This window comes from Lemur catta, chromosome 13 (genome assembly GCF_020740605.2).
Source record: "Lemur catta isolate mLemCat1 chromosome 13, mLemCat1.pri, whole genome shotgun sequence".
NCBI classification, from domain to species: Eukaryota; Metazoa; Chordata; class Mammalia; order Primates; family Lemuridae; genus Lemur; species Lemur catta.
In genome coordinates this window covers 63,971,851-64,106,777 of record NC_059140.1, presented here as the reverse complement: position 1 = coordinate 64,106,777, position 134,927 = coordinate 63,971,851, and the positions used below count along the sequence as shown (strand labels likewise).

The 134,927-nt window shown below is 39.5% G+C and overlaps 2 protein-coding genes, 1 long non-coding RNA gene and 1 pseudogene across 7 annotated transcripts; 3 read left to right on the top strand and 1 right to left on the bottom strand.

Annotated features, from left to right (window-relative positions):
- Window positions 1-4,064: 4,064 nt before the first annotated feature.
- Window positions 4,065-4,557, top strand: LOC123649084 (annotated as a pseudogene).
- Window positions 4,558-11,049: 6,492 nt separating this feature from the next.
- On the bottom strand, window positions 11,050-24,852 carry DLEU7 (deleted in lymphocytic leukemia 7). Its single transcript, XM_045567657.1, has 2 exons — window positions 24,170-24,852; window positions 11,050-11,918 (listed from the first exon to the last, which is right to left on the bottom strand). Exons 1-2 carry the CDS (start codon window positions 24,626-24,628, stop codon window positions 11,712-11,714), a joined length of 666 nt encoding a protein of 221 aa, XP_045423613.1. The 5' UTR covers window positions 24,629-24,852; the 3' UTR covers window positions 11,050-11,711.
- Window positions 23,931-28,067, top strand: LOC123649473. The gene is made up of 3 exons (XR_006739014.1): window positions 23,931-24,013; window positions 26,375-26,488; window positions 27,787-28,067. It is a non-coding gene; the product is annotated as an uncharacterized LOC123649473 (long non-coding RNA).
- A 42,935-nt stretch (window positions 28,068-71,002) lies between these two features.
- On the top strand, window positions 71,003-125,775 carry RNASEH2B (ribonuclease H2 subunit B). 5 transcript variants are annotated; one of them, XM_045567652.1, is made up of 11 exons: window positions 71,005-71,371; window positions 86,895-86,966; window positions 88,937-89,044; window positions 90,128-90,204; window positions 92,971-93,085; window positions 101,897-101,961; window positions 103,588-103,693; window positions 106,096-106,177; window positions 107,554-107,596; window positions 111,769-111,849; window positions 114,227-114,446. In XM_045567652.1, exons 1-11 carry the CDS (start codon window positions 71,320-71,322, stop codon window positions 114,338-114,340), a joined length of 915 nt encoding a protein of 304 aa, XP_045423608.1. In that variant the 5' UTR covers window positions 71,005-71,319; the 3' UTR covers window positions 114,341-114,446. The 5 variants fall into 5 exon arrangements, with proteins under 5 accessions (XP_045423611.1, XP_045423612.1, XP_045423608.1 ...); XM_045567653.1 differs by lacking the exon at window positions 71,005-71,371 and adding an exon at window positions 77,213-77,363; XM_045567654.1 differs by lacking the exon at window positions 71,005-71,371 and adding an exon at window positions 85,498-85,522.
- Window positions 125,776-134,927: the final 9,152 nt, after the last annotated feature.

Here is a 134,927-nt window from a genome sequence, read left to right as displayed (position 1 = left end):
CAGCCCTCACATCTGCTGACTGTGGCTGGGCTCATGCCACAGAAAATCACTTGGGTGTGCACATGTGGTTAACATTTTCAAAGAGGAGTTTCAGTCTGTTCATAGAGATGTAGGGGAAAGGCAAGAGAGGCCATGACAAAATCAACAGTTTACTCAAAACTAAGCGCATGAGAAGCCGTTGTGAAGGTCCTGTTTACATGCATCCGAGGCATAGCCCAGACCCACAGCGCGGCCACGGCGGCAGAAAGGCAGAAACCTTAGTCTACAAAAACAAACGCTCCAAATCAATCACAACTGGGATTCAGGGTGTCACTTGTTGATACATGTGAATACTTCTATATAGCTTTATATGTGCAAATCCAGTTTTGTAGACAAATAGATAGATATTTAATGTCATGGAGGAAATTCTTGACATGAAAGTAGCAAAAGCTGTAGAGTGACAGGAAAAAACACACAAGTCTCAAAATTAAAACTTCTGCTTCAAGTTTGATTTGAGCTGTTGCCTATGAAAACCAAATGCTCTGAAAACGTAAAAGACCAAATAAATTCTTTTTTTTTCCCTGAGTAACACACAGATATCAGAACTCTTCGGTGGAGTGATTTGAGAACTGCATCATGTGAAATGTACACTTATATTGATGCATCTGAGTTTTACCAAAATGCTCTAAGTCTTGGGAAGAAAGATGACTAAGAGTTTAAATATCCTTCCTTGAATATAACTAAAAAAAAAAAAAACTCTGTAATTTGCTTGAAATTTTTATATCCATTATACATATACTTTAAGGTAAATGATGGAGGTCTTTGGTTTAAATATTAAAGTGATGACCATGGAATTATATGGTAAAATAAACAAGTGCTATGTTTTATGGGTGAGCAGTCTTAGGAGACAACATATCTTATTTTTCATCAGTTCTGTCCATTTTCCATAATGTATTTATTTCTTATTAATTATACCAAATTTCCCCCAGACTCGATTGAAATAGAAGTTCTAGGAGATACTTCTTTCCATAAAGGCATTATTATTTACTTTAAAATGAAGGAACAAATGTCATCTTTTGATCTTTTTTTTTCTTTCTTTCTTTCTTTTTATTTTTTATTTATTTATTTTTATTTCAGCATATTATGGGGGTACAAAAGTTCAGGTTATGTATATTGCCCATGTCCCCCCCACATCCCCCCGGAGTCAGAGCTTCAAGCGTACCCATTCCCCAGACAGTGCACATTGCACTCATTATGTAGGTATACACCCATCCCCTGCCCCCAGCCCCCACATCTGTCCGACACCCAATTGGTGTTATTCCCAAATGTGCACTTAGGTGATCTTTTGATCTTTGAAGTAAATAACCAATTTATATTAAAGATAACGAGCTTCCATATTTCCTGTCTCGGATAACAAAAAAGAAAACCCGAAAATGGCATTTTAAGCATAAGTTGGATCAAACTTCAACATGGAAATTTTTTAAATTAGCAAAGGATTACCAGTCACACCTGGGAGGAGATCAAATAAGCAATATTTTTTAGTCTAGTTTAAACTCCAGAAAAATGCATTAGAAATGGAAAAGGCTGGCTCTGCATCTATTTGAGTGAGATCATTGTCACCACTATAATATTTTAAGGGGTCTCTTGTGAAGTGAAAATGTGGGAAATCACTTAAAAGGACAGAGCCACACTTGGAAATATTAAGCACATGGTACTTGTGATATGGACTTGGGAAAGAAAAGTCCACATGTGGAAATTCATTCTATCAACCCAAGGTAAAAGAATGCTTGCTTTCACTTTAATGATTTCGAGGAAGATTTGGATGGTAGTCATTTTTGTCACCTAGAGCTTACCAACTTCACAGAATCATCCAGACAGGAACATTGCCAATAACTTTTACAAAACTTTTACAGGAAATTCACTTTGAAAAGAAGAAAGTGAAACAAAAAGAAGTTGCCTCCATAAGTCCTTATCTCTCTTTTACAATCCAATCCCATCTCAGCTCAGGAGAAGCCAGGGCCAACTTTGATGGAGTGCTGAGCAACTCAGACCAGCCATCCATCCATCCATCCATCCATCTGTCCATTCACTCATATTTTTAGAAGAACTAATACAGTTCCTGTGACTAAGTTGAGTTTGAGTTTATTCATATAAATCATGTTTATTTATTCCTATCAATGAATATTTATGAGTATGTGTATTTATTCATATAAATTATGTTGTTTCCACAACAAACTAATAATAATGAATAATAATACTTAGCATATATAAAGAAATCACAACTTTTCAAAGTCCTTTCACATCTCTTATTTCAGCTGGTCCATGCTAGGTCTCAGTGGGATCGAGACTGGAGAGATTATTATCTACTTGCACAGACAAGAAGATTAAAAAGCCAGAGGTTAAAGGACATGTCTGTAGCCACACTTAGCCCTAGAGCTGGAGCTAGAACTCAGGTTTCCTGACTCCTAATTCTGTATACTTCCTGCTCTGATTCCCTGGTTTTCTCTTTTCTTCAGGGAGACAAAAGAAGCCATACACTTCTCCCAGTCGCTCTTGGGAAGACAGGAGAAAAACCACCAATGAGCAATAATGGGAACAACAACGTGACACAGCAACAAGAGAAAACCACAAGCATTGGAGCCAGGCAGACAAAGGTTTGTGTCTTGGCATCAACACTACTTTCTATGGGAGTTTGGAAAAGTTCCTTTACCTCTCTGAGCCTCAGTTTCCTTATCCACAAAATGGGAATAATACTAATATTCTTGTGGGTTCTTAAGTGATGATTAAATGAGTGGTTTACAACATATACACAGTGCATGGTGGTACATGATGAATAACAAGTGAATAAGTGGGTGATACTTTTTCTTAATGAAGTGGAGGGTTGAGTCTGCTTCAAACTAGAAAATAAACATTGCTATATTATAAAATATTGATACAGCAGAAGTTCAGTTTGCTGACCTTTGTTGATTGTCCTATGAGACTGTCAGCCCTGTTGTCAGTCAGACCCTTTGGGTTACCTACAGGAAGGCTGAGCAATGACCACAGTCTGCCAACCCAATCGAGGGTCCACAGCATGCAGTACCCATAATGGCCCCAGAAACCCCTGTAGGACTCCCCAACACTGTCTAGACCAGAGGTTGCAAACTCTGAGGTGAGGCCCATAAATTCAATGAAAGAAGCAGGCTGGGGTTTGACCGTGGGGAAATGGAAAGTTTGTGTCTTCTCTAAATGGGGCAACAGCCACTGAACTCCAGGACACTGGGAGCCCCATTTAAGGGAGCGTGTGTGGGGATGGGAGGGGGGTGGCAGGAAAGCACAGTCATGTTTTTCACCCTGACGTGAAACTGGAAATCCAAATTATTATGCGAAATCTCCCAATGTTTAAATGTAGATGACAAAATCACCCTCTCTGGGCCCAAAAAAATACACCATGTTCCAGCTGGGTCCGCAGACCACCGCTTGGGACTCCTGCACTGGGCTGGGAAGGGAAGGATGATAGCTTTTCATTCCCTATACCTCTGTCCCTCTGCCCACCCATTATTCCACATCCCATCACGTGAATGACTTTCTCTGCAAATAGCACATCCACATCCTTGTTGTCCTGAGGTAGCAGGGTGAGGAAGTCAGTTGACCAGAAACTTGAATTATGCAAGCAAACTCCTTGTGCCATTAATGCCTGCTGCTTCTTTCTGGACGAAGTATGAGCTGGCCACTGTCTCCTTATGGACCCCTTGATGAGGAATCTTGTCTCCAGCTCCAATGGAAATGGCTGAGCTGCCCTGAGCACCTCGTTTGCCTACATCTTCATTCCGGCTCTAGGAATGGCTGCACGACTGGCCATTTTCCCCTCTTCGTAGTTGCTGCCAGGGAGCTGAAAGCCAAAGTTTCTAGCAACTCTTTATCTGTATTTTGTGTGCTCATCTTAGTACTGCCTTCCTATTAATTTTTTTGACACTTGACTGTGATATTCTCGCTTACCTATTTTTATCATGCTGCACTGTATCTACGGGGGGAAGCCCTCTCAGATCCCATTTTTGGAATGTGGCAAAAACAGACTGTAGCTCTGTTTTGTCTGGGCCACCAACATGCCATCCAGACTGAGGAAGACCCAGCAGCTTCGGGGCCACGTGAGCCATGGCCTCAGCTGCGTTGAAAGCACCAGTCAGGAGGCTGGATAATGCTGGTGGCATGCCTTGCCACAGGGTCAGCTTCAGCATGTATCGCCTAGGTCACTCTGGGAAAGTTGGTATGAGGCATTACCGCTTAAATAGGAACCAGAGCTCCTGCCCAACTATCCACCTTGATAAATTGTGGACATCGGTCAGTGAGCACACATGGGTAAATGCTGCCAAAAACAAGACTGGAACTGCTCCCATCACTGATGTGGTGCGATCCGACTGTGACAAAGTTCGGGGCAAGGGAAAGCTCCCAAAGCAGCCAGTCACTGTGAAGGCCAAATTCTTCAGCAGAAAAGCTAAGGAGAAGATTAAGGGTGTTGTGTGTTCGGGGTGGGGAGGGGAGGGTGACCTCATGGCTGCAAGCCACATGGAGAGAGGTTCATTAAATACTAACAAATGATTTTTTTTTAAAAAAATAGATTTTAAAAGTAGATGTAGAATACTGCTCAGCAACTTAAAGGAAGAAACTATTGCTACATGCAGCCTCTTGAGTGGATCTCAGGGTGTTAGGCTTAGTGAAAAAAGCCAATCTCAAAAGGTTACATACTGTGTAATTCCATTTATATAAGATTCTTGAGATGACAAAACTATGGAGATGGAGAGTAGATAGTGGTTTCCAGGGGACAATGTGTGTGGATTCAACTAGAAGAGAGCAGCACGAAGAAATTCATCAGTGATGCCCAGTTCTGTACCTTGATTGTGGTTACACAAATCTATGTGTAACATAGTTCTATGCAACATACATTGCATAGAACCACACACACACACTCTCACGCGGGTATGTGTAAAAACTGATAAAAACAGAAGAAAGTCTGCAATCCAGTTAACAATATTGTACCAATATAAGTTTCCTAGTTTTGCTACCGTACTACAGTCATATAAAATGTCAGTATTTGGGCAAGGGAGCAGTTCACCAGACACCATGTACTATATTTTATGACTTCCTATGAATCTATAATCTGTGAATAATCCATTAATATAATCTATGAATCTATAATTCCTTCAAAATAAAAGGCTAAAAAAACAGATGCATAGATAGTTATCTGGACAAATATTAGAGTGCCTGAGATATTTATTTGGCAAACTCTGTTCATCACTTGTGATACTGAATTGCTAAAGACTTCCCTCTTTTTTCCCCCAAGAACTCATTTTATTTGCAAAGAACAGCATTTAAAACATTTAGTTAAAGGATCTCTTGGAAATTATGATTATAGTAATAATTACTGGTTAGAAAGCCCATTTGGGAACATGTTAGATATGTAATCATTACTTAAAACTGCATGTCTTTCTGGAATTTCTCATTTCTGTGGATACTCCTTGTCAGTAGAAAAATCTCTGCACTCAAAGATCTTTTCAACCTATATTTCAATCTACTGAAATGGGGGAAGGAAAATGAAAGGGAACACCTGTAAATCATCTGTTTATTGATGTAGAAAATCACACACACACACACACACATACATATACACAGAGAGCCCTACTGAATTCATTGGATTTGTTGTCAATTTTTTTTTTCTTTTTGAGACAAGGTCTTGCTCTGTTGCCCAGGCTAGACTGCAGTGGCATTATCATAGCTCACTGCAACCTCAAACTCCTGGGCTCAAGCGATCCTCCTGCCTCAGGCTGCCAAGTCGCTGGGACTACAGGAGCACACCACCACCTCCAGCTAATTTTTCAATTTTTTTGTAGAGTTGTGGTCTTACTATGTTGCCCAGGCTGGTCTCAAACTCCTAGCCTCAAGCAATCTTCCCACCTTAGCCTCCCAAAGTGCTAGTATTATATAAGCCACCACGCCAGGCCTGTTGTCAACTCTTTTTCAATTATTTCTATACTGACTAGATCAACTATTGAGCAGGTTCAGTCATCAAAACACCTGGAAACAACAGACCGGCTGTATTTTACATGTAGAAAAGATGGTGGTTTGGATTAGAGTTAGGCCAAGTAAGGTAGGAATGTGTGTTTATAGATGCTCTGGGTGAATTTGAAGTAGACTGTCCCATGGGCCCACTTAGGCTGCACATGAACTTGTGAACGTTTCATGACTTAATGGTGCAACATTTCCTCCAGAAGAAACAAGACCCAGAGAACAGGAGCAAAACAGTATTCAGTGCAAGCTCACGGCAGTGCAGTAATTGCAATCCCATTAACTTTAGAGCTCCTGATCCTATTAAACAGCAAAGCTACCCACTTTTTTAAATGAAAAATTCAGAAATTCAGTATTGAGAATAGGAAATATTCTCGAGGTGGCTACAAAAAACATAGAATTTATACATAGGGTAATATAGGGATCATAGTAACCATTTAAATTTAATTAAGCAAAAGTTTGAGGGCAATTACATCAACGAGGTTTACCTCATTCTTTCCCTTTTTGTCCTTTAATTAAAATTGCTATGAGGCAAGAAAATGGATAGAAGAGCTTTATTCCTATTCCCTCTGGGTATGACCGTTCATCCGATGTGAGTGTGAACAGTATTCCTGCTACATACACATACAGTTCCATTCTGAGTTACGCAGGAAATAGGTGTCGGACAAGTATCATGTTATCTGAGACTGGAAGACAGGGAAGGGAATATATAAAAAAAAATAAGGGAAAAGAAACAGAAACCAAAGTCTGTGAACTTTATTCATGTATAAAAGAATATGTAGATACACAAAAATCCAGAATGCAATTAATAGCCTTATAAATGCCCTTGCAACAATTCTGTAGAAGATGGTTCAAGACACAGAGAGGGGTGAGATAAGATTAAAAACTGGGCCAGGTGCCGTGGCTCACACCTGTAATCCTAGCACTCTAGCAGGCTGAGGTGGGAGGATTGCTTGAGAGCAGGAGTTCAAGACCAGCCTGAGCAAAAGCAAGACCCCATCTCTACCAAAAACAGAAAAAATTAGCCAGGCGTGGTGGCATGTCCCTGTAGTCCCAGCTACTCAGGAGGCTGAGGCAGGAGTAATTGCTTGAACCCAGAAGCTTGGGGTTACAGTGAGCTGTGATAACTCCACTGCACTCTACCCAGGGTGACAGAGTGAGACCCTGTCTCAAAAAAAAAAAAAAAAAAAAAAAAAGAGAGAGAGAAAGAAAGACTGAAGACCAAGAGACAAAAGGGTATCAAAGACAATCTTGGAGGGTTTAATGAGACTGTGTATAAAACAGCTGTCACTTTGGCACTTCCCAACCATTTTAAGATGGCATGAAAAGTGCCACGTGTGAGAAGCCCTATATTTTTCATTTGAACAATTCAACAAAGCAACCAGACACATTTGATGAACTCTTTAAAGTGAGTCTGTGGATATCCCCAAGGACATTAATTTTCCAAATTATCCCACTGCTTTCTTCATGTTTTGGATTACAGCACCAGGCTCAGTGTATTTCCTCCCCTTATCCTCCCTCCCTCTGCCCCAGACACATGTGCACACACACACATACACACACACACCGAGTGTTCCATGCTTGTGCTGTCCTCTTGTATTCTTCCGGTCCATTCTGAGCCGGAGTACAGGTGCAGGGGACAGGGACCTTTGCAGAATCTCCTCTTTCCTCTTTGTAGCAATTTAATCTGACACTGTTTTCTGCAACTTTTTTCTAGGATCCCTGTGAATTTGTTTTTCTGCCAGATACCCTTAGGTTCCACAGGCATTTTGTAATGCTTTTTTAAGGAAAAAGAAAGTGAAGCCATGATTATTATCAACGTCTTCACCAAGGCAAGGGAAACAAATTAGTGGTACGTCTGTGCCAGGAAAGATTTCTGCCAACCTTGGGAGTGTCTCCTGACTTATGACTGTAAGCATGGAGCAGATATGAAATGAACTTGTCCACAAGAAATTTACAAACTATAGTTCAGCTATAATGTCATTCCTATTAAGCATAGTAGTAAACAAGTCACATCCAACAAAGGTAAAGCTCTCTGGAATACATAACGACAGCCCAGAACTTTGGTTCTGGCACGTAGCTAAGTGAAACCAAGACTGTGGTAATTTGGCAGTAGAATGGAACGCTGGATTCCCTGAGGAGGACACCCAGATGATACGGAACACTTCTTAGTTGAAGTTCTGCCGAATTAAATGTGGCTTGAATTCACAGATGCACAGGATTTATACTCCTCTCCGATAGATTTATTGCCTAAGGATCTGGCACCAGAGCATGAAGAAAAATGGGAAATGGGGCCAATTGTTGGAGGGAATTTTAAGACGCAAAGGATTCACTTCTTACAAGGACTTGATTCTAACATTCTGTCTGAAGCAAGTATCCAAATGGATTTCTACCCTCCAAAGGACTTCATTTAAATCAGGAAAACTAATCCACTTTGGGGAGAAACCGTGTCAGTTAGAACAATAGCAGAGCATTTAAATGGAGGAAAAAAGGTTGATTCTGAAGATGCAAAAGAAAATGGATCACAGCCAAAGGAACCCAAAGATAGCTGGTGAATCAGTGTAAGGCATGCAGTTGAAAGGATGTAGGATCAGGTTGATCTCTTGGAGGAGCTCCCAGAAGAGTAGAGTAGGCAGTGAGGAGAGCATCTAAGGACAAGAGAACAGTACAGGTGCCATCTTGTCATCCAAATATCCCGCTCTGCTTAGAAGGTCCCCAGCATGGCCCCTACTTTTCTCTATTTCTGGAGGGTTTCTACCACCCCGAAATCCATTGTTATGGATCATCTAAAAATAAGAGTCAAAGAGAATGGGAAGGTGAAATATTCAAAGACATTCAGTGAAGACAGTATCAAATGATTCAACTTCTTTTCAGAATTATGAAAAACATCCACAACCTGCCCTCATACAAGTGATCGAGGTACATTGCTCAAGGCACTATATGGGTGTTCTCTAGAAACATTCAGAACTCACGTACAGACAGAGGGCTGGACTTGATCATGTGTAGGCAAAGGAATAGAGTTTGACTAGGAATAGAGTTTCACAAGCAGCATTGAACCAAAGGGGAAAAGGGGAAGGGAATTGGTAGCATGTACAGCCGAGTGATTGTACAGATTGACCATAGAACATAAGCCACAGAAGTTAGACTGGGATGAGAGAGGGGTGTGAAGAGGTGGGAGAGGCAATGGAAGTTCTAGTAAGGTCACAGAACTGTAAAAACCATAGATGTTATGTAATATACAAAGATGTCTAGATAATTCCTGCCCTTAGCAAGTTGATCTCGATAGGAGATTTACCGACAGCCATGGTATTAAGATGATAAATGCGAGAGAAGTAGCACAGAATGTGTTCTATTCAAGTTAAGAAGAGGAGGATTTCACCTTTGACTAGGATGACACAGGAGGGTTCATGGAGGGGGTGGTGGGTAAACCAGGCCTTGAAGGATGCATAGGATTTTAATTAGTCTATGGGAAACGTGGCACAAAGTGAGGGAAAAGCACAAGCACAAACAGAAAAGCAAAAATGGTCAATATTTCTTGTATTAATAGTAAGAGTGAAAAAACAAGCCTTAATATTTATTGAGAGGACCATCAATTGCAAAACAGGGTAGATAGGCCATGAATAATGATGGGTCTTTAAAGAAAAATACCGGGATAATTTCCCTGGGAAAGAAAGACCTTGTCTTAGTCTGTTTGCTTGCTATAAAGGAATACCTGAGGCTGAGCAATTTATAAAGAAAAGAGGTTTATTTGGCTCACAGTTCTGCAGGCTGTACAAGAAGCATGGCGCCAGCATCTGCTTCTGGTGAGGGCTCCAGGCTGCTTCCAGCCCCGGCAGAATGTGAAGGGGAACCAGCATGGGGAGCTCCCGTGGGAGGAGGGGGCGCAAGAGGGGGCAAGAGAGAGGGAGAAGATGCCTTTTCAACAGCCAGCTCTTAAGAGAACTCTTGTGGGAACTCACAGAGCGAGAACTCACCCATTACCTAGAGGAGGGCACCAAGCCATTCATGAGGGTTCCGCCCCCACGACCCAGACACCTCCCAGGAGGCCTCACCTCCAACATTGGGGATCACATGTCAACATGAGATTTAGGGGACATACGTCTCCAAACTATAGCAGACTACAATATAAAATAAAGTCCTGCCCCCAGAATATAATGTTTCCTAGGAATGGGAAAACAAAGTGCCAAAGATTATTCCCAAGAAATAAATGCTCTTTCTTTCTGGTCCATCTCGGCCCTACACACACACACACACACACACACACACACACACACACACACACACAGGCCCTACACACACACACACACACACACACACACAGGCCCTACACACACACACACACACACACACACACACACACACAGGCCCTACACACACACACACACACACACACACGCCCTACACACACACACACACACACACACACAGGCCCTACACACACACACACACACACACACACACACACACACTATCCTCCTCTCCGCTAGAATTCAGTCTCATATACTTAATTCTCCTCTGTGGAAATGGTCAGTTTTATCCAAAGAGAAACAATATATGTACCTTTCATTCTCAAACTCTGGAAGAAAACATTTGAAACCAACTAAAATTAGAGTAGATGAGATTAAAAAGACTTTCATTACTATTAATACTTTTTAAAATAGTAGATATACTCTCACCACACAGACTCAGTTTATAATTCTTTTTGAAAACAAGCTGCACATGTACACTGTAATCATTTTTTCTAAATCTGATTCTGTTTCTATTAAAATTTTAAGGGAAAATAGCATTTCATGTTACTTTGTTTCTTAGAGAACCTCTAGAAAAATGAGGAGGAGGAGGAGGAGAAGAAAGAAGGAAGAGGGAAGAAGGAAGAAGAAGAAATCACCCTCTCTTTTTCCAACTCCAAATGGTTGGGGAAATCTGCCAGTACATCCACTCCTTCCTTTTTTTCACAAGAATTTCCTACTTCAGTCAGAACATTTAGAGACAGCAAGAAGAGCTAGATTTGTCCCATGACTTTAATAATAGTGTACTTTGTATTTACAGATCGTATATCCTTGGTACTTCATAGCTCATTGTCATTTTAAATTTACAAACCAGTATAAGAAAGGACAGGTTTAGAAGCAATTCTTTTCCTGCCCAACAGTAAGTTACTAATGCCAGAATTAGAACTCCTAACCACTGACACATGTGGCCCTACAACTAAAGATCATTCTCATAATATAAAACGAAGTGTCCCGTAAGTAACATAGCAATTATCAAATAGCCCATTATTCAAGATAATTTTAAGAACCATGGGGCTCTAATCATATAAATAGCCATTTTAAACTGTATAGGCCTACATTAATATGAATATAGATTAAGGTATCATTCAATCAAAACTAATACTATGAATTGATAAATATATACATATATAATCAAATCAATTACACAAAGTAGAATATATTTCCATCAAAAAGTCAGCAAATAAGCCAACATACTGAAAAACGTGAACTGCTTTAAAAAATTTTCATTAACATGCGATAATTCTGAAAGCTACAGATGCCACTGGTCAGACTGTTCCATGTGCCATTAAGTCTCTCCTTTTTGGAAATAAAAACATCTATTGTCTGCTGATTCAATTAGGAAGGGAAGGTATCCAGTCCTCTTAACAGCGCTAGCTGTGGTTTTAACCCCGATGTCTTTAACACTCAGATGTCTGGGAGATTCTGTAAAATCTGTCTCAAGGAATCACAGGCTACCACGTGAGCATCTGAAGGGAGATTAGCAAGCGACTGAATCAGCTTCTTGACTATTGTCTTCAAACACTGGTGGGCAGCATTCAAGTCTCTGTCAAATTGCTGTCCTTCAATCTGTAGAGCCAAATGACTGCAGATGTTTCTAAATTCAACACTATCCTGAAATGAACAGCAAACACAAACAAGACATTAGACAGATTATGGGGGACATTTGCTATGCCCTGCTTACCCGGCTTCCATCCCCTTCTCTTCTGGTGACAGCACCCCAATTTTTCCCTCTGAGAACTACCCTCCTCCATTCTCAGCCTATGTAATTGGACCAAAGCTGATCCTAACTCCAGGGGCGAGGCCAGCCACTCCTTGGCCAGGTGGACTGGTCAGGGATGGGCAGATGCCAAGGCCAATAAGCCACAGTCCCAGGTTAGCTGCTAGACAAGCTGTAAAGAGGGTCTACTGTCCTCTCTAACTGAGGCTGTTGGAAAATACCTTGCCACCATAAGGACAGAGTTCAAATAACAATGAAGACCACACAAAAGAAAGTAGAACCAAAAGATTAAAACAGACTGACTCTAATTACACTTTCTGAGCATGTGAATCTATCTGTACTTGAGCAATAAACCCCATGATTTTTCAGCTGAGTCAATAAATATCCTTTTTTACTTCAGCCAATTGGAGTTGAGTTTCTAAAAGAGCTGTGACAAATATACAAATAGCTTCTGTTTCTATTATCCCACACTCACAGTGCTCAAAACTCTGTTCAAATTCTGTTCCAGTACAGAATTTGTTACTTAATGGACATAGTCTCAAGAAATTCCCAATGCAAATTTAGAAAAAACAGTTCCCAGGTAGTTTAAAAGAATGAAGTCATTTAATAGACTTTTAATCTCCAAACATTTTACATTCTAAAATCTATTGCAAATAAATAACATATTGAAATCATTCCACATTAGTAATCATGGTGACTATATGATCTATTTTCAATATAGGGAAATGACTTTCCCCAGACTTCTGGTTCTGGCAACACAGCACACTTAGTTTCCCCAAAACCCTTTGCTACTGAATTCCTAGAATTCTAAATAAAATAGAACAAACAGTCTTTCTGAGCTTGCAAGAAAGTAAGGGAAATCTTTCAAGAGCCAGGAAAACACACACACACACACACACACACACACACACACACTCACACACACACACACATTATTTTAGCTGCCTACCAGTATCATCAAGAAAAGAAAGTCAGTCTCTCTTGAGCTGGGTTTGGGGTGGAGAGTAAAGTTGCCCCTGATACTGGGTAATGGTGGACATGTGTTACATAGTCCTTTAAGTTTGAAGTTGTCCTCTATGTCACATACACATACATGGGTGTTCTGGGAACACCCATGCTAAGAAATTAACTTACAATTTGCCAGGAACACATGGCAAAAGAAAACAGAAACCTGTTCCCGGGAAACATGTCTATATCCCACATCCCACAATAGTATTCCTATAAACCCTCTGTTGAAGGTAAACCCAACATACTAATAAATTTAAAATATAATCCATCATGATATAGCAGACGCAATGTGGGACAGGATTAAACTCCAAGAATTTCAAATGGAGACTATAAAACATGTTTAAAATGATGAAAGGTATAAAAGAAGGAATCAAAAAAAGTTTTAAGGAAAAATAGGCTCAAAAAGAACCAAATCCATGTCTAATGAAAACTGTAGTGAAAATCAAAAACTCAATGGACAACTTTTTTTAAATTTTTTGTATATTTATTGGCCATTTGTGTTTCTTCTCCTATAAATTGTCTCTTCCTGTCTTTTGTCCATACATCTGAGTTGTCTTTTCATCTACATTTTACAAGCACTCTTTATATATTTTCCCCTTAGACATTTATTTTTTGACTTTATGATATATTGTCACAGAGTAGTTTTTCATTTCTGTGCTGTCAAATTTATCACTCTTTCTTTTTCTTTTTTTTCTCCTCTTCTGTCTCCTAATCTATACCCATCTGTACAGACACAGAGGGAAAATGTTCAACAAGTGTCAACACAGGCTATCTATCTCTAGGCAGGGAAGTCGAGGTTGGCTGGTGGCTCATACCTTTGTACTTTTCTGTATGGCTTGATTTTTTTTTTTTTTTTGTAAAATAAAGAGCATGGATCATTTGACATGGATTTCCAACAAAGCGCTTATGAGAAAACATCTCCCAACAAACAAAACAAATGTCCATGTATTTCAATTCAGCAATGGCAGCAGGACCACCACTTGAGAGAGGTGCTGGGACAGAACCATAAATAGGTTGTACGCCCTGCACTCAAGGGTTCCCAAGCTACCATGCTTCTTGGGTTTTTTCGTTTGTTTGTTTTTTCTCTTTAAAGCATTCTTGCCTCCTTACCTTTGCGTGTTGCTCATTTCTGCTCAGAATGTGTCAAGGGGTTACTCGGATGATCTGTCCCATAGCTTATGGGGTAACCTGTATTGCTGAAGCATATTGCTTGGGAATGGAAAAGTAGGGGAGAAAAAAAATCACTCTGTACTATTTCCCCAAGATCCACATCAAGGGAAATTGTCCGCTTGCTTTATAGAAGTAATCCAACTCGAAGTACAAAGTGGAAGGATCAAAGGAAACATGCAAAGGGCAATTCAAAATAGAAGGAATCACTGAAACACGTGCTGACGTGTGCCTGTTAGCCAGTCTGCAAAGGCATTCATCACCCAAAGAAGAGGAAAATGCCTTTAAAAATATAGTTGTGGGCCCAAAATCTGAAGTCAATTTCACGTTTACTATAAAGAATCAAAGAAGGCACCGTTTGGGGAAATTACACATACAATAAAATTCAACTGCTGGGCTGTACTGGTCCCTGAGGCCCTGGGCAAACTTCAGATCTCTGGCGAGTTTGCAAAGTCTCTTTATTTTACTATTCTAGTACAGTATATCCTTTTTATCCTTTCTCAAATATATTAACAGTCAAAGAAAACAAATTAATAGGAATAGGCTTTCCATGGGACTCTTAAGCCAGGAGAGGGAAAAATAAAACAGGTGATTGCTTCTCTTCCTTGCTAGGAGGTCTGAAGGCCAACTCTGGATCCAGTGATCATTACCTCCGGCCAAACTTGTGCTGATTCTGCCATAGACGATGGCTGTCACAAGTCACAGCGTCAAGGCAACAGCCTATTAACTGGCTCATGGGCTTTCACCAGAAACTCACATGCTCAGTACTGGCGATGATTTCACTTAGGGTGCTTTCCACCCAATGACAGAGCAGATCCTCCCAGTGGCTTCTATCTAGCAAATCCCAGAGGCTCCCGGAAATGATGTAATATTCTACACGATGCTTTGTGCACTTCGCCAGAATTATTAGAACTATATGGCTGAGCAATGGAAAAGCAGGTTTTGGAACTTCTAAAGCCTTGTATAATTTCAGGCTCTGGATAGGACATGTATTGATTGCTACAGCAGTCTAAATTGATGGCCAGCATTTACATTTTAAAGTGAGCTGGGATATTCTCCCATGACTCAGCTGATCTACTAGGATATTGGCCTCAGCCTGTTTAACTCAGTTAATGAATTAGTTAAATTTATTTAAAATGTATATCAAGTCTCCACTACATGAACTACTAAGCTGGATAAAAAGCAGTAAGACATGGTACCTAATTTATATCATCTATCTAAATGTCCATTGAAATATGATTAGGGCTATGGTAAAAACACACAAAAAACCCCAATCCTATGAAAGAATAGACATTTATACACTCATAATTTAAGCAGAGCACAGGGTTCATACAAAGCTCGCTCTGATGTGTGAATCCTTTCTATAGCTTGCCAGATGTGTTATTGTCCAAAATTCATTTGGACACACTAGAGAAACTCATGTGCTTAGGAGGCAATCCCTTCAAGGAGATAGCTCTAGTTTTTAGAACATTTTTTTTTCTTAATTTTTAGCTTAAATCTGCCCGATGGTAGTCAGAATAATGGCCTCCCAAGACATTCACATCGTAATTTCCAGAATCGATGTGTGTGTCACCCTACATGGCAAAAGGGACTCTGCAGATGTCAGGATGCCCAGCCCTCCAGAGTTACAAAGACCCTGGGGATGCAGACAGAGCTCATTCCTTCAAGAGCACTTGACTTGCCATCAGAGCTCTGGTTCTGCTCCGTTGACAGGCCATCCTTGGACAAGCCACTTTATCTACGGAACACTCAGTTTTCTCATTTGTAAAATGGAAACAATAATAGCTACCACATGGAGAGGTTGCAAAGGTCAAATTAGCCCATGGATATGAGAGCTCTTTGTCTTTGTAAAGCACTCCTTTACATCTAAGGTTACAAATAAAGAATTCTGCTAGATGCTGGGAGGTCAGTAGGAAGGAGAGGAGGGGAGTGGAGGGAAGGGGAGAGAAGAAAAAAAAGGAAAATATCTACCCTGTAGAAACTTAGAATCTACTTGGTGAGATGTCACACAGTAAGATTTAAGTTCAGGAAGAATTCTCGAATCCATCAGTGTGCCTTTGCAGAAGTGAGTGGAGGCTTGGAAGAGGCATCAGAGAAGTGACAGGTGGGAAGGACTATATTAGATCCTACAAAATAGGTGTTGTTGGGAAAAGCAACATTTGACTCACAGGAAAAAGAGATGGCCCCTGTAATTAGAATGAATAACACAAGCCAAGGTCTAGAGTCAAGAAGAAGGTGGGACAGCAGGAAGGGGAAAACTAGCCTGAAAATAACAAGAGTTTTGTGTTACATAGCAAAATAATAGATTGTGTGGAAAGCCTTGAATGCCAGAGTAAAGTCCCTAGACACATCCAATCACGGGAGTAACATGGCAAACCGGCTGTTTAAGAACACTGGTCTGGCCTGTCAGCCTAGCACCTTCTAGGCATCGGACTGCAAGCTAGGCTCCTTCTACACTTGTCTCACTCCATGCTCACAATGATAGGTGAAAAGAAATGTGGCTTGGGGAGAGGAAATGACATACCTAAGTCACACAGCAAGTTAGTGGCAGAGCTGGAACTAACCTCTCTCCTTCAGAACACCAGTGTTCATCAAAGTCCTGCCCCAAATAGAAACTGGGCCAGGTGCAGTGATAACACAAGCCCGGTGCCCAGGAGTTACAGAGCCGTGGATGCTACCGTGGGCTGAACAAGCCGCAGAGGCACTAAACTAGCTTTGGGGATGGAACAAAATGTCTACAAATGAATCATGTCATTTCTTCCTTGGCCAACTTCATGCTATTTTTCTTAAGGTTGACTGAGTGTTACAAGTGTTACAAAGCCCAAATTGACTATGATCGAATCCAAACTGAAGACTGGCCTGCTGGCCCATCCCTCTTCCCTGCAGCATAATTGAGAGGGCTTGGCTAGTTGAAAGATATTCAAGGCATGGAACCTTCTACACCCCATGTAAAGCCAACCCCCAGCTAATCAGAGACCTCCCAGCTGGAGCTCTCCCTTTCTGGGCTCTGTTCTCTCCTACCCATTATAAGGAAGGTCAGTAAAACTTGCCACACTTGTACTTTTCTGCATTCTGCATTGTGCATTTATTAGGATTGTGCACATCTGGAATCTTTGAACAAGTGAAAATGCACCTGCAAAGTCCAAAAAGAAAAGTTAAGCCCTTTTTTTAGCTTCTTACTGAAAATAAACACTCTCATCAAAACTGAAAGTTTGAAGACAAAAAGAATCTAGCACCAGGAGTCCATTTCAAAGCTTGTTTTCTGAAACCAGCAGTACATAATAAAGTTGAAAATACAGTATAACTTCCTAGGCTCTAAAATGCAGATAACATAACATTTAAACAATTCACAGGGGTTTTTTTTCCCCTACCATGTCACCTTGGAAATTCACTTCTAGATCTATGTAAACCATAAATCAGTTCATATTCACTTAACCACTGGCTTTAAATAAGATGGCTGTTTTCCAAACGGTCACATCTTGAGCTATATCCTCTTGCACTGGTCTCTATAAGCTTGTTTCTCCTCACATTTCCCCTCCAACTCTTCCTGAAGGCCTCATGTCCTCTACAAAAAGCATGAAAGAAAGGGGGAAGGGGAAGAGAAGAAAACAAGAGAAAAGAAAGAGAGAGAGAGAAAGAAAAAGAAAGAGAAAGAAAGAAAGGAAGGAAGGAAGAAAAGAAAGAAAGAAAAAAGAAAGAGAAAGAAAGAAAGAAAGAGAAAGAAAGAAAGAAAGAAAGAAAGAGAAGAAAGAGAGGGAAGGAAGGAAGGAAGGAAGGAAGGAAGAAAAGAAAGAAAGAAAAAAGAAAGAGAAAGAAAGAAAGAAAGAAAGAAAGAAAGAAAGAAAGAAAGAAAGAAAGAAAGAAAGAAAGAAAGAAAGAGAAGAAAGAGAAGGAAGGAAGGAAGGAAGAAAAGAGACGAGAAAAGAAATGACAAGACAAGAAATTAGCTTTTCCCCAGTCTTCTGTGATGGGGCCTGACTTTAATAAACACCTGGCCAGCTGACTGATCTCCACTAAAGTCACCCACTGCTGGGACCGACAAAGGCCCCTTCCTCAGATGCATTTGGATCCCTCATACTGGGTGTGTACCTAAAATGGGAATGTTGTTTCTGCTTTAGGGGGATGTTGTGAAGAGCATACTATCATGAACTACAAATTGCCCCAACTTCACTTGGTTCATCAACATCTGGCTTTGAACTACAAATTCACAGGGCCCAGGGCAGCCTCCAGTTGCCTGAACCCAAGGTCAGTCTCAAATAGATATGTAACTGTGTATAATAAAACACCCAGTGAAGAATGCAAGTATTTGCCAGTCACCATAAAATGTCTATCGTCCACAGGAAATTAAACATTTTACTTGCGGTGTACCCAGTGTAAATGCTCACAAATAACTAAGGTTCCTTATGCATTTGCTTTGGGTACAGCACCATTTGCAGTTGAAAAGTCCAGTGAAAAGCACTTTTGTGACAGGTACAAGCACTTGATTCAAGGACATTCACAAGGCAAACCCAAAAATTGTAAAATAAAACATTGTAGCGTTTCCACCAAGATGTCAAACAAACATAAGTAGTTTGGTTTTAGGGCCTTTTCTATAATATCTTTCCCCAAATTTTCATTTCAGAAAGCTATTATGTCCTGATCTTTATATCATTTGTATTATTAGGAAATACAAAGCTATAAATAAGTTGCTTCTAGAGCAGTCACCATATCCATGGGTAGGGGGAGGGAACAACAGAAATTCTGTGACTAGTCACTGGGCCTTTTTCTAACATACAAGCACAATTTTGTCCTGTATAAAGAGCAAACTGGCAACGACTACTGATGGTATAACCATGAGCATTTATTTCTTCAACAGTAAGTTAGTAATTTTTGAAGACACTATGCTCAGATTTGCAGAAGCTGGCTTCATAACTAATGTTAATGGGGAAAAAAGCACTCATCGTCGATGTCTTCCTCGGAGCAACCCAATATTCACACTTGCAGTTTGCAATGACTGTGGAGCCAAAGCCAACAGTTTTATGACTGTTGCTCTTGCTCTGCTGAATGAGAAAACCAGCAAGGACTACCAAACGTGATGGAATAATTGGTACCACAATGAGCTAATTGAAACGGCGAGCTCACAGGCAAGTTTAATCTGCAACGGCAAGAAAGTTCTTTTGCCTCCGAAATTTGGCTTCAGCCATAGTTTCCATGAAACCTGCTTCAGAACAGAACTCTTGGAAACTATAAATGTTTTTTAATTCCCAAAGGAAGAGAGACAACATTCAATCAGATTAACTTCATGATTGGCTTGGCTAATGGTCCCTATTGTGAATTGGTCATTTTCAGAAGTTTAAAAAATCCTAGACTGGCTTCCTTTTGGTGTCCTGCACACTTCTATGCTCCCTTTAGGTGGAAATGTCTAATGCATTCTCACTAGTGCTACCGATTTGATAATGATTTCTTCAGTTCATCCAGTGTCACTATGTAAGGTGGCCATCACAGAAGGAGGTACACAGGCCACCCAATGTTTCCGTCCCTTCCAAAATTCATGTTGAAGCCCTAACCCCCAATGTGACGATATTGGAACTTAGGGTCTTTAGGGAGGTCATTTAGGTGAAATGAGGTCATAGGGTAGGGCCCTCATCCTATAGGATTGGTGTTCTTATCCGAAGAGACACCAGAGACATGCAGAGTTCTCTCTTTCTGCCCATTACCACTCACTAAGGAAAGGCCATGTGAGGACACAGTAAGAAGCTGGCTGTCTGCAAGAAAGAGAGCCCTCACTAGAAACTGAATTTGTTGCACCTTGATCTTGGACTTCCAGATTCCAGAACAGTGAGAAAATAAATGTCTGTTCTTTAAGCCACCCAGAACAGAATTGTGGTCTTTTGTTACAGCTGCTGAGCTGACTAATACATCCAATCTATGACGTGACTGTTGCAGCCCAAGCAATGTACAGTGCACAGCACGTACAACATGACCCTGTCTACCATGTATTCTCATGTATCTTATTTCAGCAGGCTGTTCCTAATAGTCCTATGAGCTAGTGCTGTGATATTGCAGAAGGAGTCAGATAAAACCCATCACTTCCTAGCTGCAGGGTCTTGAGCAAGGCCCTCAATTTCTCTGAGCCTCAGTTTCCTCCTATAATAAATGTTTATCAAGTTGGCCAACTCCATTCTCTGCACCAAATCCAACAAGACTCAGTAGTGTTAAGCCTTTTTCATCCACCACGAAGAAACTCATTTCATGGTTTTTTGTATGTGTTTGCTAATTTCTGAATGTTCAAAAGGAATAATTAAGTGTTGGTTTCTTTAATTAAAGAGTAAAATACTAGAAAAATGTCTGTTATTATTGTGGTGAGGTTTCTCTGCCTCCATGCCTGAAAATATCGCTTCCTTAGCCCTCAAGTGTTTTGCTCAGCTCCATGGTGACACTTCTAAGTCTGTCACTGGGCATGGGGCTAAAGCTGACCTCTGGATAGCAGAGGCTTCCTGGATGTCTCTTTGGGTCATTCTAACTCTGTTTTTGTCAATAGTCCCAGAAAAGTAAACAGAGAGTTCATGGATCAGATTAATATCAAGAATGGAACTCACAAAAATAATAGTCAATAAGAAATCATGAGGCATCAACCCCTTAATAGTAATAAATAATAATAATTACAATAATGATAGTAATTCAAATCAATGGAGACTAAGACTTTCAACACATTATCTCAGTAACTCTTTAGGTTAGATCCCACTATCCCCACTTTACAAGTGAAGAAACTGAGGCACAGGAAGGCTAAATATTAATAATTTGCCCAAGGCAAATTATTGGCAAGAAATAGCAGAGAAGGTTTGAAATGCTCCATGGGATTGATCACTATGCTGTGTCGTCTCTGCTGCAAAGCCCCTGATGCCTGTCATCTGGGCCGTGGGCTTTTAGTTCAGGTGAGTCTCTCACCTATCCTCTTGGGCAAGTAACACCACCAAAGAGACCTGACGTTGGGAAGGTTTCCAGATACTTCTAAGTGATACACAAGTGTGATTTCCATTAGCAGAAATCCTCCTGAAACCATTCTGTTGGATAAAACCAATCTGCATGGTCTTAATTTAAAAATATAGAAAACACCCTTCCAAACTGTTTGAATTAGCACTAGGATTAACGAAGCCAAGTCTGTATAACCAGCCCCCAGAAAGACAGAATGCCGTCTCCTCAAGTCTAAGTGCTATGTAATCAATAATCTGCAAACCAAACAGAGATATAACCTGTTCTCCAAACAGCAAACAAGCAAAATTCCAAGAGGCTGGGAAGGGGGCAAATCATGCAGAGAAACTGCTCCCTGCTTCTCTCCTTCGGAAAGCACTGGCTGTTCTCAGGGGCCCTAAAACTCATCATCCCCCTGCAAGTGCATAGCGGATGCCAGTAGCATGAAATGAGCTCTGGAGACTTCTAGAAAGTGGCAGCCACACATCCAAATGTCCACAAACTTTGCTCATGACAAGGGAGGAAAGGGAGTGGGTAAGTGAGGGAAGCTTTTAGCAGGTTTGTGGACCAAGAGGATTGGCAAAGAGAAGGGAGTAGAAAATATAAGGAGAGAGGAGGGAATTGATAGAAAAAGTTTCAGGACAAGTGAAAGACATGCTCCAGTGCTTAAGACAAAGAATTTACAAGGCGGGAGACGAGCATTTATTTGTTGGAGATAAGAATGAAGATGAGTGGAAATGTGATTTTTTTTTTTTTAATGTAGGAGGATGATATCTGTGTCAGATGGCCTCAATTTTCTCAGAAAAGGAATGAGAGGGCTCAGGTCTGGTTGAAGAAAGATTGAGGAGTGTGGAAAATGTTTAGGACCAAAAGTCAATTAGGAAGGGCTAAAAGGATTGCCAAGTAGAAACGACAGTGACACTACACTAGAAGGGCACGATTTGTAGCAGACTGGCTCCACCGCGGAGGACACGGGCTTTACTCCACTGAGTTGGGCCAGGCCCTCAGACCTGACTTGCAAACTGAATACTATCTTTCTGTGATTTCTGCAGGCTTCTACGATTTATCTAATCTACCCTTTGCTTGCAAGATAATCCAAGGTCCTCAGAGTGACACACGGGCCTTTCCCAATCTGGCGCCCACTTAAGTCTCCAGCATCATTCTTTGCCTTCTGCCATATTGAACTGACAGCAGTTCCCTGAGAGCCCCAGGCCCTTTCAATGCTTCTGGGCCTCAGATCACAGAATTCCCCTTTAACATTTTTTTCTTTCGAATGGCTGGAGAGCAACATTCATTTTTCAAAAGGCTGCCTCCTCCAAGAAGTCTTGCAGGATCACCTTAAGGCAAAACTGATCACTCAGTCTCTCCTTTTGACAACCTATCTCTATGCCCTGTATATGCTTACTAACATCACACGGCACTTCATTGTTCATCAATTCTAAGATGAATGTTTTTTTTCACATTTTAAAAATCCCTGAAGTTAGCAAGGCACGTGCCTGTAGTCCCAGCTACTCTGGAGGCTGAGAGAAGAGGGAGAGCTCAGGAGTTTGAAGCTGCAGTGTACTATGATTACACCTGAGAATAACCATTGCACTCCAACCTGGGCAACATAGTGAGACCCCGTTTCTTTAAAAAAAAAAAATCCCTGAAATTAGGATGTAACTTATAATGAATAGTGTATCATAGTTTAATTCACAGGATTTTAAAAAATGTCTTGGTGGTACCAAAAAAAAAAAAAGGTACATCTTATTAATACATTGGAGAGCATTTGGTGAAACTGAGCTTTCTTTTGTAACTTTCTAAGGTGAGTGTAGAAGTGCTTCTCCTCCTGGTCCCCCCTCCCCATTTGACAATGTCTGGAGACATTTTGGGGGGGGGGGGGTCTGTCAACTTGGGGCAGGCGGCATGCTGCTGGCACCTAGCGGGCAGAGCCTGGGGATCCGGTTCCACATCCTATAATACACAGGACACCCCCAACAGCAAAGAATTAGCCAGACCACGGTGTTGCTAGTGCAGAGCTTGAGAAATCCTGGTGCAGAGAAATAATACTTATTTGGGTGTATAATATGCATTATCATGTTTAATTTAAAATAAATCTTTTACAGTGTGTAGCGCACCTTGACATACAGCAACTCTTTCCAGACCTTGGTTTGTACAGCAGGAATGGCAACTCTTGAGAAGCGCCGTAAGCTTTTCTCATCAGCCCTCCCTAACTCCCTTCTGCTGCTAGACTCCCGAGGGGAATAAAGCAGCGCTCCTGGTCAAAATGTGAAAGCCAGAAGGTCGCAAGGAGATTTGTGACCTTAAACCAATTAGGTTAGTTAATGGCAAGGCCAGGACTGAAACCCAGACGCCCAGGACCCCACTCAGCCTGCGGGGCAGCTGCGCTGTGCTGTTCCCGGGCTAAACTGGCTGACACACTCTGGTACCTTAAGCGGAAATGCGCCCGGCGCATGTGAGCTGGGTGACTTAGCACGAGTTTAGCGTGCGTATTCACGCTTCAACGCCCGGGACCCACCCGGCTCTCACCCCACTTTATGAGAATTTAGGTTGACTCTGTAAGGCCCCTGAGCTCTAAGGGGAATTGGATTTATGCAAAAATGATTGTGATTCATGCATGTGAAGGCACTTTAAATAAACGTAGATGATTTCATCATACAAAAGGCAGAGGGGACTCTGGGGGCAGGGTTATTAATTTGGAAGGGGGTGGGGGGAGCTGTCCTCCATCCCTAGAAGCTGCACGTGTGGAAAGGGCCTTCAGCTGGCGCAGGAAGCTGATTTATGTGAGAGGGAAAGGAGTTCCAGAGCAAGGTTTTCGCGAGGCCCCTCTGCGTCTGGGTTCTGCAGTCAGGCGAGCCCCCAGGTGGGTCTGGAAGAGTCCCCAGAGCGTCACCCGGCCCCCTCCTTATCCCCTCAGAGCTGAATCACAGTGGGCAGCTGCTCTCAGGATCCTGCGGCCCCACCGATCTCATCGCGGGGGGACCCTGCGCGCCACCGGGGCTGGCGGGGGCGGACTCACCTTCAGGTGGACGGGAAAGGAGCGCTCCTGCTGGAGGGGCCCCAGCAGCGTCTGCTCCACGCTGACCAGCTCCGAGGTCGAGTCCACCACGCGCGCCAGCGCGCTGCGCATCGCCATCCGGGCCAGGGTGCAGGGCCCGCGGTCCGGGGGGAAGGGCAGCAGCTCCGCGCCCCCCTCGGCGCCCCGCACCACCTCCACCTCGGGGGAGCTGGCCCGCGCCCCGGCACCCCCGTTCCCCGCCCCCGCGCCCCCGCGCCCCTCCTCGCGCCGAGACCCAGGCCGCGCCCGCAGCGGGCCTGAGCGACGGGCTGGGACGGCCGACACGTGATCCGGGTCCCGCGGGCTCCCGGGGGTGCCGGGACCATCCCCCCAGCCCCACTCCTGCTGCAGTAGCTGCAGGGTCTGCAGAGCCACCATTTGGTGGCTGATGGAGGCCACTAAGGGCGCGGGGCTGGCCATGGCCTCCGCAGCGGCTCGGCGCGCTCCGCGTGCAGGTGGAGCGGTGCCGGAGAGGCAGGGGCCCCGGGGGTCGCCAGGGTCACATTTTTCAACCCGCGGCTCCTCGGCCTCCGAATCTCTCAGCCTGTGCGGCCGGCCCCGCCCCGGGCCTCAATCAGTGCCTTGCGCTGGCCCCTGCCCTGGCTTGGAAAGTCGGAATCGGCTTGTTCTGACCCCGGGGCTGCCTGAAGCGCTCCTCGATGTGCACTTGCAAATAAGCCAAATGCTGAGCGCTGCTTCTTCCTCCTCTCTGGGGCTTTGATGGGAAAACGTGCCGCTTTGTGCGGAGGCATCAATCAGCAGGGATTCCCCGCCCCCACCTCCTGCGAAGGATGCCTGCCAATGACCACTTAGGCCCGGGGAGGGGGGGGGTGTAAAAGACCCACCCGTAGGGCGAAAGTGCAAAGAGCCCCAGAAAAACTCACAAAAGGAAGACTGTGCCAGATTCTCCTACCACCTCCCTTGCCAACCCTAGGGAAATTTTCAGAAATTTCTTGGGGCAGCCTTCAAGGCCTTGCATCCATCCCCCAAACAAAACTAGAAGGACTTGTCTCAAAGTTCTGCTCTTCTCTGCTTTGTTCCACACCGTGTGCTCCGAGAGCCTAGTCACTGAAGTGCCATCAGCCACCAGCGAGTCGGGCGCGGCCTGGCCCTGCCCACGTGAGAAGCCTAAATGGTTTTGTGTGAAACTCTCGAAGGACTTAGGCAGCAGGGTTGAAGCTAAATCCTTTCATGAGCCGTGAACCCAGGGACAGCTGTACAAATAGTTACTGGTTTTAATTAAACCTAACATGGCTACTTTCCAAACTTAGGAAAAAAAAAAAGAACTGGGACTGGCAATATAATGCTTTGATAGATTGGGAAGCACTGGTGTGGGATTGGACTTAAGAAAAAAGCCATTTGAGGGGAATAGTATGGAGATCTGTCCTAGAGTAGCATTATTTCTGCTTTCTGCCTGCAAGGAAAGCCATTAGCTAATCCCATGGCCCAGTCAAGCAGGGGCAACGGTGCAAGCCCATGGCAGACAGGTGAGCCCCGGCAGACCTGGAGGATGGGATTTCAGCCTTCCTCTAGAAGCAAGACCCCACCCTTGGTGCTGTGGAGTAGGATCCAGACAGACCTTTGAGTGGAAAAGCCACTCCAGTGAGTCTGTTAGTACAGAAGGATGATCATGAGAGAGATGGCGAGGGATGCGGGGTCCTTTAAGGTTTCTATAACTCTGGGACAGTATGACCCCATATAATCCTCCCAGCTCTCCAGCAAAGGATCCTTCTTGTTCTCTTCTCACTGTTTTCTTCGCCTATGAAAACAAACCTGAATGCCAAGGTAAAGAAAACCTTTCTTAAACAAAAACGAGCATGTTCACACTAATTATAAGTAAGTAAAAATGCATGTCTGTGCATTGACAGAGAGGAAATTACTTTGGAGGGAAGTAAATAGTTTAATGTTGATTAGATTCTCTTGCCATGAAGTTACTTACGTTCGAAATAAAAAATAGAGAAATTTTCCTCTTGTTTTTTAATCCTCAAATGTTGAAGTGCATTAGGTTCAGCAGACACTAACCAGCAATAGCAAAAACTAACCCGTAATTTTCACAGAGCATTTCAGATCTCCAGGGCTGCTCCTCTTTCCAGATACACAGGAAATCCAGTTTCCTGGGCTAACCCTTCCACTATCAAATGGCTGACTGCAAAACTTTCTTGACAGATGGAATTCCAGCCAACGGCAGAACTGAAATCACTAGACACAGCCTGACCTGAGGCTCCACTGTTCCACAGACCACGCTGACTCAGAGCTGTGAGACCGGCTGAACTTCATGAGGTATGAGAGAAGGGGCCAGAAAACCTAGGGGCCCAAGGGATGGTATATGCTGCTGAAATAGCAGCCTACATTTTCTAGTGTCCTTAGGGAGCACTGGATCATCCAGCAACTCAATGCTTTGTCTTGGCCATGGGTCACACTGTCCTTTGCTATGATCTTGAAATGGCTTATGTTCCAAAGCCATTTTCACAGGCTATTGAGATGAGTCAATAGCGTGGCAGATCCACCTTTGGTCTAAAACACCTCCAAAGTTATGTATGCTGGGCTACCAGAACAAGTCAATTGCCTGCTCCCTAGCCACTATACTCACAATTTGGGGCCATTTGTATAATAAAAGACACATTCAAAAGGACAAACCACTAGACATCCGATGTTTTTGTGGAGACCATACTCTCATTTCTCAGCGGATAGTCCTCTTCCTCCACACTGAGTCCCTGAGATCACATGGGATGAGCCCGTCCCTCTGCAGAAGGGGACTGGATCATCTAGGCTGAGCCCATTCCCACTTCACATTCCCACAGTGAATGGTCAGGAATGGGAACATGACCCAGCTGGAGCCAGTGCGACAGTATCATTTAGGATACTTTTGTCTGAATGCACTGTAAAAAACAATGGAAGCAAAGCATACAGGCCAAAAAAAAAAAAAAAAAAAAAAAAAGCCAAGAGATGAAATAGCAAAAAAGATCAAATTCCATTTTAACAAGAAAACTCAGTATAAAGTAATTTAATCAATAAGAGTAATTAATTGTGTCATATTGCAAAAAGTCCAAAGGCAGGGTGGCTCCAGGGTTCGCTAATGCAGCAGCTCAATGGTGTCATCAAAGCCTTTGGTTCCTTCCACCTTTCTGCTATGTGGTCCCCAGTACACCAGCTTTGTCCGTGTTCTTTGAACTAGTTCTATGGCCACTAGATAGCTGCAGTAGATGCCGGCATCACGGCTAGACAACATCTGGAAGAAGAGGCCATCTCTTCCTGTGCATTCCTTCTCAAGAGCAAAGAGACATTTCCCAAGAGCTTTCATCTGATTTTCTCTCACATATTCTTGGCCAGAATTGTGTCACTTATTCTTGCCTAATCAATCACAGTCATGAGAGTCTTGGGTGAACCAAAATTCACTCCAAGCTGAGCTGGGTCTAGCCTCCCTTGAAGCGTTTGGTTGCAGGGAGGATGGAGAATACTTGATACAAATCAAGGTTTTGTTACCAAGTAACAGCAATGCCAGCAGAACATAAGGAGGCTTTTGCAGGGGCTGCTGGGTAAAGAGCATATCCAGTTTCCAGAGCTGCTCCTCTTTCCAGATATACAGGAAATCCAGTTGCATGAGGCTAACCCTTCTACCGAATGGCTGACTGCAATGACCGCTGTGCAAGTGAAGCTGAGAAGAGATAAGTTTTGGAGCTTCTGCAGCCATCATGTGAGTTTGAGGGGAGAGCCTGCCTATGAATGAGCCAACACCCATGGAGAGAAAACACTCGTGAGAGAAAAGCCAACAGGTGTACATAGAGAAAGCAGTGGCCTTACAGCACCATCTGAGCCTACCATTTAGCAGCACAAGACAGCCCCACCTCTGTGCTTTTTAGTTCTACAAGCCAATAAAGTCTCTTTCTTTTGAGTCACTTTAAGTTGGGTTGACTGCCTCTTGCAACAGAAAAAGTCAGAATTGAAGTAAACAGCATGACATATGTTACAGGAAGGACAGCATGTTAATGGAGTGACCCGGTGACCCAGTGCCCCTTAGACAAAGCACTGCTAAAAGGTGCCTCCCACCAACTACTTCCAGCAATGCTTTTGCCATTCACCTAACCCTTCTACTATTTCAACAATTGTGGGAAAATCTCTTGAGCAACTCCGGTTGTTCTGACAATTGATAGGAGCATTTAAAAATGAGCACTGGAAACACCCAGGCCCCTGTGTGATGTGGGATGGAAGAGGGAAGGGGGTAGAAAGCTCACTGAAGTGAAAAGCATTTTTCCACCTGTTGACAGACAAGGTAGAGTGTTGTTAGAGAAACAAGTATTCGGGCACTTCTTTTAATCCAAAGTTTCCTTTCCCGCGTGAGCAAAAGATGCCAGTTCCTGTGTGGAATCGTGGAGAAGCCCTGCACAGCGAGAACAGAAGGGAACTGGCAGAAGGGACAGCTATGGGAAGGCTTCCTCAAAGGACTTGGGCAAAGCCCAGATACCTTGGATCCCTGCTTATATTCTTTGGCACTTTTCTCTAAAAGGGATCCAAGAGAATTCCAGAAATGGAGATGTTAACCTTCAGCGCACCCTGGTGAAGTTCATAGGTGGGGGCAAAGTAAAATATGTCCAAAGACACCAAAGAGTTATTATTTTTGAATGAAAATTTTGACTGAGGAGAAACAGATGCTGAAGAGATATACTAAGATATGAAAACGTACTGTGAAAGGGAAAACAATGGAACTAGGGAAAGGTGTAGACCCAAGAAAGAAAGAGCAAAAAAGCTCAAATTCCCTTTTTTAAACATACAATTGTAATGTTTGAATATGCCAAGTCATAAAAATAAACGTACAGGCCGTTCTAACTTTGGCCTAAACATTTGATTTTCGGGGGGTAAAAGATGTAATACTGCCCCCAAATCTCTGAATTGCCAAAAATAATTGTTTACATAGGACAGTGTGTTTTCAGGACATCATATATGTGCTGCCTTCCCACATCCTATGAAGGTGGTGAAGCTAAGTGCAGCTTAGTGAAGCCAGTTAGTGAAGAAAAATAGGGAAGAGGGGGTAAAGGGAGGGAAAGGAGAAGTTGAAAATGTTGAATCCCACCTGCTGGTCCAGGGGTAATCTGATGTGCTTTTCTCCCTTGCAGTTTGCTCCTCAGTGCAAAATGCAATTCTTTGTGGAGATATAAATCATTTTACTTGGTTCTGTCTAATTAATCAGTTCTTTGGTTTCATCTTAATAATCAGTTTATTTTCAAGAGGAATTCCTGATACTGGCAGATAAAGAAATCAAAATTGGATTTTAAAAGAGTTGATATAGTTTTTTCTAATTGTTGTAGCTTTGGTAGATGGTTAGTTTTTAAGAGTGACAACGCAGTGGATTTTCACGCTGCCCGCACATTATCTCAACAGAACAACCTTGCTGGATTTTCCCTTCATTTCTGATTATAAAATCTAACCCCTGAAGAATATCCTTTCCCTTGGAGGGAAACATTTAAAAGCTCCTTGGTTTCTTCAACTATTTTGATTGTCTGTGTAGATATGGCTTATATAGTATTGAAATGTGAGGGGGTGAGGGAGAAAAATGGGGGTAGCGATAAAAATGGGGGAAGGCAGAAATGCAGGAAGTGTTGTAATGATTTTGCAAACGAAATTCCAGGATCCTTAACCTTAATGAAAAAAATGTGACCACCTTTATCACTTTCCATGATCACCCTGTATTTTCAAGTTCCAGTAAGTATCCTTTTAATGTGATTGAAAAAACTGCTTGACTTAGGTTGATATACTTAAATTTAAAGAAAAATCTTCCCAGTCCCTTTCCCTATATTCATCCTCCTTCCCCTACACACATTTTTTTTTCTTCTAAGGAATTTTCTACTCTTGTTCTCCAATTTCTTTTCTGTTCAATGGCTGAACAGACATTGGGGTTTTATTCACTCTTTCATTTAATCCTCTCTCTCCCTCCTGTTAATATTTTTTCCAGAGCTCCCTTTCCTATGGTAATTGTAATGAAAAATGGGCTGAGGAGGGGGTTTGGGGGTCCACATGGTTCTTCTGTTTAGCTTTTGCTACAAAATCACTGTGGGTATGTGGATGAAGGCAAAACTTCATACTGGGAGATTCAACAGAATCTCCAACTCTGAAACCCTGAGTGCCGCAAGGGAGAACTAAACCAGTTTTGAAAACTGGACTAGTGCCTTCCCACATCTCTGGGCTAGGAAAACAAGAGAAGTCAACAGATCTGCTTATTTTATTTGTTTGGTCATTTTAATCACTTTTGTTTCAAAATATTATTGAGAATGGTCAGAGGAGTTGAAATAAGGTAAGAGATGTTTTAAAAATGAAGATCCGGTAGAGCATGATGGAAGTGACTCATTTTTTTTTTTCTCAGAGAAAAAAATATAAAATATTTTAAAACATGTTTATATAAAAATATGATATTGCATATTTTAGGATAAGGAATATCTCTTTTTTAATTCTCATCATCTGTTTCTCTACTGTTCACTGTTTGTTAATTAGCAAGCGGAGTCTTAGAGATGCTGATCTGACCATAAAACACAAATGGTCTTTAAACGTAATCAGATTTCAAGCTTTTGTTCAAAAAATCATATGTAAATTTTATTTAATCTGTACTTTCCATTTGAAAATTGAAACCACATTCAACATGATCTTTAATGCGTCTGTTCAAATATCTAAGCTTTCTCAGAAGCTTAAATCACAGCCTTTGATGGATCATTCCTAGATAATGGTAGATAATTTGTTAAAGAAGCATTAAGAAATTCTTAATGTCTTGCTCATTTTAACTAAAAACAAAATCTCATAGTTTGTAGCAGAATGTTAATTTTAATGCACAATGCTGTTTAACAGTGGCTTATTTTTTAAAGAATTTTGAGTAACTATTATTCCAATGCCAGGGTAAATTATATAATATATATGATGGATTAAAAATCTACTTTGAAATCCCTTGTTTACTTAACACAGTTTATATTAATACTGTCCTTCAAACTAAAACTGTTCTTTAGCTCCCTTAAATTTCCATGCTAATGTTTTGAATTCTCAAATTGCTTCTCATAGGAGAAGCACTATAGTATAGAAGCTAACAGATTGGACTCTTATGGATGATAAAAACATCTGCCTGGAAAGTCCAAGAGAATCAACTTAAAAACAATTAGAACAAATGAGAGTTTATTTCAGATATATACAGTCAACATACAAAAATGATTAGCTTTCCTATATACCATGAAAACCAATTAGAAATGTCAGAGGGAAAATATTTCAATTAACTCATATAACAACAAACCTACAAAATAATTAGAAATAAACTAGCAAGATATTTTCAAGACTTATGATGAGAAACTATATATAAAAAAAATCACTAAAAATTACAAAAGAAGACCTAAATATATGGTGGAAACTACTCCCTTTCTGATCGAACAGTCCATCAGTTTTCTCTAAATTAATCTAGAAACTCAAAGCAATTCCAAACAAAACTCCAGTGGGGTTTTTATGAACCTAGGCAAGCTCATTCTCAAGTTCATCAGGAGAGAAAGCATCAAAAATAACTAAGAAAATTCTGAGATAAGAACAATTAGGAGAAGCTTTATTATATATCAAAATGTACTATAAACTATAGCAATTTTTAAAGTATAGTAATGGTACAAAAATAGACAAATAGATCAATAGAATAAAAAAATATATATAATTTATATCAAGTCAGTGAAGAAATAATAAATAATTAGTGATATGACAATTGGCTATCCATTTGGATAAAAATAAAGTTAGATCTGTTCTGCACTTCATGTGCATGTATAAATAACAAATGGACTAAAGACCTAAATGTCTTATATTAGAACTATAAAAGTACTGAAAGAAAATACTGTTGGAACCCAGAATAGCCAAAGCCATCCTGAGCAAAAAGAACAAAGCTGGCGGTATCATATTACCTAATTTCAAATTATACTACAAAGCTGTAGTAACCAATCAGCATGGTACTGGGATAAAATCAGACACATAGACCAATGGATTGGAACAGAGAACCCAGACATAAATCCATGCATTTACAATCAACTCATTTTCAACAAAGGCTCCAAGAACATGCACTGGGGAAAGCACAGTGTCTTCAATAATGGTCCCCAAAAAACTGGATATACATATGCAGAAGAATGAAACTACGTCCCTATTTCTTACTATATACAAAAATCAAATCAAAATGGATAAAAGACTTAAATGTAAGACCTGAAACTATGAAACTACTAGAAGGAAACTTTGGGGAAATGCCTTAGGACATTGGTCTGGGCAAAGATTTCTTGAGTAAGTCCTTAAATGCACAGGCAACCAAAGCAACAATAGCTAAAAAGCTCCTACACAGCAAAGGAAACAATCAGCAAAGTGAGAGACAACCCACAGAATGGGAGAAAATATTTTCAAACTATTCAAGTGACAAGGGATTAATAACCAGAATATACAGGGAACTCAAACAACTCAAGGGCGAAAAAAAAAAAAAATCCAATTACAAAAATGGGCAAAAGATCTGAAATGAATTTTCTCAAAAGAAAACATACAAATGATCAATAGGTATATGAAAAAATGCTTAACATCACTGATCATCAGAGAAATGCAAATCTAAACCACAATGAGTTATCTTCTCACTTCACTTAAAATGGTTTTTTTCAAAAAGACAAATAATAGATGCTGGTGAGGATCCAGATGTCATAAAGGAAAAACTGGATCAATTTTATTATGAAAATATTAAAATTTTATTTGATAAAAGACACCATTATGTCCCTGTTGCAAAGACTGCTGTTACAAAGAATAGGTACAACTAGAGCTACTAACATGGAAAAAAAGCAAGTTACAAAACAATTCACTCACCTGACAAATATTAATACTGATTGAGTATCTTGCCTGGACAGGCACTACTCTAGAGGCTGGGACACAGAAATAGATAAAACAGACCAAATTCCTCCTTCATGAAGCTTACTTTCTAATGTGAGTTTGATGACAAATCAACCAATAAATATAACTCATAATGTCCCATAATAAGTGCAGTAAAGAAAAATAAAGCATGATGTATTGTGTGTGTGTGTTTGTGTGTGTGTGTTTAGCTGCTGGAGAAAACCCAATTAGCCGAGGCTTAAATAAATAAGGATTTATTTATTGTGTGTAACAGAAACTGGTGAGGGGGGAGGGAAGCTGGGGTAGATCATCAAGGACTAAAGAAGTTCCTTCTAGCTTCCTGCTCTACCCTCCTCAGCGCATGCCTTTTGTCTTATTGGTTACAAGATGGCTGTGCCATCATGCCCAGCTAATTTTTTTTTCTATATAGTTTTAGCTGTCCAGATCATTTCTTTCTATTTTTAGTAGAGATGGGGTCTCGCTCTTGCTCAGGCTGGTCTCAAACTCCTGACCTCGAGTGATCCTCCTGCCTCGGCCTCCCAGAGTGCTAGGATTACAGGCGTGAGCCACCACGCCTGGCCCTGTTAACACTTTTTTTATCTGTGCAATAAACCCTTCATGTTTTCCTGTCATGGAAGATGCACTGTCTGTACATACACTCACTAAATTTACCAAATTCAGTCCAACTTTACTACATTTATCTTGAAAGTTGTTGAAGATATCTATTCCCTGTATTCTTTTTGCAAGAGTGCCCAAAGGAAATAACTCTTCATTCCAAAGAAAATCTTCTGTTATGACCCAAAAGAAGTATAATACCTATGCCAAGTCAGTAGTATCCAAAGCGATTGAATAAATATATATATTCCTTTTAAAGTATTGCATGAAGTTGTTCTGTTAAGTTGAAGGCTAATTCATGCTGCCGATCAGTTACGGTTCTTGAAAGAGGCAGCTGTTTGTACTTTGAAACGTTATTGGGGTCTAAGCATCATACAATTTCGACAATGCGTTCTTTCACAATTTCTACATCACTGAATGGCTTTCCTTTTTTCCAAGTATATAAGCTTCTTTGTAAGTTGTTTCAGTGGCATTATTCCCAGGTCTTATTGCTGCTTGAAAGATTGTCTTTGCCTTTGCTTTTCACCTTTTAATTTCTACAGTATAACCTTTTGTGCCTCTCCCTCTAATTTAAAATATTTGTGATCCTTGTGAGTGTTATAATGCTGATGAGCATTGAATTTCTCTAATGTTGATATTGCAATATTACAAAGCAAGCAAATCATCTTATCTTCAGCAGAAACGAGATAATATTGCAATTCCCAGTCCTCATTAAAAAATCTGTTTTCTTCCTTCAAGCCTTCTCTTGGTCTTCTTTGACATGATGGGTCGTTAAGCAGACAGAATTAAAAAATACTGCCGAGCTGTGCAACTATTCACAGATTCCACTTTAAACAGAAACACAGCGCACTGTTGTCAAAAGCTGATAACAGACTGGTGTACTCGACACCCATAAACTCTCACCAACCAGCCTCATGCCATAGAGGTGCCATTCAGGCGGGGGAAGTTAGAACTAAATCATGAGAGCAGCAGCCATCAATTTAGTCCTTGTAATTTACTAATGTTCTAATTGTGCTGGTCAATCTAGGAGGATTATTTAATTGAAGCTTATTTTATTCTTTGGTATTTTAAATACATTCATTTTTAAAACTAAAATAAAAATATAAGAGATGAACAAAAACGTATAAATAAAAATAAAGGACTTGTTCTGTAAAATTCGGATTCAGTCAAAAAGGCCTCACTTAAGGACCTAGAAGGCCACATGTTCTCCACCCCTGACAAATGACTAATCGTGGACCTCTATGTTGTTTAGGCATTTTACAAAAAAAACATGTCCCTGAATTTCCTGTGTAATTTATAAAAACCATTTTTACAAAACACAAACAAAGTCTGGGGTCAGACAGATGTGGATTCAGTCCCACACCTATGACTAGCTGTGTAAATTGAGCAATTTTCTTAAACTCTCTGATATTCAAGTTCCTCATCTGTAAACCAGGGATAATATTAATATTGTATGAATTAAATTTTTAAAAAAGCACTTAGTGTACAAAGCCGTCACTGAATTCCTTTTTAAGTTTTTTCTCCTCATAAGTTTCCAACTGCACTCTTTATACTGGCTTCTTTTCATCAAATATGCTTGTTATTTTTCACAGCTTAAAAATTCCATTTTCCCTCAATCCAGCTTCCTTCCTTCCATGCTCCACTGAGAAGCACACTTCTGGAAAGACCTGCCTATTCTGCCTGTGTTTACCTCCTGTGTTTACTTCCGATTCCATTGTCCCCCCTGGGCGGCCCGCCCTCCAGCTATCCTCCACTCCAGCATGGGGCCCTTCCCAAGATCCAGCCAACCTCCTTGTTGTAAATTCAGTGGCCACTTGTCAGTCTCCTAACCATCCCATTCTTGAAAAGCTCTTTTCTCCTGGCTTCTGCCACCTGTGTCTATGGTTTCTCTCTTAGTTCTCTGGCTGGTCCTTCCTCGTGGGATCTCTTGTGTTTGGCCCAGTTTTCCTCTGGCTTCTGGTGTAACGTTAAGCACACTGCATTTAGAATATTTCCGTGGTGTTTTACAAAAATTGCTAATAAGAACATCATCTACTATGTACCTCAACAGCCATTATACAGAGGTTCACCCACTGCAAATTTCAGTTGGCACTTAGAGCGTTGAAATGTTTGCCTTTCCCAATGCACTACCATGAAGTCATGTCACACACATCATGTTCCCTCTCTGCTTTAGCCGTCAGAAACCCAGAATAATGTTTTCTGCTCAAATCAGAGGCTTTTCTCTTGCTAGGATTTCTGGGATAATCATTTCCCCAATCTCTCCATCCCTTTACATTCTTAATATATATTTCCTTTGTTTTCAATCTTGTTGTAATATCTTTCTGAGTCAAAGACCTGCATATTCTGTTATTAGCATCCTTGAAAACATGTTGGAAGTAGAGGGAGTAAATATGTTCCACTTTAAGACTGCAGTGGTGGGTTTTTTCACCCTATATAATAAATAAATTTGCAAATAGGTTTTGATAAATATGCAAAAATCTATTGAAGAGATTTAAGAGATATAATATCCAAATGTTATATATAGCATCAAATAGACAAATGGGAATAAATCAAACTTAAAAATTCTTGTGCATCAAAGGAAGCAATCAACAGAGTGAAAAGGCAACCTACAGAATAAGAGAAAATATTTGCAAACTGTATAGCTGATAAAGAGTTAATATACAGAATATACTAAAAAAAATCCTACAAAATCAAATGAACCAATTAAAAAGTAGGCAAATAACTTCAGTAGATGTCTCTCCAAAGATGGTATACAAATAGTCAGCAAGCATATGAGAGGATGCTCAATATTATTATGCTAACCAGAGAAATGAAAATCAAAGCTACAAAGAGATATTACCTCACACTCATTAGGATGGTTACTATCAAAAGAATAATAAACAGAAATCATCAAGCTTTGGTGAGGAGGTGGAGAAATCGGAACCCTTGTGTACTGTGGGTGGGATTGTAAAATGGCGCAGCTGCTATGAAAAACAATGTGGAGGGGAGGTTCCTCAAAAAATTAAAAATAGAATTACCATGTGGACCGGCAATCCCACTTCTGGGTATATACACAAAGGATTTGAAATCAGTATGTTGAAGATATATTTGCACACCCATATTCATAGCAGCAGGATTCTCTAAAGTCAGGAGGTGGAAGCAATAGAAGTGTACATTAAGGAATGCATGGATAAACAATATGTGGTCTATCCATACAATGAATATTTTTCAGCCTTAAAAAGGAGGGAAATCTAGTCACATACTACAATATGGATCAACCTTGAGGACATTATGCTAAGTGAAATAAGCCAGTAACAAAAAGACCATTATTGTATGAGTCCACTTACATGAGGTATCTAAAGTAGTCAAATTCTTAGAGACAGAAAGTAGAAGGGTTGTTATCAGGGGCTGAGGGCAGGGGAAAAGGGTGAATTGTTTAATGGGCATAGAGTTTTAGTTTTGCAAGATGGAAAACTTCTGGAAATCAGTTTCCCAACAATGTGAATATACTTAAAACCACGGAACCATACACTTAAAAATGATTAAGATGGTAAATTTGATGTTATATGTTTTCTTCACAATAAAAAAAAGTAGAATAGGGAGAAGCAATTTTTTGAATCAAATTATGTATCATGGATGACATTCAAAAGAAGATAAATTGAATACAAATAAACTTTATTTGGTGTATGAAAACTCCTGTTGCAGAATTAACTTTGACACAATTCCTTTGTGAGAAAGTTTGTGATTGGAATCATTTTGAAGCAGTAGGTGACGATTTACAAATATTGTAGGAGCACCTACTATGCACTTCTGGTGCTGACGAAAACAACAGCTGTGGGGCCTTTTAACATGCCCAGTAACTCTGAAAGCACCGCGGGGGTATGCCACACATTTCAACCTTGGGGCTGTTGATATTGCAGGTTGGATCCGTAAGGATATGAGGTGCTTTTAGTTACAAAATCTTAGTTCCAGCTTAAAATTTTGGTAGGTCTTTGTGGTTTAGAAGATGTGGTATGGTTAAGTATTTTGCTTAAGATAGAATGTTGGGCATTATATAGCTTAAAGAGGTACCAGTCAGATGAGAGTGATAGATGTGGCTAAGGAAAGACATAGGTGTATGTGGCAAAGAGCAGGGTAGAAGAGAGAAAATTCACTGTCCTCTAAGCCACCCTCACCTTTGGGGTGTAATAAGGAAAATGGCAAATATGCACAGAGACTTACTGTGAACCATCTCCCCCAGCCCTCACTGCAGCCCTAGGAAATAGAAGGGCAAGAGGAACCAGGGACAGGCAATTGCTTTTGGTACAAAGGAGCCTGTCCTTTGGATAGCAAGGCTATTTTGCATATACAAACACAGGCATAGGTGCATGTTGCAGGTAATTGTGTCAGTATATTATGTAAATGCAAAATTATTAATTTATTGAAGGTCATTTGGTAATTTGTCTTGTAAAGCTTATTTTCTTTAGCCTTAGCTACATAATTAGGAGTGTGAACAAATAAATTATAGTGTATCATGCTAAGAAATACACCAAAACCATTAAAAAGAATGATATACATACAGCAGGCCCTCAAATAATGTCGTTTCATTCAAAGTCATTTTGTTATGATGTTGATGAAAAAAAAAAATCAGTTGCCACCTGGACCACTGTCTGCATCAAGTCTGCACCAGAGGAGGTTCCAGCCACCTGAGACCCTGAATGGGGTAAATAAAGATCTGACTTGCTTTTATTAATCTTTCTTAAATGTATGTATGTACAGCTCACATTTATTTCAGTGTTTAATATCAGAAGGGTTTTGGTCTTTATTTAGAAGTTTAGTGATGTTTTTGTGACCAGAAATATTTCATAGGAACTTAATTCTTGTTGATATAAATTCGCCCATCATGAAATTAGTTTCCTTAAACCATTTTGCTCAACGATGCAATTTCCAAGGAGCCATTAAGGACGTTAAGTGAGGACTTACTACACTGACATGGGAAAATAGCCAAGGCATACTGCACTTGTTTAAAAGTCACAGAACTTGTATATAATAATTCTAGTTATATTTTCTAAATTATCAAAAAGGTACATACCAATTGCCATTTCTGAAAATGGCAGAGAAGTCAACTGGTCACCTGAACCCTCCCTTCAAATAAAATTTATAAAAACTGGATAAAATAAAATAAAAATATTTTAAGATAGTGGATCTGTCTTAAAACTGGGTCTGGGCTGGGCGAGGTGGCTCACACCTGTAATCCTAGCACTCTGGGAGGCAAAGGCGTGAAGATCACTTGAGGTTAGGAGTTCCAGATCAGCCTGAGCAAGAGCAAGACCCTATCTCTATAAAAACTAGAAAAATTAGCTGGGTGTGGTGGTGTGTACCTGTAGTCCCAGCTACTCGGGAGGCTGAGACAGGAGGATTGTTTGAGCCCAGGAATTTAAGGTCCCGGTGAGCTATGATGATACCATGGCACTCTAACCCAGCAACAGAATGAGACCTTGTCTCCAAAAAACAAATAAACAAACAAACAAACAAACAAACAAAAAACTGAGTCTGACTGATGTGGCAGGAGAGTTGAAGCTCAAAAAAACTGCAATTAGAAGACATAAAATGAGTTTGTGCCTTTTTGGCCCAAGGGCACTGCCTAATTCCTGTGGCTATGGCTGTAGAAAATTGTGGAAGAAAACCACATCTTTATTAGTTAAAGGTGCCAGAGATAAGAGTTGAGGGATGGAAAAGCAGCTGGAAATTTAAAGGGGCAATCCTGGCAGTGAAAGAACAAAGGAAAAAGTGAAACATAAATTCTGAATATAAGCTCTGCCCAAATCCCTGAGTAACAGCCAGACTCCGAAGACACAGAGGAGACCCCAGGGCTCTAACACATAAGCAAGCAGAAGGAAATCTCCTCTTGAAAGGCAAAGTTACATGAGGCCAGATCTATGACTTTGCTGCCTTTTTCTTTTTTTTCTCCCTCTCCCCTCCCCTCCCCTCCTCTCCCCTCTCCTCTCCTCTCTTCTCTTTTTAACTGTCTAAATTCCCCAACCACGCAATGACTTGAGATGCAGAAAGGTGAATGCTATGGGCCTGAAGTGTGAAGAACAGAGCCTGTAGTCAGCAAAGCAGCTGGAAACTACGGGGCTTCCCTAGAAACAAAGAAACCACTGAGAGGGTGAGCCCAGCTAGCTCAAAGACTTGGCTGATTGACAAATAATGCAGAAGCCAGGCCAGAAAAACAGCAGAGGAAAACCCTGAGAATAGAGCACAATTTCAGCTGCTGCATCTGTAGAAGAAAAGTCTGCAGTCTGAATTCACACAAGTTAACTGTGTAATTGAATAAAAACAAACCATCACAGAAGAACTTCACAGAATTCAGAGTCACTATGATGTATTAAATAAAATATCCATTCTCTAAACAAAAACTACTAAACATGCCTAGAAACATAAAAGTGTGACCATACTAAGGAAATAAAGGCAGTCCTCAGAATTTGACTACAAGTGGGCCCAGATGTTAGTTTTTGCAAAGACTACAAATAGCAATTATAAATAGATTTAAAGTTTTAAAGGAAAATATGATATCAATGAATAATAGAATAGGGTATCTCCACATAGAAATGAAAACTCTAAAAAATAAAATTTCTAGAATTGAAAAGTACAAAAACCAAAATTAAAATTTACTATATGGGCTCAATGACAGATTGGAAATTGCAGGAAAAAAATAGATAAGTAGCAATTACCCAAGCCAAAACAAGCAGAAAAAATACTGAAGAAAAATAAATGGAGTTTCAGAGAGATGTATGACAATATCAAGCAATGTGACATATATGTACTTTGAATCTTAGGGAAAAGGAAAAAGATAAAGAGACAGCAAGAAATATTTGAGGAAATAATGTCTGAAAAATTCCCAAGTTTGGCAAAAAACATGAATTCACAGATCCAAGAAGCTCATCTATTCCTAAATAAGATGAAAAGAAAAACCACTCCTAGACACATCAGAGTCAAAAAGCTAATAAGACAAAGAGAAAGAAAATCTTGAAAGCAGTGAAAGAAAAAACACGTTACATAAAGTAAGATAATAAAAAATATGACCAGACTTAACCAATGGAAGCAAGAAGACTTTGGAGTGTTCAAGGCTAAAAAAATGTCAACTAAAAATTGTGCTGTTGCAAGTAGACCTGCACCACAGGAAATGCAAAAAAAAATTTTTTTTTAAATATATAAGAAAAATTGAAGAACATCAGAGTGGAAATACATAGGTAAATAAAAATTACTATACAGATTTCAATGTCTTTAAAAGACATAAAGCTGTTTAAAGCAAAAATAGCAGTGTGTAAATGGGTTAAGACATAAAGATGTAATCTTTGTGACTCTAAGAGCCCAAAGGTTAAAGGAATGGTAAATGGAAATCTACTATTGTGAGATTCCGCTATTTTACATGACGTTAGTCAATATGAACTCTAAGTAGACAGGACTATGTTAAATATTGTAAAGCACAGATAAATAATAAAGTAATGAGTTATAGCTATAAAGCCAAAAAAATGGAATACTACAAAATATCTAATTTAAAAATAAAAAAGAAGAAGAAAGAAGAAATAGGGAAACCAAAGCATAGATGAGACAAAAAACAAACAGCAAAAAGGCAGCCCTAGACACACCTACAAATGACTAATAAGAAATTATTATAAGCAATTTCATGTCAATAATTTCAACAATTTAGATAAAAATGGCTAAATCTCTCGAAAAATATAAGCTGCCAAAGTTCACTGAAGAAGAAATAATCTATTACAGAAAATTATTAGAGAAATTAATTTATATCTGTTAGAGAATATCTATAGTTAATAATTTGTAATTACATATAATTATATATATGTATAATATTAATATAATATGATCTATAGTTAGAGACTTTCTCATAAAGAAAATGCCCAGATGGATTCATGGGTGTATTCTACCAAATAAATAAAGAAGATATAATATCAGTTCTATGCTAATTCTTCCAGAAAATCAAACAGGACAGCATACTTTCCAATACATTCTATGAGAGAAGCATTTTCCAGTACCAAAACCTGCCACAGACACTATAAGAAAACTATAGACCCATGTCCCTCATAAACATAGCCCCCAAAATTGTACTAAAACTTTGGCAAACTGAATCCAGCAACTTAGTATAAAAAGTATACTACATCATGACCAATGGAGGTTTACTCAGGAATGCAAAGTTGATTTAATATTCAAATATCATTCAATGAAACATACCATTTTAACAGTTTAAAAAAAGAAAAACTATATCATCATATCAATAGATACAGAAGAGGTATTTGACAAAATTCACCATCTATTTCTGATAAAAACATGCAGCAAACTAGGAATAGAAACGAACTTCCTCAGTCTGAAAAAAAATGCCTGTATGAAAAACTGACACTTATGCTATATACAGTAACGATTGAGTTTTTCCCTTAAGACTGGGGACAAGACAAGGATGTTTACTATCACCACTTCTATTCGACATTGTTCTAGGAGATTCTAGCCAGTGCATAAGTCAAGAAAAATAAACTAAAGGCATCCAGATTGGAAAGAAAGAAGTAAAATTATCTTTTTTGTTTTTGTTTTTTTGAAAGAGCATCTTGCTCTGTCACTTGGGCTTGATCATGTATGCAGAAAATCCCTGAGAATCTACCAAAAAAATAATCTCTAGGACTAATAAGTAAGTATAGCATGTCTGCAAGCTAGAGAGAGGTCAATACACAAAATCAATTGTATTTCTGTATATTAGCAAGAAATAGTTAGAAATGGAAATTCTAAGAGACATGTTATTTACAATACACCAAAAAGTAAGAAATAATTAAGGATAGATTTGACAAAAGATGTGCAATAGTGTACACTGAAAATGACAAAATATTGCTGGAAAAATTAAAGAAGATCTAAATAAATAGAGAATCTGTGTTTGTCGATCAAGAGCATCAAATACTGTTAAGATGTGAATTGTTTTTAAATGGATATATGAATTCAATATAATGTCATTCAGAATGTCAGCAGAGTTTTTCATATACATTGACAAGTTGACAATAAAATTCATATGGAAATGCAGGGCTTATAGTATCCAAAACAGCTCTGTAGAAGAACAAAGTTGATTTCAAGACTTTTTATAAACTGTGGTAAGCAAGACTGGAATAAGCTAGGCAAATCCATCAATGAAACGGAATAGAGTCCAAAAATGGTTCCACACATACATGGTCAATTGACCTTTGACAAAGTTACTAAGGCAATTAAATGGGAACAGAAAATCTTTTCAAGTGGTGCTGGAATAACTAGAAAAGATTTAGAATGACAATAACAATTCTGAAAAAGAAGACCGAAGTTAGAGAACGTACACTACACATTCATATTCAGATGATTTTTGACAAATGTACCAAGCCAATTCCAAGGGGAAAAGAGTCTTTTTAATAAATGGTGCTAGAAGTGTTCCATCGCTTTTGGAAGTTGCCCAGCCAAATATCAGAAATACTAGAAATTCCCGTATGCAAAAATAATAATAATAATGGTGCTAAAAAACTAGACATCTATATTAAAAAGTAAACATCAACCGCTATGTCATTCTGTAGAGAAAAATTAATTTGAGCTGTATCATATCCTTAAATGTAAAGAATCTGTACCCATACAGTTTCTGGAAAGATAGGGAAAAAGAATTCTCATTTTTAAAATGGGCAAAAAAATTTGGACAGTTCGCAAAAGAAGACATATCTAACAGCCAACAGCTACAAGAAAAGTAGCTGAACTTTTTAGTCATCTGGAAAATGCAAATTAAAACCACAATGTGATATAATTCCACACCCACTAGTATGATTTAAAAAAAGACTGACAATAACAAATGTGGGGAGAATATGGAGCAGTCAAAACTCTTAGACGTTGCTGGTGGGAGTGTAAAAAATGGTGCAAGCAATTTGGAGACATGTTTGGCAGTTTCTTATAAAATTAAACATACATGTCCCCGATGACTCAGCAATTACATTCCTAGGTACTTAAGAGAAATGCAAGCACATGTTAACAAAGACTTGTAAAAGAATATGCACAGCATTCTTATTCACAATAGCCAAAAACTGGAAAAACATACATGTCAGTCCACTGGGAGAGTGGATAAACAAACTAGAATATACACACAGAATGAAATACTTCTCCAAAAATTTTTCTTAAACTAACTGGGAACTGCAAAAATATGTTTGAATCTTAGTTATTAATCTGATTGCAACAAATGAACAAAAAAAGAATACTTATTTGTAGGTTTCAAAATTTGGGTTCCTATGAACTTTTGTCATGTTATTATGCCCATGAATATGTTAATTACACAGCAAAGGGACTTTATAGATGTAATTAAGGTTACCTTAACATACAGAGATAATTCAGGATTATCCTGGTAGACCCAATTAATCACAGGAAACCTTTAAAAGCAGAGGCTGAAGGGGGAGTTACTGGGATGTAAAGCTGGAGAAGAACTCAGACTAGCCCAAAGAGGGGGAATCCAAGGAGAAAGTGTGAGAAGAAAGTAGATTCTGTCTACAACCAGTGCTTGGAAGAGGACCCTGATCCCAGATGAAACCCTCAGCTCAGCCAGCACCTTGACTTTGGCCTTGTGAGAGCCTAAGCACAGAATTCAGCCATGCTCTGCTGGATTTCTGACCTACAGCAACTATAAGGTAATAACTGGCTGTTGTTTTAAGCCACTAAGGTTGGGGCAATTGATTATGCAGAAATAGGTGACTAACACATTGTATGATTCCATTTATCTGAATTACTAGAACTGGCAAAACTCTGATGATGATAGAAGTCAGAAAGGAATTGCCTCTCAAAAGATAGAACTAACTAAAAGAAGCACAAGGGAAATTTCTGGGTTAATATAAAATGCTCCGTATATTGTTTTCTATGGTGATTAATTGATTTTATAAAATTGTCAAAACAAATTAAACATTATGTCTCTACTGAAGAACACACACACACATACACACACACAGAGTGAGACATCACTATATGCCCACTAGAATGGCTAAAATAAAAAAAGACTGACAATAAGTATTAGCATGGATGAGGGAAAACCAGAACTTTCATGCATTGCTGATGAGAGTATAAGATGGGAAAAACAAACACCGCATGTACTCACAATTAAATTGGTACTAATTGATCAACACTTATGTGCACATATAGTAGTAACATTCATCGGGTGTCAGGCAGATGGTGGGAAGAAGGGGATGGGTAAATTCCCTTCTATTGATTGCTGTGCTCACTGTCTGGGGGATGGGCATGCTTGTAGTTTGACTCGGGTGGTGCAAAGGCAATTTAGGTAACCACAGTGTTTGTACCCCATAATATTCTAAAATTTAAAAAAAAAAAGAGTATAAGATGGTACAAACAGTTTGGAGAAATGTTTGGCAATTTCTCATAAAGTTCAATATACATTCCCCCCATAACTCAGCAATTCCACTTGCAGGAATTTATCTAAGAAAAATGAAAAGTTAGGTCCACAAAAGACTTGTGCAACAATGTTCATAGCAGCCTTGTTCATAATGGCCTCAAAACAGAAATAACCTCATATCCATCAAAAGGAGAACAGAAAAGTAAATTGTAGAATATCCATGTGATGAAATACAACTTAGGAGTTAAAGGAATATGCTCACAGCAACAAGGATGAATTGTAAAAATATTATTTTGAGCAAAATAATCTTTGCACCAAAAACTTCATACTCTTCATTCAATTTATATAAAGTCCATGAATGGTAAAAACTAAAAACTAACTACATGGTGATAGAAATCAGAAAATGGTTGCTTCTGGGTTTGGGGAGTGAGTAATTAATTGGAAAGGAATTTTCTGGGTGATGGAATTATTCTATTTTTTGGTTGTGGTGGTGAAAAATTATTCAGTGATACTTGTAAAGCATGGTAAGGAAGAGTTTATTCAGAACCATGGAGACAGGTATTTAAAGGAGTAAATAAGTGTCAAAACTCATTAGATTGAATACTTAAGTCCTGTGTGTTATAGTGTCTGTAAATCATCTCATTAAAAGAAAGTAAGACTGGTAGCTATTTAGACATGATTTATGGTAGTTGATGCAGTTACTTGTGGAGTGACTACTATGTGCCCAACCATTGCTAAGCCCTCAAACTGGAAGACCATTTTGGTTTGATATTTTCTGTCTTGTTATCTTAACAGATGTGCTTGGAACCAGCCATGTTCCCTTTCCTAATGATAAACTTCATCATTTCAAACAGGTCTTCATTACATTGACAGTGGAAAGTTATGTGTTATAAATACACTAAGAACCTGAAACATTTGTATTTCCAACAACTGTAGTATGAAACAAACTGTAGCTTATTTTCAGACGAAATGGAAATTGTGTGTCTAAGGAATGGTTTGATTTAGAATTCTGAGTCCACCCAAACTTTATGGGTTTGAAAGCTTTGAGTTAAACTGAAAGAAGATGATGAGATTTGTGTTTCTTTTTCACTTATTTTTCTTCTAGCAGCATTTGTCTACTATGGACCATTTATTCACTGCTTCTATACTTACCAATATTATCCAAGACATATTTTAAATATCATATTGTAGTGATTCTAAAATTCACAAGTTTGACAGAGAGTAGGGGGATTGTTATAGAAACTTAAAGCTTATTTTAAAATTCCATTTTGCCTTTGCAGAGCATTTTGCTTCAAAATCTAAAGCAGTTTGCAGCTCACAAAGGGAGAAATACAAATGACCAATAAACATATGACAGAAGTTAAGATATTCTATAATAAAGGAAAAATAAATTAAGAATTAAATACTATGTTTTGCCTCTCAAATTATCAAAGATTTTTGAAAGTCACATTATCCAGGGTTGGCTGGGTTATAGCGTAGGCTGCTAGTGGAAATGCAAACTGGCACAGTTTTTGGAAGAGCAACATGGCCATATGCATCCATAGCCTTTAAATGCAGGCAGCCCTTTCCTTGCAGGGTACCATATCTAACAGAAACTCAGTCACATCAGAACCATGGAAAATGAGGAGCATCTGTATTGCTTTCGATCCAGAAATTTCACCTCTAGAAATCTATTTTGAGATACTAAATAGGGATGATAAAAAGATTAACATACATATAGTATATTGGGGCACTATTTATAATTTTTTAAATGGGAAGTATTCCATACATCCAGCCATAAGAAATTGGTTAAGTAAATTATAGTATTTCCATATAGTGGAAACTATATCCCATATGCTCCCATAAAAACCATGTTTTCAAGCAATAAGTAAAGACATTTGGAAATACTCATTGTATAATCTTCAATAAAAATCAGGATACAAAAATTTCATACAGAATGATCTCAATTTTATGTGCGTCTGTAAGATCATGAGCCCAAGCACATACACACGTGATACTAGTTGAAGTTAAACCAAAATGGTAAGAAGGCTCTTTCTGAGTGATGAGATTATGGATAATCTATAATTTTTCTTAAAGGTTTCTGTACTTTGTTAAAGAAAAAAAGTATTGAATTATACTTGCACAGTTAGGCAGACTTTATTCAGGAACATTGCAATAGGAACCACAGTGACAGGGTCTTGCAGTGGGAGAGAGATGGGGCTCAGTTCCAAATACAGCACGGGCAAGTGGGAATTTATAATTTATAGCCGAGAGGCAGGATGGGGGTCACTGGATGGAAAATTACCAGGAGGAAACATCAGGGGAAAGGGGGATTTTGGGAAACTGACCTTCCAAGATTCTTGCTGAAGACAGGCCAGGGGGACCAGACATCAGCTGGTGGGTAGAAGGAGGATGAGGAACCTGATCAGATATTGAGAGTGATCAGATAGCAAGGATGGGGGTTCTTGCTAAACTGGCTCAGCAGGGCTCTTTGCTAAAACTGGATTTTACAAGGAAGGGCACACACGGGCCTAGGAAAAGGTTAAGGAGCCTGACTAAAGTTTGGTCTAGCAAGAATCTTTGTCAACTTCCCCAATCTTTGTTATGAAACTGAAGTTTTTAAGTTTATATTTTAATTTTTATAAGAAATGTATTAATATACTTTATAGGCCAGGCGCGGTGGCTCACGCCTGTAATCCTAGCACTCTGGGAGGCCGAGGCGGGAGGATCACTCGAGGTCAAGAGTTCGAGACCAGCCTGAGCAAGAGTAAGACCCCGTCTCTACTAAAAATAGAAAGAAATTATCTGGACAGCTAAAATTATATAGAAAAAATTAACCAGGCATGGTGGCGCATGCCTGTAGTCCCAGCTACTTGGGAGGCTGAGGCAGGAGGATCACGTGAGCCCAGGAGTTTGAGGTTGCTGTGAGCTAGGCTGATGCCACAGCACTCTAGCCCAGGGAACAGAGTAAGACTCTCTCTTTCTCTCTCTCTCTCTCTCTCTCTATATATATATGTATGTATATATATATACACACATACGTATATATATATATGAAAAATATATATATATATATACTTTATAGCACATTTTAAAAATCTGGGACTATATAGACTAAAATGGTAAAGTTCTCAGTCTATTTTTCTGTACGGAAGTGACCATCATGTGTAAAAAGGTATATATCCATTTTTTTAGAAATGACTTCATTGAGGTGTAACCTATATCTACATTCAAAGTATACCATGTAATGAGTTTGACAAATGCACAGCCTCATTAAACCTCCATCATAATCCACACAGAACATTCCAATCACCCCCAAAAGTTTATTTATGCCTCTCAGCAGGCTAACACTCCCTCCACTAACCAGTTTTTTGTTACTACAGATTAATTTATTTTTTCTAGAACTTTACATAAATGGAATTATATAGCATATAGTCTTTTTTACCTAGATTCTTTTACTCATCATTATGGTTTTGAGACTCATCCATGTGGTTGCACAGATAAATAGTTCCTTTATTTTTATTGCTGAATAGTATTTAATTGTATCAATATACCACATTCTGTTTATCCATTTACTGGTTGAAACATTTGGGTTATTTCTAGCTTTTTACTATTATGAATAAATCTGCTAATCTACTACCATTTGTGTATAAGTGTTTATGTAGACACAGGTTCTCATTTTTCTTGAGTAAACATCTAGGAGTGTGTAATAGTCTAGGTTCTCCAGAGAAACAGAAGCTATAGGAGACACACACACACACACACCCAGGTTGAGCATCTCTAATCTGAAAATCCAAAATACTCCAAAATCTAATAACTTTTGGGGCACTGACAGGATACTTGAAGGTCATGCTCAAAGGAAATGGTCATCGGAACATTTTGGATTTCAGATTTTTGGTTTAGGGGTGTTCAACCTGCATATATATATATATATATTAAATATATGCCAATTCCATATAGTACCTGCAAGGAATTGGCTCATGTGACTGTGGAGGCTGAGAAGTCTAAGAACAGAAGTTGGCAAGCTGGAGACCCAGAGAAACAGTGGTGTAAGATCCAGCCCGTGAGGACCAATGTCCCAGCTTGGAGGCAGGCAGAGAAAGAGAATTCTTTCTTACTCAGCCTTTTATTCTATTCAGACCTCCAGTGAATGTGATGAGGCCCATCCACCTTGGGGAGGGCAGTCTGCTTTACTCAGCCTACAGATTCAAATGTTAATCTCATCCAAAAACACCTTCATAGACACACTCAAAACAATGGTTTACCAACTATCTGGGCAACTTATGACATAGTCAAGTTGACACATAAAATTAACCATGACAGAGTGGAATGGTTGGGTCATGTGTGGTAGGTGTATATTTACCTTTTTAAGAAATGATCAACAAATTGTCCAAAGTGGTTGGAGAGTTTACATTTCCACCAGCAGTACATGAGATACTTCCTCCCCATTTTCCCCAACATCTGATATGGTCAGTCTTTCTGATTTTAGCCATTCTAATAGATGTGGTTTTAATTTGCATTTTCCTGATGACTAGTGATGTTGAGCATCTTTTCGTATGTTTATATCTGTGTATGTCCTTTGATACAGTGTCTGTTCAAATATTTTGCTCACTTTTTAATTGGGTTGTTTCTTTTCTTATTATTGAGTTTTTAAAATTATTTGTATATTATGGATACGAGTCCTTTATCAGAATTATGCTTTCAGTGTAGTGTTTTTTTGTAGTGTTTTGGGCCTGTTCTTGTGGCTAGAGTAAGAGTGACAGACTCTTGCAACTTTCCCCATCTTATACAAAAGTGAGGTCTTGTCCCCTCATTAGGTTTTGTGCATTATCCTCAGGTAGAGGTTGTGGACCTTTCACTAAGCTACCTTAAGTACACACACACACACCACACACACACCACACACAAACACACACTCTTTTTAAAAACGGCTGAGTAATGCTTCAAAGCCTCTAAGTTCAACATACTAATGTGAAGGAGTTTAGACTTTCTTTGGTCTTCCCCCTTAAGATCCCCCACATTTGTGATGGAATTCACATAATAAGTTTATGCAACACACATTTATTACCTACCTAGTATGTGCCAAGGACTGTATCAGGACCTGAAAATACAAGATAAGAGTCCCATGGAGCTTACATTCTAGTGGACTTCTGGAAACACTAAAGGTTCATGATTAAGCTGTGAGTGTTCAAACAATGCTCAAGTTCACCACAGTCTAACATTTGGAACGGCCATTTCAGGAGACAAATTACTAAGGAAAATGTATTTCCTATCTCTGCTGAAATAAACAATGCTTCTGAGTTCTAGACAGGTGCGTAGCCAGCAGGGAGCTGCCTGACTACATCAGTTTCTAAGCTTCTTTCAGCAAAATCAGAGATCACATGGGAAACTAAGTATTCTGGGGCCCGATGCATTTTTAGGTGTGCCCTGGGGCTGCAGGCTAATGAGGAGAGTGCACTCTTCTGTGTGTGTAATTTTTTCATCTGTGACAGATTTAATGTGGATAATAAAGCTCACTTAATAAGCAATCCAGTATAATTTAACAGAAGTTACTAATGTAAGGTCCAATGAGTATTCATCTTCAATTTTAAGAATGCCATGTGGATGACAGAAGAAAACAGTGGGTAAAGAGCTAAGAACAGTAACATTCTGAACTGCATTATAGCATTCATTTCTTTTGCTTAACCAAGGGAGACTATAAAAAGTGGAAAAAAACACATTTCATGGTAGATATAATTTGGGTTTAATATTATTATAACAGCTTACCTCAAACACCTAACATGCCATAAGACATGCAATCACGTTTGTCTGTGTAGTTACAGCTTATCAACTTAAACAGGAGTCAGCAAACTTTCTCTAAAGGTCCAGATTGTAGTTTAAGCTTTGCAGACTATGCAGTCGAACTGCTCGACTCTGCTCTTATAGTGTGAGAGTAGCCATAGACGATGGATAAAAAGTTCCAATAAAACTTTATTTTCAACGACAGGCAGCAGGCTGGATTTGGCCTGTGGGCCATAGTTTATCCACTATTAAAAAAAAAATGAGTTGGGAGCATTAGCATTGTAATTAGGCTCTCCAAAAGAAATTACAGGTTGTGCACAAAATGTGTTGGTCTGGCTACAGGCAGAACTGGTGGCTGCCTGCGTGTTTCATGCTAAATATGACTATTATGGAAATATTTCTAGACCTACATAATGGAATTTATGAGTGGGCATCATATCAATGCACAATAACCCTGTGTCTAAGGGTAGTTAGGGAGATACATTCTGAATAGACTCTGATGTAGTACGTTTCCTCTGGGTAGGAAAGAATTGATTAGGATAATTTCGCTTTAAAGCTATAGATAATTTCAACACCACTCATTCGTTTTTCACATCATGCTGGGAACTGGAGATACAAAAATAAATAGCAAATAATGTCTTTCCCCAAAGGCTCAGAACCTAGGGACAGAAAGTGATGAAAACAAATAATTAGATAAATGTAACAAATTCCATAGCAAAAGTGTGAACAAGGCACTCTCTTGTAGAGAAAGGGAAGCTCTTAACTTTGCACGAAGATAATAAAGAAGACTTTGTGAAGAAGATGTCACTGAATTAGTCTTTACAGACTCAGTGTTTGCCAGACAGACAAACGGGGAGATAATTCCAGGAAAACAGACAACCTCATTTTATTTTCTTTGCTTTTTTCTCCCTGTCATCGGGCTTCTGCCTCCATAACTTTAGTAACTTTTTTATCCTGAAAGACACCATTGCATTGACTGTTTCTCAGGCTGCATTTTCTCCTTGGCTATTCTACCTCATTGCACATTGTAAAGCACCATCTCTTCCTCTTTTCTTCTCTCTCCCTCCTCCCCTCACCTCCTTTAACAGATACATGCTTTTGGACGATCACTCAGCTTTGCAGTATGGAACACAGATGGTAAAAGGGAGACTGGTTAGGATTTTATTGAGTTGATCAAATTAAGAAATGAAGAGGCCTGCCCTAAGACTTGGAGTACTAATAGAGAGGGGACACGATTCTGGAGTAATTAGGAAAACTGACTCCAGTGAACAGGACCAGTTGGATGTGGAGCTGTGGGACTTGGTGTCTCCGAGCCTTGACAAAGTAATCGAATCCCCTCTCAGAGGTTCAGAGGTGCTTTTACCCACTAACACATTATAAAGTGATCCAAGGATAATTTTTCTCACTTTTTAAAATTATTATTTTTAAAGTTAAAATACACAGAGCATAAAATTTAACAAATTTGTCTTTTTAGATAGGGTATCACTCTGTCGCCCGGGCTAGAGTGCAGTGGCCACCATAGATCGCTGCAACCTCCAACTCCTAGGCTCAAGTGATCCTTCCGCCTTAGCCTCCCGAGCAGCTAGGACTACAGGTGCACCAACACAGCTGACTAATTTTTTTTTTAATTTTTTGTAGAGAAAAGGCTTCACTGTGTTGCTCAGGCTGGTCTCAAACTCCTGGCCTCAAGCGATCTTCCTGTCTCGGCCTCCCAAAGTCCTGGGATTACAGGTATGAGTCAACATGCTTGACCACCTTAACTATTTTTAACTGTACAGTTTAGATGCATTAAGTACTTTCATATTGTTGGGCAACAATCACCATCATCCATTTTCAGAACTTTTTTATCTTGCATAACTGAAACTCTGTACTCATTACATAACAACTTCCCTTTTCCCCCTCCCTACCGCCCCTGGCAACCACCTTTCTACTTTCTGTCTCTATGAATTTGACTACTCTAGTTACTTCACATAGGTGGAATCCTACAATATTTGAATTTGGGGACTGGCTTATTTCTCTTAACATAATGTCCTCAAGATTCTTCCATGCTACAGCATGTGCCATAATTTCCTTTTTAAGGCTGAATACTATTCCATTGTAGGATATACTATATTTATCCATTCATCCATTGATGGGCACTTGGGGTAATTTCACCTTGGGCTATTAATTTTATTCACTTTCTAAAGCTTAAACTAACATTTGTAAGATACTTACATTATTCCAAACTGAGAATATCTGCAACTTCTCAGTTTTTTAAAAGAGCATAAATTTGTTATTTTTTCATAAATTAGCATACTGGAATAAGATAAAATTACCAAAATTTTATATCAACCCACTCAAAGTTTTCAAAATTCTCCTTACTCTACTCATGTACCTTCTACTTGTTCTTTTTGTTATTTTTCTCTACCTTTCCCTTTATTGTCTATTATGACATAGTTAAGAGATTGGCTGTTAAATAAATAGCCCTTATAGTAACCAATATTTATTATGATTATTATTTTAGGTAGTCAATGCTTATTTTGTTTTACTTGAATCTTTGCCAAATTCCTTACTTACCATTATTTCTTGCATTCCCCTTCTTTCATCTGGTTTCAATTTTCTTCTTCCCTAAGTACATCCTTCTATAATTCTTTCATTTAGGATCTAGTCAGCCTCTCAGGCTTTAGTTCTCTGAAAGTCTATTTTGCCTTCACTCTTGAATGAAAATAATAAGACCATCACTAAACATATAGTGAAACTTTAGAATACCAAAGAAGTCTAGAAACTTAACATTGTATATATATATATATATATATATATATATATATATATATATATATACACACACACACACACACATTTGGCATATGACAGAAGCTGCATTACAAATTAGCAGTCTTGGGAAAATTGAGTATTCAGAGAGATAGAAGACTTAAATGTAAAAGGCAACATTAGAAAAGTTTGGAAGAAAATAGAGAATAATATCTTTATAACACTGGAGTAAGAAAGTATTAATACATAAGATTCAAACACACAAACCACAAAAAGTAATAAATTTGAATATCTTAAAATTTTAAAAATTATTTCATAGTCAGTCAAATAATAAAGTGAAAAAGCAAGGTACAAACTAGGATATTTGTATAGCACATAGCAGACAATTATTAATTAGTACATAAAGAATTCCAATAAATCAATGGAGAAAAAGTAAAAATCCAGTTTAAAAAATGGGCAAAGACATCAATACATGAGTGGATTAATAAAATGTGGTATGTGCATACCATGGAGTAATATTCAGCTATAAGAAACAATGGTGGTATAGCACCTCTTGTATTTTCCTGGAGAGAGCTGGAACTCATTATACTAAGTGAAGTATCCCAAGAATGGAAAAATAAGCACCACATGTACTCACCATCAAATTGATTTCACTGATCAACACCTAAGTGCACATATAGGAATAACATTTATCAGGCCTCGGGCAGATGGGAGCGGGGAAGAGGGGATGGGTATATACACACATAATGAGTGCGATGCGCACTGTCTGGGGGATGGACGTGCTTCAAGCTCTGATGGGGGGGCAAGGGCAATATACATAACCTAAACATTTATACCCCCATAATATGATGAAATAAAAAAAATGGGCAAAGAATGTGAATAGGCAATTTATAGAAGCAGCTTGAATAACCAATAACCATGTAAACAAACGTGGTTAATCTCACTAATAGAGAAATTAAAACTAAAGCTGCATTGAGATGCCACTTTACAATCATTTTCCTGGCAAAGAAAACATTTTAATCTGACTACACAGAATGTTGTTGAGGATGTGGGAGAAGGCGAGCTCTTAAAAATCACTGGTTAGGGAGTAAATTGTTATAATCACTTTGGAAAACAATTTAGTGCTACTTAATAAAGTCAATGGCACACATAACCCACAACCTAGGTTTTCCACTTCTAAGTACAGACCTCAGGGAATCTCTCCAGCATGTGTGAAATGGACATACACACAGGAGTTCTTTGCACCACTTCTGTAAGTGCATAAAAGGACTAACATCTTAACTGGATGTGTGAATAGATGAATGAAGTGTGGTTTACCACAGAATAGAAGACCATGTAGCAGTTAGAATAAGTGCTCTGGATACACATCGATATGGATAACTCTTTAGAATATGATCTATGTTAGAAGCAAGTTGTAGAAGCCACTGCTAAGGTTCCCTGGGAAACAGACGCTGCCACCATGAGATAGCGTATAGACGGTTTATTGGTGAGCAGTGTCAGGATCAATACTTGTAAGGAATGAGGGAAGCAAGGTTGGCAGAGGAAGAAGTTGAACCCTAATGCAGTTGCAACAGAACCCTCAGTTAATTCCGTGGGGAGCTCTGAGGCTGGGATCTCCCTTTAGAGTCACCCTGAGTTGAGGCAAGAAAGCCAGGTCTTTCTACTGGCCGCCCCGCTGCAGCCGACAGTCAGCTGATGCTCACAGGAAAGGGGCTTGACTCTGAGCAAGGCCTTTGTCCGCAGGGAATTCTCAGTGAGGCCTTCAGCTGTAAGCTATTGTAAGCCAGCACCTCCCCATGGGGGAACAAGTGCCCTGTCCTGAAGATCTGGTGGCCACACCAGCGTCTCTGGAGATCCATGCAGCAATGTAGTTCTAGATGACCATTTAAATGTGTCTAGAAGCACAGCCCTTAAGAGGTACACGGAACTTTTGAGGCCATGTAGCAAAGCTCATTGGTTCCTGGATAACATACAGAAACCCAGAGATGTTAACCATCTGCCCAATATCACACAGCTCTGTGTTGGATCTCAAACCTCAATCTAGCTCTTCTGACACCCAGCTCAGTGACTTCTCCACTGCACCATGCCCTTTTCAGGACAGACATTAGGGGAGAAATAGATATTGTTCTTTTCCATAAAGTCATTGAGGCAGTTCTTGAGTTTCTTTATGAAGAAAAATGGATCTTGCTTATGCACATGAGGGTCCTGCAGTTTGAGAAGCCACTGTCTGTGAGTCCTGCCCAGGGGGGGACCTCAGGGCCAGACACCCAGACCAGCAGGCAATGAGATGCGGAGTAGAGCATTCTGGGCCTGGGCTTCAAGGAGTCTATGAAGGCTCTTGACTTCCCTGACTCTACATTTCCTTATTTATAAAGAGAGGTTAAAAATAATACCTATTCTATTAATATTCTACCTATGTCCCACGGTTATAGGAAGGATCAAAAGGAGAACTGTATATAAAAGTACCCAGTAAGGGGGAAACAAATATTCTATAATAGCACAAAAGACTTCCCATGTGGATCATCAGGCAGTCTCTGTGACTGAGAATCTGTTTTGTCTTTTCCAAGAATATACCATGCCTATTCTAACTGTCAAGCCTTCCCTTGCCTGGAATGCCTTCTCCCCTTGCCCCCATGTTATGAAACCCTCAGCATCCTCTAAGGACACTTCCTCCACTAAGATGTCCTTCTTGAGGGCTTTGTTCTGAGTCCCTTCGGTGGAGTTTGTGCATCACTATTGCACACTGCTTTCTCTGCTTGGGGACTCTCTCCCTGGCTAGCCTGTAAACCCCTTAAGCCAGAACACTATTTTATATACCCTCTCCTCCCACAGTACATATCAAAGGCAGTGGGCTCACAGCAGGTAAGTGCTTGTTGAGCAGTTTAATAATCCCTGAGCTGTCTGGTATCTGCCCCCAAGAGCCAATTGTGCACATTACTTTCTAACTTTGGGTTCAGCCATGTCAAGTTGGTAGCTTGAAACTGGCAGTGCTAGGAGTATTTACACCTCAGAAATCGGCAAATGCTACAAATGTTTTTCCCCCCTGAGATTCAGCTGTTGACGTTTATCAGCCCCCTATGCACTAAGGCAGAGATAACATAGGTCTGCAACAGAGAAGTGAATATAGCTCTTAAAACAGGAGTCATAGCTGGAAAAGCTCCACATGGGAGGGTAGATCTAGCTTTATGAAGGGTGCCAACAACCAAATTAGATCTTCACAGTCTAAGTAAATGGGAAAAAGCTGCCAGATCTTTCAGTGATCTCATATTTTTATAAAGAATATCAAAAAATTTCAGTGATCTCATATTTTCTATAAATAATATCAAAAAAGTGGTAGACATGGAAATGGGGGAGGTGAGGGTGTTTTTATCATTATTGTTGGGGTGTAGAAACAAAAGCTCAGTTTAAAAATTCTTTAAAAATATATTTAAGGGTAAATACAAAGGTTTGACAAAACTTTAAAACTATATAATTAGTAATGGGGGGAAACGTGATTGCAGGGCCTTTATATTTGAGTCTCACTCAGCATTCATGATATTGAACATTTTCTCAGCAAAAAGATTTTGTTTTGAACAAAGAGGATGTAGACGCTGATATAATCTCATACATGGTACAAATGGCAGCATATAGGCAAGAGATCGTGGGGACCCCTGCAGTGATCAGAAAGAGAGTCGATTGGGGTGGGATGACTCACAACCTTTTCTAGTAGTTTTGTTAAATTCCATTTCTTAACGTCAAATACTCATTACATAAAAGAGCATAAAATTAGAGATTTATTTTCTAATTTGAGGAATAGGCTTATGTTCCACTTATATGAATAAATGAACTTTAAAACAATTATCTTCAAAATATTTGCCTACAATCTTTTAGTGTCTGTGCTGCCACGCACAGCCCCACCCTGCAGCCACGTGAGAAGCAGGTGGTGCTCCCTGGGCGGTGGAACATGGCGCCAGGAGGTGGTGCCCATTTACTTCCTTGATTTTGCCTTTGGTGTTAGAGCCTTAGCTGAAGCCCACAGGACACTTACCATGCTTTCAGAGAAATTGCTCACTCTGCACAAGAAACAGAGTGAAAGAGGAGAAAGGAAATCAAGGAAGATAGAAGTCAACAAGGAAGAGAAAAGCAAAAAGAGAAAAGAGGAAGGAGAAGGGCTGTGGTTTTGAAACACAAGACCTGGAAAACTGAAAATGAAAAAAGAATAAAGGAATACAATTGAAAGCAAAGTAATGAGAGAAATAAAATCTTAAATCTGAACAAAGTGTATGATTTATAACAAATAACAAAAGGATGATTCAAGAGCATCCTAAAATCTCTCTGATTATACCACAGGGAGACCTGGTGTCTAAAGGGCTTCTCGTGGTCATTGATGTCTATAAAATAAGGATGGTGGCTGTAAATTTTGAAACAATGAAAAACAACCTTGTAGGAGGAATTGAGGACCAAGTTTGATCTAATATTGGCCGGTATGAGTTCAATGCATTCACTTCATTAAAGTGCTCTGCAACGGTCAGCTAACCTGTCAGATTCGATGAGACCGTCAGAATTCCAGCTCTGCTTAGGATTCTGTCACTTTATAGTGTTGGTACCAAAGCCTTAAAAGTGGCGTTAGTGTAGAGAAATCAGTGATGTTAAAAAAGCAGTCATCTGTAAGAAAAATTCCAAAGAGAGCAGGAACGTAAAATGATGAAAATGCCAAAGATATGAAAAATAAAGACAATCGTTACAAGACGCAATGGCTCTGAATGTTTGCTTTTATGTGACAGATGTTTTTAACCAAAGCTCAACACTGGCAGTTTGAGTACACTTCTGATTTTAATTTGGGTTCTATCCCCTTTTCATATTGATGTCTACTCACAACATCTGTGAAGGCTCTGTAACCTGAATTTGACAGGGGAAAGTGAACAGACTGCTTTTGGAGGGCTTCCATTAAGTCCACGTAACAGACTGTTAACAAAAATCTTAAATAGCTATTCTAATCATCAACAGCAATCTTACACAAATTAAATTAGACCCAAAGGGCCCGATTAACTTTAAAATGCCTTACAGGCATGTAACATAAATTTAACTTTTTTTTTTTTCCCTTGGAGTAGAAATGGGGCTGTTCCATGTGAGTCAGAGGCACAGTTTAAAGAAAAAAAAAAAACAGCATGCATGTTAGACCCATAATGACATGGAGACAGGGTTTCATTTTCTTTTTCAGGAAACCACACTTATGGGCATAGAAATTCAGTTAGGCCACAGCCAAGCTGCCTGTTTACATGCAAAGTAGGTGCATTGAGAGAGGTAGGGATTTTACAGATGGTACAGCTCCTCTAATCAGCTCAATGAAGTCTCGCAGCTGAAGAAAGGAGACATATATCAACCAGCATTAACATTAAAATGATGCCATCAGCTGAGGTAAAAGTTGAACTAGAATTTCTGCAGTTCAAACCCATCTATCAAAAAAAATAGGTTAGATCCATGATTTAAAGTATAATTATATCATGAATCAAGGAAAAAGCCTTTGAAAAAAAATGTCTGCTGTTCTTAGCCAAATCTCTAGAGGTCTGTCCGAATATATTTCTCGAATTTTCTCTCATCCCAAATTCTGGCCAGCAGGTTCATCACCTGTAGATTTGCTGTAGTCTCCGAGCCTCACGTGTGTTTGATGGATTTTCTTAGGCAGCTTCCTTCCAGCTGCGTGGAACATGTGGTTATAGCCCAGGTCAACAGCAGTGAGGGAGAAACCCAATTCGCACTAAAGAATAGAAGCCAACAGAATTATCAAGCTTCACTTAACTCTTACAGGACTCTTGTAGACCCCGTGCTTGTCAACAACCCAGTGCTCTGGTGCCTTCAAGGTAAGTTATTTTCATTAACTAGAAGATTCTCCCTTTTCCCACAAGCTCAGACACTTTTCAAAGTAGTAGAATGTGTCCATTGTCTGCAAAATATTTATTAATACCTTAAAGAACCAAAGTAGTTTTCAGGAAACTACCTCTTTTCCACACATCTCAGAGGAAATTGACCCCATTGGGATCACCTGGATTAAAACCTGATTGGGTCAAGCTGATGGCCATCCCCCGTGCACTGAGATTAGGCCAGGGGTGGGTAATAATCTGAGATGATATAGGCAGAATAAAAAGAAGGATTTATACTTCATGCTTTAATGTATTCCCCATTGCCATTGGCAGCCGTATTGCAGCACAAGGAGAACCAGACTTAGAATGAAGCTAATGCTGCTCTTCCTTTGGAATCCAGTTATACAGATGGATGTTCTTATTGCTACTCAACTAATTTAAGAGATTTCATGAATAATTTGCACTCCAGTGTCTGAATTTTTCCTAGAATTCAACCACTAGTCCACAGGGGCTGGGCCAGAAGAGGCTCTAAATAGTAGACAATATACTCAATATTGTTCAATATTGTTTTCTTTCTCCAGTTCTAGAGAACTGTGATTGACCAAAGTGTGTGAGCTCAACTCTCTTAGTGGGCTATTTTCTCACGAGAATTCTATCATCGCACAACGAGACTTTTCCTACCCGCTGCCACATAGGCCCTGTTATGCCCTACAGTGTCAGGCTGGGCTCAAGCTGGAATCTCTGCTACATGAGTAAATGTAGTTTGATATAAAATTTAAGCTGAAAATTTCTTCTTTTAGTTTATCCTGGGTAATCTTCCTCTCTTTAGATGAAACCTAGGGTGGGGAAATGACTTGACGAAGGAAAGCTGTGGGCTGGAGCTAGAGACAGGATAGGCTGAGGCTCTGGCTCTCAGTTCCGTGCTTGGCCTGCTGCCCTGGTACACTGAGGCTGCAAACGCAACTCTGACACCCTTTTCTGATGTCACATGAGCATTATGTAAGCACTATATTGGGGATTTGAAGTAAAACTGTTAAGATTTTATAGTTAAGAAGTCTGAGTTTTTTATATTTGCCATATTAGCTATTGTTACTGTTGTTGATATTTTCTGAGAAATAAATAGCTTATGGTGCTTAGATGGAGTAAAAATATAAAGAACAAACCACTGGGAAAGGGTTCAAAGCTCCGAGCTAAGGTTTAACATAAGTAGGTTGATTGACAATGAGATTATCCAATTATATTTAGGTTTCTTTTCTTACGTGTGTTCTAAAATCATCAAGTAAATAATTAACTAAAAAAAAAATCCCAATATTTTGATTAAAAAAAAAAGCAGAAAAGGCATGCTGACCTTTTATTTTATACTGAATCCATATGGAATGCTTAATTATGCAAATTGCTGCCAAAGAAATCTTTGAAACATTATTTTCAACATGTCCCTGACCTAGTCAAGAACACACACTTGCTTCTTTTCCCCTCCATCCTCAAGTCTCGAATTTTCTGGCTAAGTTTCAAAGCGTTCTGTGACCACACACCACCATTCCTTCAACCATGTCCCTTCATCACCCCCCCGCGCCGCGCTCTCTGAAACATCTGCACTATAGCCAGAAGCCTCCACTTAATAACATGCTGTGATATTCATGAATATTCCTCCCTCAGCCTTTAGCCGCAGTCAGCCCTCATCTGAAATGCCCTCTCTACTCTTCTGTGACTGCTCAAGTTCAGTCCATCCCACAAGGCTCGTCACGCGTGCCTCGTTCCTCCCGAGGGGCCCAGCCCTTTACTGAGTTTGCTTATCTTCAGTAGCACTGTCACGACTATGCTGCTGATTGCTGTGTTATGTTTTTCTCATTATTTCCTATGTGTGGATCTATCTCTTCAGATTTGATTGGAAACTTTTTAAGAATAAGCAATGATGTTTTTCTTTGTTATATTCATTCTACAGAGCATCTTGCTCAATATGGAATTTGAAAGCTCCTCTACAAGTGCTTATTGATGGGTGGATAGAAATAACTGGAGTGTAAGTGAAACAGTTCCCTCCCCCGCGTCCCTCCTCTCCCCAGAGCCCCTGTTGCCGCTAGGCCTGCTGAGGCATCGTCATTTCTCATGTTAGAACAGGCCCTTGAAGGCTGAGCACCACGCTTTCTTGTTCTTTTCCACGGCATTCTTTCTGCCTTGCTGTAGATTCCGAGGAGCTCAGTTAAGATCTTCCTACCTAGCGTTGGCAGAGAGAACCTCAAACTTTAAAAGGACATTTATGACACTGATAATCCTAGTTCTACAGAGGATAGGTCCCAAGCTGTTACAGCAAAGTTCCTGTTCTCAAAATCCCCATGCTATCTTGAGTGTCTTGCAGAGATATGAAGTTATTTCTAATATCTAATCTAAATCTTCGGCTGCGACTCAAGTCTGTTCCCTTTATCACAACCCTAAGTGAAAACAGGAACTAGGACTTTCTTTGCTGAAAACCGTGTCCACACCACATCACTGTTTTAAACAAAGGTATTTATCAGCTTCTTTCCTTTACAAGTTAAGGACATGGTGTTGTGTTTTATATCTGGTCTCAGTTTTAAAATAAATGGCCATCTCCAGTACTGATTATAAAGAGGCAAGCCCTTTACATCTTCAAACATATAAAAGTACAGAGAAATTTTGTCACATTTGCTTTAAATAATTTATTTAAAAATTAAAATGTTATAGAAATAGACGTTGCTACCTTTGTACCATTGCCTGTTCTCCCTCTGAAGGGCAATGGCTATTCAGAAGCCAGGTGCATATTCTTCCCAGCAAGTTTTAAAATTATATATATGTATTATATACTTGTATATGTTATGGAATATATATGTATATTGTACATAATATGCATCATTTTAAAGTGTTCATATTTTTATGTAAATAATACCACAGTATATATATCTAGAATTTACTTACATGTAAGAATATGTTTTTAAGATTTCTCTAAGTTGGCAAAATGGATGTACAATCATGTGTCGCTTAATGACACGGATACATTTTGAAAAATGCACCATTAGGAGATTTTTGTCATTACGGGGACATCATAGAGTGTGCTTACACAAACCTAGATGGTAGAGCCTACTACACACTTAGGCCATGTGGTGGTATAGCCCATTGCTCCTAGGCTACACACCCATACAGCATATAACTGTACTGAACACTGTGGGCAATTGTAATGCAACGGTAAGTGTTTATGTATCTAAATATATCTAAACACAGGAAAAGTACAGTAACAATACTGTATTAGAATCTTATGGAATCACCATCATATAGGCAGCCCATTGTTGACTAAAACATCATTATTGGGTGCACGACTGTATTATAAAACTTGAATTCATCCAACGGTAAATCTAAGAACTTTTTGCAGCAGAAAAAAAAGATATCTAAAATTGTAATCTGGTTGAAAATGAACTTTGAGTTTTGAAAGGTCAAGTTAACAGTTAGGAGAAGTACCAGTGCTTTATATACTCATACCATCATGCTGCTCTCAAACATTTGAAGAAACTCTCAAAACATTTTGAGATACAGTTTTGAAATTTGCACTGTTTTCTAAAAATAAATATATCTAAAGATTGGTCTGGAAATAAGGAACCAAAAAATCTATTAGCAAATTTACTAATTAGGGTCATGTCTGTATTTTTAGAGAAACATTAAACATATGTTTATTTGAAGTAAAATCTCTTTAGCCAACTACCATAAATATTGGCTGCCTGTCAGAAATGATGTACCCGAATTTCACATGCTTTACATTTCCTAGTGGTGACCCAGCCCACACAATATTTTTATTTAATGACAGCTGTCATGAAAGCAGAATATCTTATATATACATTGGATTTTGATTAATGAGCTAATGGTGGTTCCCTGTTTAAAATTACTAGCCCTGATGTGGATGTTAGCCAAAGTGTGCTCAGAGTTGACAATGATGTGATTATGTTATCCATGTGTTAGGGTATACCCAAAGCGATCACATTGCCTATAGCAATGCTTTTTCAACTGCAGATCATAAACCATTGTAAAATCAATTCAATTAATTTTATTAGTGCTGAATAAAGAAAAGAAACCTAATAGATTAGAATGGCACCAAAAACATTAGTGTACATTGAACACAATGTGTATAGGTATTGATGTGTGAAACCTTTGTTTTAATTATGTATGTGTCTTTGTGTGGCTGCTAAGTCATGCCATAAAATCTATTTCTGACTGTGGATTACAGGGAAAATACTTAGAGAAACACTGTGCTTCTGTCAGGTTTTTCATTGTAACTGAAGTCGCTCTAACTTTTCCCCTTGGCAGCATGATGATGAAAGTTGTTTTCTTATATACTCTTCGGCTTTCTTACCTCTTCTTGGCCAGCCCTTTGGGGGAATCGCATTTTATCCCCACCAATGGCATGCAAGGAAGGTCCTCATTTCTCGAACCTTACCTCCTACTGCCTTTTCCTCTTGCTCATTCCACAGCCTCCCTTGTGTCCTTGAACACGCCATGTAAACTGCAGCTGCAGAGCCTTTGCACTGGCTGTTCCCTCTGCCTGGAACACCCTTCCCTCAGGTATTCACATGCCTAACTCCCTTTCTTCCTCCAAGTCTTTGCACAGATGTGACCTTCTTCTTTTTATTTTATTTTTTTACAGCCCCCCCCAAATGTTACCTTGTTTATGAGGCCCACCCTAACCACTTTGTTTAAAATCACAACCATCCTCATACTCATGAACCCCCTTTTTCTGCTGTATTTCTTTCCTCTATAGCTCTAGCCTCCTTCTGTCAGACTCTAGGATTTATTATATGTATTGCTTATCTGTCTCCCTTCACTTGATGTAAACTCCAAGAAGGCAGATATTTTTCTGTTTTGTTTACTGATCTAACTCCAGCAGCAAGAACAGTGTCTCACACAGAGTAGGTGTCAATAAATACTGTTGAATTAATTCGGATTGACCCAGTCATGAGAGAGAGTGGGGAGTGGGGGGCGCTGGCCAAGCAGCAAATACAAATTTACAGGAGGTTCATTTGCATTCTTAGGCTATTTCCTGTCTTTTATCAAACCCTTCTAACTCTTCTTTGAAGTGCTATTCTATTCTACATTTCCTCCTTATAGAGCCCATGTTCACTTAGCTTTACAAGATATTAGAGCAAGAGCTTCTGCTAACTTCTAGGAATCCATCCCAGAGGAGTGAAACTGAAAGTTTAAAAAAATAAGCCTCTGTTAACAATTTATAGTCTCAATACAGCTAATGTAGGCAAAACCATCAAAACACATGCTTCTGCTGAACTTATTTATCCAACATGGAAAATGAAATAGTAAAAAGGTCAGAAAATATATCTTGGGGTTGGTTGGTTTACAACATAAAACTAAGGGAAGAAAAGTAACAGGATCAATGCAATGACCGCTGATTTTTTTCCCTGGAGTCACCCAGGTTAGCAAATAAACTAAACTGTGGAGTCGGCTCTGCTGCTGAGGCAGGAGGTTTATGTACTTGGGATATCTCATGTATTTCCTGCCTAAAAATTTCCAACATATTATAGTCAGAAAGAGAGGTTGTTACTTGCACATAATGAAGTAAACAATGCCTTTGTGTATTTACTTCAAAACAGACAGCTTGATCCGGACATCTTTATAAAGAGCATGTATGAAGTATAATAATTTCTGTTTTTGAAGAGTTAGGTTATTATTAACTAAATCATTTCTGGAAAAAATGGTAGAAAATCCCTTTTGAGTTGTACATGGTTACCATAGCAATGTCATTTGTGTGTTGGCTTGCAGAAGACACATCTGATGTTAGAAATAAAAGGAGGCAACTTTAAATAGATTAACATCATATAAATAGCAAGCAAGCAAACAAACAACTCACAAAAGCTCAGCAAGTGGTGTCTAAAGATGTTAATCATCGTCTTAACCTATGTTATTTATTTTAAATACCGTTAGAATTATGTGAAAAATTGAAAGCAGTATTATTTTGTTCTTTTATCTTCAAATTTATACCTTCTTCATCCCAATCTATACTTACGGTCTGAGCAATTTGAACATAAATTCAGTTGTAAAGCTCATTTCTAATTTAGTGTTTAATTCTGAAGCCAGAAAGATTGCACTATTGTTTGCTCATACTTCTTACTCTTTAAAATCTTAATCTACGTTTTAAATAAATGGAAATGTATCTGGACAGTTCCCATCCACAAGGAAGGTGATAAAGTGTTTCATTACAGACTTGTAACTTTGATTTAGGCACAATTTAATCAATTACTGCCAAAGCTATGAGACAAATGTAGTAGTCTTTAAGTATAAGACAATCCCTTTTGATTTATTGTTTGTATCCTTTTTTTAACCTCTCTGGTTTCTTCCCCACTCCAGAACACAGGATGCTTGCTTTTGTTATAAATTCTTCACCTCTGGTATGATCTTAGTAAGAAATATGGGCTGGCATGGTAGCTCACACCTATAATCCCAGCACTTTGGAAGGCCAAGGCCAGAGGATCACCTGAGGCCATAAGTTTGATACCATCCTGGACAACACAGTGAGACTCCAACTGTACAAAAAAAAAAAAAATTAGCCAGGCATGGTGGCCCACTCCTGTAGTCCCAGCTACTCGGGCCACTGAAATGGGAGGATCACTTGAGCCCAGGAGTTCAAGGTTATAGTGAGCTATGATTGTGCCACTGCACTCCAGCCTAGGCAACAGAGCAAGACCCTGTCTACAAACAAACAGAAATATAAGAGACTCATTTACTCTGCCTAGAGGTTTTAATAAAGACATAAAAAGTGTGCTTCCTGTTTATGTTAAACATTTAGAGAAATTATAAACACTTTTAAAGGATAATCCTTTTATTAATTGAATTACATCCTCAAAGATTAGAGCTATTTAATGAACTAATTAATGAAGACTGTTTTCAAGAACGTTATGCTTGCATGACCAATATAATTGCAAAAGTCAACATGAAATTGACTATTATTCTGTAGAAGTTGCAACATTTCCTCTTTAAATAATCAATGCTATTTACTTTTGCTTTTGAGCAAAACACTGGGTGAAACTCATACCACCAGAAAAATTTGTTAATCTTTGGCAATCTATAAACCATATTTAGCAATTGCAGTTCCTGTTTTTCAGATGGTTTGTTAGAATGAGTTAATACAATCTCTTATTACCATTTGAAGAATATTTTACTTATATTGAGAAAGCAGCAGATATGGACTAGTTTGATGTTATAAATGTACGTGTATCCTCAAGCCTCTTAGATAAATGTCATCAGAATTTACCAAAAGAGAATCAGAGTATTATTGTTTAGGCACACAGAAGGAAGCACACAGTAAAACAAAACTACAAATTAATAGTATTTACATTATCAAGTTAAAAATATTAACTGAACAATTTTAGAAAATATGCTAAAGTAGAAAGAAATTATTCCAGGGCAATTATGGTTAGAGTTTAGTCACCAACTTTTATCTTTGTTATTCTATTTAGCTATAATCATATTCTTTATACAACTTTATATGCTAATTTTGAAAATAAATATTTAAATTAAAAATAGCCAACATTTTGATATTTCTCAATTTATTAATTTGTTGAGAAATACATAGCTTGGGAAAAAAAAATCTCAAAAGCACTGCACTGTAGAAAATATTAATAGCATATATAAAAGCCAATTAAGTGAGAATAACTAGGACATTACATTATTAAAATTACATGAAGTGTATGATGATTGCTTAGGCTGCCAAGCAGCAAAATGTGTAATTATCTGATTATCTGATTCACTTGATTACAGTAGTTTATTTTTACATATAGTTCAGGCACGAAAGTGTACTTTGGAGCTTGAATTGCCTGAATTTTCTAGCTACCTTGATTTTATGTAAATATACATGTAATGTTTATAACTATATACACACACATATGGAAATGTGTAAACACAGTGTCAATACCCTTCAGCCAAGGAAACCAGGAAGTCACCTGTAGTTGAAATAGTTTGGTTTGTTACTTCTTGCAGTGAGAGCGAACACACATCTTAAGAATCAGGGGTGTCTCAGTAAGAGGAAGGAACTTACAGGATTTTGGCTTTGGTCGGATGATTTGAGGGAGGGTCTCGGGAAGCAGGGATTCACTCTAGATTGGATGCTATTAGAAAGCAGGACAATTTTGGGATTGGGGATCTCAACGACTCTTATTTACCCAGAGTGGAGACTAGAGAGAGAATAAAGCTGTCATTGATAAAGACATAGCAGTCACCCATTTTGGCTGAGAGATGAAGTGTTTGGTATTTTGTAGGTGGTACAGTGACTTTGTTTTTGTCTGTGCTTGGATAAAATTATGAAGTGCCCTTGCATTGCCTTATTTATTATATTCTCAGAGTCGCCTTGTCTGACATTGGTATTCTGCAAAACGGTTCATGTCTAATGGGAGAAGCCCAGGCCAGCTTCAGGATGTCAGGGGATGCTCTTTTCTCAATAGCTTCGGTCATTCTTATCCTATAACTGGCAGATCTCACACGTTTATATGTGCCTATGTGTTACCCTGCCAAGTACAATTCAATTTTAAGTTGAGTTTGATAAGAACAGAAAGAGAATATTCTCCCCAGAAAGGACTATTCAGTGCTACTCATTGATCCCCTTTCTAAACAGTTGACCCTTTTGAGAGAGCTGACCCTTCTCATCTCATGGTTGAGGACCATGTTGCTTTTTCTGTTGTCACTAGATGAGTATTTGGTAACAGCAACATTTGGTAAATGATAACAACCTCTTCTCCTGATAAAAATGATTATAAACATGGATTTTCATTTTTCTTTTGTTTTGAAAGAAGCATTCTTACAGGCTTTTAATAATCTGTAAGAGCAAAAGAATTCCACTACCCTTAGTACAATGTCTCTCTGCTCCGATCATCACTAAGCATCGCTAAAGGTTATTTGACACTGAATTATTCCTCCTGCCCTGCCCAGTTCCTTTTTAAATTTTTTTTGGGGGGCTAAAAATGAACATCTATTGTTTTGGGCATTTAGAAGAGTCTGTATGATTCTCTACTCAGAGGTAACTGTTAAGGTTGCTTTTCCCTTACTCTTTGAAGAACGACCTGCTTGTCTCTTCATATGCTAGTGTTACCAGTACAGGCTAATATAAACACTAAGTCATGGAATATTTTGTGATATACTAGATGTAATCAATTTGTTCTTATCTATAAAATTAGAGAATACCACAAACCACTGACTGTTACCACGACTATCTCTCTATCCACATATTTATTCAAAAAATATTTGCAGAGCACATGCTATGTTCCCATGCTACTTTGTCCTAGGCATCCGGACCCTAGGAAGGGAGGGAAGGAAAGTGAAGAGCCCAGTCTCTGGAATTCTACAGCCTGGCTTGGAATTCCTACTCAGCCACTTGCTAGCTGTTCCATCACAGCAATTGATCTCTCTAAACTCTATGTTCTTCCTCTGTAAAATGTGAGTGATGACAATAATACTTACCCTTAGGGCTGTTGGAGGGCTGAAAGAGATCCTCAAACTTAATTTCCTGGTGCAGTTCTCAGCATAATTAGTACTCAGTGAGAGTGTTGTTCATTTTCCGAGGATATAATGGTGAATTACTAGATGCTGTCTTTCCCTCAAGGAGTTGACTGGCTCCACTACCTGCTGAGATACATAGGAAGACTGGAGGCATCTCACTTATTTTGGGGGAGGATTTTAGGAGGCAGGAAGAGGAGTTGGGGAGAAGGGATTGCTAAGTGAGGCCTGATGGGTGAGTACGAGTTGTCCTGGCGGTGGTGGAGGGTGAGGGAGAAGGGAGAGGAATGAGACTTGTGGTGAGCAGGGCAGTCTCAGCATTGAGTACATAGTAGCAAGTGTGGGACGGAACAGAGGGCAGAACCTCAGGCCATTCCCTGTGTCTACACTGTGGATGGGGGTGGAGGGAGGGAGGCAGTAGGAACTGCAGCTGGAGGGTGGAGGACCAGATCTCAAGGGTTGTGTGTTCAAAGCTTAGTACCTTGGACTTTACCTTGAAGACAATAGTGGTCTAGAGTCCGTCTCCACACCATTACTGGTTCCTCTTTTAAGAAGGTATTTATATAATCAAAAAAAAAAGGATAAAGGAAATTGTTTAGAGAAGGGGCAGAGAGTTAATCATACTGTCATTAGCAGGACACAGGACGTAGTGTCGGTTGCCATGTAGCCTGGCCCCTCTCTGATTTCTCCTGCCTCTCATTCCTTATCCATCCCTTTTCTCAGTGCTCTCCATTTAAGGACATCCTTTTTTTATGTGCTTGATACATGGCCTTAAATATGTATGTACCCTTGTAAAACATACAGTGTTGTTTTATGTGTGTTACCTACATGGTATTTTGCTAAAAATCATTTCCTACTCCAATTTTTTTCTTTCTATACAAAGCATCTGTGTTGCTATAGGTACATCTAGTTCATTGCTTCAAATTGCTGCATACATTGTCCATATAGAGTATACAATGTAGCATTATTTATAATAGTTTGAAATAGCCTAAATATTGCACACTAGGGAATGGTTAAGAAACCCTGGTACATTAGCAGTGTGAAATAATACCCCTCCATTAACAATGAAAGCTATGGACACGATGGCAGACATGTTTATGACAATGTTAAGTGAGAAAAGCAGATAAAAACTACAAAAAAAAACATATTCACACAGCCAAAGACTAAAAAGGATCAGAGAAAAATAAAAACAGCTATGTATGGCAGAGCAAAGGAACTGTGGGTAACATTTCTCACGTACAATAGTCCCTCCTTATCCAAGGTTTCACTTTCTGAGGTTTCAGTCACCCACGGTCAACCACGGTCCAAAAATATTAAATGTAAAATTCCAGAAATAAACAATTCATGAATTTTAGATTGTGCACTGTCCTGAGGAGTATGATGAAATCTCCTGCAGTCCTCCTCCATCCCACGCGGGACACGAATCATCTCTTTGTCTGGCAGATCTATTCTGTCTATTCTACCCGCCCTCGAGTACCTAGTCGCCAGCAGTGCTTGCCTGGGATAGGAGAGAGACATACTGTTCTTTAAAGTATAGCAGGAATATTTATTTTCTTCTTCTTTTTAAAAAACATATACCAAGCATTACTTTTTCAATTAAAATGTTAGTTTTAAATAAGTTTAAATCCCAAAATTTCAAGACCCTTTTTAAACATCACTTTTTAAATGTCTTAATTTTTAATTCATTACCAAGAGTTCTCCAAAATAACGAATTCATATTGTGAGCCTCACATTGTGTATCTCCTTTTAGTGACGAGGACTAAATCCAATTTGAGGACCGCTGACAGGCGTTATGACTCACAGCGCACACATACTCTGACATTAATCGCAACGCAGAAAGCAACTGACGATCACGATACTTTCAAAAAGAATTAAGCACCACGCCTAAGAGTTGCGTTGGGATTCGGATGCGACTTGCCGACATCCCCAGTCCTTGGGGTGTGGCCGGCATCCCCCGTGCTCCGGACCCACACCCCGCAGACCCAGGCCTCGCTCGCCCTCCCACGGGGAGTCCCACGGCCGCGCCACCACCTCGAGGGAGGGTCACCGGGTGCTGCGACCGAGCGCCCCGGCCACGGCGACCCCGCCCCGCGCGCCGCGTCACTGGGCGCCCTGCGGCGCGCGGTGAGCACCTACCGCCGGCCGAGCAGCCCGGGCAGAGGCCGCGGCCCCTTCCCCCTGCCGGCGGGCTGTGAGCCGGTGCTCCGGGCGCCTCGGCCCGGCGCTAAATTTAAAAACCTAACACGAGCAGCAGGCTGGTCCCAGAAAGGAAACGAAACTCGTCCCGCGCGCTGCCTCCCGGGCCCTGCCGGTCCCTGAGCACGCCGCGCCACCCGGAATCGACCCTCCTCCCGCCATTGTCGCGCGGCTCGGAGGCTGAGGCCCGGCCTGCGGCGCCGCGCGTGCCCGGAGAGGCGGGCGCTGTGGCCGCGGGCATGGACGGCGGGGACGCGGTTCGCGCCCGGCAGCTCGTGTTCCTGCTTCCAGGTAAACACGCGCGCCCCCGCGGCGCCCCGAGCCGGCGCCCTGCCCCGCGCGGCCGGCCCGAGAGCGCGCACAGCGGCCCTGGGCGCCCGCACGCCGGCGGCCCCCGCCGCCCGCCCCGGGCGCGAGACTGGTTCTCTCCGGGACGCTGTGCTCCGCATCGCGGGCACACGTCATGGCCGGCCGCGGTTTGCAAACCCGGAAGCGCAGCATAGAACCAAGCGTGTTTCCCCCGCCCCGATCCCCTGTGGACCGGGTGGGCGGGCGGCAGCCGACCCTGCCTGCGGAGAGCCACGCGGGTTCGGGGTCTTGGGTACGCTGCGAGATCCGGGGGGTAACTTAAGCGTCCCTCATTCGGCAGCTTGCTCTACCTCTGCAGGCCGTCTGCGTCGGAACCTGGGATCCAGTAGGCCCGAGCGGCCTCAGAGACGGTGCCCTGTCCTCACAGGGCCCCTGCCTGCACAGGCCAGGGATGGCGAGGCAGGAGGAAAGCTGGGTGGTGGCCGCGGTTAGGCCAATGGTGACTCAAAGTGATTGGGGGGGATGATGACCACAGGAGGGAGCCAGGCCTTTCAGCCCCCCTGTGGATGGTGACGGGCCATTCAGGGCAGGCGGGGTCTTGGGTCAACAACGGGGAACCCATTAAGTGGCAGAATAAAAGGAATTGGGCCAGGGAGTGCAAGCCACGTACGTTTGGCCGTTTTATAGATGATCCATTTGACGGTATACATTTGTAAAGAAGGAAAATCCCCTGTTCACTGTATTTAACTTTGAGATAGAGCTCAGCAAATGCTGAGTATTTTTGCATTAAATATACTCTGCTACTGATATAGTTCCCCAGGAATCTAGATTTTTATCGTGGATATCGAAAATTGTTTTATGACAGCCTGTCAACGGTTTTTTGCCTGTATGTTTGACTCCTCCCCTTTACCAACAGGTAATTTACTGAACTTTTCGTATGTATACACGCCAGTCACCATCCCCCAAGTCAAGCAGCATCTCCTCATGGCTGCTCCTAGATATCCTTGGTAACCTTCATGCTGACCTCTGTCACCAGAGATTAGTTTTCCTGTTTGAATAAGAGTTTACCCCTTTGTGTCTGGCTTCTTTCCCTCCATGAAAGATTCATCCATGAAGTCTGTGAGATTCAACCATGTCATGTGTAGCAGTGGTTTGGTTGGTTGGTTTTTTCATTACTGCTTCTATTTCATTGTGTGAATATCCATAATATTTATCTCTTCTACTGTGGATGGACATTTGGATTGTTTCAGTTTGCAAATATTATGAATTATACTTCTAAGGACAATCTTTTATGAGGCTTTTGTAGACATGGGCACATATTTCTCGAGGGTATATATCCGAGAGTGGAATGCCTGGTCCTAGGTGCTCACTTGTATGTTTTAGCTTTAGTAGACGCTGCTAAGTGGTTTTGCACAGTGGCTGTGTGGCAGTTTCCGTTGCTGCACATCCTCACTAAAGATGTTTGGATGGTAAAACAGCTAATGCCAAATTCAGGGTTTTGGCAGAATCTAGGAAAGGGCTACCTGTATACATGCTTTTCATTAGAAAAATCCTTTCTTCTCACTTTTGTCACTTAATACAATTTTATTTTCGGAGTAGGAACTCTAATCATTCTTTCAGAATCAAGTGCATTATTGTTATTCAGATATACACAATAGCTGATGATAATTTGAGTTTTATTTATTTTGGTGTTCTGTTTAATCAGATTGACATCCTCATTCTTAAAGTGTGTTTGCAGTCTCATTGTATTAAACACAAAGCCTTCAAAAGAATTAAATATTGATTTCATCCCTGAAAATTATAGGTTTAATATATCTACTGCTCGGTTGTGAGAATAATTTCAGTCCAATTCCTGTTTAACACATTGGGGGAGGCAGAGCAAAGGTTAAGGAACTAATAGAACTGTGTGGTCAGGCAGGCAAGTTCTGTAACAGTTAACACATTGACTGCCACACTGGGAAAAAATTGTTTTTCCTTGGGGTCACACGGTGTTTTATTATGAAAATAGAATAAAAACTTCAAAAACAAAACCATCCTTTCAAATTCATTTAATGAAAAATTTATTATTTTTTATTGTTTTCTGTGTGTGAGTTATATGCAACTTGAAAAATAGTTCAAATGGCTCTCAAGGTAAAGAGACGTGTTACATATGCCTCATGGAGCCCTGGGCTCAAAACTAGCGTGAGTTAAATGCAACTCATATGGCAGTTAATGTGTTAAAACTTGAACCACTTTGTTTCCACCTGGCCTTTAGTGCCACCTGCAGGCTCTGAGGGTACAAACACGGTTTGCTAGCTAGTGCAGTGCAGTAGTGGTTCTCAAACTTGAGGGCATCAGTCACCTGGGGAGTTCCCCCACCAGATTCCAATTCTGAAGGTCCTGGGCTGGGGCCTGAGAATGTGCATTTCTAATGAGTTCCCAGGTGATGCTAATGCTGCTGGTCCGGGGACCCCTCTTCAGCCCCCTGAACTACTACAGTGAGGACCAGCTATTGGGAACTAGATTGGGATCCAGGAATGGCCAGCCCTAGGTTCAGTGCTCTATGTGGGAGGCCAAAATTTATATGGTCAGGGGAGTGCATGTCAGTGCAGGGTATAAGGCTCATCTTCACAGATGTTTTTGTTTTTTCCAGCCCATGGAAATCAGCCCACTTAGTTATGCATTCAAGAGTAGGAGATACATACCCTTGGCTGAGCGAGCACCATAGCACCACATTAAGAGACCAACAGTGAAGTTGGACCCTTAATAAGTAAAGCAAAGATTACTAAACCTTTTAAAAAGTATTTGGTGGAGGCATTCTGTACTCAGTTTTAGACAACTTCTGGAATCTGAAGAACTTACTCTGTATACTGAAAAGTGAGCATATTAACCAACGGGCCAACAGAACTTTAAAGGGATTTACCTATAAGTGTAAAACCACCTAACCTGGTAATGATACTTTTTTCTAACATGTAATTCATATTATTTATCGAGTTGCCTACCACAGCACTGTGTTATGTCTTGAAAGGTATATTTAAAAGTTTGATTTAGGTCTCTTTGCTTTTAGTTTTCAATTTGTTTGGAAAAACCAAACGTCCCAGATAAACCAGAGCTAGAGCTTGGAAGGGATACTTGTGAGGTATTCAGACTCAGGACCTTGATTTTCGTAGGTAAGTGGAGACAGAACTGCTTCCGCTTTCAGCAAGGTAAGCACTTCTTTTAGTTTGGGACAGTCTTAAATATTTCTCTAAAATGGCCTGGAAATACTAGCCTGTTTGCAGTTTTAGTTACTACAGGAGGCCATTAACATCTCTAGTTTTTGGAAGATGGTAAAAATTTCCATCCTTCTTTGCTGCCCTAAAAGTAAATGTTCAAGTTATATTTTTAGTATTTTTCTCTGTTCCAAGTTTTGTACATTTGTCAATTCTGCTAAGTCGAGATGGATGCAGGTGTGCAGGGTCTGCTGATGCACTGAGTATAGGGTAGAAGACTGTGTTTATTGCTATTGGGGCTGAACCATTAACAGGGTTCATCTCTAAGGAAATGTTAAAACATTGGGAAATCCTAATGCGTGAGGGAAAAAAAAGAACAGAAATGATTTCAGGACCTTTAAAAAAAAAAAGACAACAAAACTCACTTGGGTCCACTTAGGCTGATTAAAATGTTCCTTAATTGGCCCCCTGATTAAAAAGTCCTGAGAGCAATCTGGACTTCAAATTTTCAGGTATGGATAAGTTTTACAATAAAATGATTCCCCTTTAGTTCATGAAAATACATGTTAAAAAATATTTTAGGAAAGATTGTTACTTATTATTTATTTCCCCACAGAGAACATGAGTAATGGCCAGTTTCTTGGAGGTAGAGGATGGATTGCTTTTTGGGAGATAAGAATCCCAGGCCTGCCCACCTTAGATATTTCAAATGCAATAACAGTTTTTTATATGAGGCATCATGATAATCACAAATAATTATATCAGAGCTGTCTCTTCAAATGGAATGTAAAAATAGATGTGTAAAGATTGTATGAATTCATGCTTTAGAACTAAGTTCGAATTAAAGGATTAAAAAAAGAAATCAAATTTAAAAGGAAAAACTAATTTTCTTATTTAATGATGGAGAAAATTTATATTAATGTTGTATTTTCTGATTATAGTCTCATAGTTTTTTATAAGCCCGAAAGGAATGCCTCTTGTTGGGGGGGGGGGCAGGAGTAAAAGTTTAAAGTATATGGCAAAGGAAGAACTACTATAGATGACCCTAAAAAAATAAAAAACACCAAAACTTTTTTCCTCCTCTTTTTTTCCTCCTTTACTTACCTTAGGGCATGTGGTTGATCTCAGATGAAAAATTTAAGTTTGTTTTTTTGCTCTTTGTCAAAACCGTATGGATGCATGTATGTTTGTGTTTAGAAATATACCTGTGGGCTGACATCTTCTTTACTCTCTGAAGAGCTTATTCAGATGGGAGGAAGCTGCACTTCACTTGACAAATGCTTTTCATTTTAGACAACATCTGAATAATTAGGCTCAGCTTTTTGGAAGATATGTCATTTACTGAAGTCTCCTGCAGGCAGTCAGCAATCTAGGAGTCTCGGAGTTTTCCAGCATGGAGCCTGTTTAACATTTTCCACACAAATCCTGAGTCTGGCTTTGTCTTTATGGAACGTGTTTTGGTGGGACCCGACTGACCTCTCTCAGATGGCCGCTGGATCTGCTCCCCTTGCTATCTGAGCACGTCCCGAAGTGGATGGACTTAATCACTTGCCAGTTGGTATAATCAGGCTGTTTCCAGAGCCTGATCTTGTCCTCCTAGTAATTGTTTCAGAAGATCTGGGACGTTTATAAGTAAGAACTCATGACTCCCATGTATTTATCCTCCAAGGCAGAAAAAAAAAATTCATGAAAAGAAAGTAAGCAGCGTTCATAATTTTTTATTTGAATAGCTGAATAAGGACTGCATGGGTTCTCCCACATCCTCTGATCTTTTAACTATGGTGTTAAAAAACAAACAGTTCAGTCAATGCTCTCTAAAGCCTGGCTATCATAACACACACTTAAAAGCTAGATTTATGCTATATACTAGCTCTGTGTCCTCGGGAAAATTGCTTCATCATTATAAAGCCTCAATTTCATCATCTCTACAGTGGGGAGAACAGTACCCGTCTTGTGGGGTTGTTATCTGTGGTTCAAGTTTCTTGTACCCTTTCTTATACCTCAAATTTTTGGCCCTGGGCCTGGGGCAGAGTAGATAGATATTCAATACATATTTACTGAAAGGATAAAAGTCTCACATTCCATTTCTTCCTACAGTGTCTTTGCTTACTCTGTCCTTTTTCCTCCGCTTCCTCTTCTGTCCAAAATCTACCCTTTCTTCAAGGCTTCATTCAACTTTATTTTCCACAAAGCTAAGGCATTTGTTGCAGCCCAACTTCTCTGTCTTTGGATGCCCGTGACTTTGTGTCTGCCTGGAACCCTGCCTGCTCTTCCCCACTTTTATCTGCCCGGCAAATACCTACTTATTCTTTAAACGCAACTCAAATGTCACCACCACCAGTAAGCATTCCCACTGGGCCTCTCCTGTTAGTACCCAGGTCAGTGGTCACTCTTTGGCCACCTGCACATTTCATCATGGTTACTCATTTCATTATCATTTCTGTATAAATATGGGTTGAACACCTAATGCATGCCAGTAGCTGGGGGGGGGGGGGGTCCAGGTGTGTTCTCCCTAACTAGCCGTTAGCTTCTCAGCGTGAGCACCTCAGCCTTCAGCGGCAGAGCACGCCCCCTGAAAAGCGGAGCATGCCACTTAGGACTTCAGAGCTTCCTTTGCGACTTTCTTTTCTAGGGATGACTGGTGAAAAAGGGAATGTGATGGAACCAGATCTGCACGTTCTGGTGCCTATTTGATTATCTGCCCCCAAACAGCGAGGCTGGAGGCCAGCTGAGGGCTCGCCCGTCACCACCAACTCCTTCCAGGGTCTAAATCCCAGCATCTGGTAAGGTTCTCTGGTGTGATCTGCTACCTACCTTTACCTCATTAATTTTAAACTTTTTGGTGGTGGTGTTGCCCTTTTAATCTCAGTTTTAACTCTTCATTTACACGTTTTTCTCCCAGTGTGTTTTTTTTAAATAACTTTTTTTTTTGTTAGAGTAATAGCACTTACCTAGTATAGAAATGTTAGTATACATTAAAATAGTAAAGAATAAAATTATTTGTCCGTCATCCTGCCTCCCAAAAATAGCAATTTTGGAGCTACTCCTTTCCAGTCTTTTTGTGTTGTACATATCACAAAATAAATTCCAGTGCTTTTAATTTTTTTTCCTTTCTATTTTTGCCTATTTCGCCATTTACTCTTACTACTTGTTTAAGGTAACGCTAAACCACTCAGGTAGATTGCGGTTACTGAAGAATTCTGTATGGTACTGTTTACTTCTACCCAGAATTTGAGAAAGACAGTTAAATTGATTTATGAAAGAGCTGGGGGCTAGGAATTTTTTCTCTTAATTTTGATAAAGACAGAAACTTACACAGTGATATGAACCAAGTTGACAAAGAGAATTTATATTTTACACTTTGAGCATTGAAGAGGTATGAGTTTATTTGTATTATAACATATATATCAAATAAGTATTGCTTCACATGGGAGACAGTGCCTATTTGGAATGGGTTATCTTTAAAAGTGGATAAAGATTGAAAATATAAAGAGGTGCAAAAGAAGTGAAGATAAATTTACAGAGCTATAATAGATACAATGGCAAACTAGGATTTTTTTTATATCCTGTGTATAAATCATTGGTATTTTAAAAATATAGTTTTCTAACAGAGAACATGGCAATTTCTCAATTTTATAAACCTGTTTGTAGTAGCATGTGCCAGGGAAAGGTGTGACACAAAGGAATGATGATCGTCTCTCCTTGGGATGGACAGAAAAATCTTCATATAAGAGAAAGCAAATGTCTTTAGGCCTTGAGGAAGGAGCCATAAACTAGAATGTTTTAAAAGCCATTCAGAACGGGTTGAATTTTTGAGGACTTCTGCAAACCTGCTTTGGTGTGCTTGCCATAAACAGAATGCCGATTTGAATGGTCCATGAGTCTGCCTTAGTATGGAAATTAATGTTTTTTAATGTGGGTGATCAGTGCATCTGGGTTGTGTGTTACAAAACTTGACTTAAACTTCTTCGGGAGTTCCTGGGCAGGTTCACAGGGGTGGTGGTGGGGGGGGCGTAAAGACATCTGGAACTAGGGTGCTGTGGCAGCAGGAGGTCTAGGGTCTCTGCCTCTGAGTGTTAACTTCCTCTTTGCAAACCAACTTCCTCCACTGAGTGGAAAACAGGCTGCATGTTCTACCCAAGGCTCGGATTTCCTGACAGCTGCTGGGAGGGACCTCACCTCTAATCTTAGTTCCAGTTTGAAACCTTTCAAAGAAGCCTTCTGAGTGGCCCCAGTGTGGTCACATGCAGCCCCTCCCCTCCACTGCCTATCAGCTGTGGCCAGGGAGGGCAGGCTTCACTGTAAGCAAAAGGCGAGAGAGGAGGGGGACAGCGGGGGTGCTTGAGGGCCCTGAGCTCTGGCCAGAAGCGGTAGCCACATGTGACCTGGCCTGCTTAAGTCCAACATTAGGAGTTTCTCAGTACTGGTGGTCTTTTTGACTGGCTTGCATATAGGTATGGCAGAGGTTTATTTGTATGGAAAATGGGGTTCTGGCTGTAACTTACACTGACCTTCATGTACCCAAGATTTATATAATTTTTAGGAAGCCCATCTCCTGGCCCCTGTATCTTCTAGTTCTTATAACTTTGCAGTATACTTATTGTTGCTCATTTTTATGCTGTTGTATTTGACCCTCTCAGTGACCTTGGGAAGCAGTTAAGGCAAGATTTATTATTACCATCTTACCCATCAGGAAACCAAGACATCAAATAATCTGTCAACAGGAAATAGGAATTCTGTGGCAAAGTCTGTCGGCTCCCTGGAGTCCTTCTATAGGATGCCTGCTTTGCAACGAAGGCCATTCTGCTGACTGAATGATGGTATCTCGTCACCGTAAGAGAAGCAAGAGGACCAGGAAGGGCTGGGCTTCCTCTGTTCTCAGTTTGATGGCCAGGGACCGGGCGGACCTCCTCTCCTAGAACCAGCCCTGGTTGCTATCATATACCCAACCAGTCAGGTTCTACCTCTCCAGAATTTTCCTGCTTCTCATATAGTGTGTGCTCCGTCTCTGTATGTTGCTGGTCTTTGTGGCCGTGAACCTGACTTTTTTCACCAACTTCTCTAGTACACAGGCCATTCCTAGAAACGTGGCTGTTGATAGCGATAGCCCTGAAAGAATGGAGATTTTGTCTTCCATGGTCTTGGTGAAGGCCAGTTTTTATTTTTTGTTTTCTCTCTAAAGCTTCAAAAGAAAATAGACTTAGAGGAACCATTAGTTGGAAATAATTTTCCTGGTATATGCTCTCTCTTGCCTTCTTGGTTTGCTTCCTGTAGTCTTTGAAGAAACAGAGTTTCAAAGCCAGGAAAAAGACCCAGATCTCTTTGACAGCAATGCTAACATCTTGGGAAGGGCAGGCAAATAGTTATTACTGAAATTAATGTTCCTGGAAGCTGCAAATAACTCGAAAATTATGCTGATTTGTCTTGCCTGCATTGTATTTGTATTCTAGCAAAAAACTGTTTCCAAGGAAGTATCTGGCAGTTAGGCAAGAGGCAACCAGAGGGTCTGAATATATTCTAGTGGATGAAGTCTAAAAAAAAAAAAATGAACTGGAACCTAGCTAGGACATAGTATTGCATGAGAATGATAACTTCATGTTTTTTCTTTTTTTTTCCTATTGGATCTTCTTAAGAAACCTGAATAGCCTTGATATGGTATCTGAAAATAAAGTGAATGGTGCTTTGATGTCTGTCTTTCTCCTCTATGCAATAGTGGATGTGTTTCTCAGAGCTTATCTCCTATGTGCCAAAAATCAGACAGGGTCATGAACAAATGTCTGTTGCTTCCAAGTCATAAGAACACTTGGCAGAAAGGTGGCTCATTCTTTCTTATGTCTCATGTCTTTGAACTTGAACAATATAAAGAAACTTGTCTTAACCAAGACAGGGATGAGAAAGAACCGCCAAGTTTTAAAAAAACTGGTTGATAAATAACTTCATATCAACTGTACAACCTGTACTATATAGTCTGTGGATGAAAAATAATATACCGTTTTGGCTTGCACAATATTTCATGACTAACTTTTTAAAATTATGGAATAGTTAGGTCTATGCATTGATACATGCTGTGTAGCCTAATTTTTAACCATTAAAATGTCACAGATAACTGCGGAGAGGGTATATGCAGCTATATATAGAATATTGTAATCCTTAAGAGGAAGATCAGTTTTTGTTTCTTACCGTTGGCCAAACTTGACTTTATCTGTTTTTATCACTAGATGTTTCTCATAGCCGACAAATTTCCCTCTCCCTTTTATGTATTTTTCGATCCTGCCCTTTTCTCTTTTTGGCTTTTCCCCGCTCTCCCTGTTTCCTCCCTATCCTTCTGCTGACTGGGTTGTGGTGGGAGCAGCTGATTGGTTCTTGAGGATGAGAAGGACAGGACAGGAGGGAGAGGACAGATAACTTTCAGATGTTTGTATCACAGGAGAACAGTCATATCAAGATAATTATTGCGCTTCCGAGTGGCAGTTTGTGTTTTTTGAGTTAAGAAGTGTGGGACTTAAGATTAACAGTTTCTTTTTAGTATAATAGTTTGAAACATTGGCTCTTGGATAATACTTGCCTGAGTCCCTGAGTTTAAATCCTGGCCCCACAGTTGACTAGCTTTGTGACCTTTGGGCAAGTTTTCCATCCAAAAAAGTGGAAATTAATAGAGTACCTACCTTATAGAAGTGTTAGGAGGATTATGTTATATAACCAATGTAAAGGACTTACACAGTGCCTTAGCTGTTATTTTTTGTTTTATATTCTTTGGACACAGTTTTGTCTCTTTGTCACTGGTATGTTTTTGTTAAAGTTCAAATGTCAGGAAAGTTGCAATCAGAGTTTCCTTTTTTAATTGAGGTATTTAGATCGGGATGGTAAACAGGTGAAAGATTTGCTGCTGGAGTTAATGACCAGTGGGACATACATAACAATTGGATCTTTTTAAGAACGTGTTGAGACCATAAGACAACTGCGGTAGAATCAGTTAGGTATAAGGAACCTTGAGTGGCAGGGCCTGAGATAATTCGTAAGACTAACGTACTATTGAACCTGAAATGACCTAGAAGAATGATACCTGCTTCTGATTTGTCTGAATTTTTTCTCTTTTTGCAAAAATACTCTTGTAGCCAGCGTGGCCTATGTTATCTCTTGTGTTAAAGAGTCAAAAAGAGAAAATATATAGCTACTCTTTTAAAAATAGAGTGTAAAGTCTTGTTTTTCAGCATAGTTTTGGAAGATGTCTCACATGAGTAAATCTTCTAGATAAGGGAAGTTTTGGTCTCAAAACTTGCTTTTACTATTTCTTACTGATTTTTTCTAAAATTGAATAATGCATTTATTTCACATTTATTGAGTAGATCTCATGTGCCAGAAACTCTGCTGGGAACTTTGCTATATATTATCTTGATTTTTACACATAAATTGCATTGTGTTCTGGCTTTTTGAATAAGATATACTGGTTCTAATTTACTCTTTTCTTGGAAGGCTAATTATTAAGCCCTTAGGTAACTCTGTGCTTGGAATTTGTGACTTTTGTATTTTGATCTTATTATTCCCTATATATTCTTGACTTTTCCATGTAGTTGAAGGAAGGAAAACTTATTCTTATTTGAGTGTTTATTACATGTTCTAGGCACTTTACATACATTTCATTTCAATCTAGCAAAAACCTATAAAATAATTATTATTATGCCCATTTTATAGATGAAACAACTCAGGCACAGAGAAGTTTAGTATCTTGCCCAGTGTCACATTGCTGAGTAAGGAGAGGAGCTGGGATTGGAATATGGACCTCTCTGGCTCCAGGTCTGGTGTTTTTTTAATGCTGACAGTGTTAAAAAATAGGCATCAGTTAAAAATAGGTTTATAGATGAGAACCCTTCTTCACACTTCCCCCTCTTATGATTCTTTCCCATTACCCTAAAAGCAGATTTTTTCTTTCCTAATTAATTTAGCTATTCTTTAGCTATACTAGATGCAGGTAAAAGAGAGTAGAAGGTAGAAAAGGATGGAGCTTCCAAGCCTGGTGAGCAAGGAGCTAGCCTATGGGGTGACCCAGGGTTTTCTAAATTTAAATGAAGACTCTTTAACCTTGATAGACCTTTAATTTATAGTCACAAGTAATTTTGTATGCCTAATACCAGATATAGACTAAGGAATTTATCAGAAATATTATAGTAATAGGAGGTCTTTTTTTCATACTGAGCTTTCAAAGTTCAGTGAGGGTAAAGCCACCCCTCTATAAAAGCAATGAAAACACTGGCAAAGATGGTCAAAGTCAACTTTTTCAGAACCTCTGAAATTAGCCAAAGACTTCCAAGTGTCTGAGGAGTGTTTATTCAAGAAAATCTGCTGAATCTCATTAGGAACAGCAGGGTTTGTGGCATTGTAACTTGAACTACTCCCATTTCCCTCTACTTGGCTCTGCAGTAGCCTTGAAAACCAGCAGCCTTGCAAACATGGTACTTGTAAAAACCAGCAGCCTTGCAACCGTTGGACAGGGCAGGCCTGGTTGGAAAATCCTCAAAAAGTCTCATATCCAGAGTACTGTCCCTATTTGACCCATCTCACAGACCTTTTTGGGAAAGTCTTATTTGCAGGGCATTGTTGTTCTTTGTTCTGATTAGGAGCTCAGCACTTGCTCTGTGGGGAAACCCCTACCCCCAGCGTGTTTGTCAAAAACAATTCAATGGCAATTGTTTAGCATTGCAGTTTCTGAGGGGCAATTCCAGTTGGGCAAATAAAACCTGGTCAAAAACTTAAAGGGAAGATATGGGAAAAAAGATGTCCATAAGTGGCTTTGAAAAACTGTGACATATTCCTAGGGGATTAGAAGGCTATGTACATATGCAGGGCTATGTGCATGCCCAGGAAATATCTGAGAGGGCCTCAGTCTCTTACCTCGGATCAACCTTAAGGCCCTGGGAAAGCAGTAAATGAAAGCTAACTCAGAAGTTTAAAGTACCTGAGTGTTGAAGGCAAGCCCCAACACGCACACACACACGCACACACACAAAACCCTTGAGCAAAGGTTGGGAGACTTATTGGTTCAAAGCATTAGCTAACTACTAAGCTAACTGAACAGAGGCATCAGTAGCTACACACTGCAAGGAATACAGACTTTACAGAATTAAGGTCACTAAACAAACAGCAACAACTATAATAACTTTAAAAAAAAATCCTGGGGAGTTGAGAGAGGGGAGTCTGATTTCTAGACTTGCCACATTTTTTATTATATTATCTAAAATGTCCAGTTTTGTTTGACAGTATGACACATACACACCCAAACAGGAAAGTATGACCCATACACAATGGGGAAGGTAGTCAATAGAAACTATTCCTGAGGGGGCTGAGATGTTGGACTTGTTCTACAAGGATTTTCATCAACCATTATAAATATAGTTAAAGAACTAAAGCATATCTGCAAAGAACGAATGCTAAAAAAAAAGAAAAAAAAAAGGGAGAAACAGCAGGAAACCACAACTTGTTTTGGTTTTTTGGAAATGTTTTTTAACAGTGGTAAATTATATTTTTTTACATTTTTATCTGGAAATAAGTTGTCAAAAGGAAAGTCTTAAAAAATTCTTAAAATGGAATCTGTATGGTTCCATTTATATAGCATTCTCATCATGACAAAATTACAGAGACAGAGAACAGATAAGTGGTCGCCAGGGGTAAGGGGTGGGGCAAAGGGTTCTATCAGCTTTTGCTTCGTGCATTTTGAAGCTCTGGATTTGGTGCTTAAATATTTTGGATTACTCTGTCCTCTTAATTAATTGATCCTTCTATCATTATGAGATGACATTTTTGTCCCTGGTAATATTCTTTGTTATTAATATAGCCACTTCATCTTCTCTTTGATTAGTGTTAGCATGATAAACACAATATATCTTCCTTTCTTTTACTTTTAATCTACTTGTGTCTTTATATTTAAAGCATGTTTCTTATAGGCAGCGTATAGTTTTTAATCTTGCTTTTTTATCAGTCTGACATTTTCTACTTTTATTTGGGATATTTAGACCATTTACATTAAATACAATTATGGATAAGGTTATATTTGAGTCTGTCATCTTACTATTTGTTTCCTACTTGTCTCTCCTTTTTCTTAGTGCCCCTTTTATTCTCTTTTTGCCTTCTTTTTTTTTAATTTCAGCATATTATAGGGGTACAAAAGTTTAGGTTACATATATTGCCCCTGCCCCCCCCCATTTGGACACCCTTGATTCTGCTCTCTTGCCTGATTGCTCTCGCAAGGACTTCCAGCACTATGTTGAATAGCAGTGGGAACAGTGGGCAACCTTGTCTGGTTCCAGTTCTAAGTGGGAATGCTTTCAATTTTTCCCCATTCAGTATGATGTTGGCTGTGGATTTGTCATATATGGCTTGTATCATTTTTAGATAGGCCCCATCTATGCCTATTTTGTTAAGTGTTCTTATCATAAAAGGGTGTTGAATTTTGTCAAATGGATAGCCACATGTAGAAGACTGAAACAGGACCCACGCCTTTCACCTCTCACAAAAATCAAATCACGGTGGATAACAGACTTAAACCTAAGGTGTGAAGCTATTAGAATTCTAGAAGAAAATGTGGGAAAAACTCTTATAGACATTGGCCTAGGCAAAAAAATTTATAAAGAAGACCCCAAAGGCAATCACTGCAACAACAAAAATAAATAAGTGGGACCTGATTAAATTAAAAAGCTTCTGCACAGCCAAAGAAACTGTCACAAGAGCAAACAGACAACCTACAGAATGGGAAAAAATTTTCTCATGCTACACATCCAATAAAGGACTGATAACTAGAATCTATTTAGAACTCAGGAAAATCAGCAAGAAAAAAATCAAACAACCGTATCAAAAAGTGGGCAAAGGACATGAATAGAAATTTTTCAAAAGAAGACAGAAGAATGTCCAACAAACATATGAAAAAATGCTTAACATCTCTAATCATCAGGTAAATGCAAATCAAAACCACAATGAGATATCACTTAATTCCTGTGAGAATGGCCTTTATCAAAAATTCCCATAACAATAAATGTTGGCGTGGATGCGGAGAGACAGGAACACTCATACACTGCTGGTGGGACTGCAAACTAGTGCAGCCTCTGTGGAAAGCAATATGGAGATACCTTAAACAGATATAAGTAGACCTACCATTTGATCCAGCAGTACCATTATTGGACATCTACCCAAAAGAACAAAAGACATTCTATAACAAAGACATCTGCACCCGAATGTTTATAGCAGCACAATTCACAATTGCAAAGATGTGTAAACAACCCAAATGCCCATCAATACATAAGTGGATTAATAAAATGTGGTACATGTATACCATGGAGTACTACTCAGCTATAAGAAACAATGGTGATATAGCACCTCTTGTATTTTCCTGGATAGAGCTGGAACCCATTCTACTAAGTGAAGTATCCCATGAATGGAAAAATAAGCACCACATGTACTCACCATCAAATTGGTTTCACTGATCGTCACCTAAGAGCACATTTAGGAATAACATTAATCAAGTGTCGGGCAGATGCTGGGTGGGGAGGGAATGGGTGTGTACATACATAATGAGTGTGATGCGCACCGTCTAGGGGATGGACACGCTTGAATCTCTGACTTGGGGTGGGGGGAAGGGCAATATACGTAACCTAAACTTTTGTACCTGCATAATATGCTAAAATTAAAAAAAAAGATTTGGAAAAAAAAAAAAAGACTCCTCATAAAGTAGTTTAAAAAAAGATGACTATCCCATTATTAGAAAAATGGGCAAAAGGACATGATTAGGTAATCACAGTTAGGGGTAAAAAGTATAAGTGTACACTAAATATTCATATTAAAAATGTTCTGCTTCATAGTAGTAATAATTAAAAATGATAATACTAGTAATAATAGCTGTTATTTATTTTACATTTCTATTTGCCGGATTATGTTAAATGCTTTCAGTAGATTAGCTAATTTAATCCTTTGAAAAGCAAGTATACTATTATTATCATTTTATAAATGATATCTGAGACAGGAGATTAGGACCCTTGCCCTAAGTGACAAAACCATCAAGCGGTTGAGCCGAGATTATAACCCAGGCCATCTGACTCCAAACCCCTGCTTCCCCTCATTTCTCACAGAAATAGATTAAAACTACCTGAAATTCTACTGCAACTTACAGAGAAATGGGTAACTTGCTCTAGATCACATAGCTTGCAAGTGATAAATTGAATTAAAAATTTTAGAGAATCACATGAGTAGAAGAAAGGAAAATGGGGTAAAGTGAGTAAGGTGAGCAACAAAGTATGTTTTAATTTTACAAATCCACTATTTCTTTTCAGAATATTTAAAAGATGCTTCAAAGAAGATGAAACGTGGGCTTATGTTTGTAAAGTTGGTTAACCCATGTTCAGGTAAGTTTACTCTTCTCTGGTGATAGCTTGAATATTTTTAAATATTGTGGCTGATGCTGACAAGTGTATATGTTTATTTTCCTTTGTATCTTCATTCTTTCTTAATAGCTTCTAAAGTTAAGATGGCATCATTAGGTGACAAAAGCAAGCTGCTGCCATTACTAGTCTTCCCATATATTTCATTTGACCTAACAATTTTTTTATTTCTTCTTATAATTTTAATCCACAGAATTGTTCTGTCATCAGAAATGCTGGCAAACCAAAAAAAGTAGCATGTTTGAGTTCTTTCTGAAAACAGATTAATTTTCTTTGACTTTATTAAGCCAACTTTTCTTAGAGTAGTTATCCAACATTAGCTTCCATTTATATTCATTATATGTTATAAAGTAAAATAAACGAGTGAAGAAAAAAAAAACCCAGAAGGCTTTTACTTGACATGCCAAGATTTTGATTAGTTTCATTTTTAGCTGTACTTTCCTTATTTTGTTCTGATCAAAAAGTAGTATATTTTTCCCTTTCAATGGATGATTTTTTTTATTTAAAAACATTGTATATTGAAGAGATTCATATTTTATTGGAAAACAATTTTAACTTTATATTCAGTGCATTTTCAGTTTTGTCTTCTTTTAGGTAAAAATATTATTATATACTCTAAATATGTAGTGATATTGATGATGTTATTTATCTTTATGTAGAATAGTGTTTTCATTAATTTATAAGGTTTGGGGAGATACCTGATACTTAAAAATTAGAGCTTTCTCCTAGTGACTATAATACTGAATAGTAAAAGTAAGTGAGAGCTAGTGGGTAGTGCCTTGTTGTTGGAGAGACATATAAATAAAAGCAACAAGAGAGGGAAAAAAATTTGTCTTCCTCCAGTGTTCTCTTCCTCAAAATGAAATTGAATGTAATTGATCGGTAGTATTTGGAATTCTTAGTTACACATAAGACTAAGTTGAAGTGAGAAATATTTCTTCAAGAGTTTTAGGTAGCAGTAAAGGTTCTAAAGCATTTAACAAAAATACAGGTACAAAGGAAAAACAGTCTTCTTCTTAAATTTGTCTTCTCTAACTGCCCATAAACATATTTTTATTTGCTACATTGGCACTGGAAAAATAAATGCTGACATTTGCTGAGTACTTACTGTGTACCAGGTACTGTTTTAGGAAATTTACAAGTTTTCTTTTTTTAATACTTATAAAAACCCTATGAGATAGGTTTCGTATTGCCCCATTTTACAGATGTGGAAACAGAGGCACAGGAAGGTTTATGTAACTTCCCCATGCCCAGCATGTGGTGGAGATGGTCCTTGATGCCAGAGACTGTGCTATGCTTAGAAAAAAAAATTTTCATGAGTCGAAAGGCTAAAACTTCCAGATGTGCACAGTTTTCACTCCCTTCTACCCACCTACCCCTGTTTTTTTTTTCTGGAGAAAGAAAGGGAAGCATTCATCTCGTTGAGTGGGGCATTACTCACTCCCTTTCTCACTTAGGGTTGGCCTGTGGGGTCCGTGGGCTTGGTGCCTATCTATCTTAGTCACTATGTGTGGGGAGCCACACACTGCCCTGGAGACAGGGACCCACATGCCAGCTCACAGCATCCGGCTGAACCATTAATTTTGGTAGTTTAGGAGTGGGTTTTCCCTCCCGATATGATGGAGGATTTGATGAGAGGCTTTGTAGTGGTTAAGATAAACGACTTGCACTTTTTAATTTTTTGGTTTAAGTTCAGTGAGGATTATAGAGCTGGAAAACAAGCATCTGTGTATAATAGCTATAAGCTTTCCTTGGAGTCAGTTTGTAATAGAATATATCTATATATGTTTGTGTTCATATTAGGAACATTCCTCAGAACTATTGGATAGTCTTTTGATTTGTGTGTGTGCACACGTGTGTGTTTGTGTGTGTGCACGCGTGTGTGTTTGTGTGTATGAAAACTTAACAAATAAAAACCAGATTTGTCTTAACAGGGGAAGGAGCCATTTACTTGTTCGATGTGCGTCTACAGCAGCTGTTTGAAATAAAAGTTTTCAAGGAAAAACACCATTCTTGGTTTATAAATCAATCAGTTGAATCAGGTAGGTGACTATTGTCTGTATTTCCATTAACTAGACATATACTCCAGCTTTTCCATCCTTCACATTTGGGGCCGTCCCCACCTGGTTTGGAGTAAGGTCGGTGGTTTAGCCTTCCTTGGCATCAGAGCAGCTTTGATCCAGGAGAAAGGAAAGATGATTTGAGCACTAAGTTTAGGTCATTCCCTATGTGTCTTAGATGGTAGGAAATTTTAAACTGACAACTCTGATTTATCTCCTAAAACACTGATACATCCTTAGTCAGAAGTTAGATCACCTTTGTACCAAGGAGTGCACATCATGTTAACCTGGAAACTCTTTCTTTTGAGAATCTTCAAGTTTTTGACATCTTATTTCCTTGAAACTGGGTACTGATACAGCTTCTAAAAAATAGATTAGAATAAAATAAAGTTTTAAAAAAGCTCTGTCGTATAAATTACTGTACACGCACACACACACACACACCCCACCACCACCAAAGTTCTGTTTCTTTTGATGTTCTTTTAATTTGGGGGCAGTGCTGACTCAGGGAAAACGATCCCCGGAGCCCCATGTTCGGCCTCATGTTCTGGGGCTCGTTGGGGCGGGGGGCAGTCGGTGGATGTTTGGGGCATTCTGCATCCCTCTGCCCACAGACCGAGAAGGAACTGTGTACAGAACGAGTGATGCTGGCTTCTTCCTCAGAAGCACAGGAAGTTACGTTTCTCTGCAGCTTTACAGATAGACTTGACTATCCAAGTTCCCTAACCAATCCGTCTGTGCTTTCCCTTGACCCTTGCTTTTTTCAGCAATGAGGAAGCTTTGTTAACAATGATTTCTAAAGAAGAAATGGAGAGTTAAAGATCAATTTCAGTGCCTTGGCTTCCTCTTCACACAAGAATTTGATGCTCTTTGGAGTAAAATTTCATGGAGCACATTCTACCTTTTGAGAGAGTCACGTAGAATCTTAGGCCTGTCTAAGAAGAGTGTCTGAGTTTGGGATTTCACATGTATGTTTCAACAAATGGTTTTCACATTGAGATTGATATGAAATAACCAAGTTGTCTTTCCAAGACATTTAATTTTGTTTGTCTTGTTAATCTGCAGGAGGCCTTCTCCACTTTGCCACACCCATGGACCCTCTGTTTCTGCTTCTCCACTACCTCGTGAAAGCTGACAAGGAGGTGGGTTACCCAGTTTGGGGCACGTACAGTGAGGAAGCAGAACGGCCTGGTTTTGCTGCTTCTCCTCTCTCTCCTTTTAACGGTCCAAAGGTAGATTCTCTGTACTTCAGATTTAACATGGCGATTGTGAAAACGTGTGTTGCAATTTGCTAGTATGGGTCAGAGCACTGCCACACAACCTGAGGAATAGTATCTTAGTTTTGATCCAGTCTGGCTCTAGCTTGCCTTAAGCAACCTCTGAATTGCCGAAGTCACTGTGCTGTGTGCTTACTGGGTGACAAAGCCCAACGCTGAAAACTTTTATCATGAAGTACTCATTAGATTTGAAATCCAAAGCAAATGTTAAAATATCAACCACAGGCCTTAGGAGAGGAAAGATTTATCTTTTTTTCTGACAGGCTGTGGAATTGGTAAACCGGGGCATGTCTAGTAGAAGCTCCTTAATGGGGAAGTGCTAGTGAGACTTGAGGAATCCCAGATGGGTAAAATTTACCTTTGTCTTAGAAATAAAGACAGAGTTTACTAATCATAATAGTTTCAGCCAGAAGTTCTGAAACATTTTGTTTTCAGGATATATTTACACTTAAAATTATTAAGGGTTCCAAAGAGCTTACATTTCTGTGGGTCCTGCTATCAATATTTACTGTTAGAAATTAAAACTGAGAAATTTAAAAATAATTTTATTTATTTACAAATTAAAAATAGTAAGACCATTACATGTTAACATAAATAACACATTTCTAATGATACAAACAACAAAATGTAATGAGGCATGTGGCATCATTTTACGTTTTTGCAGATCTCTACTGTTTGGTTAGAGAGAACACAACTGGATTCTCACATCTGATTCTACATTCAGTCTATTTCCATGTATTGTTTTGGTAGAAGTATATGAAAAATATGTGACCTCATACATAGATGCAGTCAGAAAAGAGAAGAATAGTATCATAGCCTCTTCAGATAGTTGTGGATATTCTTCACTAATGCTACTACTGCAAAAGCAACAAGAGGTAGTTCTTAAAGGTTAGTTGTAATACGGAATCTGAAACTTTGTCAGTGCTCTGTTACATTAAAATCCATTGGTCTATCTTGTGCTAAAAATGGGTCTTTTTACCCACGTATGATTTTGTAACAGCAGGCTTTGGTCATTTGGAAAAATTGGTTCACAGATCTTCCAAATGTTGGCACATCTCATTTTATACACACATGCACGCACGTACACACACATCCTTTTGTTAATGTCATCGCTGATCCCCTAAAAAAGCTCTGCAAGTACTGGGAAGCTGTCATAGTGGCATATACAAATTTTCTACAATTCCAATTTTTGCTTGAAAGCTCAACTTTTGTCATTGGCTACAAATCCTGTCAGTCTTTTCCTTGAAATGACAGGCTCACTTCATTCACGTTCTGCCCAATTCCCGAGTCTGAATAATCATCTTTCATAGTGGATTTTTCAGGGAAAAATGATATCTATAAGTAGGCGGCTAGTTCCGCTCGCATCTCAGACCACCACATGAGCGTGTCTCGGCTGCAGGATGCAGCAACAGTGCTTTAGCCACACCCCACTTTTATCACAGAAAGTTTAAACTATTTGCACTCAGGGATCAAGACTTAAGTACAATTAATTGCTTTTATTACTCGTCGTTAAAGGATATTCTTGAATGAAACTGGCATTTTTTTTTTTAACTGCAAGTGCATGGCAATCTAAAGACAGTAAGACTTGGGAGATCTGTGCATTATTCTTACTATTTGAAGGAAAAAGGGAACTTTTAAATTCAGGTATCTCTTGGCACTTGTTAACCTAACAGAAGTCTGACAAGCTGTTACACGTGCTACCAAACGAATGAGAAGATTTCACCCTTAAAACCCAAGGAAGCTGCATTTGCAGAAAGCAAACTGGCCAGGTGCAGTTTTGTCCCTTCGGAAGGAGTTGTCACTGACACAGAGAAGTAGAGTGAGCTAGAAATAGGGCAGGGGCAAGGCCCTGCACCCAAATTGGGGGCATATCTTAATTAATGTCTTAATTTAGACAAACTTCACCTCTCCCTGCTGCTAGTAAAGCCAAGAAAAAGTAAACCTAATTGTGAGGAATAAACAATGTTCTGAATTCTTAGTCTGCACTTCTGGCCCGCCGGTGACCAGGCCTTATGTACTTGGGTCGATGACCTGATTCGGCCTGTCTGCAGCTTGTTGGGACCGAGCCCTCTAGCTGTCTGTTCTCGTGTTCTGGTCTACACTGGAAGCACACAGGCAGCTCTGCGGGAGCAGGTTCACTTTTGGTGTTTCTGTTTGTGTGGCGGCTGCTTCTTTCTTCAGCCCTGGAGTGAGGATGGGAGGCAGACGTGTGTCTGGGCCGTGTCTGGGCTCCTGTGTGCGGGTCAGGACTCCTGCTCTGTGACCTCAGCTGGTTCTTCCGCAGACTGAACGCGTTGCACCAGCCCTAGGCAATCTCTATCATCTTTGCAAGCTTCTATGGCTTCCAGTGCTTTTCTAGGTCTTTGTCCCCTGTTTCACCTGGTGACTGTGTGCCTGAGGGAGGTGGTGTGCCGCTGGGAACCCCAGTGCTCACAGAGCTGTCCTGTGGGGAGCTGAGGGTCAGTCCTAGAGCCTGGCCCCAGGTAGGGTTCCTTAGGTGGAACAAGTGGCTCTGAGCTAAGGTTTAAAGGCCCAGCCATGGTAATGGATCTTTTTCTCTTCTCTTTCTGTGTGAGTTGGTTAACTGGAATGCTTACCTTCTGAATAACTAACGTGTTTTTTCTCCCCCAGGGAAAGTTTCAACCCCTAGATCAAGTTGTGGTAGATGACGTCTTTCCGAATTGCATCTTGTTGCTGAAACTTCCTGAACTTGAGAAGTTACTTCACCACGTGACAGAGGAAAAAGGTACAACCTACAGGCCTTCGAGGTCAGGCTTATGGCTGGTAGAAAGGGTGGGCCTTCGTCTGAGAATGTAGCTGCTTACTGGGCCATTGAATGCCCTGCTTATGCTGCGCTGGCCCTAGGGGAAGCTCTCAGTCTGATTCCCTTCTGGTCAGTACTGTTTCTCGCTTGCACTGGATTGTTCAGTCTTTGGAACTGCAGTTACTGGAATCTGGTGCCTGTCTCCCACAGGGCGGAGATCACAAGGCGTGGCCTTAGTCTCAGTTCTTCTTTGAACTAGTTCTGTGACTTTAGGCAAGTCACTCAACTGCCTTCTGCCTCAGATTTCTCACTCGTAAAATTACGTAAAACCTGTTACTTAATTGATTCCAGAAGCATTTATTGAGCACCTACCACGAAGCGTATGTTGCACACTAGTGCTAAGCTCTGGATACTTACAAATAAGGCATTGTCCTTTCCTTCACTTTGTTCTGAGTCCGAAGAGGGCATATGACAAGCGAGGCAGTCACGACAGTGGAAGTGAACCCTGAGTTTTCTGGGGACGCACAGCACAGGTTCCTAATCTGGCAGTGTCGGGTGGGGAGTGCAGCGGGTGGATATTGTGTTGTCCCGGGGGAAATGGCCTCTCAGTGGAGTCCTGAAGGATAAATCAGAGTAGCAGCATAACAGAGGCTTGCATGTGTGGAAAAGTTTGTCAGGTTTAGGAAGCTCCAAGGAGTTCAGTGTGTAAGATGCCGGGGAAGGCTTTAGGTTGCTACGGAATGCTGGCGAGGGTCCAGACAGTTTGGTCTTTACCTAATGGTAATGGAGTGTGCATGGAGTTTTAAGCAGGGTAGTGCTCTAGTGTAGAGAATATATTGGAGGAGCTAAGGCCAGGTCCATGGAGGCTGTTGCCGTGATCTAGACAGGAGATCATGGTAGCCTGAGTGTAGGAGATGGAACCAGAAGGAAGTAGCCACATCTGGTGTTTGGCTGGTGGTCAAGGAGGAGGAGGAGTCAAGGATGATATCTGAGTTCCTGCCTGATTCACAGGATGTGTAGTGGTGACGTCCTGGAGACAGGGAACATGGGCCGGAGCAGTAGGCTTGGGTGATGAAGAGGTGAGTTTTAGATAACAGGCATTTGATTTTCAAGAGGAGGAAGTAAGGCAGTGTGTGTGAATGTGTTTTGACAGGTTAGAACCACTAGACAAACTTAGCATCATGTCTCCAAAAATCATCCAAGCAGTTTCAGGATTAATATGGAAACAAAGTGTGGGAACCAGAACAACAGGCAGATAAGCTGTGCCTATTTGGGTCACAGATGGTTTAACCAACTGTGACAGTTCTTCTGGGACCAAGAAAGAGGTGCTTCCAAGAAGTGTAAGTTTCTGGTGGGAAAGGAGAGAACCTCATTGATTGCCTTTCATGTTTGAGGGGTCTACAAATTCATAGTTGGCCACACTTGGAGCTCCAGTGTGGATCTGAGGGATGTGTGGTGCCAAGGTTTTATCAAACCAGTCCCATTAAAGACTTTCCCTGATGCCGAGTTTGGCATGAGACAGCAATCCTTTTGTGGGTGACAAATAAAGTAGGCCATAAACACTTTTTAAAACTAAAATAATACAGAATAATTACAAGTCATTTTAATTTTTGTCAATACAAGGTGAAAATGCAATTAACTCATTATCTAGAATTCTACCATTAGCTGTATAAGAGCAGTCATCTTAAAGCAAAACCCAGAAACCCAGATTCAGAAACAGTGTCAGTGCCTCAGCATTTGTTTGCTTACTGTCTGCAGCTGAGAGCAAGAGCTGCTCTCTCCCATCCCTTCCCCCTTGCAAACCAAACCCCTACCCATTAATTGCATCATTATCTGAACTTGTGTCCCAATCTCCTTTACTTCTCAACATTGCCTAACTTTTGGAAGTTCTGCACTCCCATTTTCAAAGCATCTATATTATCAGCCTTTATGTTTGCCAGATTTCTAAAACCCTAGGCCTCAAAATTTTCCTCCTTTATTTTTAGACAATACTAAGGCAAAGCATAAAGTAATTCAGATTAAATTTCACACAGTAAAAGATGCATGTAATCTCTAGAGGCTTGGCAGTTTCTTTATATCAAATTCTTCTCTTAATGAACTACAGCTTGTAAATCTTGAAATAATGGAAGGTTTAAAAACACAACCAAAAAATTTTGTAAATGGGGGAAAAACAGAAATAATAAGATCTCAGATGCTTCATCCTTCAAACGGCCTCTTCATAAAAAAAAACACATAAACAATTCCACATTACAGGCTTTGCCCCTTGACCCAAAACATAAAAATGTGAAATATTGTTCTTTATGTAAGGTTTGTGTACAAGGATAATGTACTAAGATGGACATCTTTTTCCATGAAGATCCACAGGGGAATGCTTAGCAGTTGGAAATTTACAACTAGTTATGAGAGGCTGTCGAACAAGACTCATGTAGGACATGCACTTCCAATATAGCAGAGCTTCCATGCCTGTTGTTTTACTTATATTATTTAATCCTTGCAGCGATTCCCTTTCATTGTTATTATAACCTGCATTTTCACATATGTGGAAACTGAGGCTCAAAGAGTTTAAGTAACTTGACTAGCATCACAGAACTTGAAGTGGTAGGACCAGGATTTAAACCCATGTCTGTCTGACAGCAGCGCTTTTCCTTCCTTCTTACAGCTGTGGGACACTTCCAGCATATTCTGCTAGAGTTTGTAAGTGGTGTCTCTTGTAAAAATGGAAACTTGTATTTTTTTTTAACCTTATATATCCCCTCTTAATAATTTCCCTTTCTGTGGCAAAAAGAGGGAGACAGGAAAGGAGAAAGAGAACTTCTGTAGCTTAAGGAAAAGACAGTTCTCTTCCCTGCAGTGGGCTTCCTCCAGTTTCCAGGCACTATGTGACCTGCAGGTCATCTTTCAGGGCTTGTAGTGGGTACTGGCTGCTGGTTTGATTTTGGATTATAGTCCATTTACAAATTAGTGTTTGGTTCCATTCTCTGGACTTACGTCTAGATTTTTAAGTAAGAAGCCAAGAAGACTACTACAGAGTGGTCAGTTAATATCCCTGACGGAGAGCGAAGGTAAAGAAGAAAGCTGATATTTTTTAACTTCCATCCTCTCCACAGGCACTTGCGCAGAGTAAAAAGTGAAATACTCCAAGTCCCCAGCCAGCTATTTTGATAGTAAACTCCAGATGTGGTCTTGAACTTCTATGGCATTAAAGATCTGGTTAAGCCTGCTAGGTTTGTGAGAACCTTCCCCTCCTGCCTTCTCCCTGGTGAATAAACCCAGCCACGGTTGTTTGCACCCTGAATGATGATGGCGGTGACCTTAGCCCTGCCTGCTTTATTAGCAAAGGAAATGATGTGTCTCTATTTGCTAGCTCTGGGGCTCAGAGCACGTTTCTTGCCAAAGAAGCTCACATTCAGTGGAGACATGGCATGGGAAAGGACTAATAAAGGGTCATGAACTTTATCTTGAATGTTACACTCTGTTTCATATTGCAAGCGAAAGCTGCACTGCGCTGTCTGAAGTGATTAACAGGAAGAGCCAGGAAAACTTACCTGATTAAAATACCCCAAGTACAGTTGCCAAGTTTCTTTCCCCAGGACGCAGGGAAAAAAAGAGACCATATGAGCTTCTCAGTTATGGAAAACATTGAGAAACTAGAAGTGAAAATGTGCTCTAGGCAGTTTGTTCAACAATACATCAGGGAAATTCAAGTTTGTGAACTGATTACCCAATTTCTGAACGTGTTCGTTCATTGTGGACTCACTTTTATTCCATCTTTATTTTGTAAACCCAGTCTTTCCAGATGTTTGAAACCAGTTTTATAGGCACCAGACACATAAGGAAAAAAACCTTTCCAGCATATGCACGTATTATCTACCTTACTAACTCTTACAAATATTAAATTTAAGACATGAATGAACATGCTATGGTATTTTTCATAATTGTGGGTAGTCTATGGCCTTCATGAATATTTTAAACCTTGTTTTTTAGAATTTGCAAATTTCAAAGTTAAGAAGCAGTTTATATACTGGGCCCTTCTATAGCATTCTGGGATATAGTGATCATTTTGTCCAGGAAGTGTTTAATTTACAAATAAATTTATAATTGTAAAACTTCCTTGACTGGTGAATTCTACTATACTTTAAGAAAGAGATAATACTGAAACAAATAACACTTGCTCAAATTCTTTCAGAAAACAGATGAGGAAGGAATGTTTCCCAACTAATTTTATGAAACCAGAATTGCCCCAATACCAAAATCAAAATTATTACAAAAAGAACATTAGACCAATATCTGTTACGCTTATAGACTGAAAAATGCTTAACAAAATATGAGAAAATCAAATATATAAAACCTAAGTGGGATTTGTTGTAGGAATGCAAAGTTGGTTAAACATTAGAAAATCAATTAGTATAATTCACCCTATTTACACATTACAAAAGAAAAATTATATGATCACCTCAATAGATAGAGAAAAGGCATTTCACAAAATTCAGTCATGATACAAATTCTCAGGAAATTAGGAATAGAAGGGAACTGCCTCAATCTGGTAAAGAGCATCTTTGGCAAATTTACAGCAAATGTCATCTTCATTGCAAAGAATGAACACAATTTTCCCCAAAGACTGGATGTGAGACAAGGATGTCTGCTCTTACCACTTCTCTTTACCATTGTTGTAGAAGTCCTAGCAGGTTCTAGCAGACAAGAAAAAGAGATAAAAGGCTACAGATTGGAAAGTCAGTAGTACAACTGTCTTTATTCATACACAATATTGTCACATATGCAGAAAATTCAAAGGAATCTACAAAAAAAGTTACTAGAACTAATAAGCAAGGTTTCAGGATAAAAGGTCAATATGCAGACATCAGTTGTATGTTTATATACTAGCCCTGAACAATTGGGTAATGGAATAAAAACATACCGTTTATACTATCATCAAAAATGATGAGGTTCAAGGGATAAATGTAACATAATATATGCAAGACCAGTATACTTAACGTTATAAAGCAGTGCTGAGAGAAATTAAATAAGTGGAGAAATATACCATATTAGTGGATTGGAAGCCACAATATTGTTAAGGTGTGTCTATTCTCCCCAGATTGTTCTGCAGATTCAATGTAATGCTTAACAGGCCTTTTTTTTTTTTTTGGTAGAAATTGATAAACTGATTCTACAATTTAGATAACTATGTAAATTACCTATAACAACTAAAACAATTTTGAAATCGAAAAACAAATTTGGAGAACTTATACACACTGATTTAAAGACTTATAATCAAGGTATTGGTAAAAGGATAAATATATAGATAAATGGAATACAGAGTCCAGGAATCAACCCACGCTTATGTGGTCAATTGATTTTTTTCAAAGATGGCAAGATAATTCAATGAGAAAATGGATGGTCTTTTCAACAAATCCTGATGGAAGAATTAGATAGCCGTATGAGAAATAGTGAACATTGACCCTCACCTTACACTCAGAAAAATTAATGCAAAGTGGATCACTAACTTAAATTAAAAAATCAAAACTATTGAACCTCTATAAGAAAACATAGGACAAAATCTTTGTTGCCTTAGGGAACAGGCAAAGATTTCTAAGGACACAAAACCCACTAACCATAAAAATACTATAAATTTCATCAAAATTAATATCTTCTGTTTTTGAAAGTCACCATTAAGGGAAAAAAGGAAATTGTGAGTTGTGGGACAATTGGAACTTACCTGCCTGGCTGGCGGAAGCGTAAAATGGAATAACCACAATTCCTGATTCTTCCGAGTCAGTCAGGAATTCTACTCCTAGGTATTTACCCAAGACATAGGAAAATACAAGTCCATGCAAAGACTTGTGCAAGAATGTTTAGAGCAGCCTTTTTTTTTTATAGTGCATTTTTCACAATGGGCCAAAACTGGAAACGACCTAAATGCCCTTCAGTGGGTGAATGAGTAAACAAATGTGGTATATCCATACCCCAGGATACTACTTCCGAATAGAAAGGAAGGAACTACTGCTAGCTACAACAAAGGGGGCGGCTCTCACAGAAATTATGTTGAGCAAGAGAAGATGGACACAAAAAAGTATAGACTATATCATTTCAATTCTATGAAGTTCTAGAATAAAGCAAGAACTGATCTGTAATGATAGATCAGTGGCTACCTGAGCTGTAGGCAGGGGAGAGAGAATTGGGGTTCAAGGGGACAGAAGGGCTCAGGGGAGCTTTTGAGGGTGATGGTTCCATGACTGCATACATTTCTCCAAACTCCTCAAGTTGAACACTTAAAATGGATGTGTTAATTATATGAACATTATACCTAAAGAAAGTTGATTTTTAGAAACAGGAAGTAATTGTCAATACAGCACTAGAAGCTAAGCCTCCTAATTTCTGACACAGTATTTTTTTCACATCCCCCATTTCCCCAGAATAATGTTGGCTTTTTTTCTCTCTACACTTCCCATCTCCCGTGGGACTGAGTGCCGGAAAGTAGGAGGCAAGCAGGGGTGAGCACTGGCTCCAAGGCTCGAGCCTGGGAAACCAGGAGTGGTGTGGGAGGAGGATGAACAGTTTGGTTTTAGACACACAGAGCCTCAGCTCAGGGCTCTGGGCTCCCTGGTTGGTTTGTGTAGTGTTGTCGAGTCAGGACGAGCGAGGTCACTCCAGGAGAAAGGTATGGTTGGCCTTGGAAGAGGGTGAAGCAGAGCCGGGAAAGGAATCAGAGAAGAGTCATCAGAGACATAGCAAAACTGAAAGGAAGCAGCTTTTACAGATGCCAGGGAGGAGAGATTTTTCCCATAAACAACAGAGTGGTGAGCAGTACTGAGAAGGGTGTAGACCTGATTGATCTTGGCAAGGGGGACATCAGATCCACAGTTCTGAAGTCAGCTGGGGTGGAAATCCTGGTTGCTCCTGCTCCATCCTCAGTGACTTTGGACAATTTACTTAATGTCCCTCCAACCCAGTCTTCTAAGATGGGGACAAGTAATGGCTTTCACCTGATTCTGAGATTTATTCTGACTGCTTAAAAAGGAAATGTATGTAATGAACTTAATGCAGGCCTGAATAAGCATTAGTTTCCAGCGCTATTATTAAGAGATCATCATTTTCATCGTTTTTTGTTAGCTCATGTTAAGTATTTACAAGGGGCAGGTGTTGTGCTATAGGATCTGTATGGATTATCTCACTTCATGCTAAAATAGCCCAGTGAGAAAACCTCACTTTGCACATGGGAAACGGGTTTTAGGAGTGAAGTGGCTTCCCAAGGGGACAGCATGTGCTGGGGTGTGTGTGAGCCCAGGCATCGTGGCTGAGTGTGTTCTCCGCCCTTTCTGAGAGAGCATTTTCCAGATGAGAGGAGACACCTGCCCAAGGGGCTCGGGGAGTGGGAGACAGGAAGGAAACCTGGCCGATTGTAGATGTTCTTTCAGAAAATATGGGGTAGAGGCAAGAGAGAAGTGAACAGCAGAGTCAGGGTTGGATTTCATAGGAGAAACTTGAGCCTTGAGCTTTTTTTGGAGATTTTTTACCTCAGGCAATGAACAGAACTTCTAACAACCGTTTAACAGCGTACATTTATTGAGTGATTGCTGTGTGCTCTTAAAATTCGCTTGATTTGTACATAGGCTGGGACATCATGTCCAAGGAGATTGAGAGCAGGCTCATTGGCTTTTGTTTGCCCAGACAGTCTTGGCTCCAGGGTAGCAGACATTGCGCCTTGGAATTCTCACACCTCTGGTAGAATGCCATTTGCAACCGTCCAGCCTTTTTGTTACTGGAGGGACACGTGCTGAGGAGACAGGTGCAAAGGTCCATCCTGTCTCATCTTGCCCACAACGCTGACAACCATAGAAGGCTGAAACAGAGAGAAAAGGCACAGGAACTAGGGCTGGGGACCTCCCAGGCCTTCTGCTGTAACAATGCATTCAACAGGCTGCAGAAAATTACCCCTGAATAAGTAGGTTCCATTTCCCACCATGATATGGAGAGGAGAAGGAGAAAGCCTCATTCTGTGTCACTGTCATGTGGTGAGTTCGCATCTGGCCCAAGGGTTTCCAGTGGTCATAAAGAGGCTCCTGCATGGAGGGGGCGGAGTGGAAGTGCTGCCCCTGCTAGCCACACAGAAAGAAGAGACCCACCAGTGAAAAGTGCTGCAGAGGAAGTCATGGTGCAATGGCAGGGTACATAAGGCGAGGTGGATTGTGATGAGAGGAAGTATAGGTTGTAAGAAGGGAAACTTTTATCCCCATAAAGGGCCAGGTTGAGCCAACCATAAATCTAGATTCTGAAATTGCTACGATTATATTGTTAATACATTAAAAGATACATATGTCTTCTCTTTTTTGCCCCACTAATCCCACCAGGGCAATACTTGCAGTTAAGATTTTTTTCCTGAATGTATGCAGTGAACTTCATTAGGCACCTGCCTTTAGTGTTAGTTTTCTTTCTTGGGATTTACATTTTTATATTAGAAAAGAAGTCTTTCACTGAAAATATTGAGATAAGCTTAAAATTATTCAGAAAAATTAAGATTGCTTAGCATGCTAGTTTGCTGAGTTTTGTAAATTTCCCTTTCTACAGAATTATTTGTATAATTTGAGGGTTTTCAGAATTCCCACTCATTTAGGGTTGGTTGACTCTGTTTTGGGAATTTTTTTTTAATATCTGAAGTATGCTTTCAGGTTTATAAATTAAGTTTTTCAAGAATATAAACAATTACGAAATAATGTTAACTTACATATGCTATAACCTTATGAGGTTTTTCTTTTTGTTTAATTCATTGTGCTGAGTCCTGTTTTTCTTTTAATCCAGAAATAGACAACAAGAAATATTACAAATACAGCAAAGAGAAGACATTAAAGTGGCTGGAAAAAAAGGTACAGTGTTTCTCTAGTATCTTGTGGCAAAAGAAAAATTTCAGTGCTCCTTTTTAAAAATCTTTAGCTAAGGCAGTAAGTCTGAATCCAAAGACCATCCTGTATATCTAGCGAAAAGAAGAAAACTGTATAGAAATATCCAAGCATGAGAAGGAGTCTTTGACTTTTTATCGTCTTAACTTGTGTGGCTCTGGAGTTACTTCCATGTTTTCTTGTGACCTGCATTCTCAGTTCTCCCAGGCCCCATTACTGAATGAAAGAATTTCTTGCTATCTGTTGGTATAGATTTGAGTTTTCCAAGCCAGATGATACCTGGCCTGGTGCTCACTGGGTGCTGCCAGTCCTGTAGGTGTGTCCAAAGTTTGTGTGTCCATGTTGCTCACACACAGCCAGGCAAGGGGCTGAGGGCAGAAGGTGTTCAGGCTTAGAGGAAGTGTGTCCTTAACACTGAAGAAGGATCATCTTCCAGGCAAAGTGATTCTAAGAATCATGACCTGATATAAGGTCTGGGGCAGTGCTTTTCAAATCAATTTAGTATTTCTCTTGGAATAAAATGGGATAGGATAGGATAGAATGTATTAAAAGATAGCACAGAGTAAGGGCAAGTATTAAGTATGGCTCTCTGAAATGTATATTTATATATGTGTTTGAGCATTGGGTTTCTGTATATTTCTTAATGTGGGTTGTGGTAAAAAAAAAAAAAAAAACTTTGAAAGCCACTGGTGTAAGGCTAATGTGTACTTTCACATTGATTAAAAAATCTCACTAAACCTAATCTATTAATGATAAAGTTTTTGCAAGATCAGTGGATACCAGTAGTTATTGTACTGTTTCCTAAGATTCTTGTCTATCTTTTATGTAAAAACCATGTTTGTCATATCACAGTACCAGGCACATTGGCAGCCCGGGATGCTGGAAATGAACCCTGTAAGATTAATCAGGCTTCTGAGGTGCAAAATAGTGAAAAGATTTTAAAAGTGCCATATTTCACTTTTCATTTGCCATATAGTAGTAGTATTCTGTGGAGGTGAGGAGTGAGTATAAATGCTGAGCAGAATCTTGGTGTTTCATTCTTGCTCTTAGCAAATGATAATGACACAAATAGCTAAGTGAAGTTTATACTTATGTTTTCTAGGAAGTGGGAAATTTATAGTTTACTCTGTTTAGAAAATTATTATATATAAACTTTGTGCCAGCTTCTGTTCTGAGGGCCTTATATATATTTACTCATTTGATCCTCACAGCAATCCTATGAAGTGGGTACTGTTTTTATCCCTATTTCACAGTTGGGGAACCAAGATATTAAGTAACCAGCCCATGGTTCCAGAGCAAACCCTAGCAGCCTGACTCCAGAGTCAGACTCTCAATTACCACAGTATGTGGCCTCTCATATTGCGCAGGCCTTAGAAAGTCCTGTGTTGAGACCATCTGGAAATACTGCTGCCACTTGGCCTTTCTCCAGATGGGCAGACATCTCTCATCTTCTGGTATCTGGTGAAGATATTTCTAGGTTCTCAAATACTTATTCCCAGATCTTAAAGGGTTTGAGGGCCGTCTGGAAAGTCCTGGATTTCTAAAGTTAAGTTGAAAATACCCTGCTTTTCTCCCCTCTTGGTTACTTTATAGGTTAAACAAACTGTGGCAGCATTAAAAACCAATAATGTAAATGTCAGCGCCCGGGTACAGTCAACTGCATTTTTCTCTGGTGATCAAGTTTCCAGGGACAAGGAAGGTAAGTAAATCGTTTCATCAGAAATGATTTTTGTCTGGAGTAAGTTGCTTATGTGTAAATGCCTATTTTATGAAGTAAAAATCTTAATGTCACAGAAGCCTCATATTCCTGCCAATGCCTCATAGATCTTGTGGCAAGTGTGCATCTTATTTCAGAAGCAAGAAATATTTCTACCGTGGATTACTTCTGTAATTCAGTGATACTTGAATTATTCATTCTGCATATATTTCTTTTACACTAATGTAATAACAACCGTAACAACCCTGGCTATCATTTATTGAGGTGTGTTGTGTGCCAGGCCCTTTGCTAAGTTGCCAGTATACGAATGTGCTCTCATCTGACTCTCCCAGTAAATCTCATAATGAGAGTCTTGGGGCTCTGTCCAATGTCACTCAACTAGTAAATGGAGAAGCTGAGCCACTGATAGAGCTTGTCTCTCCAGCCCACACTCTTAACCTTTTTGTTGTACCGCTCCAGTGGGCTGCATCTGTTTGCCTCTTACTCTCAAGAAGCATATTTCCTAATATAGGGCTCAGTATTTTTATTTCAGATGAAAAGTGATTTACCTGGAAATTTTTAAATTTTATTCTTTTATAACCTAAAAAAGGGCACATTCTTTTTTTTTTCCCAATGTAGTGTCCTCTTATTTTTATATGTACAATTGAATAAAAATAGCTACATAATGCAGTTAACATTCATAAATTGTGGGACAGAAATTATTCTGAACTTAACCTCCAATTCAGTATTCCTTTGTTTTGGGTGTACAACTCTGAAACATCTGGCTTTAGTTATTAAACAAATAAAAACTAGGAATAGCAGCCTGTTTGTGATTAATGGTAATTCAGGCAATCTTTGAGTTACAGAAATCTACGTTACAACACCTTGCACATATAGATAGTTGCCTACTGCCATTCTGGGTGTGGCGGACAGCACCCTTGCCATCCTGAGTTTGCCAGATGTCAATGTTTTTAATTGGCTTTAACAAAAGAAGAGGAAGGATCCAGTGGAGGGATAGATGGATGGATAAGACCATAGATTTTTTTTTTTTTTAAGTAGGAAAAAAGATGTTGGAGGTTAGACAGATCCTCTCATTTTAAAAATGGGAAACTGTGGTCTCCGAGAGGTAGATGACTTATCCAAGTTAGTAAGCAAGGTCTTCTGTTCTGAGTTCAGTGTTTTTACCAGTACTCGACATATAAGGGTCTAGGGGCCTTTGCTATATTGCCATTTAGTGTCCCAGCCATAAAGTAAGCTTTACACCCTGCACAATTTCCTTTTTTAGGTCTTTAGCTTGGTATGGTACTAGAAGAAGCAAATGAACTATATGTTGGCTTTCTTAAAATAGTTTTCTTTGTCTAGTCATGACTCATCGGATAATTACTGTCCCAGAACCACGAGCACTTTTTAAGAAGAGTCAAATGGTAACTTTCAGTTCTGCATTGACAGTGAAAATCTCTTACTGAAGACTTACTGAGATCAGGTGGTCACCAGACAGTAGTCATTTTTTCAGTAATACTGAGGCAGATCATTACCTTAGCTTGAAAGCAGAAGAGAAAGGAAAAAAGGAAGTGAATGAATATACCAGTAGCAAACCTGGGGTCTGCTTTTGGTAGTTTATGTCTCCGTGTGGTTATTCCATCTTATCATTAAGTTTGATTATCCCCTTATATTCTATAATACATAAAATACTGAATTCAGGAACAGAGTTTTGAAACAGATTAGATTGTCTTATGTAACTGCATTTTTAATTGATGCCAGGCTGCATTTTAGTGTTGAGCATCCACAAGCTTTAGAATTATTGATTATACATTCTGCTGCGTTCATTGTTTTTCTTTTTTGTAAGGCATTTTATTAGTTTGGGAGTAATATTCAGGGTTCTTATTACAGCAAATACCTAGTAGGAGAGACTAGGTATTTTGTTTTGGTATTTTGGTATATGATATTTTGTTTCTCTTAAATTACAGCACTTGTTATTGTTCAATAATTAGATTTATTCTGCTTTGAAGCAGAGTTAGAAAAGATTAGCCTTAGAAAAAGACACGAATGTTTTATATTATTACAGATGATTTTTTAACTTTGTCAGTATTTAAAGTGCTTCAACTAAGAAAGCAACCCTGAGTTTTTGTTTTTACTATCATTTAGTGGGTATCTCCTGTGTTATACCTGCATTATCATATTTCTAATATTATCCTATAGCACATCTTATCCATCATATCACCCGACTGATCTGACAGATATTAGTATGCCCATTTTACAAATGAGAAAACTAAAGCTAGAGCTCAAGTTAAGTTCCCCGAAGCCAGTTAGAGCCAGAATTTGAACTCAGGTCAATTTGACTGTAAAACCACTATAAGTATTACTAATTTTTTTTTTACTTTCACTCTTCTTTCTAATTCTTTCAGAGGATTATATTCATTATGCCCATGGTCTGATATCTGATTACATCCCTAAAGAATTAAGTGATGACTTATCTAAATACCTAAAGTAAGTATTGGTCATCTTCAGTCATAATTAAGTACCTTTGTGCTTCTTGGTTTCCCCAGCAGTGGGGTTTCTTTATGGCTTGTGTCACTGACGCTGATAAGAGATTATTCTGGTATTATGTCATGTACTTTCTGGTGCAGATGTGATTTTTAATGGATGATGGGAATGAATTGATTTGGTAGATACTGACTACAGGAACTAGTGAATGTTAGGGTTAGAATTATAGCTTGTTCTGATTTTAGAGGATAAACTGTATTAAAATTGTATTCCCAATTAGACTCAACTAATTTGCTTCTTTGTGATCATTTTAAGAGAAACAAAGGAGATATGGAAAGGGTAGATGGCATGTGGAATATTTTTGAAAATTACACTTAAACGTTTTGTACCATTTTCGCCATCATCATTAGCTGTTCACTAAAGTATCTTTATTATGCCCAGTTCTTAGAATGCAAAGTAATATGAAGCACAATCTGTGTCTTTGAGGGGCAGAAAAGGGGTTTTAACTGACTTAATTTATGTTCCTTCTTTTATAAAGATTTTATATTAAGACTTTAGGTTGAAAAAATGTGTTCATTTTCTACATTTTAGCAAAATTATTACTTAAATTTTTGTTGTTAAGATTTTATATGTGTGATGATTTAGTGGCCTCTCCTGATCCTTATAAATTCTTTTTATCCTCTTAAAGATAAAATGACTTTGTAATAGATTTAGTTGCTATTTTTAGCTAATTCCATAGGTGCTATAGAACAATTAGTGGAAACTGGTTTACTTTCTACAGTAAAGTGTGTTACAATCCTGCTTCAGATGGGTAATCAGATCCTTCTGCTTAATATTTCCCTGGATTTCCTAGCTGCTAGTCTTGTTAGAGACCTTATGTCTTTGTACTCCATTATTTGCTTAGATTCTTTTCTTCCCACTGAAATATTTAGTTTTGGTTAAAGATTTTGGTAGAAAGATAATGCCAATTAAGTTTCTTTTTAATGGAAGAAAAGGTAAAGTTTATATGGCTTTTTGTCAATAGTTAAAATAATTTCCACTTTTAAATAAATGTTAACGTCATCATTTATAAGGAAAAAATGCTCCAACACCCCACACAAATTTATAGAGGCTAAAGAAGAGCACGTTTATTTCAACAAATGGGTTCTAATTTTTTTTTAGTTCAGACAATGCCAATACAAGGTATTAAGTAGAAAAATGAAGCCTCATTAAGTTAGAGAACTTTCCTTCTTTACACTGAGGTGATTGAGCAGCAAGATATATGGAGATAAAGCTGTAAGTTGAAAAGTTGGATTTACTAAATCTTAAGTTGGGCCAGTCTTTCTGTTTGTTTGCCTATGAAAAACCGTGACTATGATTCTTATTTTTAACTTCCTTAGGCTTCCAGAGCCTCCAGCTTCATTGCCAAGTCCTCCGTCAAAGGTAAGAAGCTGTGACTAAGATATCTTTAGGGGACTTGGAAAAATATTACACTTCTACCATATGAGTTTAGTTTGTTCTAGTATATTTTAAAGCATACTAAATCCATCTTGCACGGAGTGATACTATCTGGAATAAAGATTGTACAGGGCTCTTCGTCAGTGTTTTTTCATTTCTGTAGATTTTACCTGAATGATAAATAAAGTGCTACAAAAACCCAAGAAGAATTGGTTTTAGCAAGATACTCTTGTAAAAATATAGAACTATAATTAAAATTAAATCTTGCTGAGTTAGCCGAATTACTTAATTAACTTTATTAATCACCAAGAATACTCTCTATATAGCTAAAACCCATTTTGCCAAATCTGATTGTCACTGGCACAAAGGTGCCCAGAGCATGGTTTTTGCAACACAAAGAACCCTTTGAGCAAGGATGACCACATTTTTTTTTTCCTGAATTTGAAATGAGCATCGAAATTGTGTGTAATCTTTATCTGCTAATGGAAAAACTTTTCCTCTTCCAGACATTCTCAAACTGCCACCCACAGCTCTTCTGCAGCTTGTGTTTATCTCCCAGATGAGGAGAATAGAGAAGCCAGTCATAAACCACACCTGATTGCAAATTGTAGTGTCTCTCAGTCCGGGCCAGATCTCAGACGAGTCAGCACTGCTCCAAGACAGGGAAATAAACACATGCACCAGCTTGTCAGTGAGGTCATTCCTGCAGCTAGCAAAGTAACGGATGCCTCGAGAATGTAAAAGGGACACGTAGCGGATGTTAAACAACTTTCTTTTCCCCTGCATTCATTCCTTGGCCTTCAAGGTGGCCAGCATGCTCAGATTTTTTTTTTTTGTATCATGCCCTGTTTGAAGGTGGTAGTACTTCCAAAAACATTCGTTACTTTGATTTTTAGAAAAGGACTGGAAATCAAAAGGGCATCAGTGTTCCTTTGGGGCTGTGTTCAGCAGGTTATCAAAGGAGGTGCATCTTTTACTATCTGGGAGAATAGCACTGGGCTGAGGTCAGTTGCTGTAAGAGCTAAGATAGACCATTCCAGGCCAGCTGCATGCTTATTTCAGTCCAGTAGTTAGTCTCTGACAGTAGCTCTAGGGGACCTGGAGAAATCTAATTGTGTTGCTGTAAATAAGACGGTAGGCGCTCTGAAAGTGTTTGTTTCTTATTTCTCTCCCTCCAAAAATTAAGCATATGTCTTTCTCTCAAATATTTAATATCTATATTCCTTAGTAACTTAGAGATCATTCATGAATTGGTCTAAACCTATTTGTAAAGGCCTCTGATACCTTCTGGAGTAAAGCATTTCATAAGTTTATTCTTCTATATTCCTGTTTTCTGTTTTCTTATTTGAATTTCCAAAATGTAAGTCGTTTGGGATTTCGTCATTTATGGTTTAGATAAGGGGTCAGCAAACCTTTTCTTCTAAGGCCAGATAGTAAATATTTTAGGCTCCATGAAGCAGATGGTCTCTGTCACAACTACTCAACTCTGCTCTTGCAGTGTGAAAACAGCCGCAGACAATACATAAACGAATTAGCATGGCTGTGTTCCAGTAAAACTTCATTTATAAAAACAGGCGGCCAGCTGGATTTGGCCTCTGGGCTATCATTTGCCAAGCCCTGATTTTGATCTTGGCATCTCGTTTCTCCTAAACCTCAGCCTTGTCTCCTGGATAATTTCAGTTGCTTTCTGAGGTCTTCTCCTCCTCTCTTTGTCTTCCTGGGGTTCTGCTGTACACATCACAAACTGTACCGGACTGTGTACCATTTTGTAAACAGGCAGAGGATGTGACTTCTGCTAGCTTTCCTGTTTGTATCCAGGATTTGATTGATTTTTACAGTAATATAGTTGATTGTTTTCAGGAAATATATTCCAGTAGCCATTAGGTATTGTTGTATCTGTGTTGTAATCGATAGCATGGAGCCTGTCGTCCTTAATATGTTTTGTATTATTTTTCCTTATGATCATATGTCTGCCTTTGTTGAAGCTCAGCTTCCAACCCTTAAGTCTTTTGAATTTGTCACTGTCAGCAAGGAGAGCTGAATGCAACCAGTGGGTTTGGAGATGGGCCCGAGTTCCTTCTTGCACATCATTTATAAGAACGATAAGGCCCGGCCTAACATTAATCCCTGTGGTACTCTGCTGTTTGTTCTTCTCTTTCCAGAACTGTATCCATCTAGTCATAACCTTTGTTACTGTCTTTCTGAGCCATTTTTCTATTTCTGCTAAAACAATCCCATAAATCTATAGTGATTTGGTCTTTTAAATAACAAAAATTTCAGCAAATGTTACAGTCTTCTTTTTTCCAATATAGTCAACAATGTGCTGGAAATAACATAAAAATCAGTTACGTGCAGAGGCTACCACAATCATTTTCTTTTTTTATAAGCACTTATAACTGGTATCTTATTTGGTTGTGAGCTATTAAAACACCTGAACAAGTCAGCCCACCTATTAAATGTTTTGTTTTCATACGGAAGTACCTTTCCATCTTAAGCTTGTGCCATGAATATTTTTTATTTGAGTTATCAGTGAAAAGTGAATTTTGCCAGACATGGTGGTATGCACCTATAGTCTCAGCTACTCGGGAGGCTAAAACAGGAGGATTGCTTAAGCCCAGGAGTTTGAGGCTGTAGTGAGTTACGATTGTGTCTGTGAAGAGCCACTGCACTCTAGCCTGGGCAACATAGCAGGACCCCATCTCTTAAAAAAAAAAAGTGAATTGTGTCCAAGTGTTTATAATGACATCTATATTAAGACCATTTTGCCACAGAGAAAGAACACAAATATCCTCTTAACTTCAAGCTTTTTGTGTTTTGAAAATATGATAGCCTTCAGCATTATTAGCTGTGAGTTCTACTCTCCTGGCTGAAAATACCTTTCTAGTAAAAAATATGCATCACCTAAACACCCTTTGCTATCTTAATTTAAATACAAATGTGTATTCTTAAGAAAGTCGCATGTATGCATTCACTTTGTGCCGGTAGGTGGTTCATATTGATAGAATAGTCTTTTTCTTTTCATGATCCATTCACTAGTGGCCGCTGTGTGGCCATGAGAAGGTTTTCCCACATTATGTGGTATGTTCCCAGGGTGCCCCTCTGGTTTTTACAGGGAATAATTTCAAGACATGTTGTTTTATCCCCTTAGGTTATATGGGCCGTGGCATCTTTTAGCACCACCTCTGCCCGTTCTTTGTTTAGCAAAAGCAAGGGCATGAAAAATGAAGCTGGGGCCAAGTCTGTATTGCCCAGGGTAGATCCATGTTGGGTCTTGTCAACCTGGTGTCTTCACAAAGAGCTGGAAGGTCTGTGAAAGTCCAAGTTGTGATCACCATGCAGTCCGTTCTTCATGTTACGCAGCAAGGCTTGTCTGTCCTGCTGTTGAGCCTAGTACATAATAAGGATGGCACGATTTCTTCTGTGTTGTGAACATTAAGGCCACAGTCTAGCCCTTGACAAGATTCTCACATTCATTGGTGCAAAATGTTCGTGAAAATATTAAGTAAAGGTTTGACTTAGTTGCACTGAGCCTAATGGAAAGAACACTATAAAAATTGAGACATTGGCCCAAGTCCTCCACTAGGTGACCTCCAGCTATCCGTTTAGCCTCTCTTGTTGGCTGCTTGCTGTGCAAGGTGGTTCTTGTGTGGATAAAATGAGATAGTTGAATTGAAAGGAGGGAAGGACATAAAGCTATACAGAGATGGTAATAATGGAATAATCTTATCCCTTTATTCATAAGTAGACATTAATCCAGCCCAGGAGATGAATGAAATAGGGGTTCTGGTTGGACACCTGTCCCCCTTAGAGGGAATTTTCATCTTTGACTTCTGTGCCTTGCCTTCACCTGCAGTCAGCAGTCACCTAGACGCCCAACGTACCTGGCACAAAGCATGTGTTTAGTATTGCCAGACTGGCTAAGGGGCTGGGTCGTGTCCCACCATCACCAAGGCTGCTTCTCGGAAGTGCTGTGTGACTTAATTCCCTAAATAATTGGCAAAATGCGAAGGAGCTTGTACAAAGTTAGCCCTTTGCTGTGTCTGCTGTTCCATTTGGCCTTTGTGTGGGTCCAAATTACGTATGTTGGGACTCTTTCAATGGATTGACATTAGTGTCAAGATGACATTTGACAACACTTCACTGCTCTAACATTGCAGAAAATAAAGTTATCAGGTGAACCTGTAGAAGCAAAAGAAGATTACACTAAGTTTAACACTAAAGATTTGAAGACTGCCAAGGTATGTGTGTGCAGGTGTGGTGGCGTATTACATATACCCGGTGGGTGATGCTGCATGAGTACGTGCAGGGACAATTGCAAGCTTGATTGTGATCACAACTTTGACCAGGAAGAATTATTAACTTGCATTTCTGTGACTTAATAATTAATTCACAATTGTGCATGACAATGAAAATGTTGAGCAATTAAGACTTTTTACAAATCAAAGAAAAGCAATATTCTACTTATCAAGAGTGTGCCTAAACTTTGCTATGTATTCATGGACTGATAGAGTAGGAGGGAGGGCACCTCTACAGGTAATCTTTTATCAACCCTATTGCCCAGAGCTTCCCAGAAATTCTGATGATGATAAAAATTATTAATAACTACCATTCAGCATTTACCCAGGCAAATATTATTTTGGTAACATTTCTTATGAGTTTTATCTTATGCATGCATTATAAATGCATATGTAGCTTTTTAAATTGTCGTTATAATACTTACATAGTTGTTGTTTCTGCCCTTTCCATTGAGTATTACATTGTGAAAATGTTCACATCCAATATTATTTGAAAATTGTTCATAGTTTCATGATACTGAATCATGTGTGTTACTTTATTTCAATATAGAGAATATAATTTATTTATTCATTCCCATTTTTGGACATAGAGGTTACTTCTGACTTTTTTCTATTTTTTGTTTTAATGAAGTGATAGACATTCTTATTTACAGTCCACATTTGTGTCTGATTATTTCCTTAGACACAATCTAGAACTAAGAGTAAGAGCTTAGAGAACACGAACTCTTTCATAATAATTGGAGTATAGATAGCTAAAATGTCTTCCAAAAATACAGTAGAAATTTGCACTCCCAAACATTATTGCTGATGAGTATTTATCTTGCATTCTTGCCAGCTCGAGTATTATTTTTATTCTTGGACATTTTTGCCTGTCAAATTAGGCTACATATTTTTATGTAGAAAGGTGAGTTTTTTTCCAAATGCTCATTGCCCATTTGTTTTTTTCTCAAATTGTTGGTTCATATCCATTGCCTGTTTTGATGTTGAGATAGTAGTATTTTTCTGTTTGTTTGAAAGAGTTCATTCTAAATTAAGGCTATTAACACTTTTCATGATATATAGGGTACAAATGTTTTAGCTTTTTCATTTGATTTTTTAACAGTGTTAGATTGTTCTGAGGATTAAGTATAGAAATTATTTTCCAATATAATTTTTCCATTGTTTTTATGCTTAAAAAGGCCTTGCCCATCCCAAGTTAATTTCTGCTTAGATTTTAATAATACTTAGACTTTAATTTTTTAAATAAATTTTATTCTTTAATCTATATGCAATTAATTTGGGCATAAGTGAGGGAATAATCCAATTTAAGATCTACCTAAATACCTAGTTATATGCTGTATGTAAACAGGGACATTTTGAGTTTCTCTAAGAGAAATCTTTCTGTCCCACCCTTCTATGGAAATGGTACTTCCCGTTGTATCCACTTGGGTGTAGCACCAGTGAGAGAAGAGGGTTGGACTAAGATGTCTTAAATGCACGGGATAACGAGACTGTCACTTTCCACCATACAGTCAAAAACAAGCCTACTAAATTATAAGGGACAGAATGTGAGAAGCAAGATTTCAGGAATCACATACCATGCCCCTGCAAGAAGCTTTGGCAATGACTTTGCCTTAGTTCCCAGTGAGACAGGTGATTTTTTTCTTTGCTGAATTCCCATCATGTATGCTTCTGAATATTTTGCAATGCATCAAAATAAAATCACCTGCTGTTCACCTTCTTCTAGTGCCTTTTATAGGACATGGGGAAAAAAATAACAGTGACCAGAAAGAGACCGAGATGTACAGGGCAGAGTTATTTGGAGTTAGCTTTTTGGAAAATATTTCTTTGTTAGAGAAAAATGAGGCAGTTATTCTGCTGGTCTGGGAGGCTTTGCAATACAGGTCACCTTTTGAACATGATAGGGTTGTCCTTGGTTTCCCATAGAGCGAATGAATAAAATCAGATGGTAAATTGGTGTGAATTATTCATCATGTGGCAATACAAGGCTGTAATTCCTCCCTCTGACAATTGCGGCCTGTGTCAGCTTCATTGTCTGTGTTATTGCACTTAATGCAGCCTCCAGAATTATTCCCCAAAAGTAAACCACTGGTTGTAGCTTTCCACTCCTTAGAAGGCGGCAGTTTTGTCTTCTGCCTCTTTTAACATATTCTGTCTCTTAGGTCTGAATTCTGAATAGAAATCAGAACTTTTTTCACTCCCTTACGAAGCATGTTACCTCCCTCAATGGACCCTGAGACATGCAGTCTTGTTTGATTTGCATGTATGATGTATAAATACCATGTCTGTAACAATTTTTCTCTCTTATTTTCATTAACAGAAAAATAGCAAAATGACTGCAGCTCAGAAGGCTTTGGCTAAAGTTGACAAGAGAGGAATGAAAAGTATTGATACCTTTTTTGGTGCAAAAAATAAAAAAGTTGGAAAGATTTGAAACTTTGAACATGACATCCAACAAAAATACTTGCTTTGTACATATTTCATTTTCATCCTTCCTGATCACATTTTAGGGAAGGAAAAAAAAAAAAGGGCAGTTTTTAGATTCTCTTGAACATTTCTTTGTGTTTGGTTTTTGTGTTCTTAAACAAAATATGGGAAAGTAATTTTTTAATTTCATTGCTATGGCCTTTGAAGTCTCATTTGACATCATGAAAAGTATTCAAGTGAATAGAATTAACATATGATTTCCTCAATAAACTGACCTGTGACAATATTGGCGTGTATGCCTGTTATTTTATACAACTTTACAAACACTAACTATAGCATTATGGTTTTCAGTATACTGAGGGAAACTGGATAACAAAACTGTCCGGTAAATTATTATTTTTTAAAAGTCTTTAGTTTTTGGTAAGTCTTTTGATTAATGGTGTTTTTCTGTTTTTATGAATCCACGTTCTTTGTAGAAAATAAAAGAATGACACAAAAATTGTAATCTTCCATTTCTTATTACCCAGAGATAATATGGTACATTTTCTTAAAATAACATTTTTAAAGAGAAATAATGATAGTAATCTTATAACCTTTTTTTAAAACATCATTTTGTGAGCATTTTCTCTGGCTACTAAGTATTCTTCATAAATATGATTTTTTAATGACAGCAGTGTAATTTTCGATTATTTGGATATTTGACCTCTCCAAATCTCATGTTGAAATTCGATCTCCAGTGTTGGGGGTGGGGCCTGGTGGGAGGTGTCTGGGTCAAGGGGGCAGATCCCTCATGGATGGCTTGGTGCCCTGCATGTGAGAATGGGTGAGTTCTCACTTTGTTATAATAGTTCACTCACGCTAGAGCTGAGCCCGGCACCTCCTCCTTCTTTCCTTGTTCCCTCTCTCACTGTGTGACACACCTGCTCCCCCTTCACCTTCCACCTTGATCGGAAAGTTCTCTGAATTCCTCACCACAAGCAGACGTTGGTGCCACGCTGCTTGTACAGTCTGCAGAACCATGAGCCAAATAATCTTTTTTTCTTTATAAATTATCCAGCCTCAGGTATTTCCTTTGTAGTAATACAAAATGGACTAATATAGGACATTTAGATTATTTACACATGTTCACTGTTTGAAGAATTGAAAGTAAATATTTGTCCACATCTTTTATCATTTACTTAGAATGAATTTTTAGGTGTGGGCTTACTGGGTCAAAAATGAGATTTTCAAATGTGTGTTTGTGGGAATATATTTCACAGAAAGGTTACAGAATCTAGCAGTCTAATAATAGTAGGCATGGGTTCTTATTCAATGCCACCTTGTTAGCACTGAATGGTATCTTTACAAATAAGTAGAAAAAAGGTGTCTTATTGTGGTTTCAATTCATATTTCCCTGATTAGTAATGATGCTGAACATTTTTTTGCATTTACTGATCAATTGTCATAAAGACTTATGTATTTATATACTTTGTTAAATTACTGGGGTGTCACTATTTTTCTTATTGAATAAAAGTATTCTGTAACTTGAGGACATTAATGTTTTCCAACATGTTTACTGTAATTTCTTTTCTTGGTTTATACTTTGCCTTTAATTTTGTTTATAATTTTTTGACATGCAGTTGTTTTTAGTTTTTATGTAGACATACATACATAAACTTTTCCTTTACATAGATGTTATACTTAGATGTTTCTCTTTACAGGAAATTTAACCCGTCGCTTTTATTTTCTTCTAACTTTTTAATAAATTTTCTATTTATATTTACTTAAATCATCTAGAGAATTTATGTTTAAATATACTGGGAGATAAAGCTATGATTTGGTTATTTTCTCACCAGTTTGTTTTTCCATCTGTAGAATTATTTTGTCAGGTTCAAAGAATAAATTCCAAAGGGATTTTTATTGAGATTCTGTTAGACTCATAAATCATTTTGGGAAAAACAAGCATCTTTACAGACTTCAGTGTTCTTATTCTTCATCTTCAATAGGTTCTAGATCCTTTGTAAGAGTATGTCTGGATATTTTTGTTGCTATTAATGAAATGTTTTTTTTTCAGTTAGGTCTGCTAACTGGTCATTTTGTGATCAAGTTTTACATTTTTATATGATTGTCTTTTAAATAACCAATTTACTAAACTCTTAATCTAAAAATTTTCCATTTTATTTATCTTGATTTTTAAATACATAAAGTATGTGATTTACTTCTAAAAATTGTATGTAATTCTAATAATTATACCTCTTTTATATCCTTTTTTAAATTTCTTTTATTTTTTTTGACTCAGTACCCAGTGAGTCTCTTTTATATCTTTTATATCATATTACATAAGGCTAGAATATCCAGAACAGTGTTAAATAATAATAATAGTCATTGTCTAATTTGTGATTTTATTGATGGGCTTTATTATTAATTCAGATACTAGCTGTTGTTAATGTGATAAAGAATACCCATCTTTGATATTTTCTTTTGTATACTTAGTTTCCTTAACATGTAAATTAGTACTTGGTGTTGGTTGTTATCAAATGTATTTTTGGCATTGATCGAGGTGACTATAGTGTTTTTACCACCATTAAGCTGTACTTGAGTGCCTGTAATAAACCCTCCCTGGCAGTAGATAAAGGGTAGGTAGCATAGTGGATGCTCCCCATCTGGCTTAGGCTTTATGTAATCTAGTTTTCAATTAGGCTTTCTAGGCTTATATTTAGAATTTTTGCCGCCATATTCAAAATCAATGTTTTTGTTAGGTTCTAGTGTTAGAATTATGCTAGCTTTCCATCTTTCTAGTGTTCTAGAGGGATTAATTTTGCATTAGTAATAGTCTATTTCTGGAAAATTTTAAAGACTATGAAAGGTAAGACTGTCTAGCACTGGAGCCTTTTTGTTGTTATGGTTTTCTTTAATCTGGAAGCATTTCTCATCTGTTCTTTGTCTTACTTAACATTCTGAACAGTACAAGCGAGTTATTTCGTAGAACGTGTGTCACTGTGGATGTGTCTACTGTTTACTCTTGATTAAATTCAGGCTGTACACTTTGGGCACACACAGAAGTAACGTTGTGTCTTTCTCAGTGCCCTGTATCAAGAGTCACGGTTTGTGCCAGTATCAGTGATGTTAACTTTGATCATTTGATGAAGGCTGTGTCCACAAGTTTATCCACTGAAAATTATCATTGATTATCTTTGTAATTAACAAGTAATTTGTGAGTAAATACTCTGGGACTTTGTAAGTGTCCTATTCCATATCAAATGTTTACCCACTCATTTTAGGGTCTACTCATGATTTTTCTAACTCTATTATTTCTTCTATATTTATCAGTTGGCATTCTTCTGTAAGAAAGAGTTTTCCCTTCTCTACTTACTTGCTCATTTATGAACTTATATCAGTATAGTTTTATAGATTTTTATTTATATGGTGGGTTACATTATCATTATTAATTTTGATGCTCCTTTTGTCCCAGAAGAGCCAGTTAGAGACCCTTCTGGGACCTGACTTCTGTGTCTTTTGGGTATGTTTCCATTATTCTTTAATACAGCCTTACTTCTGGGACAGGGTGTTTCAGGCTCTTCTTGTACTTTCCCTGCCCAAGCCCTGAATCAGCCTTTTTTTCCAAAGAGCCCTGGTCCCTTTCAGTGGAGAATGGTATTTAGAAACCAAGATCTAGTTAATGGATGTGCTCATTGTTATTGGTATGTCACTCCTTAGGGGCCAAAGCTAGGAAATGTGTGTTTATGTGTGTGTGTGATGTATGCACACACATAGACACACTACATACATATCAATGTTTCTGAATCTATCTATATATGTATCAATATCTATCTGTGTGTGATTTTTTTGTAGATTAACTTTATCAGGTTGAGGAAGTTTTCTTCTATTCCTAGTTCACTGAGAGTTTTTATCATAAATGGATGTTGAATTTTGTCAAATAGTTTTTTTGCATCTGTTGAGATGATCATGTAGTTTTCCTTTAATAGAGGGTTATCTTTTAATATTTGAATTATAATGATTGATTTTTGAATGTCAGACTAACTTTGCATTCTTGTGATAATCCCTACTTGGTCACAATGCATTATTCTTTTCATATACAGTATGAGGTTTTATTTCCTAATATTTTGTTAAGGATTTTCATATCTATTCATGAGGGATATTGGTCTGTAGTTTTCTTACAATGATTTTGATGTCAGAGTAAAACTGTCCTTGTTAATGAGTTGGAAAATATTCTTTTATCACCTATTTTCTGAAAGACTTTGTGTGAGATTGGCATTGTTTCTTCCTTATATGTTGAACAGAATTCACCAGTGAAGCCACTGGGGCCTAGAATTTTCTTTCTGGGAAAATTGTTAATTACTAATTAGATTTCTATAATAGAGAGCTATTCTAATTTCCTCCTTTTCTTGCGCCAATTTTGGTAATTTATATCTTTCAAGAAATGTGTCTGTTTCATCTAGGTTGTCAAATTTATTGGTATAAGTTGCTGATCATGTTTTTATTATCCTTTTAGTGTCTTTGGATCTGTAGTGATGTTCCCTCTTTCATGCTTGATATTGGTCATCTGTGTCTTCTTTTTTGTTTTCTTGGTTAGTCCAGCTAAAGGTGTATCAATTTCTTTGATCCTTTGAAAGAACCATTGTCTTCAGACTTCCATAATTTCTGATGAGACATCTATGATTATTCTTATATTTCTTCTACTTTATATAATGTGTCCCTTCTCCCTGTCTTCAAGATTTTTTCTTTATTATTAGTTTTCAGCAAATTGATTGTGATGTGTTGATTTTGTTTTCTTTTTGTTTATCTTGCTTGGGAGTCTTTTAAGCTTCTTGAAGCTTTGAGTTTATAATTTTCATCAAATTTGGAAAATTTCTGGCCAATATTTCTTTAAATACTTTTCTGTTCTTTCCCCCTTCTTCTCCCTACCCTCCTCAGCTTTTGGGATTCCAATTACTTGTGTGCTAGACCACTGGGTACTGTCCTCCAGGTCCTGTTGCTGAGATTCTGTTCTTTATTTTTAGACAATTTCTCTTATATTTTCAAGTTTTGGATGAGAGGAAAGGCAACTTAAACACTTGCATTATTGTCCCTACTGGAGGTCAGCTCCTTAACAACAGAAACTTTGTACTGTTCAAGTTTGTGTCTTGCACAGTGCTGGGCACATTATGCAATTGGTAAATGTTGAGTACATGATAGCCAGACAAGTTGAATAATCTAACCAGTATTTTCACTAGTTGAGACTTGACTGTTTTTTCTAAGGGACAAAGTCAAGATCTTTATCCACCTTGGTCTTTCAAATTGTCTAAGCTGTTTTCTGGCCTTCTTTTTAGTTCTTGAACATGCCAAGTTGTTCTCACACTTCTGCCTTTGTATGACTGGTTTGTCTCTAGACCCCTTCCTCTGGATCTTTATGTGACTGATTCCATCTTGTCATTATCACTTATCTCACGAATCACTGTTTCCAGAGACCCGATCCCTGACCTTCCTCACCTACCTCCACCCAGCTCCTAAGCAGTCACTCTCCATCCCATTTTCCTGCATTACTCTCTGTGTAGGACCTTGCCTGACTGGTTCACAATTACACTCATGCCCCGCACAAGGACATTTTGGTCAATGGCAGACCGCATATGTGATGTGGTCCCATAAGATTACAACAGAGCTGAAAATTTCCTGTTGCCTAGTGACGTCTAGCCATTGCAATGTCCTAGCACAATGCATTTTCTATGTTTATGATATGTTTAGATATACAAATACCATGGTGTTAAAGTTGCCTGCAGTATTCACTACAGTGACATACGGTATACATTTGAAGCCTAGGAGCAAAAAGCTACACTATCTAGCCTAGGTTTGTGGTAGGCTATCTCATCCAGGTTTGTGTAAGTATACTGTACGATGTTTACATAGCTACGAAATTGCCTAAGGACACATTTCTTGTAATGTGTCCATCATTAAGCAACACATAACTGTAGATGTATAGATAGCATTTCACTTGGGGCAGTACACAGTAGGCCTTCAACAAGTATTTGTTGCACAAGGGAGTTAACCAACCAAACAACCAACCAACCAAATTAATCTATATTGGACACCCTGGACAAGCATTCTGCAATACAGTATTGGAGTTCTCAACAGCCTATGGCTAAACCTTGAATTTCAAGATTCCTTCTGAAAATGGGTTTTCTGTGATACATTAGTATTTGAAGTTGAAGGCCATACTCATAAACTCGTTCGTAAACTTGTATGGGCCTTAAACTTGTGTGTTAATGATGCTGGTGGTAAATGAAATGGAAATAGTCTTTAATCTCTCTGGATAAAGGGCTGTGAGTTTTCTTCTGTCAGTTGATTGAACTGCACTTGCTGCAGGCATTTTATCTACGTGTGTTGCAAGATCCAAAGCTAGAATTCATTATTTACATCTGTGTGGCTGTGCTCATGTTGATAAATTTACTTTTACATGGCATTTAGAGATTATTTATATCAAGCCTCCAACCTAAATTATTATTTTTATGTCCTTTTTTAAAAAATTTCAGTATATTATGGGGGTACAAATGTTTTGATTACATGGATTGCTTTTGTCCTGCTTGAGTCAAAGTTATAAGTGTGCCCCTCACCCACATAGTGTACATTGTACCCACTAGGTGTGATTTCATCCGTCCCCTCCACCCCACCTCCCACCTGCATGATTTCTGTTGAGTTTTACTTCCATCTGTGCACATGAGTGCTGATTGTTTAGTTCCAAGCTAATAGTGAGTACATGTGGTGTTTGTTTTTCCATTCTTGTGATACTTCACTTAGGAGGATGGTCTCCAGTTCCATCCAGATTGTTGCAAAAGGTATTAATTCATTTTTTTATGGCTGAATAATACCCCATGGTATACATATACCACATTTTATTAATCCACTCATGAATTGATGGGCACTTAGGTTGATTCCACATCTTTGTGATTGTGAATTGTGCTACAATAAACATTCTAGTGCAAGTGTCTTTTTGAAAAAATGACTTTTTTTCGTTTGGGTAAATACCCAGTATTGGGATTGCTGGATTGATTATTGAAGTTTGAGAATATATGTGGTCTTTACAAACTCCTCAACTTCCCAGAGGCTTTCATAGGTGCTCACATTATGACTTAGCCACAAATTAAGTGGGAATTTAGGAAATTAGCAGTTTTATGTTCTTGCACATTTGGCTTTACATTTGATGCCAAAGTGAAATCCTAATTTCACTTGCAAGATACAATATTAACTAAGAGTTGAATAATAATTAAAAAATTAAAAACAAAAGGTGTTACACCTGCCGAGTGCTGTTTTGGGGAATGATATTAGGAACAAATCAAGATGAGCTTATATACACTGTCCATAGACCCATGTAAACACACGTGTATACACATAAGTACACACAGACATAAACACATATATGTACAGATGCACACTTACATATACATATCCTATCCTTCTTTCAAATTCTTTAAGGAATTTCAAACTAGAACCTATTTAGACTTTGTTATACTAAACATTAGGATCCTGTAGCCTACTCAAATCCTTTGGCCCTTTGCTTCTCTTACTGACATCATTTTTCTTTTTGATTAATGTGCTGATTTTGGGAAAGCTTCAAAACATTTCTGTAAACTACAAAACCACTTGGTTACACACATAAGAGCCTCCATCTTTTTTACCAAACCATACATATTTCTGAAACTGATCCCAGATTACCAACATTCTTTCCTTTTGTATGTCTAATTTATCTTCAGTTCAAATTTTCCTCTCCCTCTTAGCCCTCAGGCCCTGTCATTTTTCAAGGTATTTCTCTGGTTCCACACTCCCAAGGAGATTCTCCTCCATATGGTTTGAGGTGGATGTCAGGCAGAATGTCTTTTGCCGGGTCAGGTCTATTTCATGGTGTACAGCAGTTCATTCTGCAGGATCCTATTTCTCTTATTTGGAGCCTTACCAAGACACAAGGGCAAGCTGTAGATAAAAAAACTAAAGTGTACCCATTCACTTACTAAATATGCAGTGTTGTTTATATTGTATGCAAACGTGTGACAACCACAGTAGACATATCTTAATCTTTAAAATGTAAATGCAGTGAAAAAGGGACTTCAGACACTCAACCATGTTTTAGTACTAAACAGACCAATTAATAGAAAGTGGCAGGATTGTTCCTGGTTGTGCTCCCAGTCCTGCCTTCACCCCGTGAGCCATGGACGAATCGCGGGCACTGCTGGCCCACAGCCACTCTCCGTGTGAAGTGGGACTAGATCCTCCAGTTTTTTATGTCTTGTCCTGCAGTTGCTGGTGCTTCAGGAGCTTTGTCTCCTTTACAGCCGGGAGGAAAGTGTTTTTGGACTCGGCACACGTGGAGTGTTTACCACCCACCAGGCCCTGCTCTGAACTCTAGATGGATTATCTCATGTGTTTCGCTGGAAGAAAATACACCAGAATGCTCATACTGGCCATTGTGGTATCTGTGGCGTGTGTGTGTGTTTATGTGAGTGTATTTTTTTTCTTCATTTTCCAAAGATGACCTCACTTTGCAATGGAAAGAAATACAAAGAGTGCAATTATTGGAAAGTAATAACAAAGACTGGCAATGTGCTTTGCAATTATTTAAGCATCTCTCACATGAATTTATGTGTTAAACCTTCCATAAATCACATGGCACAGGGGGTATTTTTTTCTCTCATTTTATAATTGAAAAAGGTAAGCTCAGCTCATTTGCCCAAGGGCACACAGTTAATAAGTAACTGAGCCAGAACTTGAACTCAGGACCTCTGACTCCCAGACTCTGTGCTACACCAAATTCCCTTTCCCCTGAGGCCCTGACCTTGACTCTGTTACATCCCAGAACATCATCTCTTCACCAGATTTGAAAGACAGCTTCTAGACACAGCTGAGGAATTGACTTTCTCTGTTCTTAAAGCTGATCTAACGTCTCTAGCTGCTTTGTGTCATGTATTTTCTCCCAAACATCCCTTTCTCTAGGATGATTTCAAAGTTTGGTGATTTGAGGAGTCGGCTACATCGTACAGCCAAACCTCTTCCCAAAGAGCTCCAGGTCTAGGGAAGCAAGGGGAAGGGTGTTTCCCAAGTGATCCTGGAAGATGTCCACAGGCCTTGACCTAATCTGAATAATGGGAAGAAATGATGAGAATTCCACACTTTTGTATGCAGTGAGATACACACCCCTCGGGATTATTTACACACTCCTCAGAGCCATTAGACTGACCAAAAGTTTTCCTACCTATGTTTAATAGTACTTTACAGTTTTCACAGCAATCGCCTACCAGTATTTAAATTAACAACAGCCCTCTGAGGTAGACCAGAAGGGGACAGCCGGTCAAGTGAGGTTGCACAGACTGTGAGTGGCAGAGCCCGGATGCCCTCCCTCCCTCCTCAAGCCCAGGTCTCTCCTTTTTGCTCACCCCAGGTTCTTGTTCATACCATTGTCCATGTCGCTGATGGCCATTTATCCTGAATTAATCTGTTTTAATTGCAAATTTTATTTTCAGATAGGAAAAACTCAGATATATTCTGCTTTGTTCTTGCTTTATTCGTAAGAAACTCTGCAGGTCAATTTATCCTCAGTGGCAAACTAGAATTTAAGTAAAGCTTCTACTCAGCTTGTGCATTTGCATGTCAAATCTTTAATTCAGCTGTCAGCTTTTTAGCATTTACCGTACTTTTGTTAATAAATGTGACTTTGATGGTCTCACACCAATCAAGCCTATTTGAGAGGGGGGAAAGCACCAAATGAGATTTACAGAGGAATCAGAGCTTCACAGACATTAAGAGAATTGTTACCTTTCACATGTGTTTTAATCAGAATATGTGTAAAATTTGTCATGTTGTTAGTTCTTGCAAAAAAATAAAAAAAGAAAAAGCCAAGGAATAAACTTAGATCATTTATTCCTTTAAGAACATGTACTGAGCACCTGTTATGTGCTAACGATGTTCTAGGCACTGGAAATGAAGCTGTCAACATGGCAGACGAAAATACCTGCCCGCGAGGAGTTTCCATTCCGGGGTGGGCAGTGGGGGGGCAGGTCAGTGCCCCAGGGACTGCGGGAAAAGTTGAGAAGGGAGAGAGGGCAGAGTTCTGGGGAGCGGGGTGGGCAGGGAAGACCTCACCTCCTTCTTTTCCACATTATGGCATAGAAATCTGATTTCCATCCACATTTTTTTTGTAACTTATAGCTCCAGAATAAATTACTTTTAACTTTGTACTCAATAAAAAACCAACATAATAATTAAACTTGTTCAGTTTCATTCTTCAGAGGAATATTAGGTGCCACTACTTCTCTGAGCAAGTCCATGCTTATCTGTTTTTTTATACACTAGAGTCTACATAAAGCTTCCTACTTTTTGTAAAAGGATCTGCCTTTTTAAAAAAAAAAAAAAAAGAAGAAAACAAAAGAAGGGAGAAAGAGGAGAAAATGGTTTAAGAATTATTCCTCTCAGAACCTTATTTTCGTGCATTTCTTTCCCTAAAAGGACAGCATCTGTTCCATAAGTATGGGCAACCCTCACATTATATTGTATCTCACTCCCTTTAAACATTGAAAGATACGCTTCTTGGCCCACTCTCTAGGAGCCCACTATGAACCTAGCATGAGACCTCAGGCTGGCCGCGACGGGAAGCCCTTCCTTCTTCACCTGAGGTCGTCTCTTAGAAGGGAAAGTGCACAGCTGCCACTCAGGACGAAAGCACCTGCTTTGCTTTTCTGTTCTAGAAGCTGCAGATGGTGCTTGGGATTTCAGGTGACTGTTTCTCCTCACCAGGACACAACATATGTTTTCCTTTCCTCCCTAGATGGCAGCACAAAGACGGAAAAGGGACAAGTGACAGTGGCTTCTTGCAAGACCTGGCTGCTTCCCCTGCAACTTCAGATGCGCCCAAAGAGTTCAGAGTTTTTCTTCTGCGCTTTCCAGAAAAGCACCAAGTGCCAAAAGGTTTATTTTAAAGCGCTAACCATGAACGCTCCATTGCTTTGATCGATACCAGCAGTCTGTGGGCAGCAGCATTGCTCCCTGGAGCCCTCGGCAAGGCGGTTCTGTCGCAGAGCTGGAAAGCACCCCAGAGAGTGCCTCTGCCCACAGCCGGAGGGGCTCCAGCCGCATCTCCCTCTGCCTCAGCCTTTGCCCCCAGAAACGTGGGCATCTTCCCGGTACAGTGCTTCAGGTTCCAACCGTGCAGAGGACAAGGCTCACTGTGACATTCGGGTGGTTCATTGAGCCTGACCATACTTGGGTCAGGCCCGCATGTTTTAGGTATGACTGTTGGTGACTTAAGCACTTGATTCCACCCTGAAAGCTTTGGCAAACCAAGTTTCAACCCTTACTTTAAATACTTACAAAAACCTGACCTTTCTTTACTCCATATCAATTTGGCAGCTTCTAATTCATAGTAATACCCAAACATGTGCATTTTATGATCTCCTGGTGTTATAAACATTGCTTCATTTTGAATAGATTTGTCAAGTGTATCTATCATTATTATTATTATTATTATTTATAGTGAGGGCATAGGATATGAGGAAAAGTTGGAGGTAAATGCCAAAAAGTAATTTAGTGGTGAATTCTGGTGCATAGTAAATATGTTTTAGCAGGCAGTGGGAGGTTTTGTGCAGTAATGTCCCAGGGTTTGAGCTGGCTCATCCACTAGACATGCAAAAGGAACGAGGTGGGTGCTGCTCAGTTGATCTTCCTGCATTTGAACGAGACCACAAACCTCTTGTTCAGTAAATAATTTCGTTTCTTGATCTCTGACTCCAGGTAAGTAGAACGTAGTTCTGGGGATAGTCTATCATTTCTCCATGTCTCCTTTCACATGTAGAAATTGTTGTTAACCTCCAGGGACTCTTAACATTCCTGCACTTCTGTAGCTGATAGGTGAGTGAATCTTCCTCTCCAAAAACCCAACTCTTAGGCCAGGCGCGGTGGCTCATGCCTGTAATCCTAGCTCTCTGGGAGGCCAAGGCGGAAGGATCGTTTGAGGTTAGGAGTTCGAGACCAGCCTGAGCAAGAGCGAGACCCATCTCTACTAAAAATAGAAAAAGTTACCTGGGCAACTAAAAATAGAAACAAAAAATTAGCTGGGCGTGGTGGTGAGTGCCTGTAGTCCCAGCTACTGGGGAGGCTGAGGCAGGAGGATGCTTGAGCCCAGGAGTTTGAGGTTGCAGTGAGCTATGCTGACCTCACAGCACTCTAGCCCAAGGGTGACTGAGACTGTTTCAAAAAAAACCAAAAAACAAAAACCCAACTGTAGGAAGTCAGGCTTCCAGGAGGGGGCGCACTACAGAAATGACCTGTTTGAAATCCGTGCCATGGTGGTAAGAATCTAGAGCCTGACTCCTAGTTCAACAGGAAGATGTGGAGCTCCAAACTATCTGGCTTGTCCCGTCCTCTCCTTGCACAATCCCAAGCACCATTCTTGGAGGTCAGCATATAGTTTGCCCGCAGCGATTGCCAGCGCTAGAGTGTCACTGCTGAGTAGGTTCTGTGTCCCTGAGCAAGTCATTTAGCCTCTCAGGGCAGGAGCACCTGCTGGTGTGGTGGCTGCCAGGATGCAGGTGGAGCAAGACCCTCTCTCTCCCTCCTCCAGAGAGACTTGGGGCTGGGAGATCTCTGTGGGGACCACCATGTGCCAGAAGTGGGAGGCACTCCCAGTTTGTGAAAGGCTAGTTGGCACAGTTCTGTTTCTTCCACTCCCCTCATATCAGATATGTCCTTGTCCCTCTCCCTCCCCTCTCCCCCTGCCCACTCTACACACACAGACACACACACACATGCACACAGAGCTAAGCCACTGGATGCTGGTGATGTTGTCCAGGTTGTCACTAAAACCCCTGCTCTGTTCCCTGTGCCCCAAGTTCATGTTCCATTGGCCTCTGGACTTAGAAGAACTACTCACATTTCAAATTCAACAGGCCGAAAATGACAAAAATTCATTTGATTTTTTTTTCTTTACGTAAGTAATTTGTGACACATTCCCACAAAAAGACAGCAAAAGCAACCCCCACCTCTCACAGCACCAGCGCTACCCAGGGTCCCCTAGGCGACTGCATCCCTGGCCCTGAACCAGGTCCCTTTCTTACTTATCCAATTTCCAACAATCAACTTCTATCTTTTTTCTAGCCAGCAACCCTTTAGTCGCTGTTCATGCAGTCCACTTCATCGTTTTACCTAGGATCCGATCCTGTTGAGTCTTCCTTCAGAAGAACCTCACGGGAAAATTAAAATGAAAACAGATCAACAAATAGAAAATGCCAGCATTCAAATAAAAAGCCTTTCCTCTTGACACCCACGGCCACCAAGGGTCAGGCTGATTCCCAGCTGGACTGTCAGCTCTCTTGAGGGCAGAGAGCCTATGGCCACGTCTTGAATGGAGACAGACCTGCAGCGCTGGGTGCGTTGCCTGCGTCCCCCACCCGGTGCCAGAGTTACTGATACGGATGAGGTGACATTCTCCTTCCCCATCCAGCTGTTAAGGACTTCTAGAAAACAGTCCTGCTCAGAGCTGGAGAGGAGGTGGGAACTGGGCCCTGCTGGTAAGAATATAAAGACATGCAACTTCTAGAGGCCAACTTGGAAGTAAATATCAAAATCCTGAATATGTTGCATTCCCTTTGCCTCAGCAGTAGCCGCTGTTAGAAATATAGTCTTAGGAAATAATCATGCATGTGTGCAAAGATTTAGCTACGAGAATATTGATCGTGGGACTGTTTAAATAGTAATTTGAAAAAGCCTAAATTGGAGGGCTGAGGGAAATTATTTAAAAACTTGATAAGTGATATCTCCCTCCTTTCCCCTCTCTCCCTCTCTTCCATCTGCCCTTCCTTCCACCTCTCCCTCTTTTTCTTGTTCATCTCCCTCTTTTAGAAATTTTCTGTGATAATCATGTATTACTATTAATTTAATACAAAAACAATAAAATTAAAAATACTCGGTTAATGTATACCATTAGCTCCTTAAAATAGTTCCATCTCAAGATTATAATTTTTAAAATAATTGTATGTCTCATTTAGTAAGTTTCTTGAAGGAAGAATCATACCATTTTAGGCTTAGTTCAAGTGGATCGTAGCAAACATCAGTAATCAAATAATTGCCCTTTTATCCCCAAACCTTTAAGGGCTTCAGATCCCTATTATTTGATTCCTTAATCTCCCTGACCCAGTCCAAAACATACGATCTGCTTTAAATTGTGTGTTTGTAGCATGTACACAGATGTTGAAATTAATTAATTTTGCTTCGAAGATTTCCTAAGAGCCCTAGAAATAATTGCAAATGCTCTGGGGTATATCACAAACAGGACTGAGAATTACTGTTTCTGTCTACAAAGCTGAAGAGAGAAAGAAAGGCATATGGCTGACTAAGCAAAACAGAAAATAATGTTTCACGTTTGCTGACATACATACAGCCTTTGCTGGTTTTTCCCCACAGCCAAGAGTAACCAAATTGCCCAACTTCACAGCAAGAACTTTAGAGACTCAATTCCTGAGCGCCAGTAGTTGGTTTTCCAAAAGAACTTTATAGGTATGAGCTAAGGTGGATTCTTACTGTATTTTTAATGGTTTTAAGGTTATTTAGATCACTTCTAGAAATACATAAAATTACTGTTTATGTAATTAATTATATAATTATGTGATTAACTAATCCTAAATTAATATTTCATTTCTCCCCTATATTTTACATGATTTGATGACTTAATAAAGGGAATCAAAACTTTGATATTATTGAGGCATTTTTAGGAACTTGAGACACATTTCTCTTTGCATCATTATTGTCAAAAGAGGTTAGATATTGATAGGTATTATGTAGGGGAAAAAGGGCTTTATGGCAAAATGAGTGGGTTATACCAAATTTGACAGATTTCTTTCCTGATCAATTTTGGAGCACATGTCTTAATGTACGTTGTAAAACTCCTAGAAATGCATTTAGTTTTCAGTGTTCCCAGATATATTTTACCACTGTAACCCATATGGCATCTCAATGAATGGATGTTCTATAAAACACCTTTGGAACTCTGCTTTGCATCTTCCTTAGACACATTATAGCAGGAGTGATACCCAAAATATTTAATGTAAATAGTTAATAACAGAACAGCACAGCACAGACTACAGGCCAGTCTAACCAGACTGCCAGTCTAGCGGAACTGGTGCCCTCCCCCTGCACGTATCACCCCAGCGTTAACCTAAAAGTAAAGGCAGAAAAGCCTCCACATGAAACCTCTTCCAGAATTCTATCCACTTAGGAACCTTTGAATGTTTGTTTATGGATTGCTCTGGGTTTTGTTGTTGTTTTACTTTTGTTTGCTCACCATGCGCATGCTCACAGCATTCGATCCATCATTATACGGCTATTAAGAACTTTGAAATCACCAGCCTTCAAAAAACCCAGTTGTATTCTATGAAACGTCATATATGAAGGTGTTAGCTATGTTTTCTAGGTTAGCCTGGCTGAATACCTCCTTTTCATTATTTCAGAGTCTCAAGGCTCTGCTACTCCACAAATTTATGCCTCCACCTGGACTTCTCGTCTGACCTCCACACCTGAATGTCTAGCTGTCCTTTGACATCACGTTTGAGTGTCTTCAGGACTGTCACAACTCATGATCTTCTTGACTGAAGAAGAAGAAGAGAGAGAGGGAGGAGAGGAGGGAGGAAAGGGAAAGAGAGAGAGGGAGGGAGGGAGAGAGGAAAGAAGAAAAGAAGGAAGGAAGGAAGGAATGAAGGAAGGGAAGGGGAAAGTCGGGGGAGAAGAGAGGGAGAAGAGGGGAGGGAAAGGGAAGGAAGGAAGGAAGGAAGGAAGGAAGGAAGGAAGGAAGGAAGGAAGGAAGGAAGGAAGGTAGGAAGGAAGGAAGGAAGGAAAAACAAAAAAAGGAAAGAAAGGGAAGTAAGTAGAGAAGCCAAAGTGAAGGACCTTAAAAATAAACATGGCAGACGTCAGTTTTGCCTGGCTTTACCCACTCATACAAGCAACAGAACTCAGACTCATCCTTGACCATCTCTTTATTTCAACCCTGCCACTCTGTGTGGAGTCTTTCAGTTTATTTACCCTGTAGAAATGTCACAAAGCCATTTGCTCCAACCCTATCCCCGTCATGTTAGTCCAAACCACCATCATCTCCCAAGCACGGCTGTGTCCTCCCTACGTGGAGGGCTGGCATTCCCTCTAGAACCCTGCTGTCCATTCTTCATGCCTTTCAAACTCAAAGTTCATTATCTATCATCTCCTCCTCTGCCCACCCCCTCACACGCACCCCAGCCCCACGCTGCGCCTTTCAGTGGTGTCCCATTGCTCCTTCAGTGAAGTCCCAGGTCCTCACTGTGACCTGCAGGGCCTCGCATGCCCGAGCTCCAGCCCTCCCTCTGCAGCCACACTGCTTTCTCAGACCCTCAGTCGCACCGTGCTCCCTCTGGCTACATGGCTTTTAGATATGCTGTCTCCTCGCCGGGAATGTTCTGCCAGCCCTCTCAGCTTACCTAAGTCCTGATCTTCCATCAGAGCTGTTCTTCCCTGGGCTGCCACAGGGAGGCCTCAGGAAGGCTCCCCTGAGGTCCAGGCCAGGCTGGATCTTCCATTGCTGCTGTCACAGTGCCTTGACCTCTCCTTCGCAGAGCTATCATGGGAACACTTTATATTTATAGGTCTAATAATTAGATTGATGTTTATCTCTCCAATTACACAGAGTTTCATGGAGACAGAGACCATTTTAGCTAACCATTTGTGCAGAAAAGGGTTAACATGCAGACCTGAGCCTGCTATCCTTAGAAAGGCCTGCTTGCAAGGCTGGCCTTTGGCTGGGGTCTGGGAACTCCAGTAGTAAACAGTTCCCTACACTGATATGAAACACTGACAGGATCAGAGCGGCTGCCATGCCTACACAGTTGGGATAAGCAGTGTGGTTTATGCTGAATATGCACTTTCCTTCTGGGGGGTCTGGAATTTTGGTATGTACCAAGCAGAGGGTGCCTACGTGACCAGCCCCCAAGAGCAGTGTTAGGCATGAAGTCTCTTAATGGGCTTCCCTGGGCAGAAACATTGCAGGCGTGGTGCTGCATTTTCGTTGCTGGGGTGCACTCTGCGTGACCCCTCACGGCAGGGAAGAGCATAAGGAAGCCCGTACATGGATATCTCTACACTCTGCCTGTGTCTTCTTCTGATTCAGCCGTGTGTCCTCATGGCACCACGGTAATAAATCTTAGCTGTGAATGCAACCCTGTACCAACTCTTGTGAATCCTTATAGCAAATATTCAAACAGGGGAGTGTCTTTGGGACCCTCAACACACCATTGTATTCCCAGAACTTTGCACAATATTTGACATTTAATAAGTGGCTTACTACATACTTTTCAAAATGAAAATGACCTCAGAGGGCTAGGGCTAAGTCTATTCTGTGGAAATTCTCAAAAGAACTAAGAAATATTATCATTTATCAACTACATCCTAATGACCTAAATAGAGAATGTACATTCTTCTGAAAAAAAGGCAGAATAAAAAATGATTCAGGAAATTTAGCACGGTCAAAGTCCATCAGAATTTTTTTCTCATGAGGATAAATTTTCTGTATCTGAAGTGGCAGGAGGTAAGAGATGGGCCCAGATGCTGTTCCACTGGCTGCCCTGTCTCTTCCCTCCCCAGCCTGTGTTTCTGTTGTTGGCCAACTCCCCACACAGAGTGACACCTTGATGTTTTTGCCTCACGGCTCACAGGAGTTCCTCCTTTGTGTTGACTTTAGTCAGTCCGATGACTATGTGTCTTGGTGATTGTTTCTTTGCAATGAATCTCCCAGGTGTTTGTTGAGATTCTTGTACCTGGATGTCTAAATCTCTAGCAAGACCAGGGAAGTTTCCCTCAATTATCCTCCCAAATAGGTTTTCCAGCCCTTTTGCGTTTTTCCCTTCACCCTCAGAGATGTCTATGATTCTTATATTTGGTCATTTTACACAATCCCATATTTCTTGTAGGCTTTGTTAATTGCTCTTAATTCTTTCTTCTTTATTTTTGACTGACTGATTTAATTCCAAAGAGTTGTCTTCAAGCTCGGAGATTCTTTCTTCTACCTGGTCTAGTCTATTCTTAAATATTTCCACTGTGTTTTGTATTTCCTTACATGAATTTTTCATTTCTAGAAGTTCTATTTGGTTTTTTAAAATAAATTGATCCTTTAGTGAGTTTTTCATTCATTTCCTGAATTGTTTGTTTTTTTTTTTTTTTGGTTTCTTTAAGTGGTTTTCCATTTTCTCTTGGATTTTATTGACTTTCCTTACAGTCCATATTTGTAATTCTTTATCTGTCATTTCAGTATTTTCACTGGTTGGTATCCATTGCTAGAGAGCTGGTGTTCCCTTAGGGGGGTGTCCTTTCACTCTTATTTTTCATACTTCCAGAGTTCTTTTGTTGATTCCTTCTTATTTGGGCAGCTGCCACTTCTTATTTTTAGATTTTCTTTTGTTTAGATGGGGCTTCCCCCCTTCCCCACTTGAAAAGGAGTGTCTATAGCATATGTTGGGTAAGAACCTTTGGCTTTGCCTGTGGGTGCTTTGATGGCGATCTAGGTTCTGGATGGATGCCTTAGTTATAGATATCCTTAGTGTGGTGTTCTCTGTTGCTAGTTGTTTGTAGGCTGTAGTAGTGGTGAGCTAAGTGTGTGGGCAGATTCCCTGTCCCTCTTTGATGAAGGAGGATGGAGGTCTTTGAAATCTTTTCTCTTTCCCTAGCCGTATGGTCTTCTTAACAGTGTGAATTGTATTGGAATACCCAGTTTAATATCTGAGACAGTAGGTGGTACTTGTGAGTAAGAATCAACCACAACCTGTATGACCGAGTCAGTAAATACTGTGAAGGGCTGTGCAGATTGACCTCCCTATCAGTAGGTGGCGCTTTCCAGAAGGAACAAGCTGCAATGTTGTTTTGGGGACCTGTGACCAGCTCTAGCCCCTCAGGAGAAGCACTTGAATGCCCCAGGTAGTGGGTGGGGCTCTAGAACTTCCAGGTGCCTCCTTATTCTCCACCACAGCAGAAGCAGGTGGGGGAATGAGGCTGGGTGGGGCTGGGTTGGGTGAGTTCGCGTCATGCTTCACAAATGCTGGTAAGGTAGCTGTTTTTGCAGGGGCAAAGGTCTGCTCCCAGCTTCTGGGGAAAGCTGCCAGGGAAGTGCTGAAGTGGCCCCACCCAGCCAGAAAGTCTGCTGCTTGTGGAGAGGGGACCATCTGAGATTCACAATCTGGCTGTCAGGAGTGGGTTTCGCTCTTCTCCCCCCTCGCCTGCTCTGTGGTCTCCCCCTGGTGTCTGCCAGCAGAGAGGACCTCAAACTGGCTGAGCTTCCCCAGGATGGTGCTGCAGGCTGGGAACTTCCCTGTCCGGGATCCCACCCTGGGCTGAGAGCATGGCCTTCCTGTGAGGGGAGGGGTGCTCCTTGAGTGCACTGGGGCTGGGACCCACACTGTGCTTTCTTTTCAGTTCTGCCCATGTGGGCTTCTGGTGATATTAATAATTAATTTTATTTTGCGTATTGGTAATAGCTCATTATCAGTGATGTGGATGCATGTTATTTACTGTATTGGGAGGCTCCCACTTCCAGTAAATGTAAATCCATCCCTTTGCTGTGTTTTAACCTTTCTGTAGGCAAGAGAGGAGACCATGAGATACGTGAGCTGTTAATTGGCATAGCTGTGATCATCTTTCCTTCATAGCACCCAGGGAGGTTGCTCGGGGAATGGATTATGTGTCTGGGAGGATGGGTAATAAATTGAATGAAATAAGGCTATTGAGGTCTTTAAGTCAGGCAGAGGAGTTTGGCTGTGAAGTGAATGGAAATGTATGTTCTCAAACAGAATAGAAGGGCCATAAAAAGGAAGTTACAGGGTCCCCAGGTATACACACTGGGGGCTCCGTGGAGAAGGTGGGCCTAAACTGGAATGAACGGGATTGAAGTAAGTATGGCCTGAGGCAAGGCCCCAGGGAGAGAAGGGAATTAACAGCCCCTGCTCCTACTGTGAGTCCCTCCCCCAACCCCTTTTTCAAAATCAGATGCAGTGAGCATGCAGAAAGGTAGTCTCAGCTCTTTGGGTTCAAAGAATCTCTTTGGGATATAGTTTCACTTTTTCTGTGCCTGCTACTGCAGTCTAAAAGTGGCAGTGGAAATTCTAAGATAAGTTGTGGCTAGAACCTCAAGGACTGGCTAATAAGCCAGCTGGGACACAGCCTAGAGGGTAGAGACCCAGCCTAGAGGGGCAGCAGCTGTGTGGGGACCCTGGGGTTGGACAGGCCCAGGCAGAGCACGAGCAAAGTCAAGAGACTTCATTTACCCAGGTGCAAAGAAAGGCATCAGCTTTCAAAGCCAATCAAGATAGGTTTCCATTGTTAACAATCTGACCAGAGGCAACTAATCACTAAATGGAAACTAACCATTTTGCTGCTCATTTATTTTCCCAGTTAATGCTTTTCAACACAAGCCTTTACATTTCCGAAGAATAAAGACTTGTGAAAAACGTAGGGAGTTCATGGCTGCAGGAAACTGGCCCCCACTTTGCTATGCTGACAGGTTTATAAGGCCAAGGAAGTTCAAGAGGTAAAAAGAATTTCTAAGCAAATATATTTTTAGGAAATACATTTTT

Bases quoted from the DNA above. Each gene is read 5' to 3' on its own strand.
- DLEU7 (XM_045567657.1), bottom strand. From the start codon at position 24,628: ATGGCCAGCCCCGCGCCCTTAGTGGCCTCCATCAGCCACCAAATGGTG. The intron at 11,919-24,169 runs GTGAGTCCGCCC...TGTTCATTTCAG, and splicing joins CCTTTCCCGTCCACCTGAAG to GATAGTGTTGAATTTAGAAA.
- RNASEH2B (XM_045567652.1), top strand. From the start codon at position 71,320: ATGGACGGCGGGGACGCGGTTCGCGCCCGGCAGCTCGTGTTCCTGCTT. The intron at 90,205-92,970 runs GTGGGTTACCCA...TTTCTCCCCCAG, and splicing joins TCGTGAAAGCTGACAAGGAG to GGAAAGTTTCAACCCCTAGA. The intron at 101,962-103,587 runs GTACAGTGTTTC...GTTACTTTATAG, and splicing joins TAAAGTGGCTGGAAAAAAAG to GTTAAACAAACTGTGGCAGC.